The following is a 144,179-nucleotide window of genomic DNA, read 5'->3' as shown; positions in this document are numbered from 1 at the left end:
GAGACAGGGAGGAGTATGTCCTCGCTTGTCTCTGTAACCCAGCCATCAAGGGCAATGCCGTGAGTGCCGACGAATTGCCCAGGTGGAGGGACATCCTGGTCCAGAAGGTGAGGGAGGAGGAGGCTGCTAGGGCCCGCAGAGACAAGGATGTTGGTAGTGGTGCGGGGGCAGCCCCCGCCGCCCAACCCGCACCCAGCAGCAGCATGGGTGGCCAGCCGGCGTCAGCTTCCCATTCCCCTCCCTCTTCCCAGTCCAGCAGCATGGCATCCCAGGCAGCGCCATCGCAGCAGCCAGTTGCTCCCGCCGCAAAATCTGCCCAGTGGTTTCAGCGGGTCTGCTATGGTGCCTTGCCTGGTATGCGGGAGGCTCGACCTGCCAGGCCCCCTTCCAGTGCTGAGCAATGCATTGTGCAGTACTTGGAGGAGCCTGTGGAGGAAGACAGCGTGGACTGCGCACAGTTCTGGGTGACCCGCCGCCAAGTCTGGCCGGACCTGGCGGTGGTTGCTGTGCGCCTCCTCTCCTGCCCCCCAACCAGTGTCCAGAGCGAGCGGGTGTTTTCACGTGCCGGGGACGTGGTGACACCCTCTCGCTCCTGCTTGGACGCTGGGCTGGTGGAGCAGTTGGTCTTCCTCAAGCTCAACCTCCCCCTGCTGGGCTACCCCAAGCTGGAGTTTGAGATGGGTGAGTGATTACCGTGGTTGCCCAATGGTTGGTCACTTGCCTGGCTCAGCCTCTGTGCTCATCCCTACCCTACCCCCTTCCACCTCTAGCTGAACTGACGTGATGGATGCTGAGCCGTGCCAGCCGGTCGCAGCGTGTTCAGTGCCCACACAGATGCAGTGGTAGGAGTAGTATTAGTGCTGCGACTGGCCAAACATTTTCAACGTTTTCAACGTTGGGCCCACCTAAAAAGAAACCCAATGCTTGCTGACCAGCACAGGCCGTTATCTCCACCTGTCAGCATTTGGGACCTGGCGTGGGCACGGCACATACACACCCAAAGTAGCACAGCCCTAATAGTACTAGACTCAGTGGCAGTGGCGGGTATACGTTCTAACGCAGAGTAGATATGTTAATATCAGTATGCAAATAAACATGTAAATAATTTTTTCGTTAAAATCCACCCTCAAAATTATGCAAAAGGAAAAAAAATTGTAACAAAGGGATAACAAAAAATGAATGCTGAATGAATTGATTTTATTGAAAATGTTACCAAAAAATCATGTGTGGGGGGCTTGGTTTACATGAAAAAAAGGATTTAATATTTTTTTTCAATGAAACGAATGAATTATCATCTTATGTTCTTGATTGTGGTCACTGTTGATGTTGGCTGATGGCGAAAAAACAAAAACCATCAGAATAGCAATGAACTGGCTGCCAACACAACATATTGATTGATAACTATGCAGGGGAGGGAATTGGGTCTCTGTGTGTGTGTCTGTGCGGTGCATGCTGTTGTGTTTCTTTCTGTTGTGTGTCTGTCTGTCTGTGTGAATGGATGCCTAGCACTGTCTGTGTGTGTGGATGCTTTCTGTAGTGTGCTGTCTGTCTGTGCTGTGTGTCTACATTTGTTTTCCTTCCCCCCTCCAAGCCTCCCTCCCCCCGTGCCTCCCTCCATCCCTCCCCCCATCCCCCCTCCTCCCCCTTCATCACCCTCCATCCTCCCTTCCATGCCCACCTCACCTGCCCCCAAACCCCGGTCTGGCAAGATGATGAGAATCTGGTCTCTCCCACCGAAGCACACATGTAATCACGTGTGTGCATAATATGTGGCTGACCAACTCGGAGCCGGACCCTCCTCCCCCTTCAATCCCCTCTGCTACATCCCTCTCCCCCTCCAACTCCCCCTCCCCTTTCCTCCCCCCTTCCCTCCCTCCCTCCCCCCTCCTAGCTAGCAACACACACACACACACACACACCCAACACCTGGTGGCAAACGCCAGCACACATGCACTCACAGTGGTGCCACCACCTGCCTTGGGCCTCTCTGTGTCCTTGAGCAAATATGTGGTGGACCAGAGAACCATTTCTTTCAAGTAAGGCAAAAGGCATGCACTCACTGCGCACACACGAAGAAGAGGTGAGGTGAAGACAAGAGACAACCACTAGAACCAGCAGCAGCAGGTGAGTGTTGTGTTGTGTTGCTTGCCATGCCATTGCCCATGCTCAATGCTCTGAGTCTGCTGTAACTAAACTAACTATCATCCTCACACGCTGCTCAGCTGCACTTACTGCACTCACTACACTACACTACAGCTGGTGGTAGAAGATGTCCTGGATTTCAACTTTCAAATCTGTGCTAGGATTGCCTCGCCTCCTCCTACCTGTAATTGTGCCCTCCCCCCTTGCAGTTGCATCATGATGGGTTGGTGTGCGTACACCGTCTACTCAGCTCTCCTCTTGTTGGCTTGGCTTGCTAGGCACTGGCTGGCAGCAGCTGTTGGCTGTGTGCTATGCTCAGGCTGTGGTGCGTGTGACTGGCAATGTTGGCGTAGCAACACTGTTGTGGGGGTAGTAGCAGTAGTAGTAGTAGTTGTTGTTGTTGCTGGCTGGGCTGGCCTGTGCTGACCCTGCGTGCTTGGTCTGGTTTGGATTGGTCCCTCTGGCCTGCCTGGATGCAGATGTAGGGTGTGTGTGCATCATCCATGGGGGGGAGGAGCAGCAGAGCAGAGCAGGTTGGCTGGCTTGGCTTCTGTCTGTCAGGCCTCACTGGCAGGCACTGAGTGAGGCGGTGGCTTCTTTGGGCATCACATCATCCATCATGCAGAGCAACAGGTCTGCTGCTCTGCTCTGCCTCCTGCTTCTTCTCTCTCTCTGTGTGTGCTGTGCTTAGTGTGCTGCTCCACTGCTGCTGGTGGTGGGCAGCAGCAGCAGTGGCCTTTTTGTTAGATCAAAGAGTTGGTGTTGTTTCTCTGAGTGTCATCTTAGTTGCTTGGGTAGGTGGTAGGTAGGTATTAAGGTGTTAAGTGTTAGGGTGCCCAGAGAGAGGGGCAAAAAAGCTGGGGTGGCAATTGATGGGTGCCCCTAGCATTGTTGGTGGATGTCTTGAAAAGGAAAAAAAATTCCCATTGGCTAGAATGGGGGTTTTGGGCAGCCCCGTACCCGCCTCTGGGGGGCGGGAGCACCCCCAAAGTGGGTCCAGGACCATGGCAAAAATGGCCTCAGTCCCTCCCGGCAATCCCCGGATAGATAGGAGTGATGGTTTTTTAAATTAGGATTTACTAAGGCATTAAATAACTCTCTCTCTCTCAGAGCTTGCTGGCTTTACCTTTCACCCACTGACACACATCCTATTCTTTCCGATTAGATAGTTATTTTAATGCCTTAGGAAATCCTAATTTAAAAAAAAAAATCACTCCTATCTATCCGGGGATTGCCAGGAGGGACTGAGGCCATTTTTGCCATGGCCCCGGACCCACTTTGGGGGTGCTGCCACCCCACAGAGGCGGGTACAGGGCTGCCCAAAATCCCCATTCGAGCCAAAGGGATTTTTTCCCCAAAAAATTCACCAATAATACTGGGAGCAACCAATTGCCTTGGGATTTGTGGGGTCAAGGTCACCCATGCGTGTCTACCACCCACCCCAACATTTTGCCCCTAAGTGCTCCACATAGGGAGTTATGGGCAAAAATTGAAAATATTTAAAAAATTTGTAAAAAATCAGAGGAAGGTCCAATCGATTTGAGGTTTGGTTGGTAGGTGGAACACAAGGTCCGCTTTAATTGTAGCCACTATTTGAGATCTGAACCAGTCTGGTTCAGATCTGAACTGGTTCGGATCCAAACCAAACCGGGGGTGGTTCGGACATAACCAAAACCGAACCACCCCCTGCCGGTTCGTACCCGGTTCGGATCCGAACCAAACCGGGCGGACCGGTTTTGTGCACATCCCTAATGTACCCTCCCTATCTCTCCTTGTGTGGATGTTTCCTTCTCATCATCTGCCTGATACAAATCCTCTTCAGACCTGGACTTGTCTCCAGCCTCATCTAGCCTTTGACTAAGTTTGAGTTGAGGTGAGGTGAGGCTGGAGGTGCCTCCAGCATCACATCAAGCTTCCCACCTTGACACACCTTGAAGCTTCCACCTCACCCCCCCACCACCAGCTTCATCTCCAGCCTAGCCTCCCACATCCCCTCAAGCCTCACCTCTGGCTGGAAGTGGGTTAACCTATGAACTGCCAAATACATCTGCACCAAACATGGTATACATGTTAAGATTACAGAGGATATTAAGCCCTGATATCCCATTTAAGGATTTGGCAAAACATTTCAAGATGGTGGCTGTGTGTCCCGCTCCCAACAATTTTGCAATGCTTGGAACAAGTTGTTGGAATCACCCAAAGATACTTTCTTCTTTTAAAGCATTTTTTTCCTTATTGAATTTAGCTGATTAATACTTGTAATATAACAATTCTATTGCAGCTAAGTAATTAATTATATATCACCTAAATTAACTTCAGAAAAATCAATAGGTCTTATTTCAAAGAAATAAAGAAATAATAATCAGTATTACTGATCTGTGGGCTCTGTGGGTCATTCGAAAGAGAAGTGTAATTTCCTCTCCATTACGTGGAGGAAAAAACTGCTGTACAGAACAGAAAAACATGTTTTCTTCAACAATTCCACAGGGAATCTCCAGTTTTTAACAGGTACCACCTTCTCTCTCATTATCACATCATCTTTAATCTGGTGCCTATAAAACCCACTTTAGGATTTCAGTGGCCATTTACAAAACTAACAATTGACAGAAGTATATGAGAAATATATAGATGCAGTGAAATATAGAGATGCAGTCTCCCATTCATATGCAACCAGGGCAGACCCTGCTTAGCTATGGGGACAAGTCATGCTTGCTACCACAAGACCAGCTCTCCTAGATGGAATAACAGAATCAGCATGGTACTCAGCATGGTATTATCAGTGCTCTTGCTTCTGGTCCTGGTTACATATACAGCATGCAAGACTCACATCGTAACATGCAGGCTTAATAATCCACGCCCTCTGCTTCAAAAATACCAGCAGCCAGGGGACCTCATCATTGGTGGCATAGCTTCTCAGATCTTCATGCTCTCCATTGAAATAGACTTTGCTGCAGAACCTGGAATGACGTTGTCCACTGAGCCTCTGTAAGGAGTAAGCTTTTTTTGTAAAAGTTAATTGCATTTCAGTGTTTTGTTTTCTTTTCTTTTGGGTGACAAGAAGAGCAGACCTAGGAGTTACAATCCCAAAACAGTGGTGTATTGGTTTGGAATTTAGGAAGAATGCCCTCACTAGCATGGGTTTAAGATGTTCCTTTTTGTCCACACTTCTGTGTCACACCAAGATTCTCAGCCCCATCTCAAAGCTTTCTCTGTGTATCTGCTCCTGCCTTCTCAATCTCATTTTAAGCATTTTTAATACAAAATATGCAATGTCTGCATAGAGGCCATAGATTCTTGCTCATGTTTAGAAATAACAAGATAAGTCCTTTTTTCTGTTCTGTGGGACATAGTCAAAAATGATTAGAAATTATGCTTCCCTCTCTCCATGAAATTGAGATTTAAAGTCATATCCATTATATCTTCCTGACCATAGCAAAATATTTTTTTATTTCTCAGTTTCATCCTTTATGAGCCGGACCCTTGAAGAATTATATGTAGCTGCCTTATACAAATCCAGATCATTGGTCTGTCGAGCTCAGTCCTATCTGCTTATACTTCAAGCCGCTTCCCTAAGTCTGAGGTAGAAGCTGACCACTTTTTACTAACAGGAAAGGCTGGGAATTGAATGTAGATCCATTTACTAGCACAGCAAGTGCTGTACCTCAGGTTATGTCCCCTCTCCAGCTTTTTTCCTTTAATTTCAAAAGTTCTTTTAGCAATGTGTAGCAATCCTGCAATAAAGAATATACCTAGTTCCTCCATGTTCAAGATAGTCAAGTTCATGATGAAGCATGGCATACCTTGCTGTAGCATCTTGATTACAATACTATTGGCTCAAACTACTATTTACAGTGAACTGCACAGTGGGAGAATACTTGTTCAGTGCATCATATGGCCAACAGTTGTAATACAGTTATTACAACTGTTGGCCAGATGATGCACTGAACAAGTATTCCCCCACCCCACCTTTTCCATCTCATTTCCCCTTTTATCTGCTTCTGTCCTTCCCCTTACATACCTGATTTCTGGAAGCTTTAAACTGGAGCTTAGGAATTCCATGAAGCGCTGGATATTTTTCTCACATCATTTCTATTTCTGTACATCCTAAGTTTTCTCTACAGTCCAAATAGCATGAGACCATTTATATTGCTATTAGAGCGAATGAGTAATAATAATGGGAAAGAGGCTTAAAATCAGTTACAATGCAATTGCACACTTTCAGTAACACTTCTGATGATGAATACAACTTTCATTTTAGGTTACTGGCTAAGAATTATCAACACATTCTGTCCTTTGCATTTGCAGTAAAGGAGATCAATGAAAACTCAAGACTCTTACCCAATATTACTTTGGGTATCCACATCCATGACAGCTATTTCAAGGCAAAGTGGACATATTATTCCACGCTGCTACTTCTATTCTCTTGGGAAAGATTTGTCCCCAACTACCAATGTGATATCAAGAATAACTTGGTAGCAGTCATTGCGGGACTGGACTCTCTAACCTCCCGTCATGTGGCAACAGTCTTGGATATCTATAAAATTGCACAGGTATGATTTGTGTTTAGAATATTGATATTAAATAAACACTATATTCACACTTTGTTTGTCCTTCCTGGCCAGATGTTGTACTTTGGACTCAGAAAAAGGTACACTTGAAGTAAATAGATGGATTTTTCCAAATTTAGCAAAGAAATACTTTAGTATAAAGAAATATTAGTTCCAAAAAAGAATTTAAACAACATAATGGAACCCAAAACAATATTTTAATAATCATTGAGGTTTTAATGAACATAATATGCAGTGTGAGCAGCAAGACAAGACAGCCATGAGCTGCTACCAGAGGTCCCACATCATGCCCTGAACCTGCAATGCTGGAGGTCCCCCTACTGAGGTGGCAGACAGTTATTTTTTTGCAATAGGCACTAGCAGCAATAGTAGCATTTCAGTTATTGACTGCTGTTTACCAAACTGCATAGTGCATCATGTAGTGCCATGAGTCTCAGTGGGGCATTGTGGGTTTGAATACTATCCACGTCTTTTCTTGTCAAAACTCCTGATGGAACTCTCAGCCTACATGATGGATCCATGTGTGCTGGAGAGGAGAGCAGGTCTTGTGGTAGCAAGCATGACTTGTCCCTTTAGCTAAGTAAGCGCCACTCTGGTTGCATCTGAAGGAAGACTTGATGTGTGAGCACTGTAAGATATTCCCCTTACGGGATGGAGCTCCTCTGGGAAGAGCAGAAGGTTCCAAGTTTTGTTCCTGGCTTCTCCAAGATATGGCTGAGAGAGACACATAAACCTCTTCCCTACTGATGTCTGTGGAGATCCTATGTATTGCATAAACTTGTAGGCAAATGCATATTTAAATCTGTACTCCTTGACATATTATTGTGCCAGGTGTTTGCATATGAAACATTTGAAACAACTTCAGAAATGTATACATTTAATTTGGCAAAGAGGCATGTTTTAAACATGGTGATACTCTTTTTTTGGCAGGCGAGCAACTGGCCCTATCCACCCCCACACAGTACCCCTCCAGTGACTGTTGCTGGTGTCTATCTTATGTTTCTTTTTAGACTGTGAGCAATTTGGGGTCAGGGATCCATCTTATTTATTTGTTATTTCTCTATGTAATCCTCTTTGGACACTTCCGTTAAAAAGCAGAATATAAATATTTGTTGTTTGTTTGTTGGTAGATGCATCTTTCAATGTAGATTTGTTTTGTCACTGTCAGGAAAAACAACCACTGATTATTTTTTGGAACAGAGCATAATGGTAATTGTAGAAAAATGGGAGAAATAGAAAATCTAACCATTCCTAAACTGAGGCGGGTAGGGCTGGGGCAGATGACATTTGGCAGAATGAAACAAACTTTTGTCTTCTTACATGGTAATGGTGACTGTAGCAGGAGGCCAAACAAAATTCAAACCTGGACCTGGACCTGATATGACTGCTATTAATAATACTGCTCATGGGAATTGGCAATGACCCATGACTATTTTCAAGCTTGTTTGGAGAATTAGCAAGTTTAGGTGGAGCAGACCATTTCAGAATAAATTTGTGTAAAGTGTTGGTCTTGGAAATGACTGGCAGAAAGATTGAAGTCTCAAAAATACATTCAGGTTCATTTTAGGGTTTAAGGATACAGAAGAGAAATCTTGATTAGCAAGCAACACAATATTAATTAACCAAGCCAACAAGACAAAAATCAATAGGCTGAAATTGAAGTGCACAGAGAGAAATTTTGGCTTGAGATCCATATTAAATCAACACAAGGCTGACCAGAGAAACAGTTCTAGAGAACAGCTTTGGATTTAAAGAGTGGAGGAAAAGAGCAGAACAAGAAGCTTTAGGGCAGAGATTAGATATACCTTAGTCTGTCCGGTGGGGTGTGTGGACCCTTGTAGCTTGACTGATGTCAAGAGACCTCTTTCCTCTGGGACAGGTAGGAAGGCAAAAGGCAGACGCAGGTACCCAAATACCACATGAGGGTCTGAGAGCTAAGAAAAATCCAAAGGGAGTCTGATCTTGGAAGACCAGTATCTCACCACAGCCAAGCATGCTACACAGATTGGGCTTGTAGGAAGGGCTGATATGAGGACAACAAGTGGGAAAGGAATGCGTCACCAGGCAAAGCAAGATAATGTAGCTAGTAGGGGTGTGCAATTCGGGATTTTGGGTGATTCGGCTCGGGCCCGAACCGAATCACCCCTGTTCTGTTTTGTGCCCGAATCTGGGTCACCCGAATCACCCTTGATTCGGTTCGGATTTGGATTTAACCTGAATCCGAATCCGAATAGATTGGGGGGGTAAAAAGGGGCCCAGGGGCAAAATTTTGGGGTGGGGTGGTAGTGCCCAATGGGTAGAGTCTACCACCCCAATTTCAGGGGGATTGGGCAAAATCCTGATTTTTGGTGAATTTTTAAAGTTTTAGTGACTTTGGGGCAGTTTGGGGGCATAGCATGGGATCTGGGCAAAAGGAGTGGGGTGGGGTGGTAGTGCCTAATGGGTGCAGGCTACCACCCCAATTTCAGGGGGATTGGGAAAAGGGCTAATATTTGGTAAATTTCTGAAAATTTCATGTCTTTGGGGCAGATTGGGGCATATTGGGGCAGAAAGTGGGGCCTGGGGCATAATAGTGGGGTGGGGTGGTAGTGCCTAATGGGTGGAGGCTACCACCCCAATTTCAGGGGGTTTGGACAAAGGGCTGATTTTTTTGAGAATTTTTGAAGTTTTAGTGACTTTGGGGCAGTTTGGGGGCAGAAAGTGGATCTGCCCCAAAATAGTGGGGTGTAGTGGTAGTGCCTAATGGGTGGAGGCTACCACCCCAATTTCAGGGGGATTGGGCAGAGGGCTGATTTTTTGAGAATTTTTGAAGTTTGGGTGTCTTTGGGGCAGATTGGGGGCAGAAAGTGGATCTGCCCCAAAGGAGTGGGGTGGGCTGGTAGATAGTGCCTAATGGGTGGAGGCTACCACCCATCCCCAATTTAAGAGTGATTGGGCAGAGGGGTGAATTATGGTGAATTTATTTTTATGAGGTTTGTCTTCATAAAGTGAAGTGTGCTAAACTGATTACTTCCTCATATTATTCATAGTAAAGGAAAGTGTGAAAAAGTGAAAGTGGGGTCATGAGAGTTGTTTGATTGAAAAAAATCTCATTTGCTATGATAGAATGAGAATTCACACCTCAGAAAAAACTTCTGAGGTGTAAATTCTCATTCTATCATAGCAAATGAGATTTTTTTCAATTAAACAACTCTCATGACCCCACTTTCACTTTTTCACACTTTCCTTTACTATGAATAATATGAGGAAGTAATCAGTTTAGCACACTTCACTTTATGAAGACAAACCTCATAAAAATAAATTCACCAAAATTCACCCCTCTGCCCAATCACTCTTAAATTGGGGATGGGTGGTAGCCTCCACCCATTAGGCACTATCTACCAGCCCACCCCACTCCTTTGGGGCAGATCCACTTTCTGCCCCCAATCTGCCCCAAAGACACCCAAACTTCAAAAATTCTCAAAAAATCAGCCCTCTGCCCAATCCCCCTGAAATTGGGGTGGTAGCCTCCACCCATTAGGCACTACCACTACACCCCACTATTTTGGGGCAGATCCACTTTCTGCCCCCAAACTGCCCCAAAGTCACTAAAACTTCAAAAAATCTCAAAAAAATCAGCCCTTTGTCCAAACCCCCTGAAATTGGGGTGGTAGCCTCCACCCATTAGGCACTACCACCCCACCCCACTATTATGCCCCAGGCCCCACTTTCTGCCCCAATATGCCCCAATCTGCCCCAAAGACATGAAATTTTCAGATATTTACCAAAAATCAGACCTTTGCCCAATCCCACTGAATTTGGGGTGGTAGCCTGCACCCATTAGGCACTACCATTCCACCCCACTCCTTTTGCCCAGATCCCATGCTATGCCCCCAAACTGCCCCAAAGTCACTAAAATTTTAAAAATCGCCAAAAATCAACCGTGAATCGAATCACCCGAATTTTTTTTGCCCGAAATTCGGGTGATTCATCTCGTGCCCGAAAAATATCGGGGGACATCGGGGGTGATTCGGTTCGGCCCCGAATCACCCAAAATTGTTCATTTTGGGCACAGATCGTTCTGTGCCCGAAATTTTTTGCACATCCCTAGTAGCTAGTGCTCAAATGCACAAACACACAATGGGTGAATCCAAGGAAGGGACACACTGTTTGGTGGTCTCAAGAATTGAAATAGTCAGCATCTTGCCCTGAGGTGGAATGATGATCACACTTTTCTGTTGAAAAGGGTGACAATGGTCATAGACTAAAAAGGACATTGTGTCCGGTTTAAACTTTGCTGAGTGTGCTCTACCATCACAAAGAGGTGAATAGGCTGAGAAACCTGGAATGAAATGGGTGCATTGGAGCTTATCTCATGTTCAGGAAGGACCTTGGGAGTTCCAAGTGACATATCCCATGCGTTAGCTCATGTGAGCTGAATCCTGAACTCACAATCCTGTGGGTTCAGAGAAGCAAAATGGAAAATAAGCCTGTAGCTCCAAATCAGGTGTAGGGGTTCTCCTGGGAGTCCCCAAACAGGCAATCTGGGTAACACTATCATGTTGTTTAAAGAAAGGTATATTGTAGGAACATACATTCAGGACTCCTGTAAGCAGAAAGTGTAGATTAAGAATATCTAAAGTAAACTCTGGGTTGGACCCAGGTGATGATTTTGAAATTTTATTTCACTTCTATGTATGCAACATCTCTCAAATGTTTTGAGAAGATAATATATAGATAGTTTTGTTACATGTTTTTCTCTGTCAGCTATAATAATGCATCAGGATTTGGGGGTGTATTTCCACCCCCAGTTGCATAAAGCTATGTAAACAAGTAAACCACTGCACTCCCAACTATGCTCTTGTTGTCAGACTCTTACCTGGACTCTGTCACATGATATATCCACAAATATAGACCCTCCTCAACTACGTTATTTATGTTAAAAATAAAAACATGACACAGTAAAAAACTACCCCAACATGAATGGGATTTCTATAATTATAATTTTTATCTGATTCCCATTATAACCAATTGGGAGAAAAACAAACTCAGAAATCAATTGAATCCCTGTTGTGGGGTGGTTTCAATCCTATCCCTACTATTAATCAATTGGGAGGGAAACCACCCTGTGGAAAAATTGGCTTTCTGTGGTGCGGTTATTTCTATCCTATGCCTATCTTAAGGCATTTGGGATGAGGGAGCACCCTGCCTCTCTTTGGAAATTTCAGTTTTGTTTCTCTTGATGATGATAGTGTCTCAAAAGTAGTCTGAGGCACAGAACAGTTCTGTGTTCCTGAGTTAGGGCAGATGAAATCAAGCCCTCCCACAGTGTCAGATCTAGTGTTTGGAAAAAGTAAAGCACTCAGAAGCTTCTGACCTCACAGAAACAGAGATTTTAACCACCGGAACAAAGCCAAAAGTACCATAACTGTTGCAATCCTCTGGAGTGAAATGTTACATTATTATGGGTTTTGTGGCCTGAAAAAAAAATTGGGAGTATCCAATGTAACCAATGGGACTACTTGGGAGTAGGCAATCCAGATCGTATGTTTTTAAAAAATATCATAACTCCAGATTAGGATTAAACAGTGGAAGTTGCAAACCAGCTAGTCTGAGGGAAATTCTTCCATCATTGCATCTACTACATAGAGTTAGGTAAGCCAGTGTTCTCTATGTCTCCTAACTGAAATGCTGTGCAGGAAATGCATCCATGAATTAATGTAGAACAGCCCTTCAGATTAAACATAGTGTATGTAAAATGCTTCACCACTTCAAAGTGCTACATACATAAAATAATTCTCATGTCTCCCCCTTCTCTTTAGCTCACCTATGGTCCTACTCCAGTGATGAATGACAAAACCCCAGGACTTCCCTTCTATCAGATGTTCCCAAATGAAGAACATCAGTATCGGGGGATTCTTGCTTTACTTCTGCATTTCAGCTGGACATGGATTGGGATCCTTGTCATGGACAATGACAATGGAGAAAGATTTGTGCAAACAGTGTTCCCATTATTTTCCAAGAATGGTATTTGCTTTGATTACATAGAAAGGATGCCCGAACTACCATATATCTATGACATGTGGAGCTCGGTGGAAAAGGGGGCAGAAATATATGATAAAATTTTAAGGAGCAAAGCCAATGTAGTAGTGGCGTATGGAGATTCTTATTCTATGGCATTTTTTAGATTTTGGGCATATGCATCAGAATTAAAATTTATGAAAAATGCACCAAAAGGTAATGTGTGGATAGGAACAGTTCACTTCGAACCTGCTTCATTTGTTCTTCAAAGGACTTGGGATATACAAATATTCCATGGTGCAATTTCTTTCACAATTCACTCCAGTGATTTACCAGGATTTCACCAGTTTGTTGAGAGAATGAACCCTACCTCTGCTCAATGGGATGGTTTTATCCAGGACTTCTGGGAGCAAGTTTTCAATTGTGAATTAAAAAAGCCAGAAATGGATTTGTTGGAGGGGAATATCTGCACAGGGGAGGAGAAGCTGGAGAGCCTTCCGGGGCTTTTGTTTGAAATGAGAATGACTGACCGCAGCTACAGCATCTACAATGCTATCTATGCAGTGGCCCATGCTATACATTCCATCTCCTCATCTCAACTCAAACACAGAGTAATGGCAGGTGAAGAAGGTCTGTACCTTCAGAATCAACAGCGGTGGCAGGTAATAGCTTGAGCATCCTCATGAGTGAGGGCATTGTATCATTGGATATCATAATGCACTGCAACATGTGTAAAAAGCTGCTTTTCCTGTATTCCACTTCTCAAGTTACCTCCTGTCCCCTTATTGTATTCTACCCAGTAATTTTTTGCAGTTTGTTTGTTTGTATGTTTGTACCAGTGGGGATCCCATAGAGTGTATGTGTGTGTGTGGAGGGGGGGGAGTCAGAAAGGAAAAGGGAGGGAAAGGAGAAGGAGAAAGTGGAATTCTTACTGAATAAACCTTTTGTTAAATCTACATAAGGTTTATTTGCATGTATGAGGGAAGCAGCTATAAAACACCCCTCTAGCTTGGAATAAAAAAATTGTCCTCCTTCTTTCTTTCTTTCTTTCTTATTTCTATTTCTAGCCCACCCTATGCCCAAATGTCTCAGAGCTTTTCAGTCACCAGTCCTGATGACCTCTTGGCTGTCCCTTAACTTTTGATGCCCTGTACGATGCACAGGGCAACACTGGCCTTTCCAATTAGCCAGCACTGCTGAGCATTTGGAAGCTCCTGCACACACACTTGCTTCACTGGACCTAAGCAATTCAGGGCTTTAAAGGCCCTGCCTTTTATCTCCAGTGGAAGTGGCCAGTAATCTTGCAGCACTGGTCCACAAGAGCAGCCATGGAAGCAGCAGGTTCTGGGGCAGGAACCCAACCTCTGCTGGCACTTGGACTTTGCCTCCTTAATCCCAAGCACATCCTGCCCCACCATGTTCAAAGTGTGTGCAACGCAAGCGATGTGCACAAATTCAACCTGCCTGGCTGGCTTACTAATGTTGGCTGAGTAGTCGATGACCATGAAGCCTTGGCAGAAGTTTGGATCCCTGGCTAGCCAATTCCCCATCTGTCAGTCCATGACTGCCGACAACTCATCCAACCTGTGGTGTGTGTCCATTGCCTCCACATGCAACACAGCCCAAGAAGGCTTGCCTGCATGGGAGGAGATGGATACATCTCCAGCAGAGCCAGATGTCCCCTCACCCCCATGCCCCCACCAATGGGTTGTCAGGGACATGAAGGCAGTGTGCAGCCCGCTGTGGCTTGTCCAGAGATCCACAGTGAAGTGCACACTGGTGCTAGGCCCGACTGCACACAACTGGGCCAACACAGCTTCCCTGTACGCATGCTACAGGGAGGGCACCACCCTCCTACTGAAGGTGGTACGTGAGGGGATTTTGTACTCTGGGGCAAGCAGCTGGAGCAAACAGTGGAAGCTGACATTCTCCACAATATTAAAAGGCTGACCATCCAAAGCCATTATCTCCCCAATGGCCCGGGAAATGAGATATGTTTTTGAACAATCAGACCACTTCCCCAGAGGCTGCACCCACTGCTCAGTCAACTCTTCCTGCCTAGGAGCAGGAGCCAATGGCTCCTTGCTTCTATTGCTATTAGTGGAGGCACTTGGCCTAGCACCACTGCCAGCAGAGGTTTCGACCCCTGGGTGTTGCCACCACAGGTGCGACAGCAGACCTGATGTGCTGAAGTACTTCGGGTCCTTGCATCTGCTAACAAGTGCCTTGTAGTTGATGCAGACATCATGGCTGCCATCACTAGGGCAAAGCTGAAAGTCATCCCAAACAACACTCCTGGACTATCCTGCAACACGTGGTCATTTGGGTGATGGAAATTGTGCTGGTTCCTTTGGGGCACACCACCATTACTGCCCTCAGAGCTGGCCTGGGAAGTCCCAGGAACAGGAAACACAGGAACTTCCTCCTTGGCCTCTTCAGATGCAACTTTGGGGCCCCCATCCCTCACAGTAACCGGTAGGGAGGGTGGCATGGTGGATCTGGCTGGACCACCTCCACATCTGCCACAGGAAGAACCTCTTAGGTAGGCCCTCCCCTGTAAGTGCTGTCCAGTCGCAGTCCCTGGTGTAGGGCCAGGCAGACAAGAGAAGTCCAACCTGCTCACCAAAGCAGGGGCAGGGGTGACTCAGGGAATAGGCCCTTGTCACCGCCCCCCACACCACAACCAGCAAGAAAAGGCCTCCCTCTACCTGGCACTCTTCCACCCATCCCAGCAAACTCTTTTGGGGCTTATTTTTAAAACCCTGACTATTAAAAAAAATTCTTAAAAGAATTGTGGGGCAAGTGCAGTGAATCTCTCAGGGCAGGGGACACTCAGTTGGGAGAAGGGGCAAGAACAGGGGCTGGGTTGTCTTCAGCAGAATGTGCCCCCCCCCCACACCCAGTACCAATGGGTTGTGGTGCTGCTGATGCTTTCTTTAAGGCTGCAGTTCAGGGGGTAAACGAAATGTGCAGTGAGGACTAGGCTGGAGTGTGTGATGCCGACTCAGAGCCTGTAGGCTGGGCAGTAGGGAACCGCAGATACAATAGGCTAGGGACTATTGTAACTAGGGAACAATGTAACTAACTAGGGAACAATGTCAATAACTGGGGACCAGATAGATACAATAACAGATATAACATAATTAGGGATTGGGAACATAATGGATACAATAGGGAACTAGGGAACAAGATACAATATAGGCTGCTGCTGGACCTTTGAAGGCTGTAATTGGAGGTGGGATGGATGGTAATAAAGGGTGCAGGGATGAGGCTAGGCTAGAGTGTGTGCCCACTCAGAGAATGGGCAGAGAATATAATACTACTGATCTATATGGGCACAGAGGGCTGGATGGAGCAGGGCAGACTTCTGTTTTTTAAAAAAACACAAAAGGAGCGTGTGCCTACTCAGAGGCCTGTAGGCTGCTGGGCAGATATTCTGGGCAAAGAATATCAATAATACCGTATATATTATAGGCACTGGAGGACAGGTTTCTTTAAAAAAAAAGCCCCCCAAAAAGTTGGAATAGGGAAAGAGATAATTAATTTTTAAAAACCACAAGGCTACACTTCCCTAAGCACCTACTAGTGGCTAGCTAACAGGGATCCCTATTTAAACGTTAAACAGAACCCCTATTTAAACTTCTTCTAAATAGCACACAAAGTTTTAAATTCAGTTGCAACCAAAAACCTCCCTCGAAACAGGGGAAAAACCCAAGAACACACAATTCCTTTGATTCACATCCTGTCTCTCAGTTTGAAGCCTACTCTGTGAAGAATAGACACAGCTTGAGGAGGTGAGCAAGCATTTCTAAACTTCTAGCCTTTCCCCCCTTCAAACTGTTGGAATTTTTTTTTTTTGTGGCAAATTCAATTTTTATTGATTTTAACAATAGCAATGTTACCATTCATTAAAAATACACACATAGAAGGTGGACTTCCCGCTCACAATTCTTCGTGAATCAACAACTATAAAATTTACCCTTGCTATGATAATAATTCAAAACATAAGTTCAAACCCTTACAAACATAATTAATCTAACCAACCTGCGATTTATACTAAATTTCAAACCCTGCTGTCAAGTCCATAGTAGGAAAGTAATTCTTTAGATACAACAAGAATGGTTTCCAATCTTCTTTAAAACATTCCAAGTTTTGATCTCTTAATAGTGCTGTAAGTTTTGCCATCTCCACATATTCCAAAATTTTTAACAGCCAGTCTTCTTTTGAAGGCAGTTCACTAGACTTCCATTTCTGTGCATATATAATTCTAGCTGCCGTGGAGGCATACATAAAAAATGTTAAATTGGTTGTAGATATTACACCTTGTGTTATTCCCAGGAGGAAGGATTCAGGCTTCTTAGGAAATGTCATTTTAAATATTTTCTTTAATTCATTATATATCATGTCCCAATAGGCTTTAGCCTTCCCACAGGTCCACCACATGTGAAAAAATGTGCCTTCAAAATGTCCACACTTCCAACATTTGTTTGAAACATTTTTATACATTAATGCCAATTTTTTGGTGTCAGATACCATCTATACATCATTTTATAATAATTTTCTTTAATAGCATAGCATGCAGTAAATTTTAAATCATTTCCCCATAACTTCCATAGTAGCATCATCAACCACTGAAGAGGAATATGTATCAGCTGCACAGGGCTGTCATGAGATACAATGGCTGTGTCAACTACTGAAGGACATAGGTACAGATGTACCACAGCCAGCTGCATTCAACTCTCCAAACAAGATGTAAAGTGGCGTATCAAACATATTGATGTAAAGTACCATGTAGTGAGAAGTCTGCAGAAAGATGGACTAATCAAGCTGATCTACTGCCCGACAAATGAAATGCTTGCAGACATACTCACTAAGCCACTACCAAGACCCTGCTTTGAAAAGCTGAGAGAGAAAATGAATCTTGTGAACTGAGTCACGAGACATCGAGAGGGGGTGTTGGAAGTTAAGGACTTTACGCAGTCTCATCACAGACAGTGGAGGACAAACTAGTGAGTCAGAGGGCTAGAGGGTCAAGACATTGGTCATTCCTTCTCTACTGCTCTGACACTATCCCTTTGATATGTAGATTGCTAATCTCAGGGACTAACTTCCTTCCTCTCTCTCTCTTCCCTACCTGCCCTTCTACCTTGCAACATGGCAAGCCTCTCTCCCTGCACCATATGTGCAGAGAAGATGCAGAATCCATCTGCATCCAGATAGATAGATAGATTAGAGATCCTAACTCCTCACTTTCCTATCTAGAATGGAGTTCCTTAACAAATGCCTTATATATTGATTTGGAACTATGAATTGGCTCCAAGTTACTTTACTCTCAGCATACACGCATGCCTAACTAAATCCGCTGTGTTGTGCCTCTGTGCACTCTGCTATAATGAGAAAAGGATTCTTTCACCACAGAGAATTTCCAACACACACTAACTAACAGGAGGAGGGAAGATTTTGAGGGGCTGATTTCTCTTTAAGGGATAAGTCTGTGTGTGTGTGTGTGTGTGTGTGTGTGTGTGTGTGTGTGAGAGAGAGAGAGAGAGAGAGAGAGAGAGAGAGAGAGAGAGAGAGAGAGAGAGAGAGAGAGATTTGCCAGGGCTAGCATTTGCCAGGGCTAGCAAACTCCAGTGTTTTTGTTTGTCCTTGCCTGGAGGGGTAGAGTCAGATAGGGCTGAGGGAGGCACCACATTCTTTTGACATTCCTTTGACTCACATCCTGTGTCTCAGTTGGAGGTCTACTCTCGACATAAGAGGTGAAGGCCCGAGAGCATAGTGAACAGAACACACCGTACAGGGATAGCAAACAGGACATTGAGTTTTGCAGGAGTTTAGTGGGAAGTGTGCAGGGGAGTCTGGAACAAGACCCTATGATTACAAGGAGCCTGGTGGAGAAGAGAACGTAAGTAAATATCCCTCCCTCATATCCCTCATATTCAAGGGAAAGGCTATTTGGACAACTAAATAGCTGACCATTACAGCTGAGACCTATCCTTCAAATAAACTATCTCTAAATAGTGTAAACAGCCAACAAAACCACTATGAAGCTAGAAAGCCAGCAGGAGAGGGCGCAATTCCCAGTGTATTGCACAGAGTGCCACACTGATTGATCGATTGATTGATTGATTGTTAAATTTATATCCTGCCTTGCATTAAAATAATCACAAGGCGGTACACATAGAAAAAGTTATAACAAGACTACAAAAATTACACAATTAAAAGATGCTAAAATATAAAAACAAATCTAATATAAAAAATATAAAATCTCTCTATCTGTTCAGTCGTGTCTGACTCTCGGTCACTCTATGGATCAATGCACTCCATGCTGTCCTATCTCGTACAGCTTCCTTTAATTTTGCCATGGTCATTCCAGAGTCATTTTTATAATATCCAACCACTGAGTAAAAGGCCATCCCCGTCTCCTTCTTTCACTGATCATTCCCAGCATAATTATCTTTTCGAGTGAATCAGTTAGTGTGACATGACCAAAATATGTAAGTCTCTGTGTAGTAAGCTTAGCTTCTAGCGATATTATTGGTTTAACTCGATCTAAAACTTCCTTATTCATAATTCTTGCTATCCATGGGATACGCAACAGTCGCCTCCAACACCACATCTTGAACACCTCCATCCTTCTCCTATCTGCCTTCTTCAAAGTCCAAGTTTCACAGCCATATGTAGCTATTGGAAATATTATTGCATTAACTAATCTGTATTTGGTTAGGAGACTAATATCTTTGCTCTTCCAAATTTTACTCATGCTAATCATTGCAGTACTTCCAAATGCTATATGGCTCCTAAATACAGGGCTACAGTCACCACATTTATCTATTTTAGAGCCAAGAAAAATAAATTCCTTTACTACCTCAATTATCTCATTATTGATCTTCACTCTGACTTGTGTATTCTCTGCAGTCATCAATATCTTTGTTTTCTTGATATTAAGGTGCAATCCAGACAAAGAAGCAGCAATGGAGATAATTGCATAAAAGCCTGAGTAAAAAGACAAGTCTTCACATGTTTTCTAAAAGCCATGATTAAGACCCAGGAGCAAATAGCCACTGGGAGAGCATTCCAAAGTCTGGGGGCAGCAACAGAGAGGCCCTGTCCCATGTTCACAACAACTGAGCTGCCTTCATTGTCAGCACCCAGAGCAAAGCCCCCTCAGATGACCTCGTCAAGTGGGCAGCAACCGTTGAGAGCAGGCGGTCCCTCAGGTATCCCGGGCCCAAACCATCAAGGGCTTTAAAGGTCAAAACAAGCACCTTCAATTGGACATGGAAACAAACTGGTAGCCAGTGCAGCTCTTTCAAAATGGGTGTGGTGTGCTCCCAACGGGCAGCTCCAGACAAAACCCTGGCTGCCACATTTTGCACTAGCTGCAGTTTCTGGATTTTCTTCAAGGGCAGCCCCATGTAGAGTGCATTACAGTAATCCAGCCATGACGTGACTAAGGCATGGGTAACTGTGGCCAGATCTGCCTTGTCAAGAAAGGGAAGCAGCTGGCACACTAGCCAAAGCCGTGCAAAGGCACCCCTGGTCACTGCCTCCACCTGGGCTTCCAAAAGCAGAGCCAGGTCCAGTAATACCCCCAAGCTGCGTACTTTCTCCTTCAAGGGGAGTGCAACCCCATCCAGAACCGGTAAAATCTCCTCATCCCAATTAGCTCTCCTACTGACCAACATTACCTCCATCTTGTCTGGATTCAATTTCAGTTTATTAGACCACATCCAACCCATCACGGCCTCCAGCCCCCGATTCCAGACATCCACCACCTCCCTAGGATTAGGTGACAAGGAGAGATAGAGCTGAGTTTCATTTGCATTTTGCTGACAGCTCAGTCCAAATTCCCGGATGACCTCTCCCAGTGGATTCATGTAGATGTTAAACAGTATAGGGGACAAAACTGAACCCTGCGGGACCCCACAGGCCAATGGCCATGGAGCCGAGCAGTAGTCCCCCAGCATCACCTTCTGGACCCTCCCCCCAAGGAAATACAAAAGCCACTCCAACGGCGTAGCTCCAATTCCCACACTCGAGAGGTGGTCCAAAAGGATACCACGGTCGATGGTATTGAACACCCTGAGCGGTCCAGCAGAACCAACAGGGATGGACTCTCCCTGTCTAGTTCCCAGCATAGGTCATCCACTAGAGCGACCAAGGCAGTTTCAGTCCCATATCCAGGGTGGAAGCCAGATTGAAAAAGGTCCAGATAATCTGTATCATCCAAGACCCTCTGCAGCTGGGACACCACCACACACTCTATCATCTTGATAGACACCACCACACACTCTATCCAAAAAGGGCAGGCTGGTGACAGGTCTATAGTTGTCCAGGCTGGAGGGATCAATGGAGGGCTTTTTAAACAATGGTCTTACCATAGCCTCCTTGAGGCACAGTGGCACCCTGCCCTCCCTTAATGAAGCATTAATATTAACCTCCAACCATCTGTCTGTCCCCTCCCTGGCAGCTTTTATTAGTCATGAAGGGCAAGGGTCAAGAGCACACAATGTTGCCCTCACACTGCCCAGGATCTTGTCCACATCCTCAGGCTGCACCAACTGAAAAGAATCCAACACAATAGGACCAGATGGTACCAGAGGCACATCCGCCGAGACTGTCAAAACTCGGGAGTCCAGATCAGCATGGATGCAAGCGAATTTATCTGCAAAGTGACACGCAAAGTGATCAAAATGGGCTGTAGATTATTCCTCCCCCAGGTAATGACCTGGGAGGATGTGTGCAGCAATGTCTTGCTACACGGAACAGCTCTGTTTGCACTGAGCAGATGCAATGGAGGCGGAGAAAAAATGTTTCTTCACCGCCCCCACCACCACGGAGTAGTCCCCAAACTGTACTCTAACCCATGTTCGGTCAGATTCATCACAACTCCTCCTTCAGCGTTGTTCTAGCTCTAGCTGTCGGCTGAGGTGTTTCATCACCCTAAGGTTGGAGGAAAACCAGGGAACAGATCGGGCTCCACCGAGCTGGAGAGGGCTTTAGGAGCAACCGTGTCAACAGCCTGGGCTGTCTCTCTATTCCAGAGATTCACCAGGGCCTTCACAGGGTCACCAGCTCTGGACACTGGAAACTCCCCAAGGGCCATCTGAAAACCAAGTGGATCCATAAGCCTCCAGGGGCAGACCATTCTAATCGGTCCACGACCCCTGCAGGGGGCAGACGGAACAGTCAAACTAAACCCCACCAGATTATGATCTGTCCATGACAAGGGAGTTATCTCAAACTCCCCCACCTCCTGATCATTTATTCCCCGGTCAGCAAAAACAGATCCAGAGTGTGTCCTGCCATGTGGGTAGGGCCTGATACTGGCTGAGAAAGGCCCATGGTTGCCATGGAGGCCATGAAATCCTGGGCTGCACCCACTAGAGGGGCCTCAGTGTGGACATTAAAATCCCCCAGAACAATACGTTTGGGGGAACCCAAGGCCACCTCCGAGACCACCCACACCAGCTCAGGTAGGGAGACTGAAGTGCAGCAGGATGGTCCATTCACCAGCAGAATTCCCCAGCCTCCCTTAGAGGCCCACCCTCAAGGACAAACACTCGAAATTCTGTGATTGGCTGACCGGGCACCTGGAAATGGGAAAGGTCTCTCGACAGATGACTGCAATGCCCCCTCCCCGACCATCCAGGTGGGGCTGTTGCATGATCAGGAAACCTGGTGGACAGAGCTGAGAGAGACCATCCCCTCCCAGCTCATCCAACCAGGTCTCCGTCACACATACGTCAGCATGCTCATCCACAATCAAATCGTGGATGAGAGATTGTATTGACTGACCTGGCATTCAACAGCAGCACCCTAATCCTTGAGAGAGTGTTCTCAGGGTCCCTTGGGAACACAGGGTTGGTAGAAGAGCTGGAAAAAGGAACAGGCCTCAACTGCCTGAACCGTTTCCCCCTGTAACGGCCTGCCCAACTCCCACAGCCATAGTTCCCTCTGCCCGTTACTTGTGATATTGCTGCCCCCACATCATCTCCACTTTTCAGATGTTATTATTCAAGTGACATCCGTGCCTGATGGTAAATGCTTGCTAGATCATTATGATAGTCTTTTAATCTTAATACATCCAAAGCTCATTAACACTATTCCAAAAACCGGACGGAAAGTTTTTTCTCATCCCTGGTTTGATAGAGATTGCCGAGAGTTGAAAGGTACATTAATAAAGTCACTTGATAGATATATGGATGATACAACTAAGTTCAATGTACAGGGTTTATTAATAATGAGGTGGTAATAAGAGGCTGTTAAAACAAAAGAAATATTAATGGATGATACAGAGAGGGAAGAAGTTAATAGAAGTGGCCAAATTGAAAAATCAAAGCACCTTTTGGCGCTTGGTAGCACCTTAATTAGGAAGGGCTCCCTCTTTACCTGATTGTATAATTCCAGCTGATAAATGGGAAGATCATTTTTATGAGATGTATAGACAAAATGATGCCATAATGGTGAATATTGAGGCATATACAACTGACCCCCCCCCAGAGATGGGGCCCATTCTCCTGCTCAGAAGGTCCTGTAAAACAATTTAAAAAGGGCAGAGCCCCTGGAATCGATTATATTACTATAGAGGTGATTCTGTCTAACTTAGACTGGTGGGATCCAGTTTTAGTCTCACTGTTCATGTATATCGATAATACGGCAAAAATTCCACCCTATTGGGGAGTGGGATAATAGTCCCAATATATTAAAAAGGTAGACAGAGTGATCCTGCAAATTATAGGCCTATAAGTCTCTTGAGTGTGATTAGTAAAAGATATGCTAAACATTTAGTGATTAAGCTGGTGGACTGGACTGAGGATAAGAACATTCTCGCAGTTGAACAGGCTGGCTTCCGAGCAGGTCATTCTACTATGGAACATGTTCTGACCCTCCATTATCTTTTTGAAAAATATATGGCTAATTTGGGTGCTGAACTTTATACTGCATTCATAGACCTGAAATCGGCATTTGATTCCATCTCAAGAGACAGGCTCTGGCAAAAACTAATAGATTTGGAAATTGATAAGATATTATCACTATTAATTTATAAGCTATATGAGAAGTCTCGATTGCGGGTCCGTTGTAATCAGTATGGTTATTTATCGTCAGATGTTCCAACTAGTAGAGGAGTAAGGCAGGGTTGCATTTTGGCACCTACTTTTTAAACATCTATATCAACTCAGTGGTGAGCTGTTTATCTGACATGTCTAGGCACCCACCAAGATTGGCACAGAAACAAATTGCAGTCCTGTTGTATGCAGACAATATGATCCTTTTATCCCAGACACCCATAGGACTATGTCGAACATTGGCACAATTAAGTCTATTTTGTAACAGAGAGATGATAGAGGTAAACAACCAAAAGACAAAAGTTTTGGTGTTTGCTAAATGGCCGAAGAGATATACTTGGCACGTGAACGGGAATACAATTGAACAAGTTCAATCTTGTAAATACTTAGGCATTGTATTCCATTCATCTGGCTCCCGTATTGCGCATCAAAAACATATTATTCAGAGCACCCAATTGTGAATGAATCTAATTAAATCATTTCATTGCTCATGGGGAGCTTCATACATCCCTTTAGTAATAAAACTACAATTGGCCAAAGTGTATCCTCAGATTATGTATGGTGCACAATTGGGCCCATTTAATAATTTTGCTCTGCTAGAAACACTTCAAACTCAGTTCATAAGAACTATATTACAGCTGCTGTACTGTGTCTCAAATACTGTCATTAGAAGGGTGGTGGGTTTGGTTAGATTGAATCATGTTACTGGAGATCTATTATAATTTACAGGTTAAAATTGGTATTCACAAAAGTTGGCTTAGTACATTTAGTTTTGGAAAACTCTTTTAAATCCAAATGGAAATTGGAAATTACAAAAAAATTACTATTATACGGATTCTCTCAAGATAATCTTATTAAATTAGGTTTCGACCAGGCTAGAAGAACAATTGTGCAACATATCCATGATGTGGAGTTGCAGATGGAACATGCAAAGTTATAAAGTTAACATTTACATAGGAATTCAGAGCATCAAGCTCAAGCCTGCTACATATTTAAGTAGCATCCTAATTCCAAAGTTTAGATGAGCTCTAACATTTGCCCATGTAAATGCTCTCCCAACAGCTGTGCTCCATGGGTGATTCCAGGGTATATCATATGCATCAAGATTTTGCCCTTGTGGATCTGGTAACATTTAAACAATTGCTCATGTTCTTCTGTACTGTGATTATTTCAGAGACATAAGACGCCAACTAATTGCCACACTTTTGATTAATTTTCTGGGTCGTGGAGATGATTTTTATTTAAACTATTTGCTCACTAACCCTAATTTGGATGTTATTCATATTGTGGCCAAATATTGTTCTATAATATGCCAAAAGTGTATAAATGTAGTCTGATTTTATATGATTATTATTTTCTTATTTGTTTTATATTGTTGTATTGCTGGTCTATGACCAAAATCAAGTTTGCTGTATTGTTGTATTGCTGGTCTATGACCAAAATCAAGTTTGCTGTATTGTTGTATTGCTGGTCTATGACCAAAATAAAGAGTGCCACAAAATGGAGGTACAAAACATCAAAACTTCGGGAACCGAAATGGAGATGATTTGTTTTGTTGACAAAATTTTCAAAAGGTGCAAACGGGTGATTTGTTCTGTACACAAATCGCACAAAATGGCCTGATTCAGGTACAGATCATTCTGCACCCGGAATGTTTCACACATCCCTACAAAATATACAGCATAGCCCTCCAGAAGATCCTTTTGTATGGCACAGGGTTCTTCAGAGAGAAGAAAGGAAGCTTGGGGAAAATCTCCACACCCACCTAGGTATATTGTAGTGCCTGAGGAGAGGTGCCAAATATTGCCCTGTCCAATGTCACTGATGTGAGTCAGCTTCCATTCAAAATGGATCCTTCCAGGTTGTGAGAGTGCCATGGGGGCAGGGATGAGGAAAGGTTGCCAGGAATCTCATCTTCTCTCCTGGTGCTTGTTGCAAGCTTTGAAAACAATGTGAGGAGAGGCAGTCTTTGCAAAGGTTGCAAATCTCAAAAAGACCACAAGGAGCTACTCTGATGATGGTGGTGGGGCATTTCCCCACTAGATAGCATCCAGCTCCCCATGTTCTATTAAGCTTGAACAGAGCATGCAGCACATGGGGATCCTTTGATCTCCATGTGCAGCATTACTACAGATGTCAACCAGAGACACAGAGTGAGCTGTTCACTTTACATTAGCTATCCAGATGGATCACCAGAATGGTAGAAACTGTAACTTAAATCTCTGAAGACATGGAAAATACAAGAAGTAAGATGAATATTTATATACCACTTTTCAACAAAAGCAGTTTACATAGAATATTTATATACCACCATTCCCAAAGTAGTTTACATAGAAATAAATAAATAAATAAATAAATAAATAAATAAATAAATAAGAATGGCTCGCTGTCTCCAAAGAGCTCACAATTTTAAAAGAAACATAAGAAAAACACACATTCAAATAACTTGAACGGGTCAGATTAGTTATGCTTAGTTCTAATACTAAAAGTAATAGCTGATTTTAGCAAAAAAAATAAAGCTTGCAGCCATCTAGGGCAGATGTCTATATGTTTCAATCTTTAAAAAATACCAGCAATTATTTACTGCTGTCCAACTGACATTTTCTAATCTCTTGCCCTTTCCATCTAGCTTGATCACCTTCTGAGAACTCTGTCGTTTAACAACACTGCTGGCGACACAGTTTCCTTTGACCAGAATGGTGAGAGAGTTGCTAACTTTGGTGTGATCAACTGGGTTATGTCCACAAATCAATCCTTTCATAGAGTGAAAGTTGGGCAGATGGATCCCCAAGCTCCTCCAGACCAAGCGTTCACTATTAATGAGGATGACATTGCATGGCACAGATTTTTTAATCAGGTAAGATAACATTGTCATCAATTTGGAAAGTCTTTCTATCTTGAATAAATACTAGTGCAGTTTGATTAGTCTAATTTCATAAGGGAAGGAGGCTTATGAACCTATATTCCTGAACTGTTGCATTCTACTAATGCTAGGGATGAGCAAACAGGTTCAACATCAAATGTGTTAGACATTGAACCAGTTCTGTTCAACTATTTGGAGTTGAACTGAACCACCCCTTGTTTGGCCAGTTGGGTGGGTTCGCAATTTTTTTTAAAAAAATAAAAATTGTTTTTCCAACTTACTGCCTCCAGGTGAGTCATATGAGTGTTGCAACTAAGCCTCCCTTAGTTGTGAAATTGGCCTGGCCTTGGTCAAGCCAGGCCATGCAAAGACATATCGTGCAGGTGCGGCGGCCTCAAAAATGGCCACAGTGCCGGGTGGGGGAAGGCTAGAAATTGGGCCAATGGATGGCAACTAAGGGAGGCAGGCAGGGGGGAGGGGAAAAATTTGGCTTAAAGGAAAAAAATGGGGAAAAATTCTGTTACTATATCAATTTGAGCAAGTTTTAATGTATTGAAATGATGCGGAAACAGAAATACAGCATGAAAGCATTCTTAAGGGTAAAATGGAGTACAGAAAGCAAAGGTTTGACTAACTCTTTAGCTAAACTTAAGAGTCATGCCCTTGCCTACGGATAGTGAAGAGGAGGAGGAAGTTGGCAACCTTCCAACAGAGCAACAGGAGGAGAGATCATCTGTCGGGCCGCAGGAAGAAACTGAGGCAGGCCAAGTTGAGGCTGCAGCTCCCGAGGGGCCACCAGAAGCTGAACAGGAGAAGTAGGGTGCAGTGTCAAGCCCAGAGCGGAGAGCGTGCAAACAATAACATCCCAGCAATGGAGATATGTACGTCGCCCACATCACCTGGCAACACTAAGAGGGAACAATTAGCTGCTTAACAAGCAATATAAAGGCTGTATCTTTGAGCCTGCTTCAGCTGAGCCTCAAGACTCAGAGGGCCCTCCAGCTTCCAGCAACATTGACCGACTGTGTTTTCGACGCTGGACATACAGGTTCCTGACATTAACTGGGAGTCTTACTTGCAATAATGTTGGCTAAGGTTCTAAACAGGAGCAAAGCCAACATTGTGCAAACAGGCTTAAAGAACCCAGGCAGCAGAGCTAAGGGGCTGTGACTCATGCACCAGCCACACACCCTGCATCTAACATCAAAAACAGGGGGCATGAAGTTCTCACAAATGGAGCCGCGCACCCCATTTTCAAGCATATTCCACCCAGCTCCATATTTCCAGTGAGGCCAGGAGACAAACCCCCCTGCATGAGCGGGAGCTCACTGCCAGCTGCCTTACTGCTGTCCCATGTTGACCCTGCCCACTAGTCTGGCAAAGACATACGCTGGCAATGCACAGATCCAAGTGGCAAAGGCACACACTGGCAACACACTCTTATCTCTCCTAAGGCCAGGAGGTTCTTTCTTGGAATGATTGGCCTTTCTTGAGGGGGAGTCTGAATAGCTAGGCATATCTCATTAGAGAGTGACAAGAGTATCATCTTTCAATCTTTTGCCATCTGCCAGACCTGCAGCCATGCTGCCAACGTAGGCTGTGTAATCAACCTGCTTGGAGCCAAGGCTTTTGGCTAGGCAAGGTGAAATGTTCACCAATTTAATGAACATGAGAACCACGGCTGCTGCAACCTGTAAAATGGAGACTGTGGGAGACTGTGGTTCCACAGTTCTACGGGTTCAGCATAATCACATAGAAGGATGCCTGCTGTGCTACCCCAAAACATAACTGTCTGGCAATAACAACTTCCTGGCCTACACAACCCCTTAAGGTACTTTTTCCTTATCAATCCTGGACTCTGTTGTTCACAAGATGCCCACTGAAGCATGGCACATATCCCACATTTTTTCTTGTTCACCAAAGGAAAACCTACTCTGCCCAAGAAACAATGGAGGTCCTATTTGCTTTTATAATCATTTGCCCTTTCCTGCCAACTTTGTAAGGGATGCCAGTTCTTATGAAGCTGCTCTTCAAGCCTTAGATGATCAGCTCAGCCGTACTTTGAATGTGATTACTGAATGTTTTGTTCTAGATTCTAAGTGCCTGGTGATTCTATCGATCAGTATGTCCCAGCATTATGAAATGGGAAATGCTCTTCACTGCACCAAATCACTCTTTTTGGTACCTCATTACCAACTTCATGAAATCCAAGCTGTTCAGTCTAAATCCTACCAATCCTCATCTTGTCATATGGCACTGCCCCAGAAAGTGGCAGCACAAGAAAGTAAGAGCTACCACAGCTACTGAAGTGCTGCCCATAAAACCATTTTTGCTCACTGTCCTGAACGGAAGGTTACTTGCAACAGGTGCAATGAAAGGGGACACTTTGCTAAGGTTTGCAAGTCTCCTGGCCACTCCATTACTCATTCACTATATGATTAAGGATGAGTCAAATGTACCACTTACTGTCAGTGTTTGAAGTATGACAGAGTCTGCTTCTTGCCTTAAAGTGCAGATGATGGCTGATTCTGGTTCTGCATGCACTATCATTTCTCATTCCATTAACAAAAAACTCCATACTACATCAGACCTGCACCTGCAGACTTCAGACATCCACCCATGCAGATATGGAAGATCCCCTTTTGCCCCAAATGGATACTTCTCTGCTGTCCTGGAATACAAAGGATGTACTGCAGAAGATAAAGTGTATGTGTCACAAAAAGGAGTCTCAATATTGGGCTGGAAACATCAGAAAGATCTCCGGACAGTGTTAGACCCAAATAGCACAGAACCCATATTAAAGGTGATGAAGCATCCATATGCTGATATGATTTCAGATTTCTCTAATGTTTTTGCTGATATTCCTGGCAAATTCAGATGAAGGCTAATGCAATACCTGTACAACACAAACGAGATTATCTTTCAAGACAAGAACATGCTGACATCATAGAGCCTGTTGGTTCATCAGAATGGGTCTCTCCCATTGTTCTTGTGTGGAAATCAAATGGTACACTTTGAATGTGCGTAGATTTAAAAGATCTGAACTCAAGCATGGTCATGGGTTGTCATCCATTACCAAGTATCAATGAAATGCTGTTTACTCTGAATGAAGCCTCTGTATTCATAGCTTTGGACTTTTCTTTAACCTATCATCAAATTCCTCTGCTCAAAGTTCTTACAAATAAAGAGTGTTTTCCACAAAAACACTGGTGTTCTAGTGTGAAGAATACTATCCCATTTGAAGGATGGGATAGCCTGGTGGTTTTGCGAGCAGTTGAGATAGCCCAGTGTTTTCATGCTACCACACTGGTGTTTTTGTGGGAAAACACTGGGCTACTATTTGAGAGGCTGATGGGGGTGGGAGTTAAAGGAGCCCCTGCCACAACCGCTGCCATTTCTAGGAAGGTATGTTCCTCTCTTGCCCGCCCCCCCCCTTAGGGACCGCCCATTCCTTATAAAGGTGAATCCTGAGGGGAATCCTCAGACAGGATTTCCCATATTAGCCTGGTAGCAAAAGATGAAGCCATGGCTTCCATACCACTATGGCAATATATCGAAAAGCCATAGCATCTTAAAAATTCAAAATTCATTAATCTGAAGTTCATAAGCTTTTTCTTTGAACTATGGATTAGGTACAGCCTCTTTCTCTGTGCACTGAGAGTTGCTATCCTGGTTCCAGGAAGAGGGTGAAGGAAGGGGAGCCATTTTGCTGCTATGATTGCATCCCATGTCCAGAAGGCAAGATTTCGAACCAGAAAGGTATGAAATACAGATTCCTAGAACTTCTAACAGAAGTTTTCCTGATACCCAGATTATTATCCTTGGAGATCCCAGACCAAAGGATATGAGAGAGAGAGAGTGATGTGGGTGGGTTTATCTTCATCTTCATCTTCATCTTTCTTACAGAATTGCCATTTCAGGATGGTAATTTGGGCTGCCACTTTATGGTGGCTATGCTCCTTTCTGGGGGCCAAGTGTGTGATCCTGGTGATGAGAAATTATTTTTAGTCTTGTTCTGGGGGTTGTTCAGGGTTTGCGTTTGTCTCATATCCTATTTAAACTTGGAATAAAACCACTGAGCTCGAGTGTACAGACTTATAGTTTATGTCCATCTTTCTCTCTCCTTTTCATCATAATCTGGTGTGAAAGCCACATTCCTGAACTCTTTCCTTTGTATCCATGCCTGAAATCAGTAATGGGCTCATGGTAGTCAGATAGTCTATTGTTAGATGAAGGCAGATCATCTGTTGCTTTATTTATGCTTGTACAAGGGCTATATGTAGTCTTTGTATGTCGTTCTTGTATAGATGTATATGTAGTCCTTGTACAGGTAGACCAAAGGAGAGCAGAGTTTCATCTTGCAAGCACCACTTCGGAGGGTAGTGCCAGAGAGTGTTCCTTTTTGCAGCCCCTAGATGATTCATTGATAAAGCCTTTACATTGGTTACAGGAATGTTTCTGAGAAGGATTCAAAGTGCTGGTTTTGCCCTACATTTCCTGTGTCTTGGCTACCTTAGTAAATAACTTGGCTGATATAAGCCTTCCCAATACTTAATAATTGTTAGTGAAGCCATTCTTTGTATTCCAGCCATTTCCTATGGACCCTGAATAGTATTTTATTGTGTATCTATTTATTTCTGCCTTGGTGAATGTTCTGCAAAGATAGTGGTTTCCCAATAGGATGTTCCCAATACAATCTTTTTGCCATATTGCTATTTTGCTATGATATGCAAACAATAAAAATAGCATCAAAATGCGTGCGTGCACACACCCACCCACCCACCCACCCACACACACACAGAGTATTTCTTCTTCTTGTGGCTATTCCTGTGGGAATGAAAGTAAGAAGTGTTTAGGCATTTCGTGAATGAATGAATAAATGAATAAATAGAATAGAACTATATATACTATAAGTATATATACTTCCTTCATTTAATGTCCCCAATCACTAAACCTCTATGGACATATTTCAAATAATGCTCCATATATGATCAATCATTAACATATCACTAGCTATATATTAATAGATCCGCAGTGAATGCGCCCTTGGATTCAATGGAGAAGATTCTATCTAGGTGGGTGAAGAGCTACAGAATGCTGGTGAGATTTGTGACATATTTTTGAGACGGAAACAACATGTTTGCTCTTCTTATTGTTGTTTTTTTACAGACATGAATGACTGTCTTAAATGCACAGATGAAAATTATCCAAACAGAAATCAAGATTTTTGTATTCCTAAGAAGATCAGTTTCTTATCTTATGGAGAACCTTTGGGACTCGTATTAGCCAGTTTTGCTCTTCTCTTTTCTTTTGTCACTGTTCTAGTGCTAGGAACATTTATGAAGCACCACAACACTCCAATCGTCAAAGCCAACAACCGGAGCCTTACCTATGCTCTCCTCATCTGCCTCTTGTTTTGCTTCCTTTGTGCATTGCTGTTCATTGGTATTCCTGAAAAGGTGACGTGCCTCCTACGACAAATTACTTTTGTCATCATCTTCTCAGTGGCTGTTTCTTGTGTGCTGGCAAAAACCATCACAGTGGTTCTGGCATTCATGGCCACCAAACCGGGTTCCAGGATGAGGAAATGGGTGGGGAAAGGACTGGCCAACTCCATTGTGCTTTCCTCCTCCCTCATTCAATCAAGCATTTGTGTTGTGTGGCTGGCAACATCTCCCCCATATCCAGATGTGGACATGCACTCAATGGTTGACAAAATTATACTTGAATGTAATGAGGGGTCTGTAATCTTCCTTTACTTTGTCCTGGCCTATATGGGCTTCTTGTCCATTGTCAGTTTGACTGTGGCTTTCTTTGCCAGGAAGCTACCTGACAGTTTCAATGAAGCCAAGTTCATCACTTTCAGCATGCTGGTCTTTTGCAGTGTTTGGCTATCCTTTGTTCCAACCTACCTGAGCACTAAGGGGAAAGACATGGTAGCTGTGGAGATCTTTTCTATCTTAGTCTCCAGTGCTGGCCTGCTGGCTTGCATCTTTTCTCCTAAGTGTTACATTATATTATTGAGGCCTGAGCTGAACAACAGAGAACAGCTCATAAGAAGAAAGAGGATGTAAGGTCTATGTCATATGCTTTAGTCTACTGTTTCGTTTTCCTAAAATCCAGTTGTCCAGTTTCTGGAGGTTTGCATTATTTGAAGTAATCAATCTCTAGGATTCAAACCCACTTTATTTACTTATTTCTGAGGCTCTTCTCATGATCTGTGAGAAGAGCCTCTAAGGGGTTAGCAGGGAGAGCGGGCTTAGCCCACGAGTGTGCAGGGCATGCTGGAGAGACCCCCGAGCCAGGAGGCTGCCTTTCTGCATCCTGGTTGGGTTCTCCTCATGAGTAGCCACAACTCACGAGCAGAAAAACCAGGTTTGCAGAATGCTTGTTCCACAAACCTGGTTTACCTGCCGGGCTATTTAAGTGGGTGACCCGCTTAAGAGCCACCGGGGTCACAGCCGAGCCCAGTGGTTCTCATGATGGGACAAAATCAGGCTAGCATCCGCTAGCCCGATTTCCTCCCATCGTGTGAATAGCTTCTCTGGCTTTCTTGTGCTCTCTCTCTACCTCAGACCTACTGAAGATTGCTTTCTCTATGACAATATTTTCAGCTGGCTTTAAAATGTGCTTCTTTTAACAGCAGGCCTTTCCTATCCCTTCAGAGCATCTAGAAGACTTATTAAGGTTGCAGACCATCCATTTACCCTCTCAGTCCTTTCATTGGTCATATAAAACAACCTTGCCCACAGACTGAGAACTTCTTTGCCCTGTATTCTTGTCAGTTGCAGGGCCGACTAGTGAATTCAGGAAGGACAGGAATGTGGCAGATGAGGAGAAGATGGCAAAAGCCAACATTTCCCTCTTACACAGTGGCATTTAACATAATTCCCAGAACTCTGAAGGACTGTAGCACATGGTAGAGCAGCATCTGTTTTAGGAAACATAGGAAACTGTCATATACTGAGTCAGACCATTGGTCTATCTAGCTCAGTATTCTCTTCACAGACTTGCAGCGGCTTCTCCAAGGTTGCAGGCAGGAATCTCTCTCAGCCCTATCTTGGAGAAGCCAGGGAGGGAACTTGAAACCTTCTGCTCTTCCCAGAGCAGCTCCATCCCCTGAGGGGAATATCTTGCAGTGCTCACACATCAAGTCTCCCATTCATATGCAACAAGGGCAGACCCTGCTTAGCTATGGGTACAAGTCATGCTTGCTACCACAAGACCAGCTCTCCTCTCCCAGGGATGAGACATGCAACAAGTCTCAATTTCAGTATTGGCATCTCAAAATAGGGATCATGATGATGATGATGATGATGAACAAGTTTATTTGTTAGCTGCCCCATAACAAATTTTATAACCACCATCAGTTAGCATAAACATATGCTGAGCTACCATATTTCCCTCAATCCAAGATTAGGTTTTATCCAAGTTCTTTAATGTTATAAATCAGGGCGTAAATTAAGAGTCCTCTTACTTTCAGATAAATACAATTTAACCTGGATTTAACCTTATTAAGGGGGTCGTCCTAAATTCAAGTCCTTCAATTTGGGTAAATAAGGGTAGATGGACCAATGGTCTGACTCAGTATGGACAGTTTCATATGTCCCTCCTGTCCTCCTAGAAGTAGCACTAATGGCAACAGTTGGGGGCACTTCACTTGTCTGCTAATTGACTCAACTGTCACAATTGTGCTGCACTTTCTGAATACACAAAATTGCACAACATAGCTCCTCAACACCAAGCATGTATACTTAACACCTATGCAAGTCCATTTCCACATCAACGTGACCACTCAATCACTCATGGATGCATAATGAAAGCATTTGGGAGAGGAGGAGGACCAAAAGAATATGTTTCCCTACAAGTTAGCTTTCTGTGGCCTGTCAATAATGCACTTCCATTGCCAGACAGCCATGTTTTGGGGCTGTCACCCCAAAACTCCTGCTCCTTTTGGGAACAGGCACCCCTCTATGTGACTGAGATAACCACATGGAACTGTGGGACCACCATCTCCATTTTTGATGTTGCAGCATGAGTTATGTTCATAAGTTCATGAACTAAAGTTCATAAGTTTATGAACTAAATTAACTTTTCACCTTTCCTAGCCAATAGACTTGGTTCCAAATGAGTTGATAACACAGGCTATGTTGGCGGTGTGCCCCCAGGTCTGGCAGAAGACAAGAGCCTGGAAGAGGACACTCCTACAGATCCAAGGGAGTTATGGCTGGCCATTAATACTTATGAGGAAACACTCTTCTCATGTCACTAGAGATTACAGTAATACTTGCTGTAAGAAACACAGATAGATAGTATTTTTCCCAATTGCTTTGTACAGAAAAGAAATTGCCTGACCAAGTTTCAGTGGAGCGTGACTCGTTAAAATTACACATATGTGGTCAATTTGCCCTTGCAGGCATCCTGTTCGTGAAATAGGCAGTTGAGTACCAGGAGTGTGCACAAAACCGGTTTGCCCAGATTGGGTCAAGTGCAAATCAGACTCGAACAGGACTGGGCACATTCTGTTTCATGCACCCGTGAACATCCTCAAACAACCCCCAGTTCAGTTCAAGTTCAGGGGTTCATTTGTAAAATATATGTGTTATTTTCTTTTAGTCATAACACTCACTGCTTCCACCCCGGGGGCTTGTCCCTCCTGCCACCTGCCTGCAGTATGTTATAAATGCGCCCAGTTCAAGTAGGGTTTTTTTCTTTTTTGTTAGTTACTTTAGTTTTTAATATAGAATGTAATTTTAATGTTGTCTTGCTTTGCATGTTTTTGTACACCGTCCAGAGTCTTCGGAGTGGGCGGTATATTAAATGTTTCTAATAAAATAAAATAAAATAAATTACACTTTTGAAAGAGCTACATTGGCTGACCATTTGATTCTGGGTCCAATTCAAGGTGCTATTTTTGACCTTTAAAGCCCTTAATGGTTTGGGCCCTGTATATCTTAGGGACTGCCTGCTCCCAAGGGTTTCCGCTTGCTTGACAAGGTCATCTGAGGGGGCTGTGCTCCACATGCGGACAATGAGTGTGGCTCGGCTGTCATGCACACTCAGTTATTGCTCCCAGACTTTGGGGTGCTCTTCTTGTAAAGTACCTTGAGAGGGTTTTAATGAAAGGCGGTATAAAAGTCTAACAATAAACAAACATCCCTTTCTTCAACCAACCAGTTGGTAAAAAGTTGCTAAATGGTCATTGAGACTTCAGATTCTTTTTGACGTCTCATTACATTTCCTACATTTTTGTCTGTTTATGAACCATAAACACTGTATTTCCACAAGTAATTTTGAAATTTAAAAACTTACTAAAAATTTACTAAAAATTTACTAAAAACTTACTAAAAATTTAAAAATTTACTTCAAGTGTTCACATTTCTATTTCCAAAGATTAAGTTTTCATTGGAAAGAACTGTTTGTTACTTCAAAGTTAAATTATCATATTCCATACCCACATCCTACCTGTGGAATTTTGTAGATATCCAAGATATTTGCCACATGAAGAGAGATTAGGGGGTCTTGTCCCCCAGTGACTCCTATCAGGTTATAGTGGATATCACATAGATAGTATGGGACAAATTTATTTTGTGTTGATATAAGCAGCAATGTGCCACAATATGTCCACTTTGTAATAGCTATCATAGATATGGAAGGCCAAGGTAGTGTTGGGTAAGAGCTGGGTGTTTTCATTTATCTCCTTTACTGCAAATACCAAGGCTAGGATGTGCTGGTAATTCTTAGACACTATGCTAGAATCAGAGTTTCTTAAAAAAAAAAAAAGATGGATAAAAATGTAAAGAAAAATCAGTTAAAGATGAGTGTTAAAAGTGCTTACAATTGTCATTCATGATCTAAAAAGTGTGGAAATAGCCAGTTAAGATTACCAATCTCTGATCAGATGCTGTAGATAAGATCAGAGTTATATGAGTACCGTGTGTGTGCTGGGTGAGTATAAGGGTTTATTCCCACTTTTTATAAGGATTTCCCCATGATTTCCTCCCTACTTTTAAAAAATAATATTCTCAATCTTGCCCTCATGTTTTTCATAAAAGGATATCTCTGTTATCCCCCAAATTATGACAACTATATCTTACCTGATGGAAATATCTGTGCCATGCAACATCATCCTCATTAATAGTGAACACTTGGTCTGAAGGAGCTAGGGAATCCATCTGCCCAACCTTCACTCTATGAAAGGATTGATTTGCGAACATAACCCAGTTGATCACACCAAAGCTAGCAACTCTCTCACCATTCTGGTCAAAGGAAACTGTGTCCCCAGCAGTGTTGTTAAATGACAGAGCTCTCAGAAGATGATCAAGCTAGATTAGAGATTAGAAAATGTCAGTTGGACAGCAGTAAATAATTGCTGATATTTTTAAAGAATTAAACATACAAATATTTGCCCTAGATGGCTGCAAGCTTTATCTTTTGCTAAAACTGGCTATTAACTAAGCATAGACTAATCTAACCCAATCAAGTTCTTTGAATGCGTGTTTCTTCTTATTATTATTATTTTAAGTTTGTGAGCCCTTTGGAGACAGGGAGCGATTCTTATTTATTTGTTTGTTTTGATTTGTTTATTTGTTTCCTTATCTGTTATTTATTTATTCATATCTATATACTCTGCTTTTGGAACAGCGGTGTATATATATTCTATGTAAACTGCTTTTGTTGAAAAGTGGTATATAAATATTCATCATCTTTATCGTATTTTCCATGTCTTCAGAAATTACAGTTACAATTTCTACAATTCTGGTGATCCATCTGGATAGCTAATGTAAAATAAACAGCTCACGCTATGTTTCTTTGCCAATTGTGGTTGACATCCACAGTAATGCTGCATATGGGGATCAAAGGATACCCATGTACTGCATGCTCTGTTCAAGCCTAATTGGACATGGGGAGCAGGATGCTATCTGAGTGGGGAAATGCCCCCACCCCGCCCACCACCATCAGAGTAGCTCCTGGTGATCATCTTGAGATTTGCAACCTTTGCAAAGAGTGCCTCTCCTCACACTGTTTTCAAAGCTTGCAACAAGCACCAGGAGAGAAGATGAGATTCCTGGCAACCTTCCCTCATCCCTGCCCCCATGGCACTCTCAAAACCTGGAAGGATCCATTTTGAATGGAAGCTGACCCACACCAGGGATATGGGGCAGTGCAACATTTGGCACCTCTCCTCAGCAGGCACATATCCAGGGTAGGGCAGGCAGGGCACATGCCCTGGGTGCAGCTGAAAGGAGGCGCAAAGTGCCTGCCATGCCCCGCCCCTGCCCCCGCAATATATTTTATTTTATTTTATTTTATTTTTTAAAAAATTGAGTCTGGGCCAGCGGCACCCCTCCCCCTCCCCCCTTGGCTCAGGCATGCTGCATGACTCACCAGTCGCAAGATCTGTCCGGGTGGGGCGGGCACTCTCCCATTGGCTGCTGGCAAGCAGAGGAGCAGAGAGCATGCGTCGTGCAGCTGGACGACAAGCAGCACAACTTGCTGCCCTCATGTCGTGTGTGTGCTGCTGTCTGCTGCTGTGTGTGGCCTGGCTGCCGAAGTGGGGAAGGAGCCATTTTTGCCCATTCCGATTCTGCCTGCGTTGTTGTTGTTGCCAAAGTAAGTGTTCTGCAGCTGCACTGAGCAGTCAGTTAAACAAAGAAATGTGTGTGAGTACTGTGTCCATCATTCCATCTGTCTGGGCAGTGGGCTGGTGGGGTGTCTGGTCGGGCTGGAACCCGTCGTCGAGGGGGAGGTGGTGCCGCCCATGAGGCATGAGAAGTGGATGGCCTGGCTGGCTCTACAGTGTCCGTTCCCTCAGCTGCTCAGAGCATCGTTCGTGACTCGAGACAAAAAAAACCCCAACCTTCTCCTTGCTGCGACCAAGCATGGTGCAGCCCCTTGTCCTCCTCCTGCCTGCCTCCATCCTGCCAGTGTGCCTTCCTCATTGCCACCCCGACGACCCAGGAGAGAGAGCAAGAGAGCGAGGAGGAGCGAGGCACAAACACTCAGTGAAAGCCTTCCATTATGGACATGACCACTTAGGAATTACTGTTTTGCCTCTGTAAGGCAGATTTGGGAGCCGAGTGGAAAACAAGGAAGGCTTCACGGGGCAAGCAAATTGCCCGAGCTTATAGACATGCATCTAGCTCAGTTTAACCTGATCTCTTATTGCTTTGAACTGTGAGAACTTCAAAACTTTTGGCCCAATTTCCTCCAGTCCCTTAAAGGGACAGAAGCACCATATGTAATCAGTTTTTCAGATGGTGATCAGATAGGGAATCCAATGGGGAATAGGAAATAATCGTGAGGCACTGGAAATGTGGACACAATAGAGGCTGTTTTAGTATGATTGGCAAGACATTGGAACTCAAGGATTTGGTTTTCATTTCCAGGGACTGATCTACTTAACATCAGCACAGTTGTTGCATCTGATGCCTTGAGATTCAGCTCACATGAGCTAACTCATGGGGTATGTCACTTGGCAAGTAGGATGGGAAAGATGGTTCTAGGTCACATTTAACTCACTACTGCAGGGGGACTATGCCTCTGCTCGCCTTCATGATTCCAATCCAGGTGAGGAAGCCAGCATAGACATGAGTTAATTGTGCTATTTTTCTAAAGAACTAGCCAAATGCTCTCCCCCTATTTGTGCACATCAGATTAATTCAAGCTTATCACCTCCACAGGAAGGGAACAGGCTCATTTCCTTCTCTAACAGAAGTGTTAGTGGCTGGTTCGGGGCATGGGATGCAAGCTTGTTAAAACATTACTAGGCACTCCGAAGTTCCTTCCTGAACGTGAGATAACCTCCAATGCACCAATTTAATTCCCGGTTTCTCAGCCTATTCACCTCTTAGAGCTGGTAGAGCACACTCAGTAAAGTTTGAACTGGACACAATATCCTTTTTAGTCCATCACCATTGTCACCCTTTTCAACAGAAAGGTGGGGTCAGCATTCCACCTCAGGGTAAGATGCTTCCTATTTCAGCTCTTGAGACCACCAAACAGTGTGTCTCTTCCTCAGATTCACCCATTGCACGTTTGTGCGTTTGTGCATTAACTACATCATCATGCTTTTCCTGAACTCTCATTCCTCTCCCACCCTTTGCCTCCAGATCGGCCCTTCTTCCAACCCCAGTCTGTGCAGCATGCTTGGCTACGGTGAGATACTGGTCTTCTGAGATCAGACTCCCTTTGGATTTTTCTTGGCTCTCAGACCTTCAAGTGACACTTTTGCCTTCCTTTTGCCTTTTGCTTTACCACCGGTCCCAGAGGAAAGAGGTCTCCCCACAGCAGTTGAACTACAAGGGTTGACACACCCCACTGGACAGACTAAGGTATATCTAATCTCTGCCCTAAAACTTCATGTTCCCCTCTTTTCCTGCTCTCTTTAAAGCCAAAGCTGTTCTCTAAAATGTTCTGTCTGGTCAGCCTTAATCGGATTTAATTTGGATCTCAAGCCAACACTCCTCATCATGACCTTCAATTTAAGCCTATTGATTTATTAGACTTGTTGGTTTTGCTAATTAATATTTTGTTGCTTGCTAATCAAGATTTATCTTCTGTACCCTTAAACCCTAAAATGAACCTGAATGTATTTTTGAGACTTCAAACTCTCTGCCAGTCATTTCCAAGACCAACACTTTACACAAATTTATTCTGAAATGGGCTGCTCCACCTAAACTTGCTAATTCTCCATACAAGCTCGAAAGTAATGGGTCATTGTCAATTTCAGTGAGCAATATTATTAATAGCAGTCATATCAGGGCCAGGTGTGAAGTTTGTTTGGCAAGGTGCCTTCTGCTACAGTCACCCTCTTTACCATGGGAGAAGACAAAGATTTGTTTCATTCTGCCAATGTCATCTCCTCCCCACACACACCTCAATTTAGGGGTGGTCATATTTTCATTTCTCCCATTTTTCTATAATTCCCATTTTGCTCTTTTCCAAAAAATAATCACTGGTTTTTTTTCCTTGACAGAGACAAAACAAATCTACCTTGAAAGATGTATCTGCCAACAACCAACCAACAAAAATTTATATACTGCTTTTTAACAGAAGTGTCCAAAGAGGATTACATAGAGAAATAATTAAATAAGATGGATCCCTGACTCCAAACGGCTCACAATCTAAAGAGAAATATAAGATAGACACCAGCAACAGTCACTGGAGGGGTACTGTGCTGAGGGTGTATAGGGCCAATTGCTCTCCCCCTGCTAAATAAAGAACATCACTGTGTTTAAAATGTGCCACTTTGCCTAGTTCAATGTATACATGTATACATTTCTGAAGTAGTTTCAAATGTTTCCTATGCAAACACCTGACACAATAATATGTCAAGAAGAACCGATTTAAATTTGCATTTCCCTACAAATTTATGCAATACATAGAATCTCCACAGGGAATAGGAAGCTGCCATATACTGAGTCAGATCATTGGTCTGTCTAGCTCAGTATTGTCTTCACTGACTGGCGGCAGCTTTTCCAAGGCTGCAGGTCAGAGTCTCTCTCAGCCCTGTCTCGGAGAAGCCAGGAAGAGAATTTGGAAACTTTTGCTCTCTCCAGAGCGGCCCCATCCCCTAAGAGGAATATCTACAGTGCTCACAGATCAAGACTCCCATTCAAATGCCACCAGGTTGAACCCTGCTTAGCTGACAAGGCATGCTTGCTATCACAGGACCATATCTCCACTCCAATTAAATCAAAGCATATTAATTTAGTGCTTTCTTCAAATCAAAATCAAAACATATTAACACTAGTCCTTTCTTCTTATTAGCTGTTCCCTGTTGTTCAGCTCAGGCTTGAACACGATAATGTAACATTTGGGGAGGAAAATGCAGCCCAGCAGCCCAGCACTGGAGGCCAAGATAGAAAAGATCTCCACAGCTACCATGTATTTTCCCTTCGTGCTCAGGTAGGTTGGAACAAAGGATAACCAAACACTACAAAATACCAGCATGCTGAAAGTGATAAATTTGGCTTCATTGAAACTGTCAGGTAACTTCCTGGCAAAGAAAGCCACAGTCAGGCTAACCATTGCCAGGAAACCCATATAGGCCAGAACACAATACAACATAGTCACAGAGCCCTCATTACATTCCAGTACAATTTCTTCAGTTACTGAATGCATGTCAGTATCTGGGAAAGGCGGGGAGATTGTCAGCCACACAGCACAAATGCTTGTTTGAATAAGGGAGCACGAAAGCACAATTGAGTTGGCTAAGCCCTTTCCTACCCATTTCCTTGTCCGGGAACCTGGCCTGGTGGCCTTGAATGCCAGAACCACTGTGATAGTTTTTGCCAGCACACAAGAAACAGCTACTGAGAAGATAATGCTAAAAGCAATTTGTCGTACAAGACAAATCACCCTTTCGGGGCGTGCAATGAATAGCAACGCTGAAAGGAAACAGAGCAGGAGGGAGATGAGGAGAATATAAGTGAGGTTCCGGTTGTTGGCTTTGACGATGGGAGTGTTGTGGTGCTTCATAAATGTTTGTAGCACCAGAGCTGTGATGGAAGAAAAGAAAAGGGCAAAGCTGGCTAAACTGAGTCCCAAAGGTTCTTCATATGACAAAAAACTTATATCTTTTGGAATACAAAAATCTTGATGTCTGTTAGGATATTTTTCATCTGTGCATTTATGACAGTTATTCACATCTGGAAAAAGAAAAAAGGAAATGTGGTTTCAGTCTCAAAAAACGTATCATAATTTTTACCAGTGTTCCATAATTGTTCTTCCCATCCATATAAAATATTCTCCAGAGTCAGATGATCCATTCAGTACTGATCCTGTGATATCTAGCTGATGTGAGAATGATGTTAAATATTCATCATGAACTGAACTTCTAGAATCTCTAGTAGTTTAGAGTTAGTTATATCTAAGGAAGAGGATTTTTTTCTATATACAAAGGCATGCACAAAGCTATCTTGGTTCTGCTACATTTATTCATGTCAACCACTTCTAGCTTTAATTTCAACAGTGTAGGCACAATAAAGTGAAAATAGGTTCATAAAGAAAATACAAGGCTTGAATACATTTTCATTATTTTAACCCTTAATCAGAACTGGGATGTGTGATGTCTCACCTTGAGGTTTTGATACATTAATCAGCCACTGCCACCAGCTGAGATTAATTTCATCTCTCACTGTTCTCCTTCAAGCATCTAGAGGTGCTGCTGTGCCACCTTAACACCACAATCCTTCTGTCCTCATATGGGGAACTGGATGTCTGGGGGCCATTTGAGTATGCAGCATAGCACTTACCCTCTGTGCGGACAACTCAAATGGCCACTGCACATGTGTGGAGATGGGCTGAGCAGTAGGGGTGAGGTAGCCTCCCTGTGGGAGCCAGTACAGCCACACACCCCTTGCATGGCCACACAACCTGCATGTTTGCATGGCCATGCATCCAGCTGCAATTGGGCGGGATGGAAATGTGGACTCCATTTTGTATTTCCATGGCAACTTATAGCTCAATTCAAACATTTTAGCCTGATAGAACAGGTATATCTGAAGGAATATGTTTTAAGCAGCTAAATATTTGGAAGCTTTTATTCTGATGGGCAGCACATTCTAAAATTCCAAGGTGCCTATAGAAGAGATCCTGTCCCAAGTCGCAAACAAGGCCTGTGGTAAATGTAAATGGAGCTCCCCAGATGATATTTGGAAGGGCGGTATAGAAATTGAATTATTATTTCTTGTTTACACAGTCAGACAGGTGTTATTGACTGGTTTGTTTTATCCAGACATCGAGTCCTTCCCAAGGACCTGGGATGGCTGAATTTTATTGTCAATTGTTATAGATATCGTCGCAGAATATAGGCTGTTCCCAGTAAAGCTGCTTCTTGTAACTGGCTGATGGTGATTTCTGTGACCCCTATGGTGTTGAGGTGCTCTTCAAGGTCTTTTGGAACTGCACCCAGGGCGCCAATTACCACTGGGATTTTTGGGGTCTTTTTCTGCCACAGCCTTTCAATTTCAATTTGTAGATCTTTGTATTTGGTGATTTTTTCTATTTCTATTTCTTCTATTCTGCTATCCCCTGGTATTGCTATGTCGATTATTTTCACTTGTTTTTCTTTCTTCTCGACTACAGTTATAGCTGGTGTATTGTGTGGCAGATGTTTGTCTGTTTGTAGTCGGAAGTCCCATAATATTTTTACATCTTCATTTTCTTCAACTTTTTCAATTTTATGGTCCCAACAATTTTTGGCTACAGGTAGCTTGTATTTTTTTGCAGATCTTCCAGTATATCATCCCTGCTACTTTGTCATGCCTTTGTTTGTAGTCAGTCTGTGCAATCTTTTTACAACAGCTGATTAGGTGGTCCACTGTTTCATCTGCTTCTTTACAAAGGCGGCACATGCTGTTTGTTGTGGATTTTTCGACTTTTGCTCTTATTGCATTTGTTCTTAGTGCCTGTTCTTGTGCAGCCAGTATTAAACCCTCTGTTTCTTTCTTCAAGTTGCCATTCTTAAGCCATTGCCAGGTCTTGGTGATGTCTGATTTTCCACTTATATTGTGCAAATATTGACCATGCAGTGGATTATTTTTCCATTTTTCTGCTCGGTTCTTGACTTGTTCTTTCTTGTAGGCCTGCTTTGTTTCATTGGTGTTGAATAGTTTCGCATTAATGACCATTTGAAGTGCATCTTCTTCACTGACCTTGATATATTCTTCAAGGCCTCTTTTCTCCACCTCTACTGTTTGATGGACTTGCAGAATTCCTCTTCCACCTGAGCTGCGAGGGAGGTACAGCCTATCGACATCACTGTGGGGGTGCAGAGCATGATTGATGGTCATGATTTTCCTGGTCTTACGATCTAGCGTCTCTAGCTCTGCCTGGGTCCAGTCTATTATTCCTGCAGTGTATCTGATAATAGGTATAGCCCAGGTATTTATGGCTTGTATGTTGTTCCCGCCATTGAGTTTGGACTTGAGGATTTTTCTAACTCTCCTGATGTATTCACTTCCAATTTTTCTTTTAACTTCAGCATGTGCACTGTTATCAGCCTGGAGAATGCCCAAGTATTTGTAAGGTTCTTTCTCTTCCAGGTTCTTGATCTTGCTTCCATTGGGCAGTTCTATTCCTATTATTATTATTATTACAAGCCGACCCCGCACAGAGCATCTGTTCTCTCTTTGGGGACGGCTACCTCTCCCCTACCCCCTCCTGCCCTAGTCTCCGGCCAGGCCAAGTGGATGCCCGGGCCCGCTGTCACCGCTTTGTAACCGCGGCCGGGCCAGGCAAGGCCTGCCGCCGCCATGACCGCGCTGCTTGGCCGGGCCGGGCTGGGCCGCTCCCGCCCCTGCCACCTCACATCTGCGGCTGGGCTGCTCCACTGCTCCACCCGGGCCCGCCGCCGGCTGAGGCCCCCTGCTCCGCCCGGGCCCGCCGCCGCCACCTCACCTCGCCCGGCCTCGTCCGGCGCCTCCTCGCCCACTCGGGCCCGCTGCCTCGGCTCCGCGGACGGGCCTGCGGCCACCATGGCCACCCACAGCCTGGCCCGCCGCTGGTTGAGTTCTCCTGGGTGCACCTTAGCCAATCGGGCACCCCCGCAGCCCAGCCAATCAGCTGGGCTGCCGGGACACATGTTCAAAAGGCACACCCAGGAGACTTATATATATAGATTATTTCTTGTTTACACAGTCAGACAGATGTTATTGACTGGTTTGTTTTATCCAGACATCGAGTCCTTCCCAAGGACCTGGGATGGCTGAATTTTATTGTCAATTGTTATAGATATCGTCGCAGAATATAGGCTGTTCCCAGTAAAGCTGCTTTTTGTAATTGGCTGATGGTGATTTCTGTGGCCCCTATGGTGTTGAGGTGCTCTTCAAGGTCTTTTGGAACTGCATATTATTATTATTATTATTATTATTATTATTATTATTATTATTATATCATTTTGTGCTGGAACAATAATGTCCCAGACTATCTCAAACTTGCTCTCCAGAAATGGATATAGCTTACCTTTCTGGTTTGAAATCTTCCCTTCTGGACATGGGATGCAGTCATAGCAGCAAAATGATGCTCCTTCCTTCATTTTCTTCCTGGACCCAGGATAGCAACTCTCACTGCACAGAGAAAGAGGCTGTTCCTGATCCATAATTCAAAGAGAGAAATCATGATCTTCAGAATAATGAATGTAGAGTGCAGCATGTGTGGAGGCTAGAGCCAAGCCACTGCTGAGCTGCACCTGAGGGGCAAGCGGCAGCATGGGCAGCAAGCTTGGTGGTGGTAAGAGGGCCTTTTAACTATCTCTTGCCCCATCCCCACATCTGCCCCTTCACAGAGCCAGGGTCCCCCACCCCTATATTTGTAAAGGTGAATCCTCATTGGATTCCCCTTTGCAAGTTTTGCCACCTGAACCAGTTCGATTGAATGAACCAGAGCAGCTGGTCAGTTCAACCGAAGCAGTCTGGCACAATGCAGTTCAGTTCTAATTGGTTCAAATTTGAACCAAACTGCATTTTGGGGTTCATGCACACCCCTAATTCAGAATGCAGCCATGAAGGCGCTAATAGGTATTATACACTTAGACTATATGGCTCCTGTGCTGTATAATTAATAGTGGCTTAAATACTGTGCATTGCAACATGGGTGGGTGGAGCACTGTCATGCTGTTGTGTGCTTGTTAACTGTTGGAATTGCTCACCAGTGCAACTCTCCCCCAGCATAATGTTGCGTGCACACAGTTGAATGATGGGAGCCCATTATTTCCAATGGGCATCCCATTGTGCAATGGGGTTCGCACCACATTACAAGTGAGTGAAACAGCCCTGGACAAAACTCTGTCAATTGAGTTAACACATCCGCAGCTGTGTCCGTGGTGGGTGCTCCAACCACTTGCATCACCTCACGCTACTTGAAAAGTAAAGGGGATGTTCATTCTGAAACTATTAAATGCATAAAATAATAGTTGGATAATTTAATAGTTTAATATTATTAGTTTTATAATAATTATAATTATAAATAATAGTTCAGAAGCAAAATACTTTCTAAACAACTGGAACTTGAATCTCACCTGGTTAAACGATCTATGCCATACTATGGCATCTTTATTGATGGTGAATGCTTGATCTGGAGCAACCTGGGGATCCACCTGCCCAACTTTCACTCTATCAAAGGACTGGTTGGAGGAAACAACCCAGTTGATAATGTCTAATCCAGCCACTATCTCCCCATCTTGGTCAAAGGAAATTATGTCCCCTGCACTGTTGTTAAATGAGACACCTCTCAGAAAGTGATGGAGCTAAAACAAAAAGGCAAGACATTGAAAAATGCCACAGGAGGACATCAGTTTCAGAATGAGATATGTAGCCCATCTCACAAATCCATGTGCAGTTTTTGTGTTTGCGCAAAGATCTGTGTGCATCTTCCATTCCAACACACATGTCTTTTTTGCGATATGTGAGCAGGTCTCTCTCTAGCTGCATCTCTTTCTTGCTGCATCATACCGTGCAGAATAAGGAGGGTTCTTTTCCCCTTTCTTACATTATACAGAGAATCCTACATGGGATGGGACCCTTAAAAGAGAATGCTATCAGATTCCATTCTATGTAGGATGCTCTGGATAATGTCAAGATTATAAGGGCACATTGTGCATGCTGGGCAGGTAGAGGGTTATTCTCCAGCTTTTTAACATGGAATGTTCCATTGTTTCTGCCTCTCCCTATTTTTAAATAACAACTCCATTTTCTGTTTTTCAAAAGATTATTATCATTATTTCATTTTGCATAGGATTTTTTAAAAAAATTTCCTATGCATTCCTTTACAGGAATTTCCCCCCTATCTCACCCTACCCCTATTTTAAAGGGATTATTCCATTATAAGTCCAAGGTGGATGGACTCAATTATGACAGCGATGAATGCACCACTGAGAGACCTTAAAGGCCAAGTTGAAGACAGATCTTCCTGGAGAGAATCTATCTATGTGGTCGCTAAGAGTCAACACCGACTTGATGGCACTCAATCAATCAATCAATTGCATTACAAGTCAAACCACACATCAGAAATGATGGGCGCTAAGTTCTTTTCAGACAATCTCAGTCTTCTCCACTCTATACTGGAATAGAGAGCCTTGAGATGAAGAACTTCTTGGTTCTTTGCTTCTGAGCCTTAGTCACTCATTATTTATGCTGAGAATGAGAAGGTTATGTGGTAATAAGAAGGTTATGTGGGGGTTAAAGTGAGTGGAATCTCCTGAAGTGTTGATGTAATAATCATAAATAAAACTGTAATGCTCAAGGTATTGGCACTTCACAGGGTTTTTGTTTGTTTGTATTTAATTTGTAATTATTTTGACTTCCGGTTTAGGTGCCAAAATGGCAACCAGCTTTCTCTTAGCGTTCTGCTAGAGAGGGGCTGAGGAAGGTTTTATGGAGGCTATCAATCACCATAAACCTCCAAATTGTGTCTGGATTAAAGGCAGCAACTAGTTTACCCTCAATTCTCAGAAAAAGCCAGCATCCTGACCTTGGAACAGCGATGCAAAAAGCTGATTCCTCTGTGAGGCTGTCTGGCCAGGGAGGGGACAGAATCTTCCTCAAGCAATCTATGTAAGTGAATCTACATGGACAGAGCTGTTAGGCATCAGATTTCTAAGAAGACAAGATTATAAGTAGGAATGGAAATAACAGAAGTTCATCTGGGAAACATAGACTGAATTTAATTGCTCTAATTATAACTACTGTTTGGAGAAGGGTGTGAAAGAGAACTGGAGGTATCCTCTAGAAGAAAACAAGCTTCATGAGGATTAAAAATAGGTTTAGAGTTGGAGTATGAAGTTCCAAAAAGTTAAAGGGCAATTATACAAAAGAGGTTTACATCAAGGACATGATCTAGTGCCATCTACTGTTTAGTTTGGTAATTGCAGGCAAATGGGAATGTAAAAGCCAGTTGTCTGTGTGTGTGCGTGTGTGTATATAAACTTACAAGCTGGAAATCTGTATCCAAATGGAAAAGAAGACAACAGGAAGAAGGGCCTCAGTCTCTACAACTCCAACAGCAGGATCACTATCAGAGACAATGCCAGTTGATTTAAATGAGATGCTAGTTGCAATTAGAAAAGGTGTGGAAGAGAATGCCGCAGCTCTGGTGGCAAACTCGGCTACTTTACAGATGCTTAGTCAAGATATGACAATTATCAAATGACAAACAGCAGAACTGAGTGCCAGAGTAACTAATTTGGAGGAGACAGTTAAGGTGGATGATGTTAACCAAATAGGGCAGAAAATGTAGAGAAAGATATAATACAACTAAAGGACTGCTCTGATAAATTACAAGACCAGATGCAATGTTGGATATTAGACAGAAAGATAAAATATTAAGACTTCAGGGCATACCTGAAGGAAAGGACCAAGATCTGAGACAATTGCTTATTACAGAGATAGCGGCACTCATGCAAATGGATTATCGAGAGCTTGAGAACCAAGTAGACTTGACTTTTTGTGTGAACTCCAACTATGCTTCAGTGAATAAGTTACCCAGAGATTGCTTAGTACAGCTTACCACCACATTTATTAAAGCGAGGATTTTGGGCGCACATTTCGCGAATACTCTCAATATTGGGGGTCATGTTATAAGGGTTCTGAAAGAGATCCCATCAAGAATCTTAAAGAAACAGAAGCATTATAAGTATGTGGTGGACGCTTTGAGGAAGAAAAAATATAGCCTTTAAATGGCTGTTGCCTGAAGGGATGTCTTTTAAAAATAAATCTAAGAAATTTGTTATGAGGGATTGTTTGGAACTAGAAAAATTTTGGCGAAGATACAAAAAAGATTTTGATTTAGATCCAGCTATTATTTCAGAAGAGAATTACAGTTAGAAAAATTATCAAACTAATAATTATATCAAAAAATGGAGTATTATTAAAGATGTTATATTTATTTTAAATGATACTTGCAATTAATACTCTGACATGTAAATGTTGGTGTCAGCATATGTATTTATCCTATCATAAGATCAAAGTAGAAGAAGTTTGACAATAGTTGGGGAAATTATTGAAATGTATAATTTGTTATTATGTGAAGAAATAAGAGAGGGAGTGGTAAAATTAATAATGGTAAAGTGGGTACATGAAGTAGGTTATAATATTAATTTAGAGATTTGGGAGAAGCGGTGGAAGAAAGATTTCAAATTCACAGTGTGATATAATGTTAAAGAGAATTTGATAAAATTGATGGGTGGCATTTAATACATAAGAAATTGGCTCTAATTTACAAAAATGTATTTAATAAGTGTTGGAGATGTAGAGAAAGTGAGGGGTCATTTTATCATATGTGGCTGTTCTGTAGAGAAGTAAAGACGCCTTAGGATATGATTTATAAGGAATTTTAAAAGATTATCAAATGTATGTCACAAGAGATTTGAACCCTTTCTATTGGGTTTAATTAATGAAGAAATCCCGAAAGAAAATAGATTTCTAAATTCATTGTATTAGTAAGAGATAGCCAATCAGGAAGTTATAAATAAGACTGGAAACCCTCTTTGTGGTATAGGGGAAAAAAATGTAAACTTGGATTTATCAATGGGGCTTGAAATGTAAAAATAGCAGTTGGGGCATTTGTTTGAGTAATGAAACTAAAGGATTATGTTGGTAAAATATGAAGAAAATATTTATACAAGAGCAAATATAGATGTTACAGTATAACTATGTTGAAAGATGAACTGGAAGTCACATTGGTATATAGAAAACTAATAAAAAATATAAATGTATTTAATTTGTAATTATTTCTTCACAACAGAGACTCTGTAGTATGCTGGTAATAATCTACTGGTGATGGATGTTTGTTTTATGAACTATGGCTTTTTGTTAGATTGTGGTTTGCTGTAATATCCAATGATACAATGCTTCATCACATGGAGATGTTTAGCTCATTACCTGCCACATCCGTTGATTCCGATGCTTCAGTTCACCTCTATCCATCTTCATTTTCTGTCTGAGTCGAGATGATGACAGTTCATCTAAAGCATAGGCCACTGCATAGACAGCATTGTAGATGCTGTAGCTGTGGCTAGTCATCCTCATTTCAAATAGAGCTGCAGAAAGGTTCTCCAGCTGCTCCTCTCCTGTACAAATATTCTCCTCCAACTTGCCTAGAACTCGATTTGGGAATATACAGCTGAAAACCTGTTCCCAGAAATCCTGAATAAAACCATCCCCTATTGTGTGGGTAGGGTTTCTTCTCTCTACAAACTGGTGGAATCCTGGTAGATTACTGGAGTGAATTGTGAAAGACATTGCACCATGGAATATTTCTAGATCCCAAGTCCTTTGAATGACAAATGAAGTGAGCTGCACCTGGACTGTTCCTATCCACACCTTACCTTTGGGTGCATTAATTGCAAGTTGTAGTACTGATAAATATGACATAAATCTAAGAAATGCAATGGAATAAGAATCTCCATAGGCCACTAGTACATTGGTTTTGCTTTTCATGACTTTATCATGTATCTTTGCCCCATCTTTCAGCATGTCCATAATGTCAGAAAGAAAGGTTATTTGTGGGATTCTTTCTATGAACTCAAAGCAAATACCTCTCTGGGAAAACAATGGAAATACAGTTTGCACAAATATTTCACCATTGTCATTATCCATAACAACCATCCCAATCCATGTCCAGCTAAAATGTAGAAGTAAAGAGAGAATCCCTTCATACTGAAGGGTTTCCTTTGGTGTCATCTGGTAAAAGAGAAGTCCTGGAGTTTTATCATTCATCACTGGAGCAGGACCGTAAATGACCTACAGAAATGGTGGAGAAGTAAGAACAATTGCAGCCAAACCCCAAAGAAGAAAGGGCATACATATAAGGAATAAGTAAGCCAAACTTTATTAACTCAGTACAAATGTGCAATAGAGCAATAACTGGACTTACTAGCAAAATTGTGGCTACTCCTCTTGGTGGGATGAAACCTCTCAGAGAACCTAGAGAATGAATAAGTCAGGCATGGATGTCGGCAGCAGTCATCTGACTTGTCCCTTCCTCCCTACCACACAGGATTCTTCATTGAGGGAGGGTTGCCCAAATCACCATGATCCCAAGCAACAAAGCTCTGAGTGGGTAACTCAATGAACTCCCAAAAAAGTTCCATTCTCAACCCACTAGCCACCAAACCCTGAGCGGCTCTTCCACGGAATGATCGCACACCATAACATAATATTTAACACTGAACTATTAATGTATTTATGTGATCCCCAAAGCTTTATCTATGGGGCAATCAGTAATGGGCCCCACAGAATACTGGGCCTTGGTAACTACTCATGGTATACCTGGTGCTGATGCTCACCCTGGATAAGATTAGTATTAAAAAAAAAATCAAGAAGTATTGAAATACTTCTTGGGCTCCCAATACGTTATGTATTATTTTATTCATTGTTGAACCATTACACTGCATTTCTTACCTTAATTCAGAAATTCAAGCAATAAACCATTGATCTATTTCAAATGCACCCATTTCTGTATCCAAAGCCCATAATCTCAGCAGGAAGGCCAAAGGAGGTGTAAATTAACACTTACATATAAATATCCCAAACACAAATCCTACCTGTAATATTTTGTAAATATCCAAGACAGTTGCCACATGAAGAGAAGTTAGAGGGTCCAGTCCCCCAATGACTGCTATCAAGTTAGTCTGGATATCACAGAGATAATTGGGGACAAATATATCCTGTGAGGATATAAGACGCAGCATGGAATGATATGTCCACTTTGCATTGAAATAGCTGTCATAGACACGTAAACCCAAAGTGATATTAGGTAAGATCTGAGGGTTTTCATTGATTTCCTTTGCCGCAAATGTCAAGGCCAGAATGTGCTGGTAATTCTTAGTCAGTACACTAGAAAAAGAGTTGCATTCTTTGTCAGAGGGACAGATGAAACTTGATCATTATTTTATCACAACCTTTTGCATAATTATTTTTATAATAATACACTCTAAGAGTAAAGGCAATGGTCTAATGTTTGAATATTATAAAGTTTATTTAATGCCCTTTAAATTTGCTACACATTGAAGTTTTCCCTCAGTGCGCAGTGGGGAAATGACTTGACTAGCAAGGCAGAGGCTGCCTGTTCGAATCCCCACTGGTATGTTTCCCAGACTATGGGAAACACATATATTGGGCAGCTGCGATATAGGAAGATGCTGAAAGGCATCATCTCATTTTGCGCGAGAGATGGCAATGGTAACCCCCTTCTGTATTCTGCCAAAGACAACCACAGGGCTCTGTGGTCACCAGGAGTCAACATGACTCAATGGAACACTTAACCTTACACTGAGGAGAAAACCCAGTAGGTCTATTTACCTTTTCTTGTATTACTTTCCAATCTCTTATTCTGTACAAATTTTCTAAAAGTTCTTAAAACAATGCTTAGCATTATGCTTTCTACACCAAACTACATGACAACAACAAAAAATATCAGTATTGACATGACACAGAAATTTGAGGAGACAAGAGGACACTAACCTATGTTAGTGAGGTGATTTCATCTAAATGTCCCACCCATTATACACTGTTTTGGAACTGCAGCTCCAGTAATCCAAAAGAAAATAAGTTAATACCTCAAAATGCAATCACCATCATTCCAAACACACACACACACACACACAAACAAAAAAAAACCAAACCCAAACCCACCACAATCTAATTCCTTACAGAAGGTCATCATATAATGCTGGTGGGGGTTCCTCTGTGAATTCAATGGAACTGGAAAGAATGAAGGTCTGAGAAGTAATGCCACCAATGATGAGGTCTCCTGACTGATGATACTCATGAAGTGGAGGGTGTGGATCATTGACCATACATTTGACAATGTAAGCCTTGCACACCATATGCGGAAGCAGGACAAGAAACAATAGCACCAACCCTACCATCCTGAGTTTAAATCTCCCTAGGTACAGTGTCAAATATCATGATGAGTGATCACATTCACATTCATGTTCTTGCGTCTAGCTCTGACCCCTACACAATATATTTGCACCATCTTTCATGCCAATTATTCATTTTATAAGTGGCCACTGAAATAGTATAGTGGGCTTCACAGGCAATAGAACTAATTACAGACAATGTGAAATGAAGTCACCAATTAAAAGCTGGAGAATCTCTGTGGGATTGCTGAATAAACATGTTTTTCGCATCTGGACAAATGTTTGTCCTCCATTTAACTGAAGAGGAAGTAATATTACAGCTTGAAATGACCCTCATCAATAATAGAGCTCTATCCAGAAGTTGACCGTATGTGTAAACAGGTCTTTGTACAAGTTTGTTTTCCCCTGTGATTGACTAAACAGGTGGTCATTTTAGAAGAGAACCTGGGTACAGACTCCCTTGATTGCAGGGTACAGATAGGAAGTGTACCACTGAATATACATTGAACTTAGTGTGTAATTAACTATATCATTGAGATCTGTACACTCTACACTGATCATACATACATTGAAGATAATTTCTGAATAGGGCTAAGAAATGTAGGGTGCAATTCAGGGTTTTGAAACTAGGAACAATCTTTTTAAAAGATGAGGTAAAAAACACTGGTGTTTTTTAAAAACCAGGTTTTCTGCAACCAGTGCCTTTGGTATGGTAATGAGGGTGGGTGTGGCGTCCTGCTCTTGTCATCCTCAAAGCTTGTTTTCTGTAATTTTGCAACCTGTGTGGAATATAAACTAAACCAAATTCACAGAACATAGTAGGGGGCCCTAGATAAGATTCACCATGTCGAAAGAAGAAGAAAATAGGTTGTATTAGTTCCAGTCATTCTCATGGCCAGCCCTAGCTGAGTCCATCTGGTTGTGAGAAATGCCTGAATCCCAGTACTCCTCAGCTGGGTAGCCTGGGTTTGAAATACCTGGGTGAAAGGAGAGTCTGGCAGCAGGGAAATCCTGGGTTTCCAGCAGGGAAACCCAGCCTGCATCATGGGATACATGAGCACCCAGCCTGCATTTACACCTTTCTGCTCTTGGAGTGCTTATGGCTCCAGTCATGTGGGGGAAGGCAGGCAGGCTCCCTGTTCCCAGTGATTTTGGTCATGCGAACAACCTTCTGGATTTTCTGTTGGTTTTGCTGGACCTCTTAGCTGCATTTGATATCACTGACCATGATATCCTTCTGGACTGCTTCTCACTGAAGACAGGAGGCGCTGGTTGATATCCTGGCTAATAAACCATACAAATTAGGAGCCTCTTCAGGGACTTGTTGGAGGCCCGTGTGAAACTTCCCCCAGACTTTCTCCATGTGCACTGTTGCACCAGAGGGTGCAGATTTCCCAGCTCTTCCTGTACTCCAGAAGTGCTCTGTAAGAGAGGAACATATCGCTGAGGATCAGCAGGGCGGGGAGGTCTTCAGGCTATGTTGAAGTGTTTCTTACTAGAGGGTTTGAAATAAATTGATATCATTGTCACAGAGAAAGAATGCTCACCTGCTCAAAAGCAGCAAGTACAAAAAGGCCAGAGGCAATAAATACAGAGGGTTTGAAAAGTAGAGATTCATTACTCTACATAATGGAAACCTTCAGATAACAGAAAACTGGATTTTATGGATACCAAAGTATCACAATCTTCCTTATTTTGTTACCCAAGCGGCTTGGAGAAAGTTATGCAAATCCTCAGTGTGTTAGATCAAAATTGCCAGGCATAGCATGTTTATTTAATATTCTGTGCCAGTGAAATGTGTGTTCTTTCCTTCAACATCACCAGCTGACTTTCAGGCTAATGGAGTGTGTTAGGGTGTGCTAGCTGGCTCAATTTGAACTGTGGTTCAAATTAAATTGGCCCAGTTAAGGTGGTCTGAGTTCAAACTGGACTGGTCCCCCAAAGTGGGGTGCCAGTCCAAGTTCTAATCAGACTGGTTATGGTTTGAAGAACCAATTTGTGGGCCAGTTCGCAAGGATTCCTCTTCACAAATCAAGGGAGCATCCCTAATCTTTATGCTAAAGGTGCAACGGGTCAGAGTGAAGAGAGAAAGTGGTCTCTGTACCTTTAGAGGAGGCCACACCAGAGGTGGTGGAACAACATCAGAAGTAGTGGGGCAGTGGCGGGGGTTCCTCCTTACCCCTCACCAGTCCCCTGAAGGACTGCCCAGGATGGAAGTGGCCCGGTTCGGCCCTGCATGCACCCAAGGAGGCCATTTCCATGGCCTGAGCACATGCACGGAGGCCACAAAATGGCCTCTGTGTGTGTTCACATGCCCAAATCAGGCCACTGCTGGCTCAAGCTGACATTCAGGAGTCGGGGGGGGGGGGCTTGGAGGAGCTCCCATTTCTGCCCCCTGCCACCTCTGATGTTGCTTCATCGCCACCTCCAGAGGCACGGAGGCCACTTTCTCTCTTCACACCGCTGCACACATTTGGCATAAAGATTATGCTCCCCCTACTTGTAAAGGGGAATCTTCAAGTATTCCCCTTTACAAGTAAACCCCAACTGGCCCACAAACCAGTTCGGACTGGTTTGATGGCCAAACCGGACTGGACCCAGTTCGACCAAGCTCAAAGCCACAGCAGGCCATGTCAGTTTGAACAAAACCGGTCAAACCATTTCTGTGTACATCTCTAGAGTGCATATGCAGCAGCAATCCACTCATGCTAAGGAGGAGCAATTTTTCTCCATCTCCCCTTCCCTCTGAAGTCAGCTTGTGACTCCAAAACATATGTTCATAAGGGCTGTGCTGAGGAGACCTTTTTCTAGGAGGCACACTGGGCTTCAGACAGAAATCAGCAAAAATCTCCTCTTCCCCTGAGCACCAGCACATCATTAGACTGTATATTCAGTTCAGGGTGTCAAGGATTAGGGCAGCAGGAGCAATGGCGAGACACTGTGAGTTGTGTGTGTGTCGCGGGGGTTGCCTGCAGGGGTCATACTGCCATGGGGTTAATTAACAAGGGTCCATTCTCCCCTCACTACACCACTGAGAAGTAGAGTAGAGCCAGGCTAGGAGTTAGGGGGAATTCCACTGGCCAGCTCTTGACTGTGCTGCCCTTCCCTAATGCAGCACATGGTGCTCCTGCCACCCGCTTCCAGTTCACAGGCCCAGCTGCTGACTTGGCTGAAGTGTGGTTGTGGTGCACCTGGAGCATGGGGGCTGGAGACGCTGGAAAACAAGCATGCTTCTGCTGACACTGGCCGGGAGTGATGTGGGGTACCAAAGCAGCCAGAGAAGGGTGATGAAGGGAGCAAGTGGTGCATGAAGGGGGTCAGGGTGCTCCAGAGTTTTTATCTGGGCTGCCTTCAACTTTGCTATGCCATTGTTTTTGTTACCGACTAAACATGCATTGATTTAAAAAGTGAACCTGGGTACAGGCTCCTTTGAATGCAAGGTACAGATTGGAAGAGTTTATGCACTGAACATAATGAGGTTACTCATATGACCAGGCGAGTGGGGCAGAGCTCCAGATCTTGGGACAACATGTCCCAGCCCCCAGAGATTCCACAATGCACCACACGACACATGGGATGCATTGGTGTATTCTCCCTAGAGAAAGGCACTCTAAGCACCTGTCTCTGTGTCTACCGGGGATAAACATAGCCCCAGCAAACACATGATCCTGGAGTTTGGGTTAAGGACTACAAAGTGGGGCTAGGCGGTGCTGCCCCATCGGAACTGGGCCTGATCCCAGTGGTTCTCATGCACAGCCTAACCCAGGATGGGGGTCCGTAGCCTGGGTTAGACTTCACATGAGAACAGCCTCAATGTTATAGTAACTGTAGGTGCATTGAGATTTGCATGTGTGAACACTATACTCTTCTTCACTAATTATACACACAATGAATATCATGTTTAAATAAGGCTAACGTGGGGTGGAATTCAGGACCTTGAAACTGGGGGCAATTTTCCCGAAGTGAAATTGCCTGAATGTGTTGCACAGATCTGATGGGGCAAGAAGCACAGAGTTGGCTCAGAGTTGCTGGCTGCAAGCCACCACCCCCCTCCCCACAACAAGTTTCAGAATTTTGCAGTGGTGCAAACAACAAAAACTTTGTCAGAAAGACTGCTGCTGCCACCTATACTGTCCCTCCATAAATCTTCAATCAAATTCAACTGATGTTCAAGAAACTTCCAAATGCAAATAGGGCAGCAAAGCTAGGAGAATTTTGATTCAGTCCTTGGTCACTTAATCCTCCAGCCACTCAGGGAACTAACTCCCCACCCCACCCCAAAAGCGGGGGGAAGGAGGGTTTCTTTCATTGCTCTTGTAATGATCAATGTTAGTTCACTGTAACTTTGCACCCATGCAGGAACGCACCTAGGTAATTTTGAAGCCCGGAACCCAAAGGGCTTCAGAGCCCACCCCCCTGCATTTGGGGGCTTGGGGTGAGTTGGGGGCAAGTTATTTATTTATTTATTTATTTATTTATTTATTTATTTATTTATTTATTAGCATTTACAACTGCTGCTGCATGGTGAGGACGGGGGCGGCCACTAAAAGGGAGACCAATGCAGAGGAGGCAGCTCAAGATCTCCTTCCCTGAGCCTGCTTGCCTCCCAAATGACAGATAGGGCCATTTTGGGACCATTTGGGGCCTCTGCGCACACCATGTATTTAACTGAAAAATACACTGGTAGTTCTAAAAGATTGCTTTTTGCAGCACTTGTTGACTTTAGGGTGGCTTTTGACTCAATTTCAAGAGTCTCCCTTTGGGCCAAATTAGAAAACTCTTCAATTGACAGCCATCTGCTATTATTGATACATAAATTCTATGATAAAACTAGCCTCAGTGAGGTGCAATTTGGCGGGACATTTCCACACACAAGGGTATTTGGCAAGGTTGTATCTTGGCACCTTTTTTCTTTGACAGTTATATCAGTTCTCTAGTTAAGTAGATACAGGATTTGGACCTGCATGCCCCTAAGTTGGCAAATAAACATTTGTCTATTTTATTTTATGTAGATGATACGGTAATTTTATCACAAACCTAAATCTGCATGAAGAGAGCCCTTGAGGCCTTTGCACAACACTGCAAGGAAGATATTTTAGTTATTAATTATTCCAAGATGAAAATTACGGCTTTTTCTACCAGGCCAAAAATATATAAATTGTATACAGTCAAATAATCTATTGCACAAGTAAGCTGTTTTAAATATTTAAATGCGGTTTTTCAGTCCTATGGGGAGAAAATTGTGCAAGTGAAATAGGCTGCTTCTTTGACTCAGAAAAGTACTGCAGATATTTTGAGATTTTATCATACTCAGAGAGAAAGTATCCTTCCCAATGCCATTAAACTGTTTACTGCCAAGTCACTTGCTCAACTTCTATATGGAGCTCAGTTGGGCCCATATTCTAATTTTGACCCACTTGAAAGAGTTCAATCAGATTCTCTAAGAGCTCTTTATTACACCCAGATGTGTCACAAATGCTGCATTGTGAATAGAGGCAAGTATGATTAGAGTGGAAGCCAGAATTTTGGATGGCTACCATTATTTTCTGGCTAAGACTTAACTTTTAGGGGTGTGCACAAAACCAGTTGGCCTGGTTCAGTTTGAGTCCGAATTGAACTCGAACCAGACCGGGCCAGTTCAGGCCCATTGGGCATGCGCGGTTCTTCAATGTTGTTTTTATCATGACTCAAGGTTTGACCTGATTTCCCCCTTCTTAACAAAATTTCCAGGACATTCAGATGACTTTTATGTTAATTTTCTTTTAAATGACAAGAATTCTTTTGTGACTCATAAAGCAGCCAAATTTTGTTTTTTTAGCTTGCAGGTTCATTGTAAGTAAGTTCATTCTGTTTAGGTTATTTGGGTCAGAGCTGTATGAGTATTTTGTAAAAATGTATTTTTCTTTTCTTGCATTTTGTTCTGCTAGTTTTTGATCTTAATAAAGATTGATTGACCAGAGGTAAGATAAGGACATGTAAAAACAGTGCCAAATAGAGAAAATTATTCAAGGAAATATATTTAATATATTTAAACATTACATCTGAAACATATCCAGTCATTTGAACTATGGCCAATTTATAGCATTTAGCAAATATACTCTTTGTGTAAAATATCATAATATGAGACTAACTGCCTTGATCTTATGATCATTACAATGTTCAGTTTTGAATTTTGAAATATAAAATGTGGATTACTTGTTGGTGCTCACTCCAAAGTATAGAAGGACTAGCTTAGATGTTTCTGAAGAGGCTAGTCTAATTAGCTCGGATAAAAGACTTCATTTCAGAAGGCAGAACTACCTGAAGCATATGTGAAAGAGTGTGTGGGCTTAAATCAAGCCTTCAATAACTTTAGTAGTCATCCAAAATAGGATGCCAACCAGGAGAGAGAACCCAAAAGTAAGATCAAAAACTCCCAATAATCCTGCCTTCCTCAGATTAAAAAGTAGTTTCTGGGTTTCAGGAAAAGCTGCTCAAACAGAAGCTTCGGGAAAGATTGTGGAAGTACGTAAAGGATGGCTTCCCATTACATAACACTTGGTTAAGATTTCCAAATCTTATCATTATCATCATTATCAGCCCTAAATTATCATTAGGTAAAGTGTGCTCAAGGGGATGTCAGGAAGATTTATATCAGGCAGTTGATAACAGGGGAAAAAGAACAGAAAAAAATGTGGTGTACACAGGTGCAAAAATGCATACACACACAAAACTCTGAACTGGAGAATGTAACAAATTACCTGGACCATTACATTCTCATGTAATCTTATTTTTTCATTAGTTGCTCTCTGTTGTTCAACTGAGGCTTCAACACTATAATGTAACATTTGGGAAAGAAGATGCAACCCAGAAGCCCAGCACTGGAGGCCAAGATAGAAAAGATCTCCACAGCTGCGGTGTGTTTTCCCTTGGTGCTCTGGTAGGTTGGAACAAAGGATATCCAAACAGTGCAGAAGACCAACATGCTGAAAGTGATAAACTTGGCTTCATTGAAACTATCAGGTAGCTTCCTGGCAATGAATGCAACAATGAAACTGACAATGGCCAAGAAGCCCATATACACCAGGACAAAGTAAAGGAAAATTGCAGACCCCTCATTACATTCTAGTACAATTTTGTCATCCACTGAGTACATGTCCATATCTGGGTATGGGGGAGAGGTTGCCAGCCACACAATACAAATGCCTACTTGAATAAAGGAGCAGAAAAGCACAATGGAGTTGGCCAGTCTTTTCCCCACCCATTTCCTCATCCTGGATCCTGGCTTGGTGGCCATGAAAGCCAGAACCACAGTGATGGTTTTTGCCAGTACAGATGAAACAGCCACAGAAAAGATGATGCCAAAAGCAGTTTGTCGGAGAAGGCAGGTCACTTTCTCAGGTTGGCCAATGAAGAGCAGTGCACAAAGGAAGCAAAGAAGGAGGGAGATGAGGAGAGTATAGGTAAGGTTCCGGTTGTTGGCTTTGACAATGGGAGTGTTGTGGTGTTTTAGAAATGTCCCTAGCACCAGAATTGTGATGAAAGACAAAGAAAGAGCAAAACTGGCTAAAGTGAATCCCAAAAATTCTTTATAAGACAAAAAGCTTATATCCTTAGCAATACATAAATCTCAATATCCATTGGGATATTTTTCATCTGTGCATTTATGACATTCATTCACATCTGAAAAAAGGACATTATTTAAGTCAAAAATATGTCATAAATCTCATCAGAATTCCAAAAGTGTTCACTTCACCTATATAAATTATTTCTCATTTGAATAAGAAAATACATTTAGTGTTGATCCTATGCACAGTATATGTGCTCAGGGGGAGATATTAAACATTTATCATGTATTTATTTTTTTAATTTATTTATTTAACATATTTTTATACTGGCCAAAACCTACAGCTCTGGACAGTTTACAACAAAAAATTGAAAAGCTGAAACATACATTAAAACAAATAATGACAACAGAGAAATTAAAACATTGGTTAAATTAAATGACACAAAAAGTTAAAACATTACAACAATTTAAAACCTTAAAACAATATTTTAAAACAAAGTTAAAACTATTAAAATGGTATTTAATTAAAAGTCTGGATGAACGCATGTGTCTTCAAAAAAAAATTTGAATTGTCAGAGATGGGGAGGTTCTTATTTCAGCAGGGAGCACATTCCAAATCTTCAGGGCAGCAGCGGAAAAGGTCCATTCCCGAGTAGCCACTAGACAAGCCGGTGGCAACAGCAGATGACCCTCTCCAGATGATCTCAATTGGTGGTGAGGTTCATGACGAAGAAGACATTCTCTTAAATACTCAGGGCACAAGCCATATAGGGCTTTATAGGTTATAACCAAAATCTTGTGTTTTGCCCAGAAATTTATCAGCAGCCAGTGTAGCTCTTTCAATATGGGAGTAACATGGTCCCTCCAAGATGACCCAGAGACCAACCTGGCTGCCACATTCTGAACTAGCTGTAGTTTCCGGACTACATACAAGGGCAGCCCCACACAGAGTGCATTACAGTAATCCAGTCTGGATGTTACCAGCATATGTACCACTGTTCTAAGGTCATTCATCTCAAGAAATGGATGCAGCTGGTATATCAGCCGAAGCTCACAGGTCTCTCCCCTCTGGTCACTGCCTCAACCTGGAACCCCTGGGAGAGGCTCAGATCCAGAAGCACCCCCAGACTGCGTACCTGTTCCTTCCAGGGAAGTGTGACCCCATCCAGAACAGGCAGATCAAACTCATCCCGTGAGTTTCGACCCCACACAATGAGTACCTTCGTCTTATCTGGATTCAGTCTCAGTTTGCTATCCCTCATCTAGCCCATCACTGCCTCCAGACAGGCATTTATGGAGGTTATGCCTTCTCCCAATGAGGCTGACATGGAGAAACAGATCTGAGTGTCATCAGCATACTGATAGCACCCTGTACGAAATCCCCTGATTATCTCTCCCCTCAGTTTCATATACATGTTAAACAACATCGAAGACAATACAGAGCCCTGAGGGACACCATACAAAAGTTCAGATTTTGATGAACAGCAGTCATCTGGAACTATCCCGAAAGGTAGAAGTGGAACCACTGCAAAGCAGTACCTCCGACTCCCAACCCCCAAGACGCTCCAGAAGGATACTATCCTCTCTAATAAAACGCTTGGTGTCCGTCCGTGGACGGACACCAAGTGTGCGTTCGTGCCTCGACTGTTCTGAGCGTGCGCGGAGCGCACGCTCAGAACAGTCCAAGGGAGACACGACCGCCAGCACCCGGCGGCCATCTTGGGCGGCCAGAAGTGGCCGCCCGAAGAAGCCGGATAAGCGGCGGCGGGGGACACTGGCCGAGGCGGCGGCAAAGCTGCCGCCTTGGCCAGAGGATGCGGCGCGGCCAAGGCGGCAGCGGAGCCATGGCCGCGCCGCCAAAGCCGGGCGGGGGGAGGAGGCGGCGGGGGAAGCCGGCCGAGGTGGCGGCCGAGCCACCGCCGAGGCCTGGCGCCGCCGCCGGGCGGCTTGGGGCCCTTGCCTGGCTGGGGAGACCGGCCGCGGCATAGAGGCTGGCGGCGGCGCCGCCACAGCCGATATCCACCTTCCCGCCCTCCCAGCTGCCCGACTTACCCTTCCCCGCACCCCCCCAAAGGAATAAGGGCCTCCGCGGCCGCTGGAACTGCCCTCCCAGCTGCCCGAGCCCTACTCACCCGAGTCAGCCCGCAAGAGCCGGGCGAAGTGCAAGCATGTTTTCAAAAGGTCCAGAGAGGAGCTCGCAAACAGAGCTCCTCTCTGTGCTAAGTCTCTTCCCGAACTCAGAAGTGAGTAGGGTGAGTAGGGCTCGGGTGAGTAGGGCTCGGGTGAGTAGGGCTCGGGCAGCTGGGAGGGCGGGAGTTCAGTTCCGGCGGCCGCGGAGGCCCTTATTCCTTTGGGGGGGGTGCGGGGAAGGGTAAGTCAGACAGCTGGGAGGGCGGGAGGACGGTTATCGGCCCCTTCCCTTCCTAGCGCCCGTTATTCAACGGGCTAAAATTTACTTGTGGTTAATAGTATCAAAAGCTGCCGAGAGGTCCAAAAGGACTGACAGACTCACACTTCTTCAGTCAATACCAAATTGGAGATAATACTTCAGGCCAACCAAGGGATACTCCACCCCACAGCCCGCCCAAATGCCAATCTGAAATAGGTCTAGATAATCAGTGTCCTCCACGACTGTCTGGAGCTGGGAGGCCATGACCCTCTCAATTACCTTAGCCAGCCAAGGAAGGTTGGAGCCCAGCCTGTAGTTACTAAACTCTCAAGGATCCAAGGCAGGCTTCTTCAGAAGTGGTCTAAAATTGCCTCCTTCAGACAAGGAGGCATCCTGCCCTCCCTCAGAGAAGCATTTATGATCTCTACCAGGCCTTCTACAACAACCCCCCTGCCAGATAGTATAAGCCATGTCGGGCAAGGGTCAAGAGAACAGGTGGTAGGTTGCACCACTCCAAGCAGCTTGTCCACGTCCTCAGGAGTCACAAACTGGAACTGATCCAACCTAACCACACAAGAGGAGTCGCTGGACACCTCCACATCAGACACTGAAGTAATTGTGGAGACTGAGTCTAAGTTGGCTCGAATATGAGATATTTTCCCCACAAAATATTCATTAAACATATCACAGCAGGTAATAGATGGTTCTAGATTCTGATTCAAAGGAGGAGGGGCACATAAAGCACTCTTACAACCCTGAACAACTCCGCCGGACCTGAACTTGAGGATGCAATATGGGTAGAAAAGAATCACTTCTATGTTGCATGTATATATTGCAGATTACTTGAAGAAATAGAGTTTCTAGTGGTTTAGGGTCTGGAAATCTAAGAACTTTATTTTTATTTAAAAAAAGCTCCAGGGACTTGGATAAAATCTCAGTCCTGCTGCAATATATTTATTTATTCAGGAAATCCACACTAATATATTTCATTCAAAGTAAAGGTAAAGGTAAAGTTGTGCTGTCAAGTTGGTGTCGACTCCTGGCGACCACAGAGCCATGTGGTTTTCTTACACATGGTATAATACAGGAGGGGTTTACCATTGCCGTATCCCATGCAATATGAGAAGATGCCTTTCAGCACCTTCCTATGTTGCTGCTACCCAATATAGGTGTTTTTCATAGTCTGGGAAACATACCAGTGGGGATTCGATCCAGCAACCTCTTGCTCCCTAGGCATTCAACTTAGTAGGCACAAAAAAATTAAAACAATGAAAAGCACAAGATTTTATTTTATTTTCATTTTTAGCCTCATTTCTTATAAATCTTATTACTATCTTTCTGTAGTGCTATGTATATGTCTCTCTCTGTGTGTGTCCCTAATAAGTTTGCAAGGCCTGGACTGATTTGAACCAAATTTGGTACAACTATAGTGCTACATACAGTAATTCTACAATAGTTTATTTTGTGATAACATCATCTGTCCAAGATGGTGAACACATGAAATTTTGAAGTGGAAATATTGACCTGCCCAATGAATTTGCACCAAACTTGTTATACATACTAAAATTTTAGAGGATAGTAAACCTTGCTATACCATCAATGAATTCCAGAACCCATTTCAAGATGGTGGAACGAGATGGTTCTCGTTAACAACTTTGCAATGCTGGGACCAATTTGGATCAAATTTAGTACAGTTGTAGTGCCACAAAGGGTCATTTCAACCGCATATTTTATAATGACATCATTATTTCATCACGAGCCTTCACCTATACATGGTCCACCCTGTTCTTACAGATGAGGCTCTACTTACTCTGCATATTACATTTGTTGTTTAACAACAAAGAGTACAAGGATTTGAAAATGGTAATTATTAATTGAACTTATAGTCAAAGGAAAGTAGGCATATTTGTTCTTACCATAATTTCTTATTTTTATATTATAGTAAAATATAAATATGACAAAATGGTTCATTGCTAAATACATATTAGACAAGTTCTAGTAAGAACGAATATGCCTACTTTCCTTTCACTATCCCTACAAATGGACAGAATTTGGTCCAAATAGGTTAAGCAGTTTGACAAGTTAGCCCACTTGTGCCTCAAACATAAATGAGTCCACCATTTTGAACTGAGGTGGATGACATCATTACAAACTATGTGTTTGATGTGTCCCTACAACTGTGCCAAATTTGGTACAAATCACTTCCCACTTGCTCCTCAATGCACCTGCCATCTTGGATCAGAATGGATGACATCATCACAAACTATGCCACTGAGATGTTCCTATGTGTCCTTAGAGCTGTAGCAAATTTGGTTCAAATCAGTTCAGCGGTTCACAAGTGTCATTCACTTCAACTGTACCAAATTGGTTAACAGTCCACAAATTAGCCCACTTGCACCACAAATGTTTACGTGTTTGCCAACTTGAATCGGGGTGCATGACATTATCACAATCTATGCCATTGAGGCATCCCTATGTGTCCCTACAGCTCTGTAGAGCAGTTGCAAATTTAGTTCAAATTGGTTAGGCAGTTCACACAAGTTAGCCCACTTGCACCTCAAACATTTACATATCTGCCATCTTGAATTGGGGTGGATTACATCATCACAAGCTAAGCCATTGAGGTTTCCCTATGTGTCCCTACAACTTCACCCAATGTGGTTCGTATTGGTCCAGGCATTATTGGTTCATATTGGTCCAGGCAGGTTACTCACTGAGATAATAAGGACCCAGGAATCATTAGCAAATCCATCACTATAAATTGAGCACAGAAACAACCAGCGTACTGCAAAAGCTAAAGGGAAAGATATAGTGGCTAGGGGTGTACATGGAACCAGCTGGTCCGGTACAGTTCAAGTCCAGACTGGACCCAAAACAGACTAGTTCGGTCCTGCACCCTTGACCCCCCCCACTGTGGTTCAGTTTGGTCTGGGGGGGCTGCAGACCAAAAAAAAAATCTTTTTACACCCCCTCCAGGGGAGTTGGAGGCAGGTGGGGTGCATGGACTTTCCCCCTGCCCCCCGCCAGCCTCCCTTGATACCCATAACGGCTGGCTGGTTCTTTGGCCCATTTGTGCCTTCTCCCACCAGCTTGGTGGCCATTTTGGAGGCCACCACGCCTGCGTAATTGGCTTCTGCATGACTCAGAGGGCAATTGTGCAGGCACGGTGGCCTCCAAATTGGCCACCATGCTGGTGGGATGGTGGAGGGATAGCCAAAGAGCCGGCTATCCAGCTGGTATGGGCATCAAAGGAGGCCGGTGGGGGGAGGTGGAACCTCCACAGAACCCCCTCACACACACCACCTTCAAAAGCTCCCCTGGAGGGGGTAAGTAAATTTTTTTTAAAAAAAGTCTCTGAACCCCCAAACAGTTGGGGGTGTTAGGTTTAGGGTCGTACTGAACAGGGGATGGTCCAGTTCAACCCCAAACATTCAAACTGAACTGATTTGATGTTGAACCTGTTTGCACATCCCTAGTACTGTCCACTGTCTTCCAGAAAAGAGCACATCAATTAAAAATCGGTGCCTCATCCTACAAAATGGAACTCTGCTATGCTTTGCTCCAACTGCTAGTTGCTCAAGGATCAGGTAGCCTACATGAAGTTGTCTGGGGATTGCATATGCAACAGGAAGAACCCTCTGTCCATTGTACTCCACAAAGTTGCAAAAACATCATAAAGTGTTGTGTCAGCTCACTTCCTGAAAAGTAATTCCAAAAGGATATTAGGAAAGGAAAAATTGTGCCATTGCGTCAGTGTTGATTCCTGGAGACCACAGAGCTATATGGTTTTCTTGGTAGAATGCAGGAGTGGTTTACCATTGCCTTCCCTAGGCAGTATGAGATGATGCCTTTCAGCACCTTCCTGATATAGTAGTTTCCCATATTCTGGGAAACACACCAGTATGGATTTGAACCAGCAACCTCCTGCTCTCTAGGCAGGTTGCTTCCCCGCTGCACCATTAGGTGGCCATGCTTGATAAATTGTAAACTTATGATAATTTACTTTATTTACTACATTTATATCCTTCTCTTCCTCCAGAGTAGTGTATATGGTTATATTTATAATTTCAGCTACCTTGATATGTAGATTTGGCTGAGACATAATTGACTATCCCAGAGTCACCCTTTCATGGCCTTGTTGATATAGACTCAATAAGGTCGCACTCTCTCTACTTTCTCCCCTTTGAACAAGACTCTGAGAGGATAACAATGTGGCTACTAGGAAAAACTCCCTTAGAAAGAATTTTACAAGCATATAGTCCTCACCTTTCTGGTCTGAAATCTTCCCTTCTGGACATGGGATGCAATCATAGCAGCAAAATGGCTCTCCCTCCTTCATTTTCTTCCTTGAACCAGGATAGCAACCTTCATTGCACACTGAAAGCGGCCGTGCCTAATCCACACATCAAAGACAACTATTATGATCTTCAGAATAATGAAACTGGAATCCTTAAGATTCTGTGGCCTGTTTAGATCTTACTGAAATGGTATGGTAGTCATTGTTCTGTGACTTCATCCTATGCCAGTGCTATTTCTCCCAGAGTATATGCTCTAAGATGAACATAGACTTCAGAAGCTAATTAAAAGAAAACCATAAGCCTTTAAAAACACTGATATTTTTAAATCAATCTAACCTGCAGCCAAAATTGAGGTTGAATGTACCCCATTTGAGAATGGAGAGAGAGAGAGAGAGAGAGAGAGAGAGAGAGAGAGAGAGAGAGAAACCTTTGTGTGCAATGTGCTACAATTTCATCTTCCAGGTCAGGAACAACCTTAATGAGGTTAAATTGACTGTGACATTTCATCCACCATCCACTCATGCAATTATCTAAAACTTCTTTTTTTTACTACTACAGACACTGATGTATCAACAACTCCTATTGCACTCAATGTTAACTGAAAGTACTATGCATTTATGCCACTAAGGGGTCAAAGAGACCCTACAAAATGGTGCTGTAATACTACTGTGTAAGCATGCTTTAGGTCCACAGATGCTTAGACTGTTCCATGTCTTGTGAGAGAAGAACATAGAGGCTGAACATGAAAGATCTTTCCTAAATTCCTAATAGAATAAAGTCACTCTTTTCAATGTCTCTACAAATCATTAAAAATAACTCTAGAAGTCATTCAAAATGTGAGAACTTTTCAAATGAATGACAACTGCATCCTACCTGATTAAACAATCTGTGCCATACTATGGCATCCTCATTGATGGTGAAAGCTTGGTCTGGAGGAGCATAGGGATCCATCCTTCCAACTTGCACTTTTTGAAATGATTTGTTTGAATAAATAACCCAGTTCACGATATCAAGTCCAACTACAATCTTGCCATGCTGGTCAAAGGAGATCTTGTCCCCTGCACTGTTGTTAAATGAGACACCTCTCAGGAAATGGTGGAACTAGATGGCAGAGGGAAGGAGTTAGAAAATGCCACATCTCACAAACATCTACCCTGGTTGGATACAATTTTCATTTTTTAATGGAATGGGTTTAAATATTAGAGCTAAGCCTGGGCTATTCTAACAAATTCAAGTTCATTTTTAGTTAATCCAGGTGTCTCAAATATACAGTTTCAGTCATTTGGACCAGTTGTACAACTTTGGCCCTCCATTTCTTTTTGGACTACAATTCCAGTCATCCCAGCCACAGTGCCCAATAGCCAGGAATTATGAGAGATGTGTGCCAACAGGAGGGTCAAACTTGTGCATCCCTGATTTGTACAATCTAGTTGGATATATTTAAAACAGCAACAAAGTCGACCACATTATAAATAGTGGGCAATCTGTGCATTTGGTTGTTTGAGCATCCATATACATATTAAACCATTTGTATGATTTCATATGTGCAACCTCTTACCTGCCATAACTGCTGATTCTGTAGCTTTCGTCCCTCTCCATCTGTGATCACTTTCTGTCTGAGTTGAAATGAGAACATGGCATGTATAGCATGAGCCACTGCATAGATAGCATTGTAGATGCTGTAGCTATGGCCAGTCATTCTCATTTCAAACAAAGGCATAAGAAGGCTTTCCAGTTTTTCCTCCCCTGTGCAGATATTACCTTTGATCTCAAGAAGAGCAGGATCTGGGAATACACAAAGGAAAACCTGTTCCCAGAAGTCCTGGATAAAACCATCCTCTGCTGTGCTGGTAGGATTTATTCTCTCAATGAACTGGTGGAATCCTGGCAGATTATCAGAGTGCATTGTGAAAGATATTGCACCATGGAATATTTCTATATCCCAAGTCCTTTGAAAGTTGTATGAAGTGAACTCTAATTGGAGTGTAATTATCCACACTTCACCTTTTGGTGCACTTGTTGCAAGTTGTAGTTCCGATAAGTAGGGAAGCCATCTAAAAAATGCCATGGAATAAGATTCTCCATAGGCTACTAGCACATTGGCTTTGCTTTCCATGATTTTATCATGTATTTTTGCCCCGTGTGTCAACATGCCTATTACATCAGAGAGAAAAGATATTTGTGGGAATCTTTCTATGAACTCAAAGCAAATACCACTCTGGGAAAATGCTGGAAACACAGTTTGCACAAATCTTTCTCCATTTTCATTATTCATAACAACCATCCCAATCCACTTCCAGCTGAAATGCAGAAGTAAAGAGAGAACCCCCTGATACTGATGTTCTTCATCTGGAAACATCTGATAGAAGGGGATTCCTGGGGTTTTATCATTCATCACTGGAGCAGGACTGTAAATGAGCTTAAGAGAGGAGGGAGGAAAAAGAATGACTGCATTTCTGTAAAACTTTCCAGTTATAAAACACTTCACCAACATTGTTAGGCATACTTAGAACAGTTGTGTAAGAAAATGAATCCCCCCCGCCCCATATTTATCATTTATTTTCCCATAGTTTTCCATCTTTCAGATGGTAGACTGAAAGAACAGTGGCTTGTTTAAGCCATGTAGTTGGTCCAGCACTGATGGGAAAGCTCAGCTGGTTTGAGACTAATCAAGAGCAAGACTACTTGGCCTACAGCACCCATTCTTTAATTAAGGTGCTATAACAAGGCCATTGATGTGACCATTAATTGAGTAGGACAAGCATCTTCCCCAGTTTGGGGAGCTGTGCATGCTCCCAGTTTTCAGTCATGTGAGCAGATTACTTGGTAGGAGAGGAGGGGTATGTTCATGTGTGAGAAAGGAGTTGGGTACAATGGATTTTCTTCCTGCTTTGTAACATTCTGGGTACAAGAGCTGGGCAGGATCCTACCCAGCTCCGCACTCATACACAATCACTCCTCTTCCACCTCCTTATTTTGTGTGTCCTCATTCACACACAATTGAAAATCAGGGGCATGCATAGCTTTCAAAGCTAGGTAGGATGCTTGTCCTACCCAATTAACAGTTGTGTGAGCAGTTGTATGAACATCTGTCAGATCTCACATTTGTAACCATGCACTATTAATATGTCTGTGCTCAAAACATGTGATATGAAATGGTGGTTCCAAATTATCAGCTGGGGTCTATGGGAATCTCTAGAGGGGCAAGAGGAGCAGTTGCTCTTCCAATTCATGGCCATTTTCTTATTTTTTCCCCTATTCCTGTTCCTATTCATTTCATTTCATTTCCTATTCCTATATTTGATGTATATATTTATATGTATATTCTTTTTCACTCTGGAAAATGTCTGTGGACATCCATGTTGAGATCCAACCCAGAGCTTCTTTTTGAAACTCATCATTATCTATAATCCTTTTATGCAGGAGAAATGCTGAATGCATGTTCGCATAGCATCACTTTCTTCAAACAGGTTGGTAACATCAAGAGCCATTCCTGATTTCAGGAGACCCTCAGCAATGTGCTTTCTTGGAAGATTCCCTCCCCTTACCATGGTGGAGGACACAGATTTGTTTTTGTTCTGCTACTCATCACATTCTGCTACTCATCCCTTTCACACAGATATACAGGGATGTACAGATCTTCAGGTTCTGGATCTCATCAATTTTCTTTTAATTTCCATCTGTTCCACTAAAAATCCCTGAATTTTGTTCAACCCTGAAAGAAATCTATATTTAAAATCTGTATTTGCATATGATGTACTTTTCATGTGTTTTCAGGTATTTCCTGGCACAAGAATATGTCAAATACATTTAAAGATGTAATTTCCCATAGCTGTATGGCACGTACATATGTATATATGCTTGGTAGGATATGTATGTAACTCTGGCTGCATTAGTGGTAACGTGAAACCGCAGTTGAATGCACCAGCGGTGCTGCAGATGTTACATCCCAATGTGGGCAAATGGGGTTAGGCATTGCAACAAAACTGAAGGCTCAGATTTGGAACTCCAGTCTGAACCCTAGGGTTGTAGAGTTTCACTGCTGAAACCTGAGGTTCCAGGCAGCATGTGGTATGTCTGAATTTGGAACAGCAGGCTGCTCCCCCTGGAAACAGAGTTGAAGGAGGAAGCACTTTCCTCATCTCTGGCATGATTGGCCGTGTGGGCTGTTCTTCAGTCAAGAAGGAAGCTCACACAGCCAACTGCCCCTCCTCTCTGCAGAGAGACTGCTCTCCAGTACATCTGAATCCGGAAGGGAGAGTGGGGGGAGGGGGCATTACATGTGAATGCAGCCTCTCAGTTGCATCATGAATGTGGGCAAGAAATGAAGTAGATCAGAACCCTGCTCACAATGCTCCACTTAGCCTCAGAGCACTAAATGAGGCTGTGTGTGGAAAAGATATTGAGGCAGTTCCCATGATCAGTGGGAGCCGCCTGGGGAGGGTTTGCGAGAAGAGTGGGCTAAGCCCTCTCTCCCCCCAGATGAGCAGCAGTCTGCTCTGGGTAGCCACAGCGGCCGCCAACATGACTGCTGGCTCTATCACAGAGCCAGCAGGGGCTGGGGAGTTCGGGGGCCGTGTGGCCCCTGGAAGCTCCAGCATGCCCAGCGAGCGCACAGGGCATGCTGGAGAGACCCCCAAGCCAGGAGGCTGCTTTTCAGCCTCGTGGTCGGGGGTCTACTCATGAGTAGCCACGACGCGGAGCCGCATTGTGGCAACTCACAAGCAGAAAAACCGGGTTTGCGGAGTGCTCACTTTGCAAACCCAGTTTAACTGCTGGGCTATTTAAGTGGGTGACCCGCTTAAGAACCACCGGGCTCGCAGCCAAGCCTGGTGGTTCTCACAATGGGATGAAATTGGGCTAGCCTCCACTAGCCTGATTTCCTCCCATCGGGTCCATAGCCTCATTGTAAGCCTCAGCCCCTAGTTGGAACGCTAATATTGCTGCAGGCAGCAAGCATGCAAGCACATAAACAAACAAACAAACAAATACAGTAAAAACAGTAATTCTGACATTCAAGCAAATGATATACCATAAAGCTATTCTCACAAGCAGCAGAAACCAGGCTAAGGGAGCCCAGCCTGGTATCTGCCACTCGCGTGCTGTGTGGCAGCAAGCCCTATGAAATCCCCCCGCCATTAAATGAGGTGAGCAGAGCAAGCACTCCGCTATCCCTGGCTTTATTATTGTGTGCCACTGCGTTGGGCCTCCATGCCAAGGTGACTCATGAGGATACCCCCTACGGGGAGGCTGCAACAGGCTTCCCTGCATCGGGGAGCCGGTAATCGTGTGGGCAGCTGATCAAGCCACCCAGGGAGGGCTCACCAATCATCTGCAGGGAGAGCAGGCCCACTCTTCCCACTAACCCCCTTACAGCTCTCCACTGGGCAAAGAGGCACCTTTTAAAGGGGTGGTTCTCTTGTTGAGCAGGGGGAGAGCAATTGGCCTTATCCGTCCCCAGCACAGCATCCCTCCAGTGGCTGTTGCTGGTGTCTGCCTTATGTTTATTTTTTTAGATTGTGAGCCCTTTGGGGACAGGGTTCATGATTTTATTTTATTTACTTTTTCTGTGTAAACTGCTTTGAGAACTTGTTTGCCTCCATATGTTTACTTCAAATTCACTGCTTTTGTGTCTGTGGAACAACATTTCATCCCGAAGGGCAGAGGAAGTGTAAATTAAATCTTAAATATCAGTATTCCTCATGTGAATCCTACCTGTGCAATTTTGTAGATATCCAAAACAGTTGCCATATGAAGAGAGATTAAGGGGTCCAATCCTCCAGTGACTGCTATCAGGTTATTCTGGGTATCGCATAGGAAGTTGGGAACAAATATCTCCCATGAGGATGTAAGTCGCAGCATGGAATAATATGTCCATTTTGCACTGAAATAGCTGTCATAGATGTGGAAACCCAAGGTGATATTGGGTAAGAGCTGAGGGTTTTCATTGATCTCTTTTACTGCAAATACCAAGGCTAGGATGTGCTGGTAATTCTTAGTCAATACTCTAGAAAGAGAGTTGCTATGCTTGTCAGAAGGATAGTCCACACTTTGTTACTGTGTTCTGCACAGTATTAGTAATATTATTGATTATCTATTATACATAATTATTATTAATCATTCTACTAAACAGCAAATTCAATAACCTCATGCCATTCATTAAGGCCATTCACATAAGTGAAAACTGTGTTCTACCCAGGATTGTGAACTGTGTGTGCTCCCAATTTCTGTTTGTGTGGGTACAAACAACTAGATAGGAGGCAGGAGAAGTGATTGCATGGAGGCAAGGTAGGAGGAGAACCTGGGTAGCTTTTCCTTCTACCTTGCTTCCACAAAATCACTTCTCTCTCCTCCTACCTTGTTGTTTGCACAACAACTGGGTGGAGCACAGTTTTTGCTTGTGTGAATGACCTCACTGTGTAGGCAGCAAAACAAAAAATAAAAAATGGCAACCCTGAAAAAAGAATGGGGGACAATTAGGCTGCCCAGTTCCACATCACTGAAGAAGAGGAAAGGCATTGGCAATAAAGGGGACAAAACAGGATGCACTGTAAATGTGCATAACATTTATGTGTGTTAATTCCAATGTATAGATGCAAATATAGAAATAACAATGCAATAAACATAGTCCAATATAACAAACAAAGAACTTAAAGCCAGGACAAAATAATATACAGCATCTCGGTGAGATGCAGAAGTCTGTACACCCCAAAACCCCATGGCAATGAGGACTCCCCCCCACCCCTTAAAAAAATAATTCCAAACCAATAAACCACTTGTTTTGGGTTGCAGCTTTTAGGACTGATCATCCAGAGACCGCAAAGAAAATAAGACAAAACTTCAAAATGTAATCATCACTTTAAAAAAAAAAATCTAATTCCTTACAGAAGTTCATTGTGCAATGCAGGTGAGGGTTTTTCAGTGAAGGCAACAGAAGTGGAAAGAATGAAGGTCTGAGAAGTAATGCCACCAATAGTGAAGTCTCCTGAGTGATGATACTGATGAAGCAAAGGATGTGGGTCAGTTACCATGCATTTGACAATGTGACCCTTGCATATCACTTGTGGAAGCAGGACAAGAACAAATAGCACTAAGATTACTGAGTACAAATCTCCCCAGACACAAACTCTACTGTTGCCAAGTATTCCCATCTCTGAAGACTGAAGTATCAGTCTTCAGAATGAAAGTATCAGTGACCATTCGATGTCCCTAGGTAAAGCTCCGAACTCTACACAGTATATTTAGAACCCATCTTTCATGTCCAGTTCTTAATTGTATAAGTTGCCCCTGAAATTCCCAAGTGGGTTTCACAGGCAGTAAAATTAATTACAGACTACATGATAATTAAATGAGATTAGACTCATTTTAGATTTGGATATCCCCTGTGGACTTGCTGAAGAAAACATGTTTCTCACATTTGAACAGGAGCATATGCTTCCATTTAGTTGGAGAAAAAGTTACACTTCACCTTGAAATGACCCACAGGAGAATAGTACATACTATTGTACCTACACAAAAAGTCTCTATGCATGGTATATATTTTTGATAAAGACTAGAAACATGTTCATTTTTAAAGTGAATGTGACGACAGGGTCCCTTTAATTCAAGTTACCAACAGGATGGGTACCACTGTATCTACACAGAACATAATGTGTGAAAGGGAGGAGAGCTAGTCTTGCGGTAGCAAGCATGACTTGTCCCCTTATCTAAGCAGGGTCCTCCCTGGTTGCATATGAATGGGAGACTTGATGTATGAGCACTGCAAAATCTTCCCCTCAGGGGATGGAGCCACTCTGGGAAGAGCAGAAGGTTTCAAGTTCCTTCCCTGGCTTCTCCAAAATAGGGCTGAGACAGAATTCTGCCTACAACCTTGGAGAAGCCAGTGCCAGTCTGGGAAGACAATACTGAGCTAGATAGACCAATGGTCTGACTCAGTATATGGCAGCTTCCTATGTTTCTGTCCTAAGAACTTTATGTGCATAGAGATTTTCACAGCTGTACACTGCATACTGATCATACATGTGTTGAAGATATTGGAACTCTTCTTACGATCAGTAAGAAGAGCTCCTTGGAGGTCTGTTTTGAGAGTGGGTTTTACTTTCCCTCCCCACAGATGATCGCTGACCCTTCCCTGGGTAGGCAGATCACCCAACCAGATGAGCAGCGGCTTCCCCTGTGTGTCGCCTGGCAGCTCTGGGGGTCAGGTGCAAGAAAGCACTGCTGTGTAGTGCCCTATCACCAGAACCCCAATAATGCACTGTGTGAGAGCGCATATGGTTTTGGCGGGTTTGCCACTGCCACCAATACTGTCCCTCTATAAAGCTTTAAGAACATTTGTTTACCATCCAAGAAACTTTTACAAGTCCCCCTTTTTTGAGATTTATTGGCTGCATTTGCTCATAATACAGAACTGCAACTGATAGGGCCAGAGATTCTGCAAGTGTTACATGTGAAAGCGAGCAATTTGCGATGAACCTGAGGTTTCAGATTTGGAACTCCAGTGTGAACCCTTGGGTTGTAGTGAGTTTCATTGTGGCAAACCAATGTGAAGTCTGCGGTACGTCCAAATGTTGAACCGCTGACAGTATCCCCTTCAACCAGAGTTGAGGAAGGAAGCTTTTTCCTCAACTCTGGCCATGATTGGCTGTGTGGGCTGTCCTTCAGTCAATAAGGAAGCCCACACAGCCAGTTCTCTCTCCTCTCTGTAGTCTCGCTGACTACAGAGACGGCACTCTCTGTTACATCCAAATTTGGATAAGAGAGCAGGAGGAGGAGGAGCAGAAACATGATCTCATGTTACTTGTGAATGAAGCCATTGTCTTTGTTCTTGCCCACTGATGTATTTTATGTACAACTGTGTATCAGCTTATGGTAGAGTTTAGAATGTTTATGTCAGTCATCATTTCTGTAGACTGGTCAGTTTGTATTTCTTACTGGACACTTGAAACTGTTATTTTTCTATTAGGATGATTCTTCACTCCGAGTAAGACTGTTGTTTATAATTTGCTGTTAAATAATAAAACTTAGTAACTTTGTTAAACCCTCCCCCACTACAAAATGCTGAAGCTCTTCTCACGATCCATGAGAAGAGCTTCTGTCAAGTCTCTGTCTTCTGTCAACACAGACAATCCTGCCCAGAGCCCTGGTCGGCTGGATTGGCTGCCCACAAGTCTGCCAGCTCTGTCACAGAGCCAGATAGGGTGGTGAGGATCAGGGGCCAGCTGGCGCTGGGGCAAGAGAAAGGCGGAGTTCCACTGGGTAGAAAAATCCCGAGGGATCAGGTGTTTAGGCAGGCCCAGCTCTATCTGCCTCGCCTTGAGCAGGTGCCTCGCCTTTTCACTCCGGTGGAAGTGGCCAGCAATCTTGCGGCACTGGTCTACAAGGGTGGACATGGAAGCAGCAGGATCTGAGGTGGGAACTAAAGCTAACCTCTGCTGGTGCTTGGACTTCACCTCCTTAAGTCCAAGCGCATCATGCACCAGGTTCAAAGTGTGTGCAAAGCAAGCGATGTGCACAAATTGTACCTGCCTGGCTGCCTTACTAATGTTGGCTGCATTGTCTGTGACCATAAAGCCTCAGTGAAGGGTTGGCTCCCCAGCTAGCCAAGTCCCCACCTTTTGGTCCATGACTGCCGACAACTCACCCGACCTGTGGTTTGTGTCCATCACCTCCACATGCAACACTGCCCAAGAAGACTTTCCTGCATGGGAGGAGATGGATACAGCACCAGGAGAGCTGGATGTCCCCTCACCCTTATGCTCCCACCAGTGGGCTGTCAGGGACATTAAAGCAGTGTGTAGCTTGCTACAGCTCATCCAGAGATCGTCAGTGAAGTGCACACTGGTGCTGGGCCCGGCTGCACGCAACTGGGCCAACATAGCCTCCCTGAAGGCATGGTACATGGAGGGCACCACCCTCCTTCTGAAGGAAGTGTATGGGGGGATTTTGTACTCTGGGACAAGCAGCTGGAGCAGACGGTGGAAGCCGATATTCTCCACCATCTGAATCAGCTGATCGTCCAATTCCATCATTTCTCCAATGGTCTGGGTTATGGGGTATGGTTTGGAGCGATTGGACCACTTCCCCAGAGGCTGCACCCACTGCTCAGTCAGCTTTTCTTGTCTAGGAGCAGGAGCCACTGACTGCTTGCTGCTAGAGGCACTTGGCCTAGCGCCACTGCCAGCATTGGTTTGGACCCCTGGTTGATGCCTCTTCTGAGTTTAAAGCAGACATACTGAAAGGGAAGCCTTGGGAAGCTAATGGAGATACCTACATGATTGTTGCCCTCTAACCAAATATTGGTTCAATTTTGGAAAATGCTTCTCTAAAGCTATAGAGTACTTGGAAGGGTCTAAGGAAGATTTGTGACCAGAATAAAAATCAGAACATAGTGGTGGATCCGTAATGCACAAACATATACATCTGAACCACATACTGAAGCCACTAACCAATATAATTAAATTCTTCATTCCTTCTCTTAATTAACTGCCCTGTCTTGATGAGTTCAGCCATCAAAAAAATAATGCAACATTTGGGAACAAAAAAGTGGCCTAGCAAGCTAGTACTTGGCTTGCCCCCAAACCCTCTTTAGTCTGTTCTGAGTGGTGTGGTTGCCTGGCCGAGCATGATGATGCTTGGTTTGCAGGCGGTGGCGGCGGGGTGTGTGTGTGTCTCCAAAGCCTTTAGGTCCAGGCTCCAAAATTACCTAGGTGCACATCTGGCTGTGATCAATAAAAGGAAATAGCAACAAAGTCCAAACTGATTCCTAAAGATTTTTCATTGGACAAGAGGCTTATCTCTCCTGAATGAAGAAACCTCATTTTTTCATTTGTATTTTTTTCATCACTGCATTTATGGCATTCATTCATACCTGAAAAGGACAAGAGGTGGTTCCAGTCTCACATACATATCATATATCTCATAAACATGTGTGAAGAAGAATTAATCCTCCATTTTGTGTAATGTAATGTTTGTTGTATGTTTAAAATGGCTGCCTATCCCCCATTTTGAATTGCTGAAGGTTATACGTTCAAAGTTGTTTTCTAACTGTTTTGTTTAAGGTTCAAACATTTTTGTCTCATTTTTCTTAACCTTGACTGGGCAACTCCAGAATACAGGAGTGGTATCACAGATGTAAATAGGAAAATTTTGAGCAGCTTAGTCAGTTGGTGTTTGGTTAACTAAAATCACCAGAAGCTGGGAAGCTGGGAACTACTAGAACCACTAAGAAATCTGAAAGCTGATTCAAGCTGGTAGTGAAATCACCAGACGCTGGAATCACTAAGGGATGTGAGGTTCCCCATCCCTCCCTGCAATAAAGGAAATTTATTGCAATAGAAAATTTATTGCAATAAAAAATTATTACAGTAGAAATTAAAATTTTTAAATAAAGGTTTGAATACTGGTTAGTGCTCCCTAACGTCTTTTAGCTTCCTTAATTCAACTCCCTGCATTTTAGACTGTTGGACTGGCATTTATAGCCAGGCATGTCCTGACATTATATACTCATTTATGCAGTCATGTTACCATTACTCACAACCATTACCAGCCTAGAATTCTGAGTTGGGGCCCTCTAGTTTCAAAGGTCATCATACCCTCCATACTTCTTCTGTTTATGGCTATATACCTCCCACAAAGCAAGGTGGAACATTGGAAGGTTAAAGCCTCATGTGGCATATAAAGGTACATTAAAGATTGCAGCATCAGTGTGCCCCATTTCAGGTTTCTATCTGTGACAGATGACCAATTATTCCAAACTCTGATAACAGTTTTGTTGCTTTGATTCATTTCCTTTTCAACAGCAATAACAGCAAAAGAAAGAAAGAAAGAAAGAAAGAAAGAAAGAAAGAAAGAAAGAAAGAAAGAAAGAAAGAAAGAAAGAAAGAAAGAAAACATAACTTGATACATTTTTTTCCAAGTGAATATTTATACTGGTGATCATTTTGAGAACACTGAGGAAGCAGAAAGCTGTACAAACAATTCTGAAACGTTTATACATGTGTGGAATGCAGTTTATATAAAAGGACACAGAACCACTCTTCAGTTCTTCTTTCTCATTAGTTTTTTCCTCTTGTTCAGCTCAGGTCTCAACAAAATGATGAAACATTTTGGGGAGAAGATGCAACCCAACAACCCAGCACTGGAGCCCAAGATAGAAAAGACCTCCACGGCTACCATGTATTTTCCCTTAGAGCTCATGTATGCTGGAATAAAGGTTAGCCAAACACTGCAAAAGACCAACATGCTGAAAGTGATGAACTTGGCTTCGTTGAAACTGTCTGGTAGTTTCCTAGCAAGGAATGCCACTGTGAAACTGACAGTTGCAAGAAACCCCATATAGCCCAGGACACAGTAAAACATAGTCACCGAACCTTCGTTACATTCCAGGATCATTTCTTCAACCAATGTGTGAGTGTCAACATCTGGGTATGGGGCAGAGTTTGCAAGCCACAGAACACAAATGCTTGCTTGAATAAGAGAGCAGAAAAAAACAATGGAATAGGCCAGTCTTTTCCCCACCCATTTCCTCATACTGGATCCTGGCCTGGTGGCCATGAAAGCCAGAACCACTGTTGTAGTTTTTGCCAGCACGCAAGAAACAGCCACTGAGAAGATGATGCCAAAAGCAGTTTGCCGGAGGAGACATGTCACCTTCACAGGATGTCCAATGAACAGCAATGCAGACAGGAAGCAGAGCAGGAGGGAGATGAGGAGAGCATAGGTAAGATCTCTGTTATTGGCTTTGACTATTGGAGTGTTGTGGTGCTTTATAAAAATGCCTAGCACCAGAGCCGTGATCAAAGAAAAGGAAGCAGCAATAAAGGCTAAACTGATTCCCAAAGTTTCTTCATAGGACAAGAAGCTTATCTCCTTGGGAATGCAGGAATCTCCTTTTCTGTTTGGATATTTTTTATCTATGCATTTATAGCACTCATTCACATCTGAAAAAGACAAGAGGTGGTTTCATTCTCACAAATGTGCCATACATCTCATAGATATGTGTGCTTAATCCTCCGTTTTGTGTAATGTACTTGGCCCTATCCAACGCCAGCACAGCATCCCTCCAGTTGCTGTTGCTGGTGTCAACCTTATGTTTCTTTTTAGATTGTGAGTCCTTTGGGGACAGGAGACCATCTTATTTATGTATTTATTTTTCTATGTAAACTGCTTTGAGAACTTTGGTTGAAGAGTGGTATATAAATATCCGTAGTAGTAGTAGTAGTAGTCGTCATCGTAGTAATATAATGTTTGTTGTATGTTTAAAATGGCTGTGTATCCCCCATTCTGAGTTGCTGAAGTTTATATGTTCAAAGTTGTTTTCTAACTGTTTTGTTTAAAGTTCAAACATTCCCCCCCCCTTTTTTTTCTTAACCTTGATTGGGGAATTCCAGAATAAAGGAGTGGTGTTACAGATATAAATAGGAGCAACTTAGTCAGTTGGTGTTCAGTTAGCTGAAATCACCAGAAGCTGGGAAGCTGATAACTATTGGAACCACTAAGAAATCAAAGAAGCTGATTCTGGCTGGTAGTGAAATCACCAGACGCTGAAATCACCAGAATCTGAGAACTGCTGGAATCGCTAAGAGATCTGAGGGTCCCCATCCCTCCCTGCAACAAATGGCTGTATGTGCTTTGAAATGGTAGAATACTGGTTGGTGCTCCCTAAATTCCTTTGGCTTCATTCATTTAATTCCTTACATTTCAGGCTGTCAGATTGGCATTTATAGACAGGCATGGTATGATGTCATTTGCGTAAGTAAGCACTTATGCAGACATGCTAGCATCATCCAACCCCATTGCAAGCCTCGACTAGTGAGTTGTGGCCCTCTAGTTTCAAAGGTCATTACACTCTCCATACCTCTACTATTGTTGGTGACATATTCCTCCCACCAAGCAAGGTGGAACAATGGAAGATTAAAGCCTCATATGACATGTAAAGGTACATTAAAGATTGAAGCATCAGTGTGCCCCATTTCAGGTTTCTATCTGTGACAGATGACCAATTATCCACTCTGATAACAATTCTGTCACTTTGATTGGCACAAAACATATGTCTTAGATGAATACTCTATGGCTGACCCACAGTCCTTTGAAAGTACTGCTACAGCCACTGATCAGGAAGTGGCATTTGGAGTGTCAGATTACATCTTTTGTAATCTAGACACTATTTGTTTCCAGTACTAGAAGAGATCCTACTTTTTTACACAAAAATACATTTTCCCCTATGCCAGTATAAAGTCTTTGTTGTAATTTACATTTAACCAATCTGGAGAAGATAGATTTGGAAGGGAGCAGCAGGAGCTGATTGGAACATAAACTAGATATATTCTAATCTTTAGAAAATTAGCTACTAGGAAGAGTCCTAATATAGGCAAATAAAACAAAAAGGGAATGGAAATAAAATAAAACACCATGAAACACTTGAGAACAGAAATGGAAGATTGCACTGAGAAACCTTTGATTGGCCAAACTAACAAAAAGATTATATTGACTAGGCAGGGATGGGGAACCTTGGCACTCCTGCAGATGTTGGCCTACAATTCCCATAATCTCTAGCTATTGGCCTCTGCGGCTGGGGATTATGGGAGTTGTAGTCCAAAAACAGCTGGAGTGCCAAGGTTCCCCATCCCTGGACTAGGGAGTCAAAAGCCTTATGATTTTTTAAAATGAAAATCAACTAACAGATCTCAGTCCATATTCTGCCCACTCATATCTTAGAAGCTCCTATCTTCCTTGTTAATCAAGCAGGGAATAATTAAATTTCCTTTTTGACTAGCAAGTTATGATCTAATTTGAGGTTTGAAACCAAATCTAATACAGAATACCAAATACACTAGGAGATCTCAGTCCATATTCTGCCCACTCATATCTTAGAAGCTCCTGTCTTCCTTGTTAATCAAGCAGGGAATAATTACATTCCCTTCCTGACTAGCAAGTAATGCCCCAGTGACAGATATGAAACAGATTTCCAGGAAAAACAGAACTCAAATACACTGCAATAACCTTATAAAATATGTTTTTATCAAATTATACTGATTGATTGTCAAGGAGCAACCCAACTTTCAAAATCTTAGTGAACAGAGGAAGTTGTAAACAACATTTCTTCAAATCAAAATTCAAAAAGGATTTTCAGATTTCTTCAAAGGAGAAACAGGAATGTGGTGAAAAGTTCAGATTTCTTCCCAAGGAAAAGGTTTTGATAATTTTCTCAGATTGTTTTTCCACATATCATTTCTCTCTTAACATATCACCAAATTCATTTATCCGATTTATCTCAGACTACACAAAATACACTGTAATTCTATTGGCGTCATGCATATATCTTACAATTGTTGGCAAACCATCACACTTAGACATAAAAGTGTCAGTTTCTTTACTTTTCAAAAGCTTCAACTCATGCTCTTCTCTTCCAAATTTTGATCACATTTCCAACACTGAACAAAAAGTAACTCTAAGGCATGCCCATTCCTCTCTTTTATGGGCAGGTTGCTATATGTGGACAAAATTTTTTTCCTACCCATCTGATCCGAAATCTTCCCTTCTGGACATGGGATACAATCATAGCAGCAAAATGGCTCCCCCTCCTTCACTCTCTTGCTAGAACCAGGTTGGCAAATCTCACTACACAGAGAAAGAGGCCGTGCCTAATCACAAAATGAAAGAGAACTACTGTAAGTTAGTCATGTGAAAATGCTTAAAACACTTCCAGTTCTTGGACCTGTTTACTGTTATTGAACCAGCACATCTATTGTGTGCATTCAGACCCCAGGACTTAAAATATATAGGTGGTGATGAACTTAATGTATATACATAGGCCTTTTGTGCATAAGAACATACATAAGAACAGCCCTGCTGGATCAGGCCCAAGGCCCATCTAGTCCAGCATCCTGTTTCACATAGTGGCCCACCAGATGCCACTGGAAGCCTACACCCAGGAGTTGAGGGCATGCCCTCTCTCCTGCTGTCACTCATCTGCAATTGGTACTCAGAGGCATCCTCCCTCTGAGGCTGGATATGGCCTATAGCCCTCCGACTAGTAGCCATTGATAGACCTCTCCACCATGAAGTTATCCAAGCCCCTCTTAAAACCATTAAGGTTGCTGGCTGTCACCACATCTTGTGACAGAGAATTCCACAAGTTGATACTGCGTTACGTGAAAAAATACTTCTGTTTGCTGGTCCTAAATTACCCGGCAATCAATTTCATGGGATGACCCCTGGTTCTAGTGTTATGTGAGAGGGAGAAGAATTTCTCTCTATCCACTTTCTCCACACCATGCATGATTTATAGACTTCTATCATGTCTCCCCACAGTCATTTCCCCCCCTAAACTAAATAGCCCCTGGTGCTGTAGCCTTGCCTCATAAGAAAAGTGCTCAAGGCCCCTGATCATTTTGGTTGCCCTCTTCTGCACCTTTTCCAATTCTACAGTGTCCTTTTTTAGATGTGGTGACCAGAATTGTACACAGTACTCCAGGTGTGACCACACCATCATTTTGTATAAGGGCATTATAATATTAGCAGCTTCATTTTCAATCCCCTTCCTAATGATCCCTAGCATGGAATTTGCCTTTTTCACAGCTGCCGCACATTGAGTCAACATTTTCATCGAGCTGTCCACCATGACCCCAAGAGCCCTCTATTGATCACACACCGACAGCTCGGATCCCATCAAAGTATATTTGAAGTTGGGGTTTTTCACCCCAGTGTGCATCACTTTACACTTGCCAACATTGAACTGCATTTGCTATTTTGTTGCCCACTCCTCCAGTTTGGAGAGATCCTTTTGGAGCTCCTCACAATCCGTTTTGGATATCACTACCCTAAAGAGTTTAGTATCATCTGCAAATTTGGCCACCTCGCAGCTTACCCCTACTTCTAGATCATTTATGAATACATTAAAAAGCACTGGTCCCAGTACAGATCCATGGGGGACCCACTTCTTACTTCCCTCCATTGTGAAAACTCTCCATTTATACCTACCCTCTGTTTCCTATCCTTCAACCAGTTAGCAATCCACATATGTACTTGTCCCCTTATCCCATGACTGCTAAGTTTCTTCAGGAGCCTTTGATGAGGTGCTTTGTCAAAAGCTTTTTGGAAGTCCAAGTATACTATGTCAACTGGATCACCTTGATCCACACACTTGTTGACACTCTCAGAGAACTCCAAAAGGTTGGTGAGGCAAGATTTACCTTTGCGGAAGCCATGCTGGCTCACTCCCAGCAGGGCCTGTTCTTCTAGGTGCTTTACAATTTGATCCTTGAGGATGCTTTCCATCAATTTGCCTGGAACGGATATTAAGCTAACCGGCCTGTAATTTCCGGGATCGCCCCTGGATCCCTTTTTGAAAATCAGTGTTACATTTGCCACTTTCCAGTCCTCTGGTACAGAGCACAATTTCAGGGATAAGTTAATATACTTTAGCAAGGAGGTAAGCAATTTCACATTTCGAGTTCTTTGAGGACTCTTGGATGGATGCCATCCGGCCCTGGTGATTTGTTAGTTTTCAGTTTTTCCAGACAGTTTAGAACATCATCTCGCATCACTTCTATCTGACTCAGTTCTTTAGACTCCATCCCTAAAAAGCCTGGTTCAGGAACAGTTATATGCTCAGTATCCTCTGCCATGAAGACAGATGCAAAGAACTAATTTAGCTTCTCCGCAACCTCCATATTCTCCTTAATAATCCCTTTGACTCCCTCATTTATCCAAAGGTCCAACCGCCTCCCTGGCAGGCTTCCTGCTTCTGATGTATTTAAAGAAGTTTTTGTTATTCCCCTTGATGCTTTTAGCTAAATGTTCCTCAAACTCTCTTTTTGCCTCCCTTATTGTCACCTTGCATTTCGTTTGCCAGAGTTTGCGTTCCTTTCTGTTTTCCTCAGGGGCATAACTACTATTAGGCAGGGGGAGGTGGCTGCCAGGGGGGCCCCACACCTCGAGGGACCTCCAGAGGCAAGTCACATGTGAAGTGTGTGTGTGTGTGTGTGTGTGTGTGTGTGTGTGTGTGTGTGTGTGTGTGTGTGAGCGAGGGGCCCATTTTAAAATTTTGTCTCTGGGCCCACTCCAGCCTTATTACGCCCCTGGTTCTCCTCATTTGGACAGGCCTTCCAATTTTGGAAGGAAGTCTTCTTCCCTTTTATGGCTTTCTTGACATTACCTGTTATCCATGCTGGCAAACTCCTTCCTCCTTTTGGGTATACATTTTAACTGGGCTTCTAGTATAGTGGTTTTGAGAAAGCTCCATGCATTCTGGAGCAAAGTGACTCCCCTGATTTTCCCTTTCAGCTTTCTTTTCACCATACTCCACATTTGGGAGAAGTTTCCTCTTCTGAAATTCAAAGTGTCTGTGTTAGACTTCTTTGGTGATTCTCTCCCCACATATATGCTGAATTTGATAGCACTATGGTCACTGTTCCCTAAAGGGTCGATGGCATGGACATCACGCACCAGGTGCTGGGAGCCACTCAGGATTCAGTCTAAGGTCACCTTCTCTCTGGTTGGTTCCAAGACCAACTTTTCTAGGGCACAGTCATTCAATGTATCTAGAAATGTGACCTCTTTGTCATTACCTGACTGTGAATTTACCCAGTCTATGTGTGGGTAATTGAAGTCACCCATTATTACTGCCCTGCCTCTCCTTGAAGCCTCCCTGATTTCCTCCTGAAACTCCCAGTCACTGTCAGTATTTTGATCCAGAGGGAGATAGCATGTCACCAGTAGCACATTATCACCCACAGGGTTTCTGTGGAGGACTCCAGTCCTCTGAGGTTTTCTACCTTGTTAGATTCTATCCCTTCTGTAATATACAGTGCTACTCCACCTCCAAGGCGCCCCTCCCTGTCCTCTCTATAGAGTTTATATCCAGGGATAAGAGTGTCCCACTGGTTCTCACTGTTCCACCATGTTTCTGTTATGCCCACTATATATATTTCTGTGTTAGCAACCAAGCACTCCAGCTCACCCATCTTGGGTCGGAGGCTTCTGGCATTGGCATATAAGCACCTATACGCTGAATCTCTTCCCTGGTGTCTGCTATCTATCTTTCTTTTGACTCTTTGAGCAGCTGGCACAACCTACTGTCTGCTCTTTATGTGGTTCTGCTCTGTCCCCTTCTGTTTTATTTTATTCCTTTGCACCCTCGCACTTTAAGGGATAGCATTTGCCATACCGGATACTGTCCAGCTCCTGTCGGCTATTCCCCAGGCATCATTTTAAAAGCTGCTCTGCAACCTTTTTGATTTTAAGCGCCAGCAGTCTTGTTCCAGCTTGGTTCAAGTGCAACCCATCCCATTTATACAGGCCTTGCTTTCCCCAAAATGTGTCCCATTGTCTAATAAATCTAAACCCTTCCTTCCGGCACCAACGTCTCATCCACCTCTCAGCTCTGTCTGTCTCACTGTACCTGCACATGGAATATGTAGCATTTCTGAGAATGCTACTTTGGGGGTCCTGGACTTCAAAATTCTACTTATCAGCCTAAATTTGGCTTCCAGGACCTCCAGACTACATTTCCCCACAATGTTGGTGAGGATGTGCACCACGACAGGTGTCTCCTCCCCAGCACTGCCTAAGAGCCTATCTAGACACTGCATGATGTCTGCAACCTTCACACCAGGCAGGCAAGTCACCTTGTGGTCAACACGCGGGTCAGAAACCCATCTCTCTATACCTCTAATGATCAAATAGCCCACTACAAAGAGGCCCACACCACAAAGAGGCCCCCATCCCCCAGAGGAGTACCCCCTGTGCGAGACGATATGGGCCCATCATCCATGGAAGGAGTCCCTTCTAAAGGAGCTTTTCCCTCTTCCTCAGACCGATGTCCTTCTTCCCTGAGACCTTCATTCTCCCTGATAGAAGTGAAGCTATCAGCCCTGGAGTGGGATGCCTCTACCACGTCCCTGAAGGCCTTGTCCGCATGCCTCTCTGTCTCTCCGAGCTTCTCCAGATCTGCTACCTTAGTCTTGAGGGAACAAACTTGTTCCCTGAGAGCCAGGAGTTCCTTGCACTACTGAGCACACACCCATGACTTCTTCCCATGGAGCAAACAGTCAAACATGTGCCACACAGCCTGCCTTGCCACCCAGCCCTCCTGCCCCTGCTGCTGCATGCCTGGGAATGGATTATATCTGCTGTATTGCTGGTTTTTTGTTCCTGAGAAGAAGAGAATTCTTTTTTCACCCACTTCCTGCTATTGCAACAATCACTGCCTGCCTGTGCCTGGTGTGTCTGTGCCAGCCATCACCCCGAGCCCTTGTGGCCACTGGCCACCTGACCAGCCACCCCTCCACCCCCAGATTTTACAGGCTTTTGCCCCAGCCCGCCCCCACTAATCTGAAGGCTGAAGGAGTAGAAGATTGAAGAAGAAACAGTAGACGCAGGGACCAGACCAGAGAAATGGACAACTGGACACCCAATGTGGGTGAAGCCCTAGACTGAGTAAGTGTTCCCATTTTCTCACACACACACACACACACACACACACACACACACACAAACAGCTGGAATTGTGTGTTCTTGGGGCTTTTTTCCTGTTTGGTGGCAGGTTTTGGGTTGCAATTGAATTTAAAAAGTTGTGTCATGTTTAGTTTAGAAGAAGTTTAAACAGGGTTCTTTGTGGAAGGGATCCTCATTAGCTAGTACTAGTAGATTTCAAGTTCCCTCCCTGGCTTCTCCAAGATAGGGCTGAGAGAGATTCCTGCCTGCAACCTTGGAGAAGCCGCTGCCAGTCTGTGAAGACAATACTGAGCTAGATAGACCAATGGTCTGACACAGTATATGGCAGTTTCCTATGTTCCTAGATGGTTAGAAGGGTAGCGTAGCTTTGTGGTTTTTTAAAAAAACAATTCTGTCTTTTTTCCCCATTCCAAAGGTTGGGGTGTGTTGGCTTTTTTCTTTTTCTTTTTTGCCTTGGGGGGGGGGGCATTTTTAAAAAACAGAAGCCTGTCCTCCAGTTCTCTGTGCCCATAATATATCAGTATTAATATTCTCTGCCCAGCAGTCTACAGGCTCTGAGTGGGCAGAAAGGCACAGAATCTAGCCTCCTCACTGTGTCCATTTACCCACCCCAACCCCCAACTGCAGCATCCTGAGGCCATGGCAAAAAATAACCCTAAACCCTATATCCACCTTTCACAGAGCATACACGCACAGGTATACTATGCTTCTCCCCTACCTAATCTCAAGTGTGTGTGTGTGTGTGTGTATTATTTTTTCAAATGTCTTGGATGGTTTGTTGTTGTGCCTGTATTTTGGGGACTTCATAGATGGGCATAGGACAGGGTGTGTGTGTGTGTGTGTGTGTGTGTGTGTGTACTTCTTTGCAATGATCATATTGTGACTGATAGCATCATTATCATTTGTATTCAAACTAGATTGCTTGCATCTACAATAGGTTGTGCTGGTTCTGATCTGAACAGGCTCTGATCTGTTGCAGAAATGTCCAAAAAATTGAAACTGCATATTTGCCAACCTCTGTTTTCATGTTACGTCTGAATCCAGCCATGGAGTCTATGTAACAGAAGTTAGCATAACACATGGAGTTAACTGGTAATCAATACTTTCCATGTAGATTGATACAATTGTAAGAGATCTGTAAGGTCATAGAGTCTGATCCCCTGCAAGGCACAGGCTATCCCCAGAAAATGCATCCCTGAAAGACAGATCTCTGCCTTCTGACTGAAACAAAAAATGGCCTCTATCAAAGGGAGAACTTCTAGAATCTGGTTTTAATTAGAAGGATATGGGAAAATCCTTCTGAGAATATGTGGAAAATGCATTTGCCATATAACAGCACTTCTGCTTATATATCCTTCCCTTATATGAATATATTCAACTGTTAAAAATGTAGCCATGAAGCACATATAGTGTTACTCTCATAAACGTCTAATATGCAGCTGATCCTTTTGTCTAAATTAAGCACTGTGCACACCTCCTTTTGCTAGCATATGGAATAATATAATTTAGTTTTTCTCCCACAAAAACAGCATCTCTCCCAGCTCCAAGCACAGTAAGTAGGAATTCTATAGCATTTTAAGATGATCTGGAGGATCCTACATGGTTAAACCAGCTGTGCCACGTTATGGCATCTTCATTGATGAGAAGTGCTTTGTCTGGAGGAGCCTGGGGGTCCATCTTCCCAACTTTCACTCTATGGAACGATTGGTTGGAGGTAAAAATCCAATTCATAACATCAAAGCCAGCTACTAACTTCCCATTCTCATCAAAAAAGATCTTGTCTCCAGCACTGTTGTTAAATGAGACACCTCTCAGAAAGTGATGGAGCTAGATGGATAAAGAAAAGGCAATAGTTTAGCAATGGCTAAAGGTGATTTTTTTCATACTTAATGTCTAATTCCTTAACCAGGTCATGACTGGTTTGCAGGTGAAGGAAGATTAATGGAATATCTGACTATTTAAAGACTTAGAACATGTATGTAAGGGTGGCAATGAAGTATACCAGCAAAATACAACAATGTATGGAGTGCTTACAGAAAATACATACAGCCCGCAGAGCAGAGAATGCTGCCTGAAATGCTTTTGGTTCTATTGCAAAGAGTCAGCACTAAATATGAGAATATGATCAGAGGAAGAATTTCAGAAGACTACAGAGATACGATGGGGTTGTAGCTCAGTGAAGAGCATCTGCTTTGTATGCAGAAGTTCCCAGGTTCAATCACTGGCATCTCTGGCTAGGACTGGCAAAGAGTCCTGCATGAAAATTTGGAGAGCCACTGCCAGTTCGTGTAATACTTGAGCTGAATATATCAGTTGTCTGGCTTGGCATAAGGCAGGTTCCAAGTGATGTGTAAATCGATTCGGATACAAAATCATTTGTACCCAAATCTAGCTGATTTGGGTAATTCATAGACAGAACAAATCACCCCTGTGCTCAATTGCCCAGATTCAGGTACAGAACAAATCACCCCAGATTCATGCCTTGTTTTGCACCAAAGGTGATGAATGAACAAAGATGCCCATTCATCATATTTGGTGCAGAATGAGCAATGAACTTAGAATCCACTACCACTGCTCATCTTGGTTCTTTCATAATAATCTTTGGTGCAAAATGAGAAATGAACTTAGAATCCACTCTCATTTCCTACCAGAGAATCCACTCTCAGAACAACTCAGACATTGAAAACAACAACATCCTGTACCCCATGGGCTTGTGGTTCTGGGGGTGGTTGACACCCTATGTGCACTACACCACAACCCATTTGGGGCCACCCTGGTGCCCCCCAAGTTGAGTAATGGGGCTGTAGAATTCCCCATTATTCCCTATGGGGGGAACTTAAAGACGTATGAACTTTTTAAAAAAAAATCACTGCTTTGCCCGATTTCTATGAAATTTGGGTGGTAGCTTTCTTCCACCCATTGGGCACTACCACCCACCACAACCCATTTTGTGCCACCCTGGTGCTCCACAAGTGAAGTTATGAGGGGCTGAAATCCCCATTATTCCCTATGGGGAAAAGTTTAAGATGTGCAAACTTCAAAAAATTGTTTAATATCACCCCTTTGCCCAATTTCTTAGAAATTTGGGTGGTAGCCTTCACCCATTTGTCACTATCATCCATCCCACTCTTTTGCCACTGGAACCCCTTTTTTGCCCCTGGATCAATTTGGATTTTGAAATTTTGGAAACAAATCAAATCTGGGGTGATTTAGGGGAGTCACATTCAGACTCAAAACAAATTGGGGGTGATTTGCTTCAGGTACAAATTAAAACTGAAAAATAAATTCATGCACATCCCTACGTGCCTATGATATGTCGCTGTGTGACCTAAGTATATTGAGCCCATTACCTGCCACAAATGATGAGTTTCTAATGTCCATCCTTGACTGTCCACCATTCTTCTCTGTTTGAATCTAGATGAGGACATAGTATGTAAAGCATGAGCAACAGCATATATAGCATTGTAGATACTGTAACTGTGGCCAGTCATGCTCATTTCAAAAATGGCTGCCTGAAGACTCTCCAGCTTCTCTTCTCCGGTGCAAATATCCCCCTTTATCTCACTTAGAAACCTGTTTGTGAAAACACATCCAAAAGCATTTTCCCAGAAGTCCATTATGAAACCATCTCCTCTTGTGTCGGAAGGGTTTCTGCTTGTAACAAATTGGTGAAATGCAGGTAGATCATTGGAGTGGAATGCAAAGCAAATTACACCATTGAATATTTGTAAATCCCAAGATCTTTGGAAGACAAATGCAGTCAGTTCCCCCTGGGCTGTTAGTATCCACACTTTACTTCTTGTTTTCTTTGTATCATGTTCTGGTTCCAAAAAAAATGCAGACCATGCAACCATCGCCATTATATAAGATTCTCCATATACCACTACTACATTTGCTTTGCTTTTCATAATTTTATCTACTATTTTGTCTCCTTGATGCAACATGTTATTAATTTCATTGACAAATGTATATTGGGGGATTTTTTCTATGAAGGCAAAGCAGATGCCACTCTGGGAAAACATTGGAAACACCGTTTGCACCAACCTTTCTCCATTGTCATTATCCATAACAACAAGCCCGATCCATGTCCATCTGAAAAGCAGAAGTAAAGCAAGAATCCCTGCATTTTGAACATCTTCATTAGGTGCCATCTGGTAGAAGGAAAGGCCTGGGGTTTTATCATTCATCACTGGAGCAGGGCCATAGATGAGCTAAAGAGAGGTGGAGGGAGGTCGGGATTACATTAAATTCATAATAGCCTTATAATATCCTATAGCAATTTGAAGAGTTCAAAAGTTCAAACTTAACGTTATTTATCTATTTATTTATTTATTTATTTATTTATTTAACGTTATTTATTTATTTAATTTAATTAAGCACTTAACGTTATTTATTTATTTAATTAATTTATGATGCCACCCACTACCGAAGTCTCTATATGTTTTACAGCATAAAACAAACTCAGAATAAAACAAACCCAAAATGTAACTGTTAAAACACATAAAAACCAGATTAAAACATCCATAAAAACACCAAGTAACAAAAAAGCTTGGCTGAAGAGAAGTGTCATGAGTTGCTTCCAAAAAGCCAACAGGGATGGAGCAGCTCTCAGCTCAGCAACAAGTGCATTCCACAGTCCTGGGGCAACTACAGAGAAGGCAAATGCATTGTCATACGCAACATACATTGTCAGCTACCTTTACACCCCCCTTGTAAGTGACCTTTATTTTTCCTATGCTATGCATATGATGATGAGGTCAAGACAATAGTGATCTACCTGCTTCCACAGATGGCCATTGGCCTACCAATGCTTCCATTGTTGGCCATTGTTTTAAATTTTATAAATGAACATTTGTTATATACATGTAAATATCTTGATATATTGATTTTATCTACATTTTGTAGAATTTATATTTGTATAGTCTATGGTTATTGTGTCACTATTTTACATGTTTAGTTTTATGTAAAACAAAATAATGCAGTTTAATGCAGAACATCAAAGGACACCAATCTTTAAATACATACATTTTTTATACATTTTTTGTCATGGGAGTGAGTTGCAGCAGAATCAGGAGACTGGATACTTAACTTAGCAGGTGTCTTCTATCTTATTGTGAGAAAGATCAGACTCTATTTAGGTTATTTAGATAGAACTAGCAAAGAAAGCTGAAGGGAGCAGCAAACAGTAGCTCTATCTTTAGATTGGGTAAAAATAAACAGTATACAGTAACTACTCCATATAATATTTTGGGAAACGCATGTCTGGGGAAATTAATAGATTGTTATGTTGACACTGGTGGACACCAATCTTTGTTAAGGTTTATTATTTTGCCTGATTGTTTTAACTATTGAGTCACTGCACTTTAGTGCACTTTGGATTTCGATGTGGCAATTTGCAGTACATTATATTGGTTACCAGCCTCTGTTGAGAGAGCTTATCCTGCATGTTTTGTCTTATAGTGATATTTTGTTTAATACTACATTTGCCGCTGAAGAAGACTCAGTTGGTGTTGAAATACCAACTGGAGGTCCCAAACCACAGAAGGGCGTTCACCTTGGCTCACTGCCATGGCTTCCCCTCAGCAGTGCTAGAAGGCCGCTATAGAAGGATCCCATTTGCAGACCGTCTATGCCCCTGTGGCTCATGGCAGATTGAAACTATTGAGCATGTCCTCCTATACTGCTCATTCTATAGAGACATTCGTGCCTCTCTCATTCTTCCACTGTTAAGCAAGTTGTTCATGCCTCCCTTTTTATTCCTTTTTATTGGTTTTAACACTCAATATAATTTTTATTCTGGCTCTTATAATTCTATTATATTATGGGTTGTGTTTTTTTTAACTATAGTATTTTATGTCCCCCTTTATATGCATTTTATGACTTTTTAACATAATAGTCATTTTCATTTTTAGTATTTTGGTACTTTTAGCTTTTTTAGTACTCGTATTTTTTAACATGTAATCACCCTCGTACATTCTTAGTATTATTAGTTCTTTCAATGTTAATATGCATAATCATATATGTAACCACCTTCTATTTCCACTTTTATTTACTTATATTCTTTAACATGTATTTTTATGCTGGTCTATGACTGTAATAAAAGATGATGGTGGTGGTGTTGAAATGAATTTGGCAAATTATAGTATATACATGAACAGATGCTGGTAGAACTATGATATGTCATCCTTCGACTAAAATGAGACATTGGGAGGATTGACTTGGCCTTCTCCCATTTTATTGATGAACTTTTGTAATATCGGATTTTTAAATTTGATATAGAGATCATCTTAATGACTATACTTTGGGTATATAGATATACTTTTATTGACTGAGTTTTATTACTCTAAGAGTATAGATTTATTATAATTGCATTAAATCATATGTATATATCTGGTATATCTGGATTCTTTTTTGGCACTCTACCTGCTTCCAGCCACCTAGCTGATACCCAATGAAGTGCAAAAGAGAACACTTGACTGACAGCTCTAAGAAATTAACTACAATATTACACCAGGTGTCAGAGACACAGATTATTCAATATGAAGAGAGTGAGATATGTAGAAGTGCTCAAACATACGTGTCTAATGGTCCAGTACTGATGTTTTAAGAATGTCCCCTAATTTAACTGATAAAGGCTATCTGAGTCATTCCATTTCATCCATTACTACTTCCAAACAACAAAATCATCAACTGATTCACAATGTACATATGTAAATGTATTCTCACACAGACACACACACACACATCCTACTTGTGGAATTTTGTAGAAATTCAAGATCATTGCCACATAACGAGAGATGTCTGCATCCAGTCCTCCAATAACTGCTATTAGGTTATTCTGGCGGTCACATTTGTAGTTTGGAACAAATCTCTCCGGCGTGGATATAAGTAGCATTGTAACATAGTAAGTCCACCTGGCAGTGAAATAACTGTCATAGATATGGAAGCCCAGGGAGATGTTTGGCAAGATGCGAGGGTTTTCATTGATTTCCTTTACTGCGAATACCAAAGCCAGGATGTGCTGGTAATTCTTGGGCACTGAACTAGAACAATAGTGGCATTTTGTATCAGAGAAATATTCCACACTTTGTAAGATTATTGTCACTGGCTCACATCCTGACTAATGAAGCACTGGTGCTTCTGTAAAGTGGACCTAACTCAGCTCCACTGCTGACTCAAAGTTGAAGAATTTTGATGACCAATCCCCCCTTTCCTCAGGTACTGTTCTGTGTCACCCAATGATATTTCCCGAGGGCTGTGTAGCTCTCAGGGACATATTTTTGGACCACCAAGGGAAGGGGGTTAGTTGAAATTCACACACACAAGCACAGATGCTGTGGTATTCAGGGAATCTTGCGAAGCACTGAGGCTTCTCCAATTGCTCTAGAGCAGGCATCCCCAAACTGCGGCCCTCCAGATGTTGCTGAACTACAACTTCCAGCATACCCAGCCACAAAAAATTGTGCCTAGGGATGCTGGGAGTTGTAGTTCATCAACATCTGGAGGGCCGCAGTTTGGGGATGCCTGCTCTAGAGTGCTGTGTTAGTCAGGTTGTCAGTCATTGTGTTTACAGGACACTCTTTACCTTTTAGCTGAAAGAGAACTATGTGTGTGCTTAAAAACAACACTCCAGTATACCACATTGTTGGAAGTAACTATTAACTTTAATAATTTGTTAACATCTTCTGTGAAGAAAATTCCTACAATATAAATCACAAGATGTAAACCTTCCTGTACATCAGTCTAAGTCCCAAAAATATTAGAAGAGATAGTGAATGAGAATTACAGTATGAAGTTGAGAAATATTGTTTGCAAGGCCTCAATACAGTATTTTTTTAATTAAATGACCTTAAATGGTGTGATATATATATGAAATACAGGGAACAGTTATCCCCAAATTTTTATTAAATACTGCAAAAGGTGTGGTGGGGGCATCTTATTTTAAGGGTTCTGTTACTGAGGACAGCTATCATGAATGGTATACGACATACTCTGGACACAGATCATGGTTCAGAATCCAGCATCTCCGGCAGCTTCTACCTCACACTGCACCTGTCACCAGGAGTAAATACTTTGCTCCTAGTCTGATTGATACAGTTCAGTGCAAGTTCATATAACTGTTTGAGGGTCTTAATAGAATTTCCGGTACAAAATCTGAAAGAGATCAAAGGGAGAATCCAAAGAAGTCTGATAAGATTACGATTAAAACTAAAAGGGATGTGCTTTAAAATATCTGTTTTAGAGCCCAAATGAATTGATTTTTCATTCACTGGAATGCTAAATGAGGTCTTACAAAAGGAAGACCTGGTGACCATTTTGGAGACTGCCACCCCTGCACAATTTGCTTCTGCATGGCCTGGGTCATACCCCAGCCATGGAGATACCCATTTTGTGGGCACAGTGGCCTCTAAAATGGCCACCGAGCTGGGGGTAAGGCCAGAACAGGCCAAAGAACAGCCAAACGGGGCCATTTTTTAAGGAAGGCTGGTGGGGAAACTCTGCAGAACCTCCCCGCCCCCCGCCGCCTTGGAGAAGCCCCCTGCAGGGGTTAGGTCTTAAAAAATATTTTTGTAAAAGGCCCACAACTCCCCACACCCCCGACCAAACCAGGGGGTTTCAAGGGCCAGTTCGGGTCAGGTTTGGACTCAAACTGGACCAGACCAACCGGTTCTGTGGACACCCTTAGGTTCTATTCATAGCATGTGAGCTATTCTGACCATTGATACTTCACATAATTAGGCACTAATTTGTGTTCAGTTTTATGTGTCTGTTATTTATTTATTTATTTATTTATTTATTTATTTAATGGCCAGTCTAATCAATTTTAGCAGCTTAGGTCCAGGCTATTTAAGAGAGTACCTCCTCTTTCATAAATCCTGCCACCTGTTATGATCTTCTGGAGAGGTCTGGTAATGGATGCCACCGGCTGATTTGGAGGTGACTCAAGACTGGGGTTTCTCTGTGGCTGCCCCAGGGCTTTGGAATATACTCCCTACTGAAATAAGAGCTGCTTCTTCTCTGTTTGTTTTCAGGAAGTACCTCAAGAATCTCCTGTTTTTGCAGGCTTTTAAATAGAATTAATTTTAATAATTTTAAAAAACTTGTTTTAATAGCTATTCTATTATCATGTATTTTAATCTGTAACTTTTGAATATTTTAAATTTTGTACTCCACCTAGAGATGTACATTTCAGGTGGTATAGAAATATGATAAATCAATCAATAATAAATAACCAACCTTTGCCCTAAGAATGCAGTCGCTATGTCTAGTTATTCCATAATGGGGGAAAATAGGGGGGAAATAGCTCCTTACCTCAGCTCTTCAAATAATGCCGGTGGAGGTTTTGCAGTGAATTCTAATGGACTTGGGATAATTAAGGAGTGAGAAGCAATCACGCCAACAAGGAGATGTCCCGTCTGATGATACTCATGAAGTGGTGGGTGTGGATCACTCACCATGCATTTTACAATATGAGCCAAACACATTGTGTGATGAAGGAGTAGCAGCATTATCATGCCCAATACCAGCATTTTGAGAATAAATGTTTCCTCTGGAAACAAATATTCCTATTTGCACCTGTAACACTGTCATTTGACACACAGAGATGACAATAGCCTGGCATTAATATTGTCAAAAAAAAGGGCAACCCCCTACTTTGTTTTTACAGAGAGATCAGACAAATGGATTCTTGAATGTCCTGATTCCCTCTCTTGCATGCTCTAAATGTTTCATCATATATTTATGTCATTCTTCACAGACTGTAATATTGGTTTTGCTTGTTGAAACAACAGGAGGGGCTTGACAAGCAGCAGAATCAATTACATTCTCCTTGATTGTTCAAAGGGAGGTGATAGGGATTAGGGATTCCCTGTAGGGATTCTCTGTGGAATTGGAGAAGAAAACATGTTTGTCACACAGAAGTTTTCTCTTCTACTGAGAGAGGAATGGATACTTTGTGTTGGAATGATCCACCATAGGACACTAAAAGTTCGAGAACTTGGTTGAAAGCCAGAGAGGAAAAACACAATAGTTAAGAATTAGACAACAAACATTTGGGAACTGGGTACTATGGGCTAGGAAACAAGAGGACTACCTTATACCATGGCCCAATACTGGATTGTAGATGGACATAATCGATCAAAGCCTCTAAGGATGTGGAATGTCCAGTAATGTTTAAGAACCAGGCTATGAAGGCTCTACTCTGATGTAGAAGCGCTGAAAAGCTTGTTCAGGCCTCTCTGCAGATACACTTTGGCTCCAGCTGATCTACACAAATAAGCATTTTTCTGTTTATCAGTTAGTACATGGAAGTATTACCCATTTCTCTTTCCATATGTGAATCAATATTTCCCATGCACAGGCATGGTAAAAAACCACTGCTGTTCGCAGATTCAAGGCATAATAAGACCCTTTTGCATTAACAAGTAGCATAGAAGGAGAAATTTCTGCTGGAAGGATCTTCCGCCATGTACTGTGTTACCATTGTTCAAGATAACATGTAACCTGTGAATACTGTAAATTTGTTGTGTTGAATTTAATGAATGAATAGGGCATTGAGATAAGCCTATATCCCCTGCTGACTGGGCAAAGAGGCACGCTTTAGATTCTCTTGGATTTATCAGAGGTCAGCAACTGACTGTACTGAACTGAAGCACAGCATACCTCCAATGGCTGCTGTTGGTATCTACCTTATGTTACATTTTAGATCATGAGCCATTTGGGGACATAGATTGATTTTCTATGTAAACTGCCTTGGAAACTTTGTATAATAGGTGAGCTGGTGATGCAATACACATATTTAAAAGGACTACCAAGTATTTCTTTAAGACCTTCAAATTTATTGTGTAAAAACTGATGATAAAACCTTGTAAAAACATTGTTTAAAATGTTGTTAAAAGCATAATAAAAACAGACATTTCAGCATCAGACACCAGCCTCAGTGTTGTTCCTACTTCTTCTGTAGATTACCTGCTTATATGGTTCAAATTTGTATCTGGCAATTTTGTTAAACAATGCCAGAGAACATTGCATAAGTTTGACATTAAGGCCAATGTGGTGGTTCAGTCAGCTAAGACGCTGAACCAACAACTGGTGAGAATGAGGTTATATGATAGGAGATGTGACAAGACAGATTGTCCAGTATGTGAAATGGTGGAGGAGGGTTGTGGATTGAAAGGATTAGTTTACAGAAGAACTTGTAAAGAGTGTGGGGAGTTTTATATTGGAGAAACAGGAAGAGAGTTAATCACTATGTTTAAAGTTAATCACTAGGTTTTTTAATCTAGGTAGAAAAAAGATATGTGAAGAGAGAGAGGCCATGGTCAGCACATATGACCAAATATCATGAGGGAATAACAATGCCTATTACAGAGCCTTTAGATGTGGTGTTTAAGAAATGTAATTAATTAATTAAATAAATAAATAAATAAATATTAAGATGGATATATTGGAGGTGGAGCATTGCTTAGTACGGATAAAGATTAGAGGAGATAGATAGATAGATAGATAGATAGATAGATAGATAGATAGATAGATAGATAGATAGATAGATAGATAGATTCAAACCCAGTGTAAAGGGTAGAGAAGAGCTAAAGGAGACCGTGAAGTATATTGGCTACTAAGGAGTATGTGGTGTAGGAACACAGACACACAGCTGTGTGAACTTGGCTCTCTTTATCGCTTTTCTTTCCCCCCGCCCACCTGTTAACCTCATTTGTTGATTGAAATTACTGCTAGAGTGTGTGTAATTAAAACTGTGAACCATATAAGGAGGTAATCCACAGAAGAAGTAGAAACAATGAGGCTGGCATCTGACGCTGAAAAATCTGTTTTTATTATGCTTTTAACAACATTTTTAACAAGGTTTTAACAAGGTTTTATCATCTGTTTTTACACAATAAATTTGAAGGTTTTAAATAAATATTTGGAAACTTTGTTGAAAAGCAGTATACACATATTAGGAGAAGGCGGTGGCATCAGTATGTGAGTCCATACTCCCATCAACCACAAACACTGCACAGATCACTTCTGACTTCAGCCAACCCTTGAAATTGCTGATTGCAGGGCAACCATTTACAAATTTCAGGGACGTAGAAGGTTCTTATCAGGTTTATCTTCTTTTGTATTGATTATCAAAAAGGAAGAGATAGAAAATGTCCATAACTCATTATGACATGCCATTTCTAAGGTGTGCACATGGGCACTGATGTTACCAGTAGGAATGTGCATGAACAGGTTCAGAGGCAGTTTTACAGGCCTCCGAATCAGTTTGAATGTTGCTCGGCTTGAGGGTTTGACGGCGGGGTGATGGTGGCTTTAAGGGCGGGGATTATACACTTACCCCCTCCCAAGCATCTCCCCCGCCGGCATACGTCTCACTAAAAGCCTGTCATGGTGGCAGCATACCTCCCTGCCACCTCGCTCCGACATTATCCGGAAGTAACCGGAAGTAGCAGCTGTAATTGCGTGCATCACTCACGTGCGCACGTTGGGTGCATGAGCACGACATGTGTAGTCACAGCTTTTTCAGTTACTTCCTGATAAACTACATTGCGGAGTGGCATGGATGTACACTGCCACCCTGATGGGCTTTATTGAGACATGCGCCTTTGGGCCAAACGCGCCAGTGAGGAAGTTCATCCTCCCCCACCCTTAAAGCTACCACCACTCCACCATCGAACCAGCCCCCACCACTTCCATGCACATCTCTAGTTACCAGGCTAGCTCTGCAGTACGGTATTTGCCACCCTTCGTGCTTATAGCTTGGCTTAACATGGGGAAATGAACTCAAATTGGTGCAAATCTACATACAGCCAAATTATCACTAGGAAAGGTGATCATGAATAGGATACATTTGTACAATCATGTTACAATGTTCAAAAGGACCCCAATGAGTACCGATGCATTCCTTGAATGTAAAGCTGATTTTTATACATCCCTTAATCTTTTTTTATTAATTTGTATTAATTAATTAATGTATTAATTAATTAATGTATTAATTAATTAATTAATTAATTAATTTGATTTTATTAATCCCTTAATCCCTTTTTATTAAAGAGCAGAGATTAACAAGTGAAATGCAATAGTTAGAGCCTCACCTGGATTACCAGCAATCATCATCCTTCCCTCAGGGGTTAAAACATTGAAAAGGGTACTGAGTTGCCTCCAATATACATCCAAGCTTTAGCACTAACAAATAGGAGATAGAATTGCAGAAGGGAGGGAGGGAGAGAAAGAGCTGGGGAGATCTTTAGCTAGCTGCTCCTAGATCACAAAACATTTTGCACCTGAGTGGGACTGCTACACAATCATACAATCTAGAGATGTGCAAGCCATTTCGAGCTTGAAAGAGATTGTTCTTAGTGTTTCGAGCTCAAAACAAAATGCCCTTAAAACTAATGGCCTGTATTGAACTGGAAATGGGACAAACCTGGTTAAAAAAAATGTTTTGAATATTTTGAGTGCCATTTTGGAAGGCAATTTTTCCATTCCTTATTGGTTTTCTGGCATTGGCTTCCAATTGGCTTGCACTCTTCTTGCATCTTGGTTGTCTTGTTAGCCTCCAAATGACGTGTTGTCAGGGGGAAAGGTTTACAGGGAATTTAAAAATGTATTCCAAGGGAAGGGGAGGCAGAGACAGAGCCCTTAAGCATCTCTTGAAGAATCGGATACATCAGGTGGAAGGGTCAAGGAAGGAAAGGTTGGTTTTGTAGTTTTCTTTTCTCAGCACTGAATATATGCTGTTCATGGTGAATTGTACTCAGTCAAAAATGCAGCTGAAGTTCTTCTAGTTGAGCATGGAGCTATGATTGTTCCTTAGGGTGCTGCTGTGGCAGCTGTTGCAATTCTAGGAATGCATGGGATCATAATTGTGTATATAAGGGCAACTTGTGCCAATGATGCTATTGCAGTGTAGGGACTGTGGCTGGCCGTAGATTCTGGATCAATGATTCTTTTTTGGCCATTTGTGGACTGTCTCTGCGTGGCCAGGCAAGGCCTAGGGTTTCACAGGGACCATTTGAGCATGTGCAGTGGCCATTTTGTTTTTGGTGGCCATTTTTAAAAATTATTTTTATTTTTAAAATTGCTGCCGGACGTGCTCAAATGGTCCCTGTGAGGCCCTAGGCCTTGCCAGGCCTTGCAGAGGCCATTGGAGCATGCGTGGCTGCCTCCATTGATAACGGTGCTGATCTTTGCAGGCTTGAATGGGCCCAAAAATCAGCCCAGGATGGGCTGCGGTGGCAAATTAAGAGACCGGCAGGGGGAGGGTGAACCTTTGCAGAATGCCTCACGGCCTTTAGGAAGGCCCCCAAGGGGATACAGTTTTTTAAAAAATTAATTTAATATAATATGTCAGTGAGAGCTACTGCCAGTCAGAGTAGACAGTGCCAAGCTAGATGGAGTGTCTGACTCAGTATAAAGCAGCTTCCCATGTATCTAAGTTGCTTCTGTAAATCTCCAGGAAAGCCAACAAGCAACAAAATCCCAGTGTATGACTATCAGAAGTTTTATTCATCACTTTATGGCTTCGGACTTTTTTTTTTTTTAATTCATATATCTCTCTGGCCAAAAGGAATAGGAAGGCACTCCCAGAATTGTTGTTTAGTCTGGAACTGTGATACTGTGTTTATTGGGTACATGTGTGCACTACACAATGTAGTTCTCCATCCTTTGTCAGCCTGTACTGTTGATGGAATGGCCTTGGGGATGATTGGTCAACTTCCCCAGTTTGGGTGAATGTGGGGAATTTAGCTTAAAAGGGGAGACAGTTCCAAGCAGTTTTAATCTGTGCAAATGTCTGAACTCAAGAAAACTGGCTTGGGAGAGAGGTTTTAAGTAACAAAATGAGTTTATTGTTAGAACAAATAAAATTAGTTTTTGCTACTGTAAGAATGCAAACCCTACAAGTATCTTTACTTAAAGTCTAAAGAACTTGTGATAGGCAGACCCACTACAGCAATAGCCTACATATTCATTAAAATGATGTAGTATAGCCCAGAGGTGAAAGATTGGACTGTACCACTTCAGGGTTGGTAAACCTCTCCTGTATTCTACCAAAAGAAAACAGGGCTCTGTGAGCGGCAGGAGTAGAAATCAACTTAACTACACACTTTACCTTTACCTTTTACTTCAGGGTGCATGTGGGAATCAGGTTTTTGAATGTTTTTGAGCGTCCCCCTTTCAAGTTTTCAAAATGTGGAAGACCATATATGCCACCCGGAGTTACTTAGAAGAAGAGTGGAATACAAATGTAAAAAATAAATGTCAAAGTAATTGTTTCTTTGTTTCTCGGTTGTTGAGTGCAGGGGTCCTCAGACATGGGTCCCCAGGTGTTGGACTACAACATCCATCACCCACAGTGGGGGGGTTTGGTTGTGGATGATGGGAGATGTAGTCCAGCAACATCAGAGGGCACAGATTTGAAAACCTCTACTGTAATAAATTATGCTCCCTGTAGGGATCAATCATGGATGGCTCAGTCAATAGGGAGGCGACAATTTTGGGGACAGCTGGAAAACCAGGTTTACTGCTGAATTCTTACAGGAGCCTTGTGCTGATCTTGTGTGGGAGCTGGGCTTGTTTTTGTATTTCCCTTCTAAGTTACTTTTCCCCACCATACTGGAACAAAGCACTTTTTACTCTAAGTATGCGTCAGAGGTTTGGACAGGGCACAATTTTAGTGCTTGCCCAAGGCGCTATTTTCCATAGATATGCCTCTGTATCTATGGGCCAATAAGGAACATAAGAACAGCCCTACTGGATCAGGCCCAAGGCCTATCTAGTCCAGCATCCTCTTTTGCACAGTGGCCCACCAGATGGCGCAGGAAGCATACAGCAGGAGTTGAGGGCATGCACTCTCTCCTGCTGTTGCTCCTCTGCAACTGGTACTCAGAGCAGAGGCATTCTGCCATTTAGGCTGAAGGTGGCCTAGAGCCCTCCACATAGTAGCCCTTGATAGACTTCTGCTCCATGAAGTTTAAGAGAAACTTCCAGAGAAACTCCTCCATTCATTAAGAGGAAGAGATTACATTCCAACCTTAAAATGACAGAGCTTCATTTTAATGAGCAAGAACTTGGCCTGTTCCGATGCATTCTGTGTATGCACAGGAGCAATTACTATCAGACCAGCATTTACTTATCACTTACGATGATGATATTCATGACCTTGGAACAGCAAGAATACTCATCAGAATCAACCACCTCTTTTGCCTCTTCTAATTTTCATGTAGACATACTGAAAGGAAAGCTTGGGGAAGCTGATGGAGGTACATTCATTATGGTTTCCCTATAAACCAAACATTGCTTCACTTTTCCAATTTTATGTTTTAAAACTAGGAAGTACTTGGAAAGATCTGAGGAAGATTTATAATCAGAGTAAAAATCAGAACATCCTGGTGTTAAGGCACACACATACACCTTTGAACCACATATCTAAGCAAATGACAACTAAGCTCCTTACATTCTTGATCCCTTTCTTTTCAATAACTGTTCTCTCTTGTTCAGCTCAGGCCTCAACAAAATAATGTAACATTTGGGAGCAAAGATGCAGCCCAGCAAGCCAGCACTGGAGACTAAGATAGAAAAGACTTCAACGGCTACCATGTATTTTCCCTTAGAGCTCACGTATGCTGGAATAAAGGTTAGCCAAGCACTACAAAAGACCAACATGCTGAAAGTGATGAACTTGGCTTCGTTGAAACTGTCTGGTAGTTTCCTGGCAAGGAATGCCACTGTGAAACTGACAGTTGCAAGAAACCCCATATAGCCCAGGACACAGTAAAACATAGACACCGAACCTTCATTACATTCCAAGACCATTTCTTCAACCAATGTGTGAGTGTCAATGTCTGGGTATGGGGCAGAGTTTGCAAGCCACAGAACACAAATGCCTGCTTGAATAAGAGAGCCTAATAAAACAATGGAATTGGTCAGTCTTTTCCCCACCCAATTCCTCCTACTGGATCCGGGCCTGGTGGCCATGAAAGCCAGAACCACTGTGGTGGTTTTTGCCAGCACACAAGAAACAGCCATTGAGAAGATGATGCCGAAAGCAGTTTGTCGGAGCAGACATGACACCGTCTCAGGTTGACCAATGAACAGCAATGCAGAAAGGAAGCAGAACAATAATGAACTGAGGAGAATGTAGGTGAGATTCCTGTTATTGGCTTTGACGATTGGAGTGTGGTGGTGCTTCATGAAGACTCCTAGCACCAGAGCCGTGATCAAAGAAAAGGAAATAGCAACAAAGGCTAAACTGATCCCTAAGGTTTCCTCATAAGACAAGAAGCTTATCTCTTTGGGAATGCAGAGATCTTTTTTTTTGTTTGGATATTTTTCATCTGTGCACTTATGGCACTCATTCATATCTGAAAAAGACAAGAGGCGGTTTTTAGTCTAACATACTTGCCAAAATGAGTGAAAGAGGAAGCTTAATGTTCCATTGTGTTTAATGTAATTTTTCTTATATGTTTCTAATGGCTGCCTAGCCCCCATTTTGAGTTGCTAAATTTTATAAGTTCAAGGCTGCTGTCTAAATCTTCTGTCTAAAGTTCATACATTTTTGTCTTCCATTTGTTAACCTTGATTGGTTATCTGCAGAAGAGGGGTTGGATTGCAGTTATACATGGGAAAGGTTTTGAGCATAGCATAGTTAACTGGTGTTTGGTTAGTTGAAATCACCAGAAGCTGGGAAGGTGAGAATTGTTGAAATCACTAAGAAATCTGAGGGTCCCTGTCATCCCTGTAACAAAGGCCATATGGACTGTGAAAGGTTAAAATACTGGTTGCTGCTCCCTAACTTCTTTTCACTTCATTCTTTTAACTCCTTACAATTCAGACTGTTAGATGGGCATTTAAAACCAGCCATGGCACGATGTCATATATTTACATAACCATTTATGCAGACATGCCCATCATCCACAGTCATTGCAAGCCTAGAAGAGTGAGTTGAGACCTCACCCAGCGGTTTCATATAAATGAAACCAAGCTCCACCATCTGGAATCTGACTGAGGGGAGTGGAAACACTGCAAAGCAGTGCCTCCTATCTCCAACTCCCCAGGCAATCCAGAAGGATACCATGGTCGATGGTATTGAGCATCACCAAGAGATCCAAAAGAACCAACAGAGTCACATTCCCTCTGTCAATTCCCTCATTAAGGTCTTCCATTAGGCCATCCAGTGCTTACTCGACCCTATAGCCCCATAGACTTCTCTAAAGACAATTTTAAAATGGGTCTATCTCTTTCTCTCTCTCTTCATTCAATCATGTTTGACTATAGGTCACTCTATGGATAAATGGACTCCCTGCCATCCTATCTTGTACAGCTTGCTTTAATTCTGCCATGGTCATTCCAGTGTCATTTTTTATAATATTCAACCACCAAATACAAGGTCATCCCTGTCTCCTCCTTCCACTGATCTTTCCCAACATAATTTTCTTTTCAAGTGAATCAGCTCGCAGGACATGAGCAGAATATGTCAGTTTAGTAATCTAAGCTTCTAGCAATATTATTGGTTTAACTTGATCTAAAACTTCCTTATTTGTAATTCTTGCTGTCCATAGGATACACAACAGTCGCCTCCAACACCACATGGGTCTAGATAATCGATTTCCTCCAAAACTGCCTGGAGCTGGTTAGCCATCACTAAGTTATATTAGAGATATACTAAGGTATATTAGCCAAATTGAAATGAAAGAAAATAACAAGAAAGACATGAGGATGGAAAGAAAAAATCATACCGAGAACCCTTTGATTGGCCAACCAACAAATAGGTTAGATTTACTGGGAAGTTAAAAGCCTTACCATTTTTCTGAAAATCAAGTAGTAGTTCTCAGTCCATGTTCTGCACACTCATACCTTAGAACATCCTTTCACTCTTGCTAGTCAAGAAGGCAATCATTTCAGATTTCAGGTTTAAAATCAATTTGCAACGTTTTGAGAATTTTCTCATTTTTTTATACACATCCCACTTCTCTCTTAACAAATTACAACATTCTCCTATCAGATTTACCACAGACTACTCAAAATACACTGTAATTCTATTGGCTTCATTTATATGAATTGGAGGCAAACCACCACACACAAACATATACATGTCAGTTTATTTACTCTTCAAAAGCTTCAACTCATCCTTTTCTCATCTAAATTTTGATCAGGTTTCCAACACTGAAAAACAAGTAACTCTAAGGCATTTCCATTTCTCTCATTTATGGACAGTTTGCTATTTCTGGACAAACTATCTTTCCTACCGATCTGATCTGAAATCTTCCCTTCTGGACACGGGATACAATCATAGCAGCAAAATGGCTCCCCCTCCTTCACTCTCTTGCTAGAGCCAGGATGGCAAATCTCACTACATAGAGAAAGAGGCCGTGACTAATCAAAACATGAAAGAGAAAAGTGAAGTTAATATTCAGAAACTGAGCTTGAAATACTTCTAGTTCTGAAGTATCACCTGATCACTGTTACCGAACCAGCACATCTACTGTGTGCTTCATACCGCAGGACTTGAAGTATTTCTGTGGCTCCCCCCCATACAACCTTGCTAATATAAAAAATGGAGGTACTGCACTGATGGGGCCATTTATTTGTGTGCATACCTTATATTTGTCCCCTGACGGAAACTTGTGTGTCCATTACTATCCTTAACTATTGGCTGAAAATGGTTTTCTCACCAATGGGTCTGGCCCCACTGATGCTTGAAGATAGTTTCCAATCACAGTGGAACTCAGTTGTTAAAGAAAAGCTCACATTTTATATCTCTTCGCTTGAAGTGCTGAAAACCATGGGTAAAGAACAAGCAAAAAAGGCTGTAGAGCAAAGAATATTGGAATATGGAGGGGCAACAGGAGATACACAAGGCCTCAAAATGACTTAAATCATGGAGACATGCTTTTAACACCAAGCCAGTTGATTATTGTCAAGCCCTAATAACTTCCAAATATCGTAGAGCATTTGTGCTGGCCTGCTTTGATGTGTTGCCTTCAGCAGTGTTATATGGTAGATATGGTGGGATTCCTTACTCTGAACGTTACTGTCCATGTAATACTCAGGCCATAGAGGATGTGGGTCATGTTTTATTATACTGTAATTTTAATAGGAATTTGTGTGAATCATTATTTTTACCCTTGATTAAGGACTTACCAGGCAGAGGAAATGAAGCATATATTTTATTTCTCTTATCAGACCATCAAGCCCACGTCACTCATAACGTGGCTAAGTTTTGTGTAATAGCTATGAATATATGATGGCATCTAATGAGTAATCTACTGGAGTAATATACTATACTACTGTGTATAGTTATTGTCGCTATATTATCGTCTGGACCTGATTTTGTGCTCCCCACTCCTCCGCACGTCTGTACTGGTCAAAGACTGTAATAAAGTTTATCTCTCTTGTCCCCGACTCAAAAAGGAAGAGAATAATTGGAGGAGAATGACCTGCATAGCAAGACACACTTACCTAGCTACAGGGTTTCAAACAGGCTCTTGATATGCTTCTATTTCTATTGGCTTTCTATTTGTACTGTGACTACTTCTGTAGTGGGCAGCCAGCCAGCACTGCTAGAGTTAATGGGGAAAAAGCAGTTGACCTTGATTGACTGATTGGAGACCCTAGGCCATGAGCCAATCCATTAACCAACTGGGTAGGACTAAAGGGCTCTTGAGGGTCTTCTGGGCAGGAGAAAGGTGTGCCCAGGTGAGATAGGTGCAATGGAGGATTGCCAAGTCCTCGCAAGGTGAGTTTTGCAAATCCCTGGAGGTCAGGGATTACAGGGAGTTGTGTATATTATATTACAGCTTTAAATAGCTGTACCATAATTAGGCTGTGACCAGGTGACAGCAAATGAGGAGAGGTGAAAAGAGCTGAAGCTGCTTATGGAGATCTGCAAATTGATTCACCCGTGAATCAATTTGTGCCAAATTGTGGGTAATCCACGGATTTGCCCAGGAATTGAATCACAGCCCATCCCTTTGTAGAAATTAAAGACTGTGCATATCTCCTTTATCCAACATCTGGGATAATATAATTTAGTTTTTCACCCAAAAAACCAGCACATATCCCAGATTAAGTATTCTAAAGCATTTTAAGATGATCTGTAGGATCTTACATGGTTAAACCAGCTGTGCCACATTATGGCATCCTCATTGATGAGAAGTGCTTTGTCTGGAGAAGTCTGGGGGTCCATCTTTCCAATTTTCACTCTACGGAAAGATTGGTTGGAGGAAAAAATCCAATTCGTAATATCAAAGCCAGCTACTAACTTCCCATTCTCATTGAAAAAGATCTTGTCCCCAGCACTGTTGTTAAATGAGACACCTCTCAGAAAGTGATGGAGCTAGATGGATGAAGAAAATGCAATCATTTTGCAAAAGGTAAAGCTAAATATTTCAGACACTATGTCCAGTTGCTCAACTAGAACAACATCATGAATGGGTTGCAGGTGGAGAGATTAATGGAATATCTGTCATATCAGAACAGTTATTATTTATTTATTTACCTTATATACTACCCTTCCAAAAATGGCTCAGGGCAATTCTATATATTCATATAGTGCCCTCCCAAAATACTAATCACAATGAAGAATATCACCAAAATACAATAATGCATAGTGTGCTTGCAGAAATTACATACAGCCTACCAAGGTAAGCAGGGAATGGTGCCTGACATTATTTCATATCTATTGCAAATAGTTTTCTGAGGAAGTATTTCAGAAGACTACAAATATATGATGGGGCTGTAGTTAGTGAAGCACATCTGCTTTGTATGCAGAAGATCCCAGGTTCAATCTCTGGCTTCCCCAGCTAGGACTGACAGAGTGCCCTGCCTGAGACCTTGGACAGACATTGGCTGTCTGTGTAGACAATAACTGAAATGATTATATCAGGGGTCTGACTCGGCATAAGGCAGGTTCCTATGTTTCTTTGATAAGTTGCTCTGTGACATATTGAGCCTGTTACCATACCTGCCACAAATTATGAGTCTCTAATGTCCATCCGTGACTGTCCACCATTCTTCTCTGTTTGAATTTAGATGAGGACATAGCATGTAAAGCATGAGCCACAGCATAGATGGCATTGTAGATACTGTAACTGTGGCCAGTCATGCTCATTTCAAAAAGAGCTGCTGGGAGTCTCTCCAGCTCCTCCTCTCCAGTGCAAACAATCCCCTCTATCTCACTTAGAAATCTGTTTGGGAAAACACAGCCAAAAGCCTTTTCCCAGAAGTCCATTATAAAACCATCTTCTCTTGTGTTGGAAGGAGTTCTGCTCCTAACAAACTGGTGAAATTCTTGTAGATCATTTGGGCGAAAGGTAAAGGAAATTACACCATTGAATATTTCTAAATTCCAAGTTATTTGGTAGACAATTGCAGTCAGTTCCACCTGGGCTGTTAGTATCCAGACTTTACTTCTTGTTTCCTTTGTCTCATATTCTGGTTCTGATAAAAATGCAAGCCATACAAACATCCCCATTATATAAGATTCTCCATGTGCCACTACTACATTTGCTTTGCTTTTCATAATTATATCTTGTATTTTTTCTCCTTTTTGTAACATGTCATTAATTTCATTGACAAACGTATATGGAGGGATTCTTTCTATGAAGGCAAAGCAGATGCCACTCTGAGAAAACGTTGGAAACACTGTTTGCACAAACTGTTCTCCATTGTCATTATCCATAACAACAAGCCCGATCCATGTCCATCTGAAAAGCAGAAGTAAAGCAAGAATCCCTGCATTTTGAAGAGCTTCGTTGGGGGCCATCTGGTAGAAGGAAAGGCCTGGGGTTTTATCATTCATCACTGGAGCAGGACCATAGATGAGCTAAAGAGAGGTGTGAAGAGGGGGGAAAGAGAGAGGGGGGGAAAGTTACTATCATAATAGCCTTTCTATAGCAATTCCAAGCACTTAACATATATTGTCATTCTTACACCACCCCTGTATATGACCTTTATTATTCCTATGCTATGCATACGATGATGAGGCCAAGGCAATAGTGGTCTACTTGCTGCCAGCCACCCAGGTGAGAGCCACTGAAGTGCAAAAGGGAACCCTTGACTGACAACTCTAAGAGTTTAACTACAACATTACACCAGGCGTTTGAGACACAGATTCTTCAATATGAAGAGAATGAGCTATGTAGAAGAGTGAGTTCAAACATATGTGTCTAATGGTGCAGAATTGAAGTTTCAGAATGTCCCCTCACCTAACTGATAAAAGCTATCTGAGTATTTCCTTTTCATCCACTACTGACTCCGAAGCATCAAATCACCAACTGATTCACAATCTAAATATGAAAATGGATTAATTTACAGTATTCTCATACAGACAGACATGCACACATATCCTACTTGTGGAATTTTGCAAATGTCCAAGATAGTTGCCACATAAAGAGAGATGTCTGCATCCAGTCCTCCAATGACTGCTATTAGCTTATTCTGGCGGTCACATTTGTAATTTGGAACAAATCTCTCTGGCGTGGATATAAGTACTATTGTAACATAGTAACTCCACCTGGCAATGAAATAGCCATCATAGATATCAAAACCCAAGGAGACATTTGGTAAGATCTGAGGGTTTTCATTGATTTCCTTTACTGCAAATGGCAAAGCCAAGATGTGCTGGTAATTCTTAGGTACTGAACTCGAACAAGAGTGGCATTTATAAATCAGAGAAATATTCCACCCTGTGTAAAACTGTTGTCACTGTCTCCCATCCTGACTAACGATGCACTAGTGTGGTAGGAGACACACTAGTGCTGCTCAAAAATCATTGAGGGCCATCTGGTAGAAGGAAAGGGCTGGGGTGTTATCATTCATCACTGGAGCAGGACCGCAGATGGGCTAAAGAGTGATGAGACGGGCAGGTGGGAATTAATGTCCTAACATCCTTTTAATATCCTATAGTCAACCCCCCACCACACCTTGTCTTGCTATGCTACCTCATCATGGTGTGGCGGTGTTTAGATTGTGAACCCTTGTTTAGATTGTGAGCCCTTTAGGGACAAAGAGCTATTTTATTTGTTTCTTTGTTTGTTTATATCTATGTAAACTTCTTTGGGAACTTCTGTTAAAAAGCGGTATATTAATATTGGTCATATTCCTATTCCTATTCCTTGGAGGTATGAGTGAAGTACGCCAGGATGGATACTCCTAGTAAGGTCACCCAAATCACAAATGTCATCCTAGCTGCCCAGCTAAAGCAAGCAGGCACGTACATTGGGCAGTAGCAATAAAGGAAGGTGCTAGAGGCGGACGATCACCTCAGTGACAACGACAAAGGCATCATTTCATAATTCGCAGGAAAAGGCAATGGTAAACCACTCCTGCATTTTACCAAGAAAACCACATGGATAGACAAAATAGAATGATTGTCAATGTAGTGCTGGATGATGGGCTACTCAGGTTGGATGGTACTCAACATGCTACTGAGGAAGAGCTGAGGATCTCTCAGAGTATCGATGATGTTTATGATCTGGTTAAAGCCTTTTGGACGTCTAGCAGCTGATGTTGCCATGCAGGAAAAGACAATCAGAAGCTGAAAACATAAAATTACAATGGGAACGTGGAACATAAGGAGCATGAATATGAGAAAGCTCAACACAGTGAAAGATGAAATGAATCGACTGCAGATTGACATCTTGGGCATCAGTGAATTAAAATGGACTGGAATGGGATACTTTCAGTCTGAAAATTATACCGTTTATTACTCAGGACATGAAAAACAAAGAAGGAATGGTGTTGCTTTGATAGAGAGTAAGGATGTAGCAATGATGGTACTTGTGTGCAATGCAGTCAGTGACTGAATAATAGCAATTAAATTTCATAGACAGCTCTTTAACATGACAGTTCTTCAAGTCTATGCACCAATGACTGATGCAGAAGAAAAGGATGTTGATGAGTTTTATGCTCAAATTCCATCCAAAATTGACAGAGCATGCAAGCAAGATGTGATGCTGGTGGTTGGAGACTGGAACGCACCCATTGCAAAAATGGGTGTCCCATAACATCTCATTGTTCTCATGAGACCCAGGAAAGGAAGCCACAGTCCAGATGGAACTTCATGAAAAAGACTGGTTCCAGATTGGCAAAGGAGTAAGAAAAGGCTGTATACTTTCTCCTTATTTATTCAACTTATATGCTGAACATATACTGAGAGAAACGGGATTGGAAGAAAATGAGCATGGTCTAAAAGTTGGAGGAATAAACATCAATAACCTGTGCTGAGCTGATGACAGCACTCTGATAGCTGAGAATGCAGATGATCTGCAAGCTCTAGTAATGAAAGTCAAGGAGCACAGTGAAGAAATGAGATTACGACTAATTACGAAGATATCCAGTGTGGTGTAGTGGTTAGAGTGCTGGACTAGGACTGAGGAGACCCGAGTTCAAATCCACATTCAGCCATGAAACTAGCTGGGTGACTCTGGGCCAGTCACTTCTCTCTCAGCCTAACCTACTTCACAGGGTTGTTGTGAGGAGAAACTTAAGTATGTAGTACACTGTTCTGGGGCTTCTTTGAGGAAGAGTGGGATATAAAATGTATAATAATAATAATAATAATAAGTAAACAACAACATATAGATAGATAGATAGATAGATAGATAGATAGTAGCCCTACGTGGAAAGGGAAATGCTGGATGTTCAGGAAGTGACAGGAAGCAACAGTCCAGATGGAACACATGGTAATGCAGACTGGTTCCAGATTGGCAAAAGAGTATGACAGGGTTGTATACTTTCTCCTTATTTATTCAATTTATATGCTTTACATATTCTGAGAGAAGCTGGATTTGAAGAAGACGATCGTGGTTTTAAAGTTGGAGGAAGAAACACCAATAACCTGTGCTAGGCTGATGACAGCACTCTGATAACTGAGAATGTGGATGATCTGCAAGCTCTACTAATGAAAGTCAAGGAGCACAGTGAAAAAATGGTACTATAATTAAATGTAAAGAAAACTAAACTAATGACAACAGGTACAGCAACCAGCCTCAGAATTGAGAACGAAGACATTTAAGGGGTGCATAACTTCTGCCTTTTAGGATCGACCATCAACAGTAAAGGATCCAGCAGTGAAGAAATACGCCACAGATTAGTGCTTCGTAGAGTTGCAGTGAAGACCCTGGAAAGGATATTTAGATGACGTGACATGTCTATACTTACAAAGATTAGAATCATTCAGACAATGGTTTTTCCCATGACACCCTATGGATGTTAAAGCTGGACTGGGAAGAAGCAAGATAGAAAAAGTATTGAGGCTTTTGAACTTTGGTGCTGGAGAAGACTTTTGACAATACCATGGAAAACCAGAAAAACAAACAAATGGATCATGGAAGAAATCAATCCAGAATATTCAAGGCACAACTGACCAGGCTCAAACTATCATACTTTGGACACATTATGCAAAAGCCCAGCTCCCTTGAGAAGTCCATTATGGTAGGGAAAGTTGAAGGAAATTGAAGAAGAGGACGTCCAGCAGCAAGATGGATGTACTCGATTATGACAGCAATGAATGCACCACTGAGAGACCTTAAAGGCCAAGCTGAAGACAGATCATCCTGGAAAGAATCTATCTATGTGGTTGTTAAGAGTCAACACCGACTTGATGGCACTTAGTCAATCAATCAATCAATCAATCAGTCAATCAAATGTCAATAGTTGAAAGCTCATAATACACAATGTCAGCCATTCTTACAACACCCTTGTAAGTGACCTTTAATATTCCTATGCTATGCATACAGTGATCAGTCCAAGAGAAGACAATCAGTCCAAGAGAACATAAGAACATAAGAACAGCCCTGCTGGATCAGGCCCAAGGCCCATCTAGTCCAGCATCCTGCTTCGCACAGTGGCCCACCAGATGCCACTGGAAGCCACAGACAGGAGTTGAGGGCGTGCCCTCTCTCCTGCCATTACTCCCCTGCAACTGGTACTCAGAGGCACCCTGCCCTTGATGCTGGAGGTGGCCCACAGCCCTCTGACTAGTAGCCATTGATAGACCTCTCCTCCATGAAGTCATCCAAACCCCTCTTAAAGCCATCCAGGTTGTTGGTTGTAAACACGTCCTGTGGCAGAGAGTTCCACAAGTGGATCACATGTTGTGTGAAAAAGTACTTCCGTTTGTTGGTCCTAGACCTCCTGGCAATCAATTTCATGAAGTGACCCCTGGTTCTAGTGTTTTGTGAGAGGGAAAAGAATCTCTCTCTCTCCACTTTCTCCACACCATGCATGATTTTATAGACCTCTATCATGTCTCCCCGCAGTCGTCTTTTTTCTAAACTAAAAGGCCCCAGGTGTTGTAGTCTTTCCTCAATTGTCTTGCTTTACAATTTTATCCTTGAGGATGCTTTCCATCAATTTGCCTGGAACGGACGTTAGGCTAACTGGCCTGTAATTTCCCGGATCGCCCCTGGATTCCTTTTTGAAAATCGGTGTTACATTTGCTACTCTCCAGTCCTCTGGTACAGAGCCTGATTTCAGGGATAAGTTAAATATTTTGGCAAGGAGGTCGGCAATTTCACATTTCGAGTTCTTTGAGGACCCTTGGATGGATACCATCTGGCCCTGGTGATTTGTTAGCTTTCAGTTTTTCCAGACAGTTTAGAACATCATCCCTTGTCACTTCTATCCGACTCAGCTCTCTAGCCTCCATCCCTAAAACACCTGGTTCAGGAGCAGGTATATGCTCAGTATCCTCTGCCGTGAAGACAGATGGAAAGAACTCATTCAGCTTCTCTGCAACCTCCATATCCTCCTTAATAATCACTTTCATTCCCTCATTGTCTAATGGTCCAACTGACTCCCTGGCAGGTTTCCTGCTTCCAGCTACCTGCTTCCATCTAACTAGCAGATACACACTGAAGTGCAAAGGGGAACACTTGACTGACAACTTTAAGAAATTAAATACAACATTACACCAAGTTTTCAAGACACAGATTCTTCAATAAAGAGGTGAGATATGTAGAAGACTGACCACAAAGATATGTGTCTAATGGTCCAGCACTGAAGTTTCAGAATGGCCCTTAACATAACTGATATGGGTTATTTGAATATTTCCATTGCATCCACTACTGACTCAAAAACAAAAGCTCATCAACTAATGTAAAATATGCATATTAAAATATATTCACACACAGACACACATGCAAACATCATACTTGTGGGATTTTGTAGATGTCCAAGATAGTTGCCACATAATGAGAGATGTCTGCATCTAGTCCTCCAATGACTGCTATTAGCTTATTCTGGTGGTCACATTTGTAGTTTGGAACAAATCTCTTTGGTGGGGATATAAGTAGCATTGTATCATAATAGGTCCACTTGGCAGTGAAGTGGCTGTCGTAGATATGGAAGCCCAAGGAAACATTTGGCAAGATCTGAGGGTTTTCATTGATCTCCTTTACTCCGAATGCCAAAGCCAGGATGTGCTGGTAATTCTTGGACACTGAACTAGAACAAGAGCGGTATTGTGTATCAGAGAAATATTCCATCATTTGTAAAATGTTGCCACTTGCTCCAATCCTAACGAAGCAATGGTGCAGCAGGAGAAATATTGGTTCTTCTGAAAAAGTCAACTGACTCTTTTCCACTGCTGGCTCAATGTTGATGCATTTTGATGACCCCCACTTCTCCAGGTCATGTTCTGTGCTGCTCAAAAATATGTCCTTAGGGTTGTGTAGCCCTCAGCGATATATTTTTGAATAACACAGAGGAACCCCAAGGGATAGAGGGGATTTGAAATTCACACAGAGATACACACACACACACACACTAGCACAGATGCTGGATTAGTCAGGCACTCTTGAGATGCTTCTCCAATTGCTCTGGTGCATCATTAGTCAGGTTGCCAGTAACTGTGTTTACAGGACACTCTTTACTTTTTTACTAAAAGATAACTATGTGGTATACTTTAAAAACCAACACCCTAGTATACAACATTATTGAAAGTTACTAATAGGTTCAGTTCCCAGCATCTCGGGCAGTTTCTCTCACACACCTTAGAGTACAGCTGCCACTGGAGTAAATACTTAGCACTTGATCTGATAGAGTTCAATGAAAGTTTGAGCAGGCCTGTTCTATGAAGAAGATTCCTACAATATAAATCACATGACTGAAGTCAACTTTCCTGTATATCAGTCCAAGTCCCAAAATTATCAAAAGAAATAGTGAATGATCTTTATGAAGAGGAGATATATTGGGGTTTTACAAGGCCTCAGGATTCAAAACTGTATTTTTTAATTAAAGATGAATAACTTTAAATGAAACATGGGAACATAGGAAGCTGCCATCTACATCAACCTTGAGCCCCTGGTGGCGCAGTGGTAAAACTGCCGCCCTGTAACCAGAAGGTTACAAGTTCGATCCTGACCAGGGGCTCAAGGTTGACTCAGCCTTCCATCCTTCCCAGGTCGGTAAAATGAGTACCCAGAATGTTGGGGGCAATATGCTAAATCATTGTAAACCGCTTAGAGAGCTCCGGCTATAAAGCGGTATATAAATGTAAGTGCTATTGCTATTGCTACTGAGTCAGACCATAGGTCCATTTAGCTCAGTATAGTCTACACAGACTGGCGGCGGGTTCTCCAAGGTTGCAGGCAGGAATCTCTCTCAGCCCTATCTTCTAGATTCCAGGGAGGGAACTTGGAAGCTAGATGCTCTTCCCAGAGTGGCACCATCCCCTGAGGGGAATATCTTACAGTGCTCACACATTAGGTATTCCATTCATATGCAACCAGGGTGGACCATGTTAGCTACCACAAGAACAGTTCTCCTCTCCTTTGCACTTCTTTGCACGCTTCACTTGTTGAAACATACTCTGCTTCTGTAGATGATTGTGCATTTGCTTCTGTAGATGATTGTGCTTGCAGCTACTCCAATGTATGGCTCCACCTCCATGCAAGAACAGGTGTCCACTTAACTTGTGATCTGTTCTGTCTTCGGCCCAGTCTGCTTCTATTTATCCCACTAGTTAGGAATTGCTGCTTACTGGAATCTCCAGTACATAGTGTGCAGTACCTTTCAGTTATATTCCCAGTCTTTAGACTGCAATCCAAACATTTGTGGTTGGTGCACTTACATTTCTGCTCCGGATTCCTACTGCTGATCTGGCCTTGTCACTGTGGCTATGTACAGATGCTTTCCAATTGCCTTTGGGTATTGTTTGTTGTTAAAGGCTCGCTGTCTCCCTCCTGTTTCCAGAAATTAGCATCCATTGGTGTACTGACTTCATGGGCATCTGCCAGTCCCAGGCATTCTGGAAGATGCTTTATCTTCTGCCTCTGGTTGCGAAGGAATATCCTATTCTCTTCTCTTTCTATTTGGATGTCAAGGTATTAGGAGATGCATCCAGGTTCCTTCACCTCTATTTCCTTGTTCAGGTGCTGTACAATCTCAAGACTATCTTGCTTATTCTCATGTGCAGGAATTAAGTTTTCAACATGAGTCAGGATGTAAGTCCATCTATTGTCTCTGAATCTAGAAGGGATCCACTTTTCCATGCATGAACTCCTTCTTCAGCAGCAGTTTCAGTTTCTCATTCCATGCTCTGGTTGCTTGCTTTAAGCCATAGATGCTCTTTTGCGGATTGCACACTAGCCCCTTCTTTCCAGGCTCCTCGAGGCCTGATGGCTGTTGCATGTAGATGTCTTCCAAGGTTTCCCCATGTAGGAAGGCAGTCTTTACATCTAAATGTTCAACTTGCATCTTTTTGGCTGCTGCCATGCTGAGCAATCTTCTAATCGAAGTGTGGTTTACAACTGGTGCAGACGCTTCATCAGTTGGCATCCTTTCCATGTCTTGCCATCTGGTGGGTTCTTGCATCTCTCCTCCTTTGGCCAAGAGTGAGAGTCTTTGGGGTGGAACCCCTTTGTTGGACCTCTGTGAGCACCTCAGATCGGGTTCAGGTTGTGCAGCCCCTTCTGAATCTGGCACTGATTCTTCGGGTGTACTGTCTGGTTCAAGTTTCATTAGAGTCCAATCATATGGATTTGCATTCATCTGGATTTCTGGTAAAATTTCTAGTATTCCATCTTTACTTGGCCTTTGTCTTTCATCAAAATACACAACATTACAAATTTTGCATTTTCCAATTGATGGATCAAGGATTTTGTATCCTCTAGATAGACTGATATCCTACAACAACTCCCAATTCACATCTGCAATTGAGTTTGGTCCTTTTCCCCTTAAGCCTTTGGTCCAATCACTCTGATGTGATTTAGGGAAGGTGTTCTTCCATGCCAAAGTTCAAATGGTGTTTTATGTATTGCCTTGGTTGGCAATCTGTTTTGCTTCTCCCCAGAAGTTGTCTGCCAAATTTGCATCATGAAGCAGAAACCTAGTCATTTCTAGTAGAGAGTAATTCTTTCTCTCAGAAAGGTGTGATATATATGGGAATGCTGATTTGGACTAACAGGACCTGTCTACAGCAGGAAATAATTATCCCCAATTTTCCCTCAAATACTGCCAAAACATAGGGGAAACTTCTTATTTTAAAGGTTCAGTTGCTGAGGAGAGTATATGCTAGACCACATACTCTCCAGACAGATTGTGGTTCAGTCCCCAGCATCTCAGGCAGCAACTTCTTCACTCCTTAGACTGCCACTAGGAGGAAATACTTTGCTCCTGATCTGATAGAGTTCAATGAAATTCCATAGAGTTGCTTCAGGTTCCTACTCAAGAATTTCCTGTACAGAATCTGAATGAGTTCAAATGGAGAATCCAAAGAACTCTGATAAGATTACAATTAAGACTAAAAGGGATGAATATTCAAATCTTCAGATTTAGGGTCCAAATGAATTTCTTTATCGTTTTTGGAGTTTCCCAGACTATGGAAAAAACCTATATTGGGCAGCAGAGACATAGGAAAGTGCTGAAAGGCATTATCTCATACTTTGTGGGAGTTGGCAATGGTGAACCCCTCCTGTAGAAAGAAAACTACATGTCTCTATCATCACTAGGAGTCAACACCTACATGACGGCACAACTTGACTTTAAATGAGGTCTTACAGAAAGAAAGCTTCAATATATTAAGACATTTGTCCATGTATCTGAATTTATTATGAAAAAACTAATAAAGGATAGAGAGATGGGGGGACAGGGAGAGGGAGAGAGACTCAGAACAAGGAGGAAGGCACAACATTACATACAGTAAATACAGAGAAACCTGGAGAAACACAGAATTTGATAGTAGAAAAAAACATCTTGATTTCATTCTCTAATGCATATTCCCCACTTAAGATAAAATTAGAATTCTTGATTAGGGCAATCCCTTACAGGAAAATTGTTACGGAGAGACAGAGAGACAGATCTAACCTTTCTCCACACTATTTTCCTGAGCCAAATGAAACACATCAGGTCTGCCATCTTCCCCATGAACGAGAACATACAGGTATCTTTATGATGCCTGTATGCTCCCCATACTTGGAAGAAGGTAGCTCTGAATGGCATAAGTTGACCAGGAAAAAAGCATAGGTAAGGATTAATATATCCTCTCTTAGGGTATATTACCAAGAATCCTGTTGCTGGATGTGTTGACTCCTCCACAGATTCTATTCACATTACATTAAGAACGTGAGCTGTTCTGACCAGTGATATTTCACATAATTTGGCACTAATTTGTGTTAAGTGGTATTTGTTAATTTCTAGTTTAACCAATCTTTCTTCTAACATATGAAGACCCAAATCCTAGTTATTCCACAATGGAAATAACATAGGAAAAAAATAGCTCCTTACCTAAGGTCTTCAAATAATACCTGTGGAGGATTTTCAGTGTATTCGAATGGATCTGAGTGTATGAAGGAGTGAGAAGCAATGACACCAACAATGACATGTCCCGACTGATGATACACATGAGGTGGTGGGTGTGGATCACTGACCATACATTTCACAATATGAGTCCGGCACATTGTGTGATAAAGGAGTCGGAACATTATCACCACCAATACTAGCATTTTGAGAAGAAATGTGTCCATTTGACCTTCCGTGATTACAACAGCCTGACATGAATGCTTTACACTCTCCTGGAAGGACTGAAGAAGAGAGATTACTACTTTTTAAAAAACAAAAAATCACCTTCAAGTAAGAGATCAGACTAATGGAACCTTGCATGCTCTGATTCCATCTCTTGTATGCTCTGAATCTTTCATCATATATTTACATCATCATTCACAGACTGTGATAGTGGTTTTCCTGGTTGAATCTTCAACCACAGCGAGGGATTGACAAGAAATAATTATATCAGAATTAATTATAGTCCCTCTGATTGTTAAAGGGGAGGCAATCACCAATTCAAAAATGGGAATTCCTTGTGGAATTGGGGGAAAAAACCATGTTTATCTCACTTGAACAGAGGTTTTCTCTTCTACTTGGAGAGAAATGGATACTTTATCCACCTTATCTATCTACCTACCTATCTGTTTATTTATTCTCTATGTAAAGCGCTTTGGAAACTTTTGTTGAAAAGAGGGATATAAATATTTTATTTATTTATTTATTCAATTTGTATTATACCACCCTTTGAAAAATGGCTCAGATTGTTGTTGTTGTTTGTGTTGGAATGATACACGAAAGGACACCAAATATTCTAGAACTTGATTGAAAGCCAGAGAGGAAAACACAATAGACAGAGACAATATTCACACACAAACATTTGGGGGCTGGAGACTATGGGCTAGGAAGTCATACTCTTCTAGAGGTGTTTTCTTGCAAGAGGAGCAGCTTATACAATGGTTCGATACTAGATTATAGATGGACACAATTTGTCAAAGGCTCTGAGGATGAGGAATGTCCATTAATGTTGAAGAAGATTACCTGCTTTTGAAGGTTGTTCTCTGTAGTGGAAGCAGACAGGCTCTGAACGGCCTGTGCAGGTCTCTCTGCAGACACATTTTGGCTCTTCCTAGACTACACAGATCTTTATTTTCCCATTCCTCAGTTAGTATATGGAAGTACTACCCATTACTCTTTCCACATGTGAATCCGTATTCCCCATGCACAGGCACTATAGAAACTACAGCTCATCACAGATCCAAAACTTGAGAAGACAATATTGCATTAACAGGTGGCATGGATGGAGAAAATTCTGATAGGAGTATCTCCTCCCACATACAGCAGCACTTGTGTGCAACATAACATGTAACCTGTCCAAACTATAAACCCAGTATAAAAGTGTTGGTTATAATGTGTGATTACATATGAGCCTATATTTCCTGCTAACTTGGCAAACAGACATTTTTTAAAGTGGTGATTCTCCTACATGGGGTGAGCTATTGGCCCCATTCAACTGAACCCATGCCCAGGCACTATAGAAACTACAGCTCATCTTAGATCCTAAGCTTGAGAAGACCATATTGCATTAACAAGTGGCATGCATGGAGAAAATTCTGATAGGAGTATCTCCTCCCACATACTGCTGCACTTGTATGCAACATAATAGCTTTGGAAAAGTTTTTAAAAAATGGTATGCACACAGCAGGAGGAGGAGGAGGAGGAGGAGGAAGCTTCAAGGGTGGAGAAGTTCCAATAATTTCTCAGAAAATGAGTTCTATATGAGCGGCAGGCAACCACAAACACTGCACAGACTGCTGCTAATTGCAGGCCAATAATTGAGATTGCTTGCCAACCATTTACAAATCACATGGAAGGAGAAAGTTCTGTCATGTTTATTTTCTTTCGTACTGATAATCAAAACGGGAAGAAACAGAAAATGTCCATAACATATAATGACATTCCATTCCCGGGGTCTGCATATGGGCACTGGTGTTCCCAGGCTAGCTCTGAAGTACGGTATTTGCCACCCTTCGTGCTTATATTTTGGCTTAACATGGGGAAATGAACTCAAATGGGCACAAACCTGCATACAGCCAAACTATCACTAGGAAAGGTGATCATGAATAGGATACATTTGTACAATCATGTTACAATGTTCAAAAGGACCCCAATGAGTACCGATGCATTCCTTGAATGTAAAGCTGATTTTTATACATCCCTTAATCTTTTTTATTAATTAATGTATTAATTAATTAATGTATTAATTAATTAATGTATTAATTAATTAATTAAATTAATGAATTTGATTTTATTAATCCCTTAATCCCTTTTTATTAAAGAGCAGAGATTAACAAGTGAAATGCAATAGTTAGAGCCTCACCTGGATTACCAGCAATCATCATCCTTCCCTCAGGGGTTAAAACATTGAAAAGGGTACTGAGTTGCCTCCAATATACATCCAAGCTTTAGCACTAACAAATAGGAGATAGAATTGCAGGAGGGAGAGAGGGAGAGAAAGAGCTGGGGAGATCTTTAGCTAGCTGCTCCTAGATCACAAAACATTTTGCACCTGAGTGGGACTGCTACACAATCATACAATCTAGAGATGTGCAAGCCATTTCGAGCTTGAAAGAGATTGTTCTTAGTGTTTCGAGCTCAAAACAAAATGCCCTTAAAACTAATGGCCTGTATTGAACTGGAAATGGGACAAACCTGGTTAAAAAAAATGTTTTGAATATTTTGAGTGCCATTTTGGAAGGCAATTTTTCCATTCCTTATTGGTTTTCTGGCATTGGCTTCCAATTGGCTTGCACTCTTCTTGCATCTTGGTTGTCTTGTTAGCCTCCAAATGACGTGTTGTCAGGGGGAAAGGTTTACAGGGAATTTAAAAATGTATTCCAAGGGAAGGGGAGGCAGAGACAGAGCCCTTAAGCATCTCTTGAAGAATCGGATACATCAGGTGGAAGGGTCAAGGAAGGAAAGGTTGGTTTTGTAGTTTTCTTTTCTCAGCACTGAATATATGCTGTTCATTGCAAATTGTACTCAGTCAAAAATGCAGCTGAAGTTCTTCTAGTTGAGCATATGGTTATGATTGTTCCTAAGGGTGCTGCTGTGGCAGCTGTTGCAATTCTAGGAATACATGGGATCATAATTGTGTATATAAGAGCAATTTGTAGCAATGATGCAATTGCAGTGCAGGGACTGTGGCTGGCAGTAGATTCTGGATCAATGATTCTTTTTTGGCCATTTGTGGACTGTCTTGGAAATGTCTGTTGTGTGTCAGGAGGAACAGATACCCTTTGACTCTGTGCTTGCCCTGTTTTCAAGGCAGAGGTACAAAATCAGTGCATGGCCAGAGGGAATAAAGGAGAACATGAAATACCTTGTTGTTCCCCCACGAATATCTCCAATGGATACCAAAGTAGTAGTGTGTTATGCCGTGCCGGGTCCTACGTACCACACAATCCAAAAAACAAATAGGCAAGCAGACAATTTTAGCCAAAATTTTAAGGTTTCCCTACACAATCTTATGGGGGTTTGGGGGTAAGGTTAAAAAAATTGCCCACTTGCCCATTTCTTCTGTGTGTTGGGCAGTAGGTAATGCCAACTTTCCCTACCACCCAACCCACGTTGGTATCCCTAGGAGCTACCCATGGAGAACAATGGGGTATTTTGGGTTCCCCATTGTTCCCTATGACCAAACACTCAAAACACAAGAAACAGACTCAAAACTTTTCTAGTGGTTTGATGAAACAATTTAAGGATTTTGCATTTATTTTCAAGATAAAACCAAAATGCAAATCCATTTCATGCACAACCCAACTAAATTCACTGAGGTGTTTTCCTCAAGAAAAACATGAAGCAAGAGTGATGTCGTTTGGGACACCTAAGAGGTAGAAGAAATTTGCAGCTCCTCTGACACTGATTAACTCTAAGTTCTTCATTGGAGAGAAGGTGTTTGACCTTGGATTCTTGGCTTATCTATGCAGAGGCATATCTAGGACGTGGCAGCCAGGGCACGTGCCCTGGGCGCCATTTGAAGGGGGCCCAGTGCCATGCTGCTCACCAACCCCTCCCCAGTTCATGAAATGGCTGCCACGCATGCTCAAATGGACTCTGCGGGGCCTGGCAAGGCCTAGGGCCTCACAGGGACCATTTGCGGATGTGTGGTGGCCATTTTGTTTTTAGTGGCCATTTTTAAAAATTATTTTTATTTTAAAAATTGCTGTCGCACATGCTCTAGGCCTTGCCAGGCCTTGCAGAGGCCATTTGAGTATGCTTGGCTGCCTCCCAAATGGCAACTGTGCTGATGTTTGCAGGCCTGGATGGGCCCAAAAATCAGCCCAGGATGGGCTGCGGTGGCAAATTCAGAGACTGGCAGGGGGAGGAGGAACCTTTGCAGACCGCCTCACGGCCTTTAGGAAGGCCCCCAAGGCACTACAGGTTTTTAAAAAATTAATTTAATATAATATGTCAGTGAGAGCTACTGCCAGTCAGAGTAGACAGGGCCAAGCTAGATGGAGTGTCTGACTCAGTATAAAGCAGCTTCCCATGTATCTAAGTTGCTTCTGTAAATCTCCAGGAAAGCCAACAAGCAACAAAATCCCAGTGTATGACTATCAGAAGTTGTATTCATCACTTTATGGCTTTGGACTTTTTTTTTTTTAATTCAAATATCTCTCCAGCCAAAAGGAATAGGAAGGCACTTCCATACTTGTTATTTTGTCTGGAACGGTGATACTGTGTTTATTGGGTACATGTGTGCACTACACAATGTAGTTCTCCATCCTTTGTCAGCCTGTACTGTTGATGGAACTGCCTTGGGGATGATTGGTCAACTTCCCCAGTTTGGGTAAATGTGGGCAATTTAGCTTAAAAGGGGAGACAGTTCCAAGCAGTTTTAATCTGTGCAAGTGTCTGAACTCAAGAAAACTGGCTTGGGAGAGAGGTTTTAAGTAACAAAAGGAGTTTATTGTTAGAACAAATAAAATTAGTTTTTGCTACTGTAAGAATGCAAACCCTACAAGTATCTTTACTTAAAGTCTAAAGAGCTTGTGATAGGCAGACCCACTACAGCAATAGCCTACATATTCATTAAAATGATGTAGTATAGCCCAGAGGTGAAAGATTGGACTGTACCACTTCAGGGTTGGTAAACCCCTCCTGTATTCTACCAAAAGAAAACAGGGCTCTGTGAGCGGCAGGAGTAGAAATCAACTTAACTGCACACTTTACCTTTACCTTTTACTTCAGGGTGCATGTGGGAATCAGGTTTTTGAATGTTTTTGAGCATCCCCCTTTCAAGTTTTCAAAATGTGGGAGACCATATATGCCACCTGGAGTTACTTAGACGAAGAGTGGAATACAAATGTTAAAAAAAAAAAAAGTCAAGTAAATATTTCTTTGTTTCTCGGTTGTTGAGTGCAGGGGGTCCTCAGACCTGGGTCCCCAGGTGTTGGACTACAACATCCATCAGCCACATTTGGGTTTTTTGCTGTGGATGATGGGAGCTGTAGTCCAGCAACATCAGAGGGCACAGATTTGAAAACCTCTACTGTAATGAATTATGCTCCCAGTAGGAATCAATCATGGATGGCTCAGTCAATAGGGAGGCGACAAATTGGGGGAATGTTGGAAAACCGGGTTTACTGCTGAATTCTTACAGGAACCTTGTACAGATCTTGTGTGGGAGCTGGGCTTGTTTATGTATTTCCCTTCTAAGTTACTTTTCCCCACTGTACTGGAACAAAGCAGTTTTTACTCTAGGTATGCGTCAGAGGTTTGGACAGGGGCACAATTTCAGTGTTTGCCCCAGGCGCTATTTTCCATAGATATGCCTCTGTATCTATGGGCCTATTAGGAACATAAGAACAGCCCTACTGGATCAGGCCCAAGGCCTATCTAGTCCAGCATACCGTTTTGCACAGTGGCCCACCAGATGCCTCTGGATGCTTACAGGCAGGATTTGAGGGCATGCACTCTCTCCTGCTGTTACTCCCCTGCAACTGGTACTCAGAGGCATCCTGCCATTTAGGCTGAAGGTGGCCTAGAGCCCTCCGCCTAGTACCCCTTGATAGACCTTTCCTCCATGAAGTTTAAGAGAAACTTCCAGAGAAATTCTGCCATTTATTAAGAGAAAGAGACTACATTCTAACCTTAAAATGACAGAGCTTCATTTTAATGAGCAAGAACTTGGCCTGTTCCAATGCATTCTGTGTATGCACAGGAGCAATTACTATAAGACCAGTATTTACTTATCCCTTACGATTATAATATTCATGACCTTGGAACAGCAAGAATACTCATCAGAATCAACCACCTCTTTTGCCTCTTCTAGTTTTCATGTAGACATACTGAAAGGAAAGCTTGGGGAAGCTGATGGGGGTACCTTCATTATGGTTTCCCTCTGAACCAAACATTGCTTCACTTTTCCCATTTGATTTTCTTAAACTAAGAAGTACTTGGAAAGATCTGAGGAAGATTTATAATCAGAGTAAAAATCAGAACATCCTGGTGTTAAGGCACACACATACACCTTTGAACCACATATCTAAGCAAATGACAACAAAGCTCCTTACATTCTTGATCCCTTTCTTTTCATTAACTGTTCTCTCTTGTTCAGCTCAGGCCTCAACAAAATAATGTAACATTTGGGAGCAAAGATGCAGCCCAGCAAGCCAGCACTGGAGACTAAGATAGAAAAGACCTCCACAGCTACCATGTATTTTCCCTTAGAGCTTACGTATGTTGGAATAAAGGTTAGCCAAACACTGCAAAAGACGAACATGCTGAAAGTGATGAACTTGGCTTCGTTGAAACTGTCTGGTAGTTTCCTGGCAAGGAATGCCACTGTGAAACTGACAGTTGCAAGAAACCCCATATAGCCCAGGACACAGTAAAACATAGTCACCGAACCTTCGTTACATTCCAGTACAATTTCTTCAACCAATGTGTGAGTGTCAATGTCTGGGTATGGGGCAGAGTTTGCAAGCCACAGAACACAAATGCCTGCTTGAATAAGAGAGCCTAATAAAACAATGGAATTGGTCAGTCTTTTCTCCACCCAATTCCTCCTACTGGATCCTGGCCTGGTGGCCATGAAAGCCAGAACCACTGTGGTGGTTTTTGCCAGCACACAAGAAACAGCCACTGAGAAGATGATGCCGAAAGCAGTTTGTCGGAGCAGACATGACACCGTCTCAGGTTGGCCAATGAACAGCAATGCAGAAAGGAAGCAGAACAATAATGAACTGAGGAGAATGTAGGTGAGATTCCTGTTACTGGCTTTGACGATTGGAGTGTGGTGGTGCTTCATGAAGACTCCTAGCACCAGAGCCGTGATCAAAGAAAAGGAAATAGCAACAAAGGCTAAACTGATCCCTAAGGTGTCCTCATAAGACAAGAAGCTTCTCTCTTTGGGAATGCAGAGATCTTTTTTTTTGTTTGGATATTTTTCATCTATGCATTTATGGCACTCATTCATATCTGAAAAAGACAAGAGGAGGTTTTTAGTCTAACATACTTGTCAAAATGAGTGAGAGAGGAAGCTTAATGTTCCATTGTGTTTAATGTAATTTTTCTTATTTGTTTCAAATGGCTGCTAAGCCCCCATTTTAAGTTGCTAAATTTTATAAGTTCAAGGCTGCTGTCTAACTCTTCTGTCTTAAGTTCATACATTTTTGTCTTACTTTTGTTAACCTTGGTTGGTTAACTGCAGAAGAGGGGTGGGATTGCAGATATACATAGGAAAGGTTTTGAGCATAGCATAGTTAATTGGTGTTTGGTTAGTTTAAATCACCAGAAGCTGGGAAGGTGAGAATTGGTGAAATCATTAAGAAATCTGAGGGTCCCTGTCATCCCTGTAACAAAGGCCATATGGATTGTGAAATGTTAAAATACTGGTTGGTTGGTGCTCCCTAACTTCTTTTTGCTTCATTCTTTTAACTCCTTACAATTCAGACTGTTAGATGGGCATTTAAAACCAGCCATGGCACAATGTCATATATTTACATAACAATTTATGCAGACATGCCCATCACCCACAGTCATTGCAAGCCTAGAAGAGTAAGTTGAGACCTCACCCAGTGGTTTCATGTAAATGAAACCAAGCTCCACCAACTGGAATCTGACTGAGAGATAGGAGTGGAAACACTGCAAAGCAGTGCCTCCAATCCCCAACACCCCCAGGCAATCCAGAAGGATACCATGGTCGATGGTATTGAGCATCACCAAGAGATCCAAAAGAACCAACAGAGTCACATTCCCTCTGTCGATTCCCTGATTAAGGTCTCCCATCAAGCCATCCAATGTTGACTCAACCCTATAGCCCCATAGCCTGCTCTAAAGACAATTTTTTGAATGGGTCTCTCTCTCTCTCTCCCCCCCCCCCCTTCATTCAGTCGTGTCCGACTCTCAGTCACTCTATAGATCAATGCACTCCATGCCATCCTATCTTGTTCAGCTTGCTTTAATTCGGCCATGGTCATTCCAGTGTCATTGTTTATAATATTCAAGCACCAAATGCAAGGCCGTCCCCGTCTCCTTTTTCCGCTGATCATTCCCAACATAATTGTTATTTCAAGTGAATAATCTTGCATGACATGACCAAAATATGTCAGTCTTTGTTTAGTAATCTGAGCTTCTAGCATATTATTGGTTTAACTCGATCTAAAACTTCCTTAATTGTAATTCTCACTGCCCATGGGATACACAACAGTCACCTCCAACACCACATGGGTCTAGATAACCGATTTCCCCCAAAACTTCCTGGAGATATACTAAGGTATATTAGCCAAATTGAAATGAAAGAAAATAACAAGAAAGACATGAGGATGGAAAGAGAAAATCACACTGAGAACCCTTTGATTGGCCAACCAACAAATAGATTATATTTACTGGGAAGTTAAAAGCCTTACCATTTTTCTGAAAATCAAGTAGTAGTTCTCGGTCCATGTTCTGCACACGCATACCTTAGAACATCCTTCCCCCCCTTGCTAGTCAAGAACGGAATAACTTCAGATTTCAGGTTTAAAATCAATTTGCAACGTTTTGAGAATTTTCTCATTTTTTATATATACATCCCACTTCTCTCTTAACATATTACAACATTCTCCTATCAGATTTACCTCAGACTACTCAAAATACACTGTAATTCTATTGGCTTCATTTATATGAATTGGAGGCAAACCACCACACACAAACATATACATGTCAGTTTATTTACTCTTCAAAAGCTTCAACTCATCCTTTTCTCATCTAAATTTTGATCAGGTTTCCAACACTGAAAAACAAGTAACTCTAAGGCATTTCCATTCCTCTCATTTATGGACAGTTTGCTATTTCTGGACAAAGTATCTTACCTACCCATCTGATCGGCAATCCTCCCTTCTGGACATCGGATACAATCATAGCAGCAAAATGGCTCCCCCTCCTTCACTCTCTTGCTAGAGCCAGGATGGCAAATCTCACTACATAGAGAAAGAGGCCGTGACTAATCAAAACATGAAAGAGAAAAGTAAAGTTAATATTCAGAAATTGAGCTTAAAATATTTCCAGTTCTGGGGACCTGACCACTGTTACTGAACCAGCACATCTACTGTGTGCTTCATACCACAGGACTTGAAGTATATCTGTGGCTTCCCCCTGTACAGCTTTGCAAATATAAAAAATGGAGGTACTGCACTGATGGGGCCATTTATTTGTGTGCATACCTTATATTTGTCCCCTGACGGAAACTTGCGTGTCCATTACTATCCTTAACTATTGGCTGAAAGTGGTTTTCTCACCAATGGGTCTGGCCCCACTGATGCTTGAAGATAGTTTCCAATCACAGTGGAACTCAGTTGTTAAAGAAAAGCTCACATTTTATATCTCTTCCCTTGAAGTGCTGAAAACCATGGGTAACGAACAAGCAAAAAGGGCTGTAAAGCAAAGAATATTGGAATATGGAGGGGCAACAGGAGATAAGCAAGGCCCCAAAATGACTTAAATCATGGAGACATGCTTTTAACATCAAGCCAGCTGATTATTGTCAAGCCCTAATAACTTCCAAATATCGTAGAGCATTTGCGCTGCCCTGCTTGGATGTGTTGCCCTCAGCAGCGTTATATGGTAGATATGGTGGGATTCCTTACTCTGAACGTTACTGTCCATGTAGTACACAGGCCATAGAGGATGTGGGTCATGTTTTATTATACGGTAATTTTAATAGGGATTTGTGTGAATCATTAATTTTACCCTTGATTAAGGGCTTACCAGGTAGAGGAAATGAAGCATATGTTTTATTTCTCCTATCAGACCATCAAGCTCATGTCACTCATAACGTGGCTAGGTTTTGTGTAATAGCAATGAATATACGATGGCATCTAATGAGTAATCTACTGGAGTAATATACTATACTACTGTGTATAGTTATTGTCGCTATATTATCGTATGGACCTTATTTTGTGCTCCACACGGCCCCCCCCCCCCACGTCTTGCTTCTGTACTGGTCAAAGACTGTAATAAATTTTATCTATCTTGTCCCCCGATTGGAAAAGAAGAGAATGATTGGAGGAGAATGACCTGCATGGCAAGACACACTTAGCTAGCTCCAGGGTTTCAAACATTAGAAAGCAGTGTGGGATGAAGCCACTAACAGAACCAGGGCCCAGAGCACTTCAGTCATGTATGAATGAACCTTTAGGGAAGATTTGATATGGTATAGGCTCTTGATATGCTTTCTATTTCTATTGGCTTTCTATTTGTACTGTGACTACTTCTGTAGTGGGCAGCCAGCCAGTACTGAGAGAGTTCATGGGGGAAAAGCACCTTGATTGACAGATTGGAGAGCCTAGGCCATGAGCCAATCCATTAACCAACTGGGTAGGACTAAAGGACTCTTAAGGGTCTTCTGGGAAGGAGAAAGGTGTGCCCAGGTGAGATAGGCACAATGGAGGATTGCCAAGCCCTTGCAAGGTGAGTTTTGAAAATCCCTGGAGGTCAGGGATTACAGCGAGTTGGTCTCACTTAAGTCCTATTTAAGGGAAGGAAACCAAGGCATATGGCTTCAGAAGTTTAGACTTAGGAGAAAGTTATTTAGTAAGTGTTTTAGTAAGAGACGTTTTAGTAATGTCTTTTGAGTTAGACATTATTTACTTTTGTGTGTGTTGCTTTGTATCTCAGTACTGTTGTAACCACAAAGCTAATATAATTTGCAATCACCACATGTTTAACCCTCAACTGGCTTGTTTTTGTTTAAATAATAATAATAAATCAATAAATGGTTTTCATTGTTTTTACCAGCCCTCTCAGAGTGTTTGAGTGATTCTGGGAGAGTGCAAGGAGAAGCCTCTAGTTCACATGCCCTCAACAGTATAGCAAAGCCTGCTACCTCTCCACTTAAGCATATATAAGTGGTACCGGATTTTTATATTTGTGTGCTAGAAAAGCAAAGAGGGGACGGGAAGTTTTACCATTCCTGTTCCCATCAGAGGTAACTCTGTTAACCAAGGAGTGCTTGGTGGCAGTGAAACAATTTACCAGAGAGTCTTCTTATCTTTTTAATAAATTTTAAACCCAGTCAGCTCACCAGGTAACAGGGAGGGGTGACTCAGCGATAATTCCTCCCATGTTTGCTGGCTGGTAGGTCCCTTCCTTACAACTACTATTAAAACAGTGGGCACTTTCAGACACGGAAGCTCTTCTCATGATCTTTGGAAAGTGGACTAAGGGAGCTCAGCCCCCTTTCCAGGGATTGTGGGAACCACCGGGCTTGCAGGCGAGCCCAGTGCTCCCAAGGCGGGTAGCCCGCCTAAAACACCCTCCCTTTAGATGTGGTTAATGGAGCAAGTGCTCCATTAATCTCATTTTTTTTCTTGTCTGTTGCCACGGCGCATGGCCACACATGGGTAGACCCCCAACCAGAAGGCTGCTCGGGGGTCTCTCCGGGATGCCCTGCGCACTTGCTTGGGGCATCCAGGAACTTCTGGTGGCTGCGTGGCCCTCAATCCCCGCAGCCCCCACCTGCTCCGTGACGGAGCCGGCAGTCGTGTGTGTGGCCAATCTGGCCGCCCAGGGCTGCCTTTTGATCATCTGCAGGGAGAGCAGGCTAAGCCCGCTCTCCCCACAGAACCCCCTCAGGCACTTCACACCGATCATGTTAAGCGCCTCTTGATGTGGAAGCATGGTTGAATTCAGGGTTGCATCCAAACCAACCCTGCTGGTTCATTATGAGCTTGTTGAAAAAGCTGCACATCCACCCACAGATTTGCTGGCATGGGGCCATAAAGAAGCATCTCAGTCAAACCACTCCATGGTTTCTCCTCTGGATGTACGTGGGCAAAACCTGCCTAGTGACAATTGATGACACCACTACCATAAGCAATCAGAAACAACAGCTATCCTAACTGCTGTGTGATTGGCAAAGATATTTACCAGGAGTTTCAGCGGGTGAGGCATGTTGATGAAACTGCCTCGTTAGAGGGGCAAGATTTAAGAAATAAGAGAAAGGGATAGGTTCATCCCTGAAGAAGCCAGACAAGAGTCTATATCACCTGTCCTGAAGAGGGGTACATCAAGGTGGTCTGCTAGAGTTTCTTGTTGGAGTCTGATGGAGTCCAGAGTGAGAGGCACAAGGGAACACTGAGATGTTTTGCAGTGTGAATCCCAGGTGTTATAATACACGAGGAAGCACACTGGGTCATGGAGTTAAGGATACTTATATCCCAAAATGTGCCTTGAGGGCACTTTTCTTTTGTCAGGAAAATAGGAAATAGCTGAATAGGAAATCCCATACAGGCTTCTTTGGAACGCATTGTGTCTGATCATCTTCCCTGAATAGGAAGGTGTGAAAATCGCCTATTGTATTCAAGGCTGATTGTGAGGACACTTGGAGTATGCAGGTGTGTCCAGAGCATCCTGTGCTGGGAAGGGCTTCCCAATAGTTCTGTCAAGCGTTTTTATGGGCACCTTTTCAAAGTTACATCACCGACTCAACCCTATTGTAATTGATTCTGCTGTCTTATCTGCCTTTGCTTCTTTACCTGAGCTTTGTTAACAACAGGTGTTATCTCTCTGAGGGGAGTTTAGATTTCATTCCAAGTCCAAAATGATCTTGAATGCCAGACACTTGCAGTAGCTAGTTCTGGAATCTGCTTAGCCAGGGACCCCTCAGAGAAAGAAGGAGGGGCTTGCAGCCAAATCTAGGGGCAACCAGTCCACTGCCAACTAAGTGACTTATCCCCATCTATAACATAGACTGAGAGCTCACATTGCACTGCAGCTCCTGAGCATAGCAAAAGTGCAATCTCCAAGCCTGTAGATGGAGTTGCAACCAGGGAGGCTTTCGGGATCAGGCAGAATAAGCTCAGCTGGTAACAGGCGAGGGAGGGCTCAGTGCTGACAGGAGCTGTAAGTAAGCCAGGAGTGGCTTTCTGTGCTGGGTGCCATGTGACATATAATACAGCTAGTATAATTATTTGATTGTAAGTGATGGTTTATGTTGTAATTCTATAGCCTATGTGTATAACCGAATGAAGTATTGATGTTGATAAGGGGAATTGCTCCCACTTCAAGGATTGTCTGCAAACATAATGAATGATTTACTTCTGTTTAAACAAATGATAAAAGGAACTGTGTGTGTGTCTGAAAGAATGCATGAGTAGGCAAAGGATATACCAGCCCCCAAAACATGATAAATGTTGGGAAGGAAATGCCCAAAAGGACCAGGGAAAACTGGATAAAATGCCAAAGACAGCAGAAAGGAGTTGCTCGAAAACACAGACTATGGTCGATCCTGGGATCAGAGGGATGTAAAAATGGAACAGCAAACAGCTTCAAAGGCAGGCAACCCATTTAAGTCAGGCATCAACAGAGGTTTTCTCTGAGAAGCACAGAAAATCATGGGGCTTCCAGCTTCTCCCAACTCCCCATTAAAGACTGATCACCTTTAAGTGGGGCTGGTAAGTATGCATGTGTGAGTGAATGAACTATAGTTTAGCTAATAATTGGGTGTAACAATAAACTGATGAATTAAATCCAGCTGGTGTCCGGGATCTGTTTCTTTGGACCTGTACTAGCCTATCCAAAGTAGTACTCCTAATTAAAGGTGACCCCCTCAATAATTGGCTCACATCGACCAGTGTCTTCATTTTTCTCTTGCTCCGCACTGAGAAGCTTTCTTCTCCATGCTGACTACAAAGCCTGTAGGCTTCCTGTCTTTGCAAGCTGCCTGTCTTTAAATAGCTGTACCATCACTAGGCTCTGACCAGGTGATAGCAACTGAGGACAAGTGAAAAGCGCTGAAGCAGCTCATAGAGATCTGCAAATCGATTCACCCATGAATCAGTTCGTGCCAAATTGTGGGTAATTCACGGATTTGCCCATGAATCGAATCACAGCCCATCCCTTTGTAGCAATTAAGGACTTTGCACACCTCCTTTATCCAACATCTGGAATCATAGAATTTAGTTTTTCTCCCAGAAAAACAGCACCACTCCCAGATTAAGAATTCTATAGCATTTTAAGATGATCTGTAGGATCTTACATGGTTAAACCAGCTGTGCCATGTTATCGCATCCTCATTGATGAGAAGTGCTTTGTCTGGAGGTGTCTGGGGGTCTATCCTCCCAACTTTCACTCTACGGAATGATTGGTTGGAGGAAAAAATCCAATTCATAACATCAAAGCCAGCTACTAACTTCCCATTCTCATCAAAAAAGATCTTGTCCCCAGCACTGTTGTTAAATGAGACACCTCTCAGAAAACGATGGAGCTAGATGGATGAAGAAAATGCAATCGTTGAGCAAAAGGTAAAGCTAGATTTTTCAGATTTTATGTCCAATTGGTCAACCAGAACAACATCATGAAGGGGTTGCAGGCGGAGAAAGATTAATGGAATATCTGTCATTCTAACAATTAGGAACATTTATTATTTATTTATTTATTTACGTTATACACCACCCTTCCAAAAATGGCTCAGGGCAGTTCTATATATTTATATAGTGCCCTCCCAAAAATAGGAATCACAATGAAGAATATCACCAAAATACAATAATGCATAGTGTGCTTGCAGAAATTAAATACAGCCTACCAAGGGAAGCAGAGAATGGTGCCTGGAATTATTTCATTTCTATTGCAAATAGTTATCAGAGGAAGAATTTCAGAAGACTACAAATATATGATGGGGCTGTAGTTCAGTGAAACACATCTGCTTTGTATGCAGAAGATCCCAGGTTCAATCTCTGGCTTCCCCAGCTAGGACTGACAGAGCACCCTGCCTGAGACCTTGAAGAGCCATTGCCTGTCTATGTAGACAGTAATTGAGCTGATTATATCGGGGTCTGAATCGGCATAAGGCAGGTTCCTACGTTTCTATGATAAGTTGCTTCTATGATAAGTTGTGACATATTGAATCCATTACCTGCCACAAATGATGAGTCTCTGATTTCCATCTGTGACTGTCCACCATTCTAATCTGTTTGAATCTAGATGAGAACATAGCATGTAAAGCATGAGCCACAGCATAGATGGCATTGTAGATACTGTAACTGTGGCCAGTCATGTTCATTTCAAAAAGAGCTGCTGGGAGTCTCTCCACCTTCTCCTCTCCCGTGCAAATATCCCCCTCTATCTCACTTAGAAATCTGTTTGGGAAAACGCAGCCAAAAGCCTTTTCCCAGAAGTCCATTATAAAACCATCTCCTCTTGTGTTGGAAGGGTTTCTGCTCCTAACAAACTGGTGAAATTCTTGAAGATCATTTGGGAGAATTGTAAAGGAAATTACACCATTGAATATTTCTAAATTCCAAGTTCTTTGGAAGACAGCTGCAGTCAGTTCCACTTGGGCTGTTAGTATCCAGACTTTACTTCTTGTTTTGTTTGTTTCATGTTCTGGTTCTGATAAAAATGCAACCCATGCAAACGTCACAAAAATATAAGATTCTCCATGTGCCACTACTACATTTGCTTTGCTTTTCATAATTATATCTTTTATTTTTTCTCCTTGATGCAACATGTCATTAATTTCATTGACAAATGTAAATTGGGGGATTCTTTCTATGAAGGCAAAACAGATGCCACTCTGAGAAAACCTTGGAAACACAGTTTGCACAAACTGTTCTCCATTGTCATTATCCATAACAACAAGCCCAATCCATGTCCATCTGAAAAGCAGAAGTAAAGCAAGAATCCCTGCATTTTGAAGAGCTTCGTTGGGGGCCATCTGGTAGAAGGAAAGGCCTGGGGTTTTATCATTCATCACTGGAGCAGGACCATAGATGAGCTAAAGAGAGGTGTGAAGGTGAGGGGGGGAAGGTTACTATCATAATAGCCTTTCTATAGCAACTCCAAGCACTTAACATATCTATCTATCTATCTATCTATCTATCTATCTATCTATCTATCTATCTATCTATCTATCTATCTATCTATCTATCTATCTATCTGATTTATATACCGCCTTTCCAAAATGGCTGAGGGCGGTTTACAATTAAAACACACCACTAAAACAGTAAAGAGCTAAAACAAATTAAAAAACAATATAACAACTAACAAATTAAAAACATTTTAAAACAACAATTAAACAATTACAGTAATTAAAATCCCCAAAATCAGGTTTTGATTTTTAAAATAAACTAGATATTAAAAAAACCCCAAATTTAGGAAGCTGAGTAAGCTTGGGTAAAGAGATGGGTTTTCAGGTGTTTTTTTGAAAATTGCCAGAGATGGGGAGGATCATATCTCAGCAGGGAGCGCATTCCACAATCTCGGGGCAGAGATCGAGAAGGCCTGTCTCTGTGTAGCCACCAAATGAGTCGGCGGTAACTGGAGAAGGATCTCCTCAGATGACCTCAATGGGCAGTGGGGTTCGTAATGAAGAAGATGCTCTCTTAGATACCCAGGGCCTAAGCAGTTTAGGGCTTTGTAATTTATAACTAGCACTTTGTATTTTGTCCAGAAACAGGTCTCTCTGAGATGATCCAGAGACCAACCTGGCTGCCGCGTTCTGAACCAACTGAAGTTTCCGGACAACATACAAAGGCAGCCCCACTTAGAGCGCATTACAAAAGTCCAGTCTGGAGGTTACCAACAGATGTACCACAGTTTTGAGGTCATTGATCTTGAGAAATGGGCGCAGCTGGCATATCAGCCGGAGCTGATAGAAAGCACCCCTGGCCACCGCCTCAACCTGAGAAACCAGGGAGAGGTGTGAATCCAGAAGTACTCCCAGACTGCGAACCTGTTCCTTTTGGGGAAGTTTGACCCCATCTAGAACAGGTAGGTCAAAATCGTCTCCGGAGTTCTGACCCCACACAATAAGTACCTCCGTCTTATCTGGATTCAGTTTCAGTTTATTCTCCCTCATCCAGCCCATTACTGCTTCCAGGCAGGCATTTAGAGAGGCTATGCCAGCTCCTGAAGAAGTTGGCATGGAGAAGTTGATCTGGGTGTCATCAGCGTACTGGTAACACCCAGCTCCAAATCCCCTCATGATCTCTCCCAGCGTTTTCATGTAGATGTTAAAAAGCATTGGAGAAAGTACGGAGCATTGAGGGACGCCATACTTACGCTCAGATTTTGAAGAGCAACAGTCTCAAATCAACACCATCTGGAATCTGTCTGAGAGGTAGGAGCGGAACCACTGTACAACACTGCCTCCCACCCCCAACACTCTCAGACGTTCCAGAAGGATACTAAGGTCGATAGTATTGAAAGCTGCTGAGAGATCCAAAAGGACCAACAGAGTCACATTTCCTCTGTCAATTCCCAATTGGAGATCATCCATCAGGCCGACCAATGCAGTCTCCACCCCGTAGCCCACCCGAAAACCAGTTTGAAATGGGTCTAGATAATCAGTTTCCTCCAAGACCGCCTGGAGCTGAGAGGCCACCACCATCTCAATAACCTCGCCCAAGAAACTTTCTTTCTTATGTTAATGGTTTCCATATTTTAATGCTGCAGGAAACTTGGGCAACTCAAGAACTGCCTTTGGAAAATTATACTTCCTTTGCCTTGATGGTAGTTAAGGAGACTGCTAAGAAAGGTAGACCAAAAGGAGGCCTAGCTGTCTATATTAAAACATCCATTAAAGCTGAAATTTCTAGACTTCCTTCTCTAGATCAACTTGCTATGGCAGTTGTACTTAAATTTAAGACAGTTGGCTTATTAATAATAAATGTGTATATTCCTCCTTTATACCAGCTAGAGAGGATTAAGAGTACTTGGTCTAAAATGAAGACTTATATTAAGCAATGTCAAGATGCTTCTCCTAGGTCTTTTGTAATCATTGCTGGGGATTTCAATGCCAGGATAGGACCTAATGATTTGAAACTCTTTGATAAATATAATCAGTGTCCACCTGAAGCTGTAATAAATGCCCCGCAACTTCAACGTCTGTCCAAGAATTTAGGCTGCAACTTCCAGGGACTTAAACTTAAGTTGACTTTTGATCTGCTGGGCCTTTTTATCCTTAATGGTGCTACTGAGGATGATTACCCAGCAGAATTTTCTCACTGGTCAGGCACCAGACCCTCATTGATTGACTACATAGCAATATCTCGAGCTTTAACTCCCTATGTAGTGAGATTTAAAATATATGACTATTTAGAAAGTGACCATCTTCCAGTTACTCTCCATTTGAAAACTATTGATCAAGATATTATGGAACCTCCTGGTGATTTAGGGTTATTTAATGCAATCCAGCCCAATCGACTTAAATGGACCTTTCAGTTAAATGAACGTGTTACTAACCACTTAAAGACTGAGGCTTGCATGCAATATCGTGCTAACATGACAGATGCTACAGATAGTCATATTTTAATGGAAAACTATAACAATCTAGTATGCTCTTTCTATCCAATTTTAACTGCTAACAATTCTAAAAACATTAAGCCCCGTGCTGGATTTTCCCAGCCGTGTTTTGATTATGAATGCCGTGCAGCAAAAACGGATCTTATTAACTCTTACAATCTCTATCGATCTAACTCTAATCAGGTCACTTCTCAGGATCTGATTGTTAAAAAAATTTTTTTATAAAATTTTACTTGCAAAAAAAGAAAGGGAGGCTAAAAGGTCAGATTGGCAGCGTCTTATCTTTGCCGCACAGGCTAAAAACGTGTCTTTGTTCTGGTCTTTGGTATCATTTTCTTCTAAATTTAGACCTTCCCCGCCATCTTTTTATATACCTGTTGGAGAATGGACTGAATATTTCCATGCTCTATATGCTAGAGAGGGAGCAACTACAACATTTTTACAAACAGAACCGGAACTGGACCCTAACTTATTACCTGAGTGGACTCCAGTAACATGTACAGAGATTGCTTCAATAGTGAATCAGTTTAAAACTGGTAAGGCCCCCGGCTCAGATAATTTGCCAGTAGAGGCCATCAAGAATAATATGGATTAGTGGCTGCCAGTATTAGCCTTTGTTTACAGCTATTGATCAGACGGCCTCGCCCCCTAGTGAATGGGGATTGGCAATTGTAATTCCTATACTGTATACAAAAGAGGCCAAAGACATTTACCATCTAACTATCGCCCTATCAGCCTTCTTAATGTTATTGGCAAAATGTATGCATTTCACCTACTTAATAAACTCCAGGATTGGATGGACAAAGAGCAGGTACTGGCTGATGAGCAGGCAGGCTTTAGGGCCAATCACTCTACTATTGAGCATGCTTTAGTCTTACAACATCTAGCGGAGAAATATTCTAATCTATCCCGTTCCACTCTTTTTGCTGCCTTTCTGGATTTTAAATCGGCATTCGATTCCATATCCAGAGATAAATTATGGGAAAGACTGTATAATTCCTCTATTGATCGACGTCTGCTACTTTTAATTTATAAACTCCATAAGAACTCATGACTGAAGGTCCGATGCAGCTCAGCTGGAATCCTCACTAAGGAAATTCCTACCTTTCGAGGAGTGAGGCAAGGCTGTATACTTGCTCCAGTTCTTTTCAATTATTACATTAACCCCATTGTGGATATTATCACTAATCCATCTTTTCATCCACCTAAACTGGCCAATAGACAGGTTAATATTCTGCTCTATGCAGATGATGCAGTAATTTTATCTCGGACTCTTGTTAGTCTCTGTAGAGCGCTTTGCTCTCTGGCTAATTTTTGCCATGAATACGCTCTGGAAATCAATTATAGCAAGACCAAAATTATGGCCTTTGCAAAACACCCGAAGACCTTGAACTGGTCTTTGGCTGGACATAAACTAGAACAGGTTAAGACCTTTAAATATCTAGGGGTTGTTTTCCAGGCCTCTACGAAACACCAAGCACATCTGCAATATGTTACCCAAAATGCACGTAAATCGGCATTGGCCATCCAATCATTTTTCCACCAAGATGGGGCTCAATTTGTACCAGCCGCCCTTAGGTTATTTACAGCTAAAGCCTGCTCTCAGTTGCTTTATGGGTCGCAGTTGGGCCCGTATACTAACTGCATACCACTAGAGATAGTTCAGACAAAGTTTTTGAGATCTATTTTACAGATCCCTAGATGTGTTCCCAATGTAATATTGAGGATGGAAACTGGTATGCCTAAGATGGAAGCCCGGATGTGGTTTTCCATTCTCAGCTTCTGGTTAAGATTGTCTTTTTTTTTCTAAAGGCCTTGCCAATCTAATTTTTATTGATAAATTTAATTCTAGTTGGAAGCAGTCAATATTTCGCCAAATAAGTTTATATGGCTTTAGTCTGGATGGTTTATTAGAAATGGGTTTTTGTCGCGCAAGACTGATATTAAAGCAGTGGATCTATGATATGGAAATGCAGACTGATCTATCTTTAATCTCTAAAGAAGTTTTCCTAGGTCTACAAATGTATACCACTAAACCTGCGAATTACCTGCGTAAGATTACCATTACTAAGTATCGCAGGATGTTTTCATTGGCCAGATTTAATGTGGTACCTTCAGCTGAACTAGAAGGTAAATTTAGAGGGATCCCAAAAGAACAGAGATTATGCCCTTGTGACTCTGGAGAACAGGAGTCTATCTTTCACATTTTACTCCACTGTCTCTTCTATAGGGACGTACGAACTTGCTATATTTCCTCATTACTGACTGATTTCCCAGGTCATACAGATGCATTTTACGTCAACTATGTGCTCTCAGATCAGAAGGAGGAAGTAACATTTAAAGTTGCTAAGTTCTGTGAGGCAGCTAAGAAGGCTAGACAACAGATGGTAAACCAGATTATGCAAACGGGAAACTGCTGATTAGGATGAGTCCATGTTCCTGATTATATTATGTATATATTACTACTATATTATGTGTATTATTATGTATGTAAATTTTGGTCTATGACCGTAAATAAACATGATGATGATGATGATGATGATGACCTTGCCCATCAATGGGAGGTTGGAAACAGGCCTATAATTGCTCAACTCCAAGGGATCTAATGCAGGTTTCTTTAGAAGAGGTCTAATGATTGCCTCCTTAAGACAAGGAGGCATCCTGCCCTCCCTCAGAGAAGCATTTATGATTTCCACCAGGCTGTGTACAACAGCCTTCCTGCTAGATAGAACAAGCCATGTTGGACAAGGGTCAAGAGAAGAAGTGGTAGGCCTCACCGCTCCAAGCAGCTTGTCCAAATCCTCAGGAGTCACAAACTGAAACCAATCCAGTCGAATCGCATAAGAGGAGTTGCTGGACACCTCCAGTTCAGACATCAGATTAACTGTGGAGTCTCCATCTAGATCAGCCCGAATCCGAGGGATTTTATCAGCGAAAAACACTTTAAACACATCACAGTGGGTAACTGATGACACCAAATTCTGGTTCAAGGGTGTATGTAGATAACAGTCCCCTCAGAACCTTGAACAACTCCGCTGGGCATGAACTCATAGAGGCAATATGGGCAGAAAATAAACACTTCTTTGCAGTAAGTATTGCCTGAGCATAGATATTGTCAGTCATTCTTACACCACCCCTGAATATGACCTTTATTATTCCTATGCTATGCATACGATGATGAGGCCAAGGCAATAGTGGTCTACTTGCTGCCAGCCACCCAGGTGAGAGCCACTGAAGTGCAAAAGGGAACACTTGACTGACAACTATAAGAGTTTAACTACAACATTACATCAGGCATTTGAGACACAGATTCTTCAATATGAAGAGAATGAGCTATGCAGAAGAGTGAGCTCAAACATATGTGTCTAATGGTGCAGAATTGAAGTTTCAGAATGTCCCCTCACCTAACTGATAAAAGTTATCTGAGTATTTCCATTTCATCCACTACTGACTCCAAAGCATCAAATCGCCAACTGATTCACAATCTAAATATGAAAATGTATTAAATTACAGTATTCTCATACAGACAGACATGCACACATATCCTACTTGTGGAATTTTGTAGATGTCCAAGATAGTTGCCACATAAAGAGAGATTTCTGCATCCAGTCCTCCAATGACTGCTATTAGGTTATTCTGGCGGTCACATTTATAGTTCGGAACAAATCTCTCTGGTGTGGATATAAGTAGCATTGTACCATAGTAACTCCACTTGGCAATGAAATAGCTATCGTAGATATAGAAGCCCAAGGAGACATTTGGCAAGATCTGAGGGTTTTCCTTGACCTCCTTTACTCCGAATGCCAAAGCCAGGATGTGCTGGTAATTCTTGGGCACTGAACTAGAAAAAGAGTGGTATTGTGCATTAGAGCAATATTCCATCATTTGTAAAATATTGCCATTTGCTCCAGTCCTAACGAAGCACTGGTGCAGCAGGAGAAATACTGGTTCTTCTGAAAAAGTCAACTGACTCTTTTCCACTGCTGGCTCAATGTTGAGGCATTTTGATGACCCCCACTTCTCCAGGTCATGTTCTGTACTGCTCAAAAATATGTCCTTAGGGTTGTGTAGCCCTCAGGATATATTTTTGAATAACACAGAGGAACCCCAAGGGATAGAGGGGATTTGAAATTCACACAGAGATACACACACACACACACACACACACACACACACACAGAGAGAGATGCTGGATTAGTCAGGCACTCTTGAGATGCTTCTCCAATTGCTCTGGTGCATCATTAGTCAGGTTGCCAGTAACTGTGTTTACAGGACACTCTTTACCTTTTAACCTATAGGGATTTGTTACATTTTCAGGAAAAGGATTGTAAGTTAAAAAGTTTAACTGAAATACAAGATTTGGTTAGAGATTGGTTTCACTATCATCAGTTAAATGAGATATATAAGAAAGACTTTA

General features: G+C 42.4%; 5 protein-coding genes and 1 pseudogene across 5 annotated transcripts; 1 reads left to right on the top strand and 5 right to left on the bottom strand.

Annotated features, from left to right (window-relative positions):
- The first annotated feature begins 4,897 nt into the window (after positions 1–4,897).
- Positions 4,898–32,719, top strand: LOC128330974 (vomeronasal type-2 receptor 26-like). Its single transcript, XM_053264342.1, has 7 exons — positions 4,898–5,127; positions 6,401–6,692; positions 12,512–13,372; positions 24,845–24,907; positions 26,412–26,639; positions 30,278–30,404; positions 31,815–32,719. Exons 1-7 carry the CDS (start codon positions 4,898–4,900, stop codon positions 32,717–32,719), a joined length of 2,706 nt encoding a protein of 901 aa, XP_053120317.1.
- An 8,677-nt stretch (positions 32,720–41,396) lies between these two features.
- LOC128330973 (vomeronasal type-2 receptor 26-like) lies at positions 41,397–53,475 on the bottom strand. The gene is made up of 6 exons (XM_053264341.1): positions 53,300–53,475; positions 52,192–52,483; positions 50,528–51,388; positions 46,669–46,896; positions 45,615–45,741; positions 41,397–42,298 (listed from the first exon to the last, which is right to left on the bottom strand). Exons 1-6 carry the CDS (start codon positions 53,473–53,475, stop codon positions 41,397–41,399), a joined length of 2,586 nt encoding a protein of 861 aa, XP_053120316.1.
- A 6,802-nt stretch (positions 53,476–60,277) lies between these two features.
- LOC128330972 (vomeronasal type-2 receptor 26-like) lies at positions 60,278–74,775 on the bottom strand (annotated as a pseudogene).
- A 5,008-nt stretch (positions 74,776–79,783) lies between these two features.
- On the bottom strand, positions 79,784–97,662 carry LOC128330971 (vomeronasal type-2 receptor 26-like). The gene is made up of 6 exons (XM_053264340.1): positions 97,517–97,662; positions 96,245–96,358; positions 94,956–95,247; positions 91,555–92,415; positions 83,262–83,388; positions 79,784–80,685 (listed from the first exon to the last, which is right to left on the bottom strand). The coding sequence occupies exons 1-6, from the start codon at positions 97,660–97,662 to the stop codon at positions 79,784–79,786; spliced, it is 2,442 nt and encodes an 813-aa protein (XP_053120315.1).
- A 6,997-nt stretch (positions 97,663–104,659) lies between these two features.
- On the bottom strand, positions 104,660–121,110 carry LOC128330970 (vomeronasal type-2 receptor 26-like). Its single transcript, XM_053264338.1, has 7 exons — positions 120,938–121,110; positions 119,007–119,252; positions 116,365–116,656; positions 110,172–111,032; positions 109,317–109,544; positions 107,455–107,581; positions 104,660–105,570 (listed from the first exon to the last, which is right to left on the bottom strand). Exons 1-7 carry the CDS (start codon positions 121,108–121,110, stop codon positions 104,660–104,662), a joined length of 2,838 nt encoding a protein of 945 aa, XP_053120313.1.
- Positions 121,111–127,547: 6,437 nt separating this feature from the next.
- LOC128330969 (vomeronasal type-2 receptor 26-like) lies at positions 127,548–137,210 on the bottom strand. The gene is made up of 4 exons (XM_053264337.1): positions 136,374–137,210; positions 135,498–135,725; positions 130,337–130,463; positions 127,548–128,458 (listed from the first exon to the last, which is right to left on the bottom strand). Exons 1-4 carry the CDS (start codon positions 137,208–137,210, stop codon positions 127,548–127,550), a joined length of 2,103 nt encoding a protein of 700 aa, XP_053120312.1.
- Positions 137,211–144,179: the final 6,969 nt, after the last annotated feature.

This window comes from Hemicordylus capensis, chromosome 6, assembly GCF_027244095.1.
Source record: "Hemicordylus capensis ecotype Gifberg chromosome 6, rHemCap1.1.pri, whole genome shotgun sequence".
Taxonomy (NCBI): Eukaryota; Metazoa; Chordata; class Lepidosauria; order Squamata; family Cordylidae; genus Hemicordylus; species Hemicordylus capensis.
This window is presented reverse-complemented; position numbering and strand designations above follow the sequence as displayed.

Coding starts and splice junctions, on each gene's coding strand:
- LOC128330974 (XM_053264342.1), top strand. CDS start 4,898: ATGGTACTCAGCATGGTATTATCAGTGCTCTTGCTTCTGGTCCTGGTT. Junction 6,693..12,511: donor ATATCTATAAAATTGCACAG/GTATGATTTGTG, acceptor CCTTCTCTTTAG/CTCACCTATGGTCCTACTCC. Junction 26,640..30,277: donor GGCACAGATTTTTTAATCAG/GTAAGATAACAT, acceptor ACTATGGATTAG/GTACAGCCTCTTTCTCTGTG.
- LOC128330973 (XM_053264341.1), bottom strand. CDS start 53,475: ATGGTGTGCAAGGCTTACATTGTCAAATGTATGGTCAATGATCCACAC. Junction 45,742..46,668: donor GGCATAGATCGTTTAACCAG/GTGAGATTCAAG, acceptor ATTATGGATCAG/GAACAGCCTCTTTCTCTGTG. Junction 42,299..45,614: donor GAAGATTTCAAACCAGAAAG/GTAAGCTATATC, acceptor TTCTTTTTCCAG/ATGTGAATAACTGTCATAAA.
- LOC128330971 (XM_053264340.1), bottom strand. CDS start 97,662: ATGGTGAGTGATCCACACCCACCACTTCATGAGTATCATCAGACGGGA. Junction 95,248..96,244: donor GGTGACAGGTGCAGTGTGAG/GTAGAAGCTGCC, acceptor CTATTGTTCTAG/TTCAGTGCCCAAGAATTACC. Junction 92,416..94,955: donor ATTTCTACAAAATTCCACAA/GTAGGATGTGTG, acceptor ACCTCTCTTTAG/CTCATCTATGGCCCTGCTCC.
- LOC128330970 (XM_053264338.1), bottom strand. CDS start 121,110: ATGTGCCGGACTCATATTGTGAAATGTATGGTCAGTGATCCACACCCA. Junction 116,657..119,006: donor ATGCAAGAACCCACCAGATG/GCAAGACATGGA, acceptor CTCTTGTTCTAG/TTCAGTGTCCAAGAATTACC. Junction 107,582..109,316: donor GGCACAGCTGGTTTAACCAT/GTAAGATCCTAC, acceptor TGTTTTGATTAG/TCACGGCCTCTTTCTCTATG.
- LOC128330969 (XM_053264337.1), bottom strand. CDS start 137,210: ATGAATGATAAAACCCCAGGCCTTTCCTTCTACCAGATGGCCCCCAAC. Junction 135,726..136,373: donor AGACTCATCATTTGTGGCAG/GTAATGGATTCA, acceptor TCATCCATCTAG/CTCCATCGTTTTCTGAGAGG. Junction 130,464..135,497: donor GGCACAGCTGGTTTAACCAT/GTAAGATCCTAC, acceptor TGTTTTGATTAG/TCACGGCCTCTTTCTCTATG.